The 120,179-nt window shown below is 36.6% G+C and overlaps 3 protein-coding genes across 5 annotated transcripts; all 3 read right to left on the bottom strand.

Moving 5' to 3' along the window:
* Positions 1-323: 323 nt before the first annotated feature.
* Positions 324-11,411, bottom strand: LOC127970213 (KH domain-containing, RNA-binding, signal transduction-associated protein 1-like). Of its 2 annotated transcripts, XR_008156562.1 has the most exons (11): positions 11,130-11,411; positions 9,976-10,097; positions 9,769-9,885; positions 9,543-9,689; positions 9,137-9,276; positions 8,791-9,031; positions 4,314-4,387; positions 4,033-4,091; positions 3,678-3,852; positions 1,607-1,660; positions 324-493 (listed from the first exon to the last, which is right to left on the bottom strand). XR_008156562.1 is itself a non-coding variant. In XM_052572570.1 (9 exons), the coding sequence occupies exons 1-9, from the start codon at positions 11,257-11,259 to the stop codon at positions 3,743-3,745; spliced, it is 1,140 nt and encodes a 379-aa protein (XP_052428530.1). In that variant the 5' UTR covers positions 11,260-11,411; the 3' UTR covers positions 1,854-3,742. The 2 variants fall into 2 exon arrangements, 1 of the variants encoding a protein (XP_052428530.1); XM_052572570.1 differs by lacking the exons at positions 324-493; positions 1,607-1,660 and having other exon boundaries at positions 1,854-3,852.
* A 12,637-nt stretch (positions 11,412-24,048) lies between these two features.
* Positions 24,049-33,609, bottom strand: LOC127970732 (calcineurin B homologous protein 1). The gene is made up of 7 exons (XM_052573426.1): positions 33,274-33,609; positions 30,949-31,021; positions 28,563-28,643; positions 27,112-27,239; positions 26,403-26,464; positions 25,355-25,477; positions 24,049-24,652 (listed from the first exon to the last, which is right to left on the bottom strand). Exons 1-7 carry the CDS (start codon positions 33,338-33,340, stop codon positions 24,599-24,601), a joined length of 588 nt encoding a protein of 195 aa, XP_052429386.1. The 5' UTR covers positions 33,341-33,609; the 3' UTR covers positions 24,049-24,598.
* A 17,368-nt stretch (positions 33,610-50,977) lies between these two features.
* LOC127970093 (runt-related transcription factor 3) lies at positions 50,978-107,821 on the bottom strand. Of its 2 annotated transcripts, XM_052572349.1 has the most exons (9): positions 107,584-107,821; positions 107,268-107,381; positions 81,815-82,059; positions 80,613-80,769; positions 79,050-79,154; positions 73,423-73,509; positions 66,231-66,389; positions 61,313-61,384; positions 50,978-54,463 (listed from the first exon to the last, which is right to left on the bottom strand). In XM_052572349.1, exons 2-9 carry the CDS (start codon positions 107,323-107,325, stop codon positions 53,940-53,942), a joined length of 1,407 nt encoding a protein of 468 aa, XP_052428309.1. In that variant the 5' UTR covers positions 107,326-107,381; positions 107,584-107,821; the 3' UTR covers positions 50,978-53,939. The 2 variants fall into 2 exon arrangements, with proteins under 2 accessions (XP_052428309.1, XP_052428310.1); XM_052572350.1 differs by lacking the exon at positions 73,423-73,509 and having other exon boundaries at positions 107,584-107,808.
* Between the last annotated feature and the right edge of the window lie 12,358 nt (positions 107,822-120,179).

Raw genomic sequence — 120,179 nt, 5'->3', positions numbered from 1 at the left:
CATGGGACAAACAAACACTGAAGAACTTTAATTTCAAGCTTAGTATGCTCTTGACAAACTTTATTTTTGACTGACTGATTGCAGCAATAAGTTGCCAATAGTTTTAAAGAATGATTAAGTAGACAAAGCTAACCACAACATTGGGCAAAACAATTTCTAATTGCCCATATCCCCCCAAATTATCACAAAATTTTTTTCTATTTTTTTCTTTTTTATAAATCCCTAAATTTAGATTACAACAGCCAAATAAGATCTTCACTTAAAGCATTCTTGTGCACACCTCTGCAATACCAATTAATTTGGAAACATTTAGTAACACAAACTTCAAAACAGTATAAAATCTTTTATTGGGATCCAAAAAAAGTGGATGTATAAAAAGTAAAGATAATTTAAAAAGACATATAAAAAAAAAAAAAAAACATTCCTGTGTCACAAGTTATTGTATAAAAAGGCACTCTCCTTTTCCTCTTCGGTACAAAAGGGCACCAAAAGCCTGCAACACAGAGAGAGAACTAAAGTTTTTAGAGATTATATAACAAGCATGCATGACCAAAATAATCCCAAAAATGCTAATGGAGGAAACTATGGAGCTACACAAACACCAGAATGCACTTTTCTAACCACCAAATAAATTAAACGCATATTAATATAAAAATACTGCCAAATGCATATCCATTGTCAGGGTTCCAATAACCTCGGACTGTTCCATGATTCTCTCAGTAATGTGGATACATAAGAAATGACAATTCTCAATAGAAAAATGGATCTCTGCCCAGTGTCATGTGGTAGCTGTACTATAGAGAGTGTTGCCAAGGTAAAATGTGTATTTTACCAAGAGAACTACTTCATATAATGATCGTACAGCAGGATTCAGATCACCGTTCAGTATCATGGTTATCAAATATGTGAAACATGCGGAATGGGGGGAGGGGTCCGGTGCAAATCCAGATTAATCCTCATTGTTGTGTTAATCATTTTGATCAAGGGGATCTTTTTTCACGTCACTGGACTAAACATGCTTACTTGCAAAAACAAAACTTCCCATGCCAAAAAAATTTTTATTATCTTTTTTTTGGGATATTTTCCCCCACCTGGTAACACTTGTGGTGATTGGCCTACAAAATACAAAAAAAAAAAGAAAAAAAAAATCCTCCTAAATTCCTTATGCCATATCATTATCAAACAATGGATTCATTCCTGACTGATTTTAGCCCTTATTCATCCAAGCTGCACCTCACCTTTTAAATGAACTGCCAAAATTAGCCACAAATAATGCATTTTTTCAAAAACTGAAGTGCATAGGCTCAGATTAATGAGCCTTATGACCAGTCAGCTCCAAAAAGAAATGCAAAACCGGTGCTAACTGAAGAAAAAATATATATTTTTTTTTACTAAGATTGAATCCAAGATTAGGTGAGAATATAGCAGAGATCAAGCCATTTGACTAAACTATGAAGCTCAAATTCACAGATCCAGTTAACTGAAGATGTTATATAGATTTCTTAATCATGTACAATTTACCAAGGATACTTTTCAAATTTGCTTGTTTAAAATATTGCATGCTTGCAAGTCATTAATTATGTATATACACACACACACAATTCACCTGTAGCAGCTGCCTGGTAAAGCCAGCCTGGAAAGAACCTCTCAGCAGCGGTCACTGAGCAACACAAAAGACGCATTAGTACACAAGACCTCACAAATCAACAACTCTCTTTCACACAAGGCCAACTCTACACACAACTCATTACATAATTGTTAGATTTGAGGATTTTCTTTTCTATTTTGTACCGCTACAAGAACTACAAATTACAAGTGTAATTGACCAAAAACTACAATCTAATTTGGTTAAAAAAAAAAAAATTTTTTTTAGGATGCATTTGCCAGGTTTAGGAATATTGACTTTTTAATTTGCAATGATTGTGTGAAATTGAATAATTGAACATTTGTGCTGAGAAAGAAATTTAGGGTTGATATTACCTTTTTTTGAAGCTTGCATTACACTTTACGCCTTTTCCAATTTTGATGTTTAAGTCAGCGAATGCAACATTTGAATCATCTTGGTCAAATTGTCTTCCTGAGCTACAAAAGCCTTTGTGCTTAATTTGGTTGAACAATACATATTCCGTTTCTTTTGCACGAAAATTACCACAGCACCAAACATCTAGATTGTTTTGTGCATGTATACTTTACCTTTTAAAAAGGGGAATCTATCTGCGCTTTTAGAGGTGACTCTGCAGGTCTTACCTCAAGATCCTTTCAATAGAAGACATATGTAGAGTCTCTGCGACATCAGAGGGGATTTAGTGACCCTGATGCAAGGTTGCAACAGGGTTATTGCTTTTAAAACAGGTATAAACACATTAAAGAAATTCCAAGATCTTCTTCGTATTGTGTATAAATCATTGTTAATGTTGAATAGTTTGACTACTATTTGTTAAAGGGGTCATATTAAACCAACTTGTTTTTTTTGCACCAAAAACAGGCACATTTTAGTTCAAATTAAATTGAAATTTTTTTTTTTTACTTAATTTTGAGTTCTAGACGTTAAAGCATGTTTTCATAGTATGACCACTAACACATTTAAAAGCGGAACGAACAGCTGATTTTAAAGATATGGCCCCTTTAAAATTATGAAACAAAATATTGAGATTAGCTTGTTGGGGGGGAACCAAAGTAATATTTTGGAAATAAGTCTTTAATAATATTGAGGTCAATTGTTCCTGTACAAGACATAATAATATGCACATTTTTCACGATCTACTTGATAAATAATTGCTATTTATCAACGGTTTATACACAATATATTTTGAACAGCATTGAATCTTAATGTTGTGATGTTATATAATCCATGCAGAATTTTTACATTTTGCAACATTTGGACAGTTTTGTGAGATGAATTATCACTTTAATAAGTCAAATACAAAAGTTTTGAAGGCTGTAAAAAAAAAAAAAACTATGCTTTATTGACAAACTGACAGGGAGACATTTTGGACATATTTAGTTCCCTAGTTAGGAAATGCACACAATTTTGCTAATATTTCAGAAACTGCAAATCGATAAACACCAAAGAACAAGTTTCTAATATTGGAGTATTGTACGAACAAAGATTTGAGAGTTGTACTTTTTGCCAGACTACAAGTAAATTACAACCTTTGCGATATTTGTTTTTCTCATTTAACAAAACGAATCAGTAGATGCGAAGTTTACGAAACTTTAACAATAAAAACCCTTAAACCAAATGGAATTTGTTCTTTGAAAAAAGTAACATGTTGGTTTGTACAGGAACTAATATTTTTGTGCATTCCTTGAGAGCTTTTGTTATGCTTTACAAAAGCACGTTTGGAATAAGTCTAAGTGACATTAACAATCAGTTTTCTTTTCTTTCTTTTTTTTAAGCAATCATTTTACAAATGGCCATCAGCTATTTATCTAGCATTCAGGTATCAGCTTTTTCAGAAGAAACACTTAAGCATTAAAATGAAATGAACAAAAACAGCAAAGCTTAAAAAGAAAAAAAAAGAAAAAATGCAGAAGAGAACAAGCACAGCATATAAATCGCAAATTTAAAATGCGTCATGTCGAACTTATGGTCATCATCCTACTTCGAGTGGATTCAGAATATTAAAAAGGAGTCTTAACCAAAAAAGGAATACAAAAATAACAACTAGAATTACTTTAGGTGGTTACAAGAGGTTACGAGGGGAGGAAGTTGCCAGGCAAACGTAGTGAAGGACAACTCTCAGAATCTGCCGTATGGATGCTCCCGAAACGATTTGCCCTGTCGGGAAGTCTGAGCCTTTCCACCGGCACCAGCGCTGCCCCAAGCTCCGCCCTCCCAGTCATCTTCAGCTAGGAAACACACAACACACCCCCTTAACATGCAGTTTAGTGCATCTTACACAGTGTAGTTTAAGCATGATAAAGGTTTTACATTAGAATCTGTAGAATAATCTGGCTGTATTGTCTGAAAGATGTGCCAAGAAATATGCAAATTTCACTCAATGCATGCAGAAAGGAGTAATGTCTTACTGTAAGACTCGTAAGTTTCTTGTGCCTCTCCGTGACCGTAATCATAATACTCAGTGTCTCTGTGGAGAAGAGAAAAAATATTTTAAAGAGCAGCTTTGTAAAGAAAAAAAAAAAAAAATCTAGAAATTGAACGAAGGCAAGACTTAGGATGAGAAGAAAATTACATGGCTTTTGAGAAACTGTGCTCAAATGTTGTTGCAACTTGGAAGTGCATGAAGAAATTCATAAGTTAACTGGAATCACTACAAATTTAGAGGAATAAAGCAAGAAACAGCACTCACTGCTGTGGAGCAGGCTGACTGTAGTAGCTCTCGTACCCTTCATAGGAAGGCTCTGCATATGGTTCTTCATATGCCTGAGAAAACAGAACACATCGAGATGTTTCACAAGCTTAAAAAAAAAAACCCTCTACAGAAGTTTGATTCTCAATGGCAATAAGAAACATCCGTTTATACAAAGTGGTAGAGACTAGGGTTGTGTAATAAAAAAAAACCTATTGCGATTTTTGATAAATTGCGATTTTAATTATGATTTTACAGTCTTAAATGCATTCAATATGATTTGGAAACTTTCCAGAAGAAAACAAATTTGAGTTTTATCAAAATGTTGTAGCATATTGCTAGAACAGACATTGTCAAAATTAACCAAGTAAAGCTGTGACAAAATGTCTAGACATAGCAAAAAATAAATCCCGTGTCCAGGGATTTTTTTTCTTTCGTGCCATGCATTGGTCGTTGATCTCACTGTAGCGGTGCCTCATGTGTTGAAACAGATTTGTTAGACATTATACAGGTTCACACGTACTGCGTCTGAAGTGTGTATACAGTATGTGCATGCGGTGCAGAAGCAGCAGCGAGTTATTGTAACACGAAAGCACATTAAAATAATGCCCGAGCACGAATCTCTTTGCTCGCACAAAGATTTCCTTTGTTCGGTCACAAAACCAGACACGTGTGCTCGGATACACGCTGCTCTCGCCCGGAGAGAATTACACGCACTTAAAATGTCTCATCTCGCTCAAACGGTGTCCTGTGCGCACTCTATGCTCATGTGCTGGATATAAATTATTTTAGCACTTTTCTATTTCTAACCTTCTTTGTTCACATCTTTCACCACGTGCAGTCTGAACGCTCGTATCCGTTAACATGGGTTCGGAAAAAACTACGCACCACAGACTGAGTGTGTGAACCTGGAGTTACGTAGGCACATGCCCAGTCTGTTCTGGATTCTGATTGGATCAGATAGAATACAACGCGAGGTCGGGCCTCAGAAAATCGTGCTATAAGGCGATTCAGAAAATCGTGCATGCTCAAATCGTGATTTTTTTTTTTATGATTTCTATTAATTGCATAGCCCTAGTAGAGACTAATGCTAAATGCAGAGCAAAAAAAGCCATACAAAGCTACCAGCGTGGTCTGATTCTTAAACATGGTTCTTTCAAATGGGCCCCATTGTTCTTTTACAAAGTCTTGCTTGTTTTTTTGCACCCAAAACAGGCAGACATTTAGTTCAAATTAAAGTGAAAGCTTTTTTTTTTACTTCAGGTCCTAGACGTTAAAGCATGTTCTCATAGTATGACTTAACACTCAAAAGCTGAATAAACAGCTGATTTTAGAAGATATGAACCCTTTAAAGTAAAAAAACAAAACAAAAAAACTGAGATTGTTGGGAAAACCAATGTAACATTTTGAAAATATTTGTCTTTAATTATACTGAGGTCAATTGTTCCTGTACAAGACAAGCTATGCACATTTTTCATGATCTACATAATAATTGCAGACTATATCAATGGTTTATACACAATAGATTTTGAACAGCATTGAGTAAAGCACATTTTCTGTCTTAATATTGTGATGTTATAAGATCCATGCAAATGCGATTTTAATTAACTGCACAGCCCTAGTAGATTTATGCTAAATTTCAAAGCAAAAAAAATAAAAATAGGAGGCATACAGAGCCCTCAGCATGGTCTGATTCACTAACACGTTTCTTTCAAATGGGCCCTTTTATGCTCTGACAAAGTCTTGCTTGTTCTTTTTTTTTGGTGTACTAGAACAGGCTTTCACGGTAGGTTGTGTGAGTCCCCGCTCTGGCAATGACAGCTCCAAGTTCCTGTATCAAATGAATGCCTGCCTTCTGAAAGACAAAGTGTGCTGAGAGTGACAGCACTCCGGGCCTGGTCCGGAAAGGTTATTTCTCTCACCATAGTCGCCTGCTGTGAGTTTGTATAAATACTGCAACAAAATCTAATCGATTTGAGTGATTTAAACCTGGATGATTGTAACTACTCGAAGCTCGTCTGCCTTGGGAAAGCTAGCATCTCTCTGACATACAGCTGTGATAACACTCACTGCCTTCTCTAGTGCAGCTCAACCTGGTCTCATCCCATTCGGCAAATCTGTGATATCACAAATCCCAGAAAATCCATTGTACTCCAAACAAATCGCTTGTTGTAGTTTGAGAAGTTTTGTTAAATAAAATCTCCGTCTGAAGTGGACTTTGAGCTTTGTAACTTTTCAGATCTTTAAGCTCAAACAGCAACATTAGACTAACTAAAGTTGAAAGTGAAGCAGCATAATACCCTTTTAAATGACTTTAATTCAAGTTTAACAAAACACTGTCTGATTCCAACAGACGGCTGCTTAATTCAGTTTAAATGAGTTTTTGTAACCAAATAAAAAAGGAAATAGTCACAAACCAGTAATGAAGCAAAATGTAAATTTAATTAAGAGTTTTGTAGCACATGACCTTTTGCCGCGTTTCCACCGAAATTACCCGGAACATTTTTACCAGGAACTTTTTTTCCCAGGAACTTTTTTCCCCCCAGACCTGTTGCTTTCTGCGTTTCCACCGCGGTGTAAAGTACCGGGAAGATTAGGCAAATAGACTGGTGACGTAGGTCTGCGCGCGTTTCTCAATACAAAGTACTGCTGATTTGTTTGTTTTTTTAAAGTACGCTGATTTTGGACGTGCATCCTCGGTAGTTAGTTCAGACTTTGTGCATTCGACTCGGGAGTGTGATGTCCGCGACGACGCAAGTCCGATAAATCTATAAACAGCAGCGTACTTGATAACTTCAGTCAGCTCGTCTTGGCTACTGCAATTTTCCTATTTACAATAAAACGAAATAGGATATAAAATACCACTGCCTCCTTTGGTTTTCATTTAAGCATAATAACAGCTGCAGAAATGTACTTAGTTCAGGGATATGTGTATATGCAGCCATTACAATGAAACGAAATATTATATAAATTTGCCTTTTTTATTTTCATTTTAACATATAGATAAATTGAATACAGACCAAAGAAAACCTGTTAGATTTACCCCGCAGCTGAATTATATGTTATGTTTAACCACTAAAGACACATCAGAGCCAGCGGCACATATCAGAAGGTCTAGCCGATTTGAGGCTTCATCTCGGCGGATACATGAGGACTGAGCTCTCGCTGATTGAGTGGAGCTCACCGTCGCAGAGATCGGCGAAACACATTTTTTAAATAGGCACGGTCTTTATAAATAAACCATAGATTTGAGTTTTAAACAACTACATTCTCGCCTGAAATACTTTTAAAATTACATTTCATGACACAATAACAGTAATATTTGAAAATGATCCAAATAAATGGTGGTTGAACTCAACCAATGCTGCGTGAACTCAGATCGCTTTGGCTACTGCAATTTTCCCCTCAGTACATTTACAATAAAACGAAATAGGATATAAAATACCACTGCCTCCTTTCGTTTTCATTTAAACATAATAACAGCTGCAGAAATGTACTTAGTTCAGGGATAAGTGTAACGTTATATACAGCCATTACAATGAAACGAAATATTATATAGACTTGCCTTTTTTATTTTCATTTTAACATATAGATAAATTGAATACAGACCAAAGAAAACCTGTTAGATTTACCCCGCAGCTGAATTATATGTTATGTTTAACCACTAAAGACACATCAGAGCCAGCGGCACATATCAGAAGGTCTATCCAAGGTGAGGCTGCCTCTGGGCGGATAGATGATCACTGAGCTCTCGCTGATCGTGTGGAGCTCACCGTCTCAGAGATCGGCGAAACACATTTTTAAATAGGCGCTGTCTTTATAAATAAACAACAGATTTGAGTTTTAAACAACTACATTCTCGCCTGAAATACTTTTAAAATTACATTTCATGACACAATAACAGTAATATTTTGAAAATGTTGATCCGAATAAATGGTGGTTGAACTCAACCAATGCTGCGTCAACTCAACCAATCAGGATGTTTAGCGCCAAAGTCCCGCCCCCGAAAGTTCCTGAACTTTAAAAAAGTACCACCTCGCCAGCAGGGACTTTCTGAGGGGCATTTTTTTACCCGGAACTTTTATTTAGTTCCTGGTTCCTGCGGTGGAAACACACCAAGTACCGGACCAAGTCCCTAGTTCCTGGGTAAAGTTCCTGCGGTGGAAACGCGGCTATAGAGAAGTTTGGAGTGGTTTCAATATCTTTCCTTTTTGTAATTTAAAGTCTCAAGTTCACTAAAGCTAAAAGCTTGATTAAAAATACAGTTAGGTACATTGTGAGATACTAATTCGAAGTTACCATTTCAAAATGCAGTTTATACCTCTAATGTGAGGCTGAATGTGATGTGCGTTTTATGAAAATTGTGTTTTTCAAGGTTGTTTGATGAACAAAAGGTTAAAAGAACAGAATTTGAAAAAAAAAAAAAAACCTTCCGATCAAACTCAAGTTAACAGTGGTGTCGTGGATATTAACTTACATATTCGCCATAGGTTTCAGGTTTGGCTGGATGCTGTTGGTGGGAGAGAGCGGTGGCTGGTGTCATCCTCTGAGCAGAGGCTGGTGGTCTTGAGCGGGTGGCTCCTGTGCCTCCTCTGGCTGGTGTTTGGGACGGAGGACCACCTCTTCCTGCGGGGGCTCCCCTCGCTGCAGCTCCACGTCCTGGGCCTCCTCTAGGTGCTCCTCCACGGGGTGCTCCACGAGGCGGCATGCCACGACCCCTTTGACCAAAATATGATTTACTACATATGTACTTACTACGTGAGAGAATCTTGTGAGATGCCCGGTATGTAACAGAGGATATATAATTGATACAGTTCTCTCACCTAGGTCCCATTGGGGGTGGTGGGCCTCCACGACCTCGGCCATGAGGGAGACCTCTGCCAGGGCCATGCATATCCTGAGAGCCGTTCAGAAACCCTGGATCCATGAATGCATCCGGGTGCATCTCATCGAGCCCTTCCACCTGACACACAAGAAAAAAAGGATAAAGCAGGCCAATCAGTTAATTATTAAATGGGTTACTTGTTATTTCAAATGGATTTAAACAGCAGATTACAGCACAAGTGAAAGTCCATTAAAATAATTAAATGTAAAGAAATGTGGGTGTTGCAAGTTAAATTAGGTTTTTTGTAATAACCATTCATAACACTATACTTAGCATTTCTAATTCAAATGAAACAAGCGATAAATATGAAAAATAGTAATGAGTTTGTTTGCATGCAAACTTACAGGCATTAGGAACTTCTTGACCTCATCCATGGCATGAGCCATACGCAGGTAACAATCAGGAATTGGTGCAAAAACCTCGATGTGCACATGCAGCTCCATGGCCAGGTGTGCATACTTCTGATCTCCACCCTTCCTCAACTCCTCTTCCTGAAGGTTTCACAATTTAATCTTTATTAACCAGGCCATTTAACAGTAAACGCATTAATGCTGCAGTCCGGTTCATTACCTTGTTCTTATCTCTCATGGATCCTTTGCCCAGCACGGAGATCTTCGCGCCGGTGTCCTCCTGCAGGCGTTTGATGGTGCTACCCTGCGGCCCCAGAATCTTTCCCACAAAATTGAACTATGGGGAGAACATTGAGAAATTGGGTGTTAACCAACAACAGATCCTTGCAATGTACAGATAAAACCCAAACGGAGTGTAAAGACTTACTCGAGGGTATTGCTTGACAGGAATGAGCACTCTCTCTTTCACCCTAACGTTCTTGGCGGTGAACAGATCCAGGTACGTCTCGGACTCTTTTTTGGGCTCACCTTTCTGGACCCTTTCAATCTCTGCAAAAGAAAACAAGATCAGCTCAGAGCAAAAGTTTAATTAAATGTTGCGGGTTTTCAAATTGCTTTGAAGCAACAATTCCAAACATACAAAAAAAAAAAAAAAAAACTAAAATTGGTCAACTTTTACTTTGTCATAAGCACTGATTTAATGTCTAAAATTATGGTTTTAAAATGCAGACCACTTTCTGGTTGAAACCATAACATTTTTTATGCAATGCATCAAAGCCAAACTTGACTTTAACAAGAAACTCTCCTCTGCTTCAACAAACAAAGAACACAAAAAGGTTGTGGGAAAACCAAGATATTCAATGAAAAAAAAAATTACTTGCGCTTTCTGGAATCAATTGAATGCCCTAACTATTATAAATTACAAAATACATTTTGCATTTAAAAAAAAAGATACTAAATAGCGTATATTTTTTTGATTTTCGGCACATAATTGGTTAAATTATAACCCATGTGTCTCTTGTACTGTCTGCAATCCTAGGATTCTCTTCCCTCCCAGCCTGAAGCAATGCATCATGGGATTATCCTTCTCCACAAAGGAAACGCAAACGATGCTGGCCAAAGTGATCCACATACACGCAACTATCGTGGAAGGAAAAATCCTCACGTGCAATTTATTATGTATAATTTGTCTGAATGCATCTGAAGACGCCATGTTATTCTCCATCAAAGTCGCATGCACATTTCACACATTTGCATGTGTGCAAGCTCAGAACCTCAAGGCGAAACACAAAAAAACTTTTTTAAAGTCATCGGTGTAAAGATACTTTACACATATTCGAAATTAGACATTGCAAACCATCACAAAATGACAGCGGAGCATAAAACAAGTCACGAACAAGGGAAACGCAACAAGGCCCAAATCCACTGCACGCGGCCTGCACCGTGCATTTGACCGATGCACGCGTTGAATATGAACTAACAAGCGGTCAAAGACCTGACTTCAATATCTAATAAGAGTTATAGAAGCTACAGACACGAGTTCTGCGTGAATGGTTGAATAATAAAGGAAGAAGCACTGACCTGCAGACAGCAGCTTCATGGCGTGCGTGAACGAGGAGTCCAGGCTGTCTTTCTCCGCCAATAACTCCGGCAGATATTTACTGTCTCCGGCGCTGTTCTTACGCTTAGCGTTGCTGTTATTAGCATCCATGTCGCTCACGGCTCAAGGGACTTCGGCGGAGAACTCAAACAGCAGGTGAAGGGGTGTGGAGATGGAAACGCGTGCACAGGCTTTTCTACTCGTCCTAACAAAGGAAACGGCGGCTAATGGCGCACTGGTGGAAATGACCTCACACAGGCTCACGCATGGCGAAACGGAAGTTGGTTTCTGTATTAAAAGAACTGGGGGGAGGGGAGCCGACTGTGATTGGTCTGTTCTGATCATCGCTGAGAAAAGTAACACATGTCAGGCGACATCGCTGTAGCTTAGGCCCACCGTGAAGGGGGAAAAAATCACAAACTATTATGAGATAAATGTAAGAAACGATATAATATATACCGACTGGCTGATCAAGCACGTTATAAAGGTTACATTTGCAAAGCTGTAATTACTGTATACAGCATATTCACATTTATTGATGAATCTGAATAAATAAGCTTTCCATTGATGTGTGGTTTGTTAGGATAGGACAGAGATACATCTATTTGAGAATCTGGAATCTGAGAGAGAGAGAGGGAGAGAATCGCCTTTTAAATAAAATAAAAATATTTTTGACCCATACAATGTTTTGTTAGCTATTGCTACAAAACAATATAGGCTACCCGTGCAACTTATGACTGGTGGTATGTGGTCCCAGGCCACAAATATTAAGTAAAACTAGAAAATGTGAAAATAAATAGTTAAATAGAGTTTTATTCATCATGTGTTCCCATATTGTTTTTGTATTGTGTTTTTGTAAAATCTGTTTTGTTTAAATACTGATCTGTTTGCTATTTGTAGTGGATAATATTTGCTATGTTTTATAATGTGATCTTTGGGAGAATGGTAATAAAACAGTTGCCTATGTGGAACCACAACCATTAAAAAAATGTCATGCCTTTTTTTTTATTGACTCGCAATACAGATCAAATGATTTCATATCTAAGTGATTGTAATAATCACCCTTGTTCTTAAAATAACCTACATTTATAATCAGTTTAATTTTATGAAGACAATCCACAAAAGAGTAAGTGAAAAAAAAAATTGTTTGATACACTTTTTAGCATTTAAGGCAACAAAGGGTAGAAGTGGTGGGACAATTTTTTTTCCACATATAACTGAAAACTGGAGACAAAAATAATATTGATTAGAGCATGTCGACATGTTTCACAAAGGTAAGAGTGAGAATTGGAGCAGGAAATGGACAAAGAAGCATAAATGGGGCCGTTTACAACACATCTGGCACAGGAAAATAGATGAATGGGTGCTTGGGAACAAGAGTAGATTTCCAGGAGTCTGCTTTGTGTTGGTCTCCTAAATGCAGTAGTCAAAGGAAATGCTTCATAAAAGCAGAGTTTTGCAGTTAACATCATGAACATCATGATGCCTCCCATTTAAGACCAGATCAAAATTTCACAAAAAAAAAAAAGACTTCAGCAGCTAGACCTTTAATGTCAAGAATGAAAGTTTTCCACACATGGAGGTAGATGTAGTAGAACTAAAAGAATCCATCATTTCCTACCTAACAATTGTTATGGAAATAGTGTTTTTTTTTTTTAAGTGAATTTAAGATCTGGAGAAACCAGGCTCGAGGTATTTCATCCATTCTGTCACTGATTGGGGTTTGGTTCCTTGCCACTGCTGACTTTGGCTTGTTTAGTTGGATGTCTGAACTGCACTGACACATGGAAGAGATTTAAACTGGATGACAACATATGGAGTCAATGAAATTACTTTAGCTTGAATGAAGAGTCTTTGTCTTCTTGCATTGACAAACTATTTTCATGTTGACACTGTATAGCTGCTCTGACACAATCGGTATTGTATAAAAGCACATTTTTACATTTTTTTTTTCTCTTGTGGGAAAAAATACAAATTTGGCCTGCAGTTCCCAGAAGCCTATGTAGATCACAGATCCATTGCCACCAATGGTCTCTACAAATCAACTTCTCATGATACTTTAGAGCAGTGGTTCTCAAACTGGTCCTGGAATACACCCAGCCCTACACATTTTGTAGGTCTCCCTCAATTAAAAAAAAAAAAAAAAAAATCACACCTGATTCAGGTCTCTCAGTGGAGACTGCAAGACCTGAAGTGGATGTGTCAGATATAGGGAGACCTACAAAACTTGCAATGCAGGGGTACTTCTTGGAGAGGTTTGAGAAGCTCTGCTTTAAAGAAACGACCCTGTTCGGTTTCACCAAAACTGGAGGTTGACTTGCCCTATATGTCACAGTATCACATAAAACATGGAAAGTGGAGTTGTTCATAATCTACTAAATGCCTCCTGTCCTCCGAATGATTGGATTTTGTGGTCTGATACTTTGAAATGTTTCTTGTTACACACCTCCCCAGTCTAGGGATGGGAAAGGGTTAAAGACACACCCACCCTTTAGGAGGGGTGAAGGCCAACAAACAGAACATACTAACACCCAAAAGCAATCCACACAACTTTCCTGAAATAGCAGAAAGTGTAATGAAACTAAATGGCAACCACCTCACTACAGCTTACCACACAAACAAAAAACACACAAAAATAAGTATTGGTCTTAACACAATGAAAATAAATCATATTTGGGTTAAATGAATCATCCCAGAAGAGGATGAAAGCGCTAACCATACTTTTACCACCAAGTCAACTGCACCCACAGCAGAAGAGACTCTTACTCCGAACCTCCACAAACCAGACATCTCAGATCTGCCTTTTATTGCCAAACATTCTAGTGGGCCACCTCTAGAGGGCCAATCATCAGCTGAATCATTAAAGGGGGGTGAAATGCTATTTCATGCATACTGAGTTTTTTACACTGTTAAAGAGTTGGATTCCCATGCTAAACATGGACAAAGTTTCAAAAATTAAGTTGTACGTTTGAAGGTGTATTTCTGTTCCAAAAATACTCCTTCCGGTTTGTCACAAGTTTCGGAAAGTTTTTTTCGAGTATGGCTCTGTGTGACGTTAGATGGAGCGGAATTTCCTTATATGGGTCCTAAGGGCACTTCTGCTGGAAGAGCGCACGCTCCCGTATAGCAGAGCACTGAGAGCACAACAGACTTCACTGATCAGAGCAAGAGCGTCGCGAAATGTCACAAAAGAAGTGTGTTTTTGGTTGCCAGGGCAAGACAACCCTGCACAGATTACCAAAAGAGAAACAGCATTAAGGGACCAGTGGACGGAGTTTATTTTTACAGAGCATCAACGGAGTTGTGCAAGTGTTTGTGTTTGTTCCCTGCATTTCGAAGATGCTTGTTTTACAAACAAGTTCCAGTTTGACGCCGGATTTGCACATTGTTTATTTCTTAAGGATAATGCAGTCCCAACGAAAAAGGGTCACGATCGTGTGTTGGAACCGCATGCGGTGAGTAAAACTGCTTCAAATATCTCTGTGTTGTTAACTTAGCTATCGGCGCTTAAGCACATCAAGTAAACAACATGCGATGTTGTCATCAAACTGCACTTTCCACATGTTCAGCTTAAAAAATAAAAATAAAAATAAAAAGACGACAAAGTGGAACTTAGTCATTTTCCAAAACCGCTAAGCAAATATATACAGTTTCAGTACATACCACATAGAGACGTCGTTGCTGATGCTGCTCTTGTTAAATTTCAGCCTCTGGATCTGATTCTGGATCATAAATATACGCTGAATCTGACTGTTAGCCATGGTTTGTTTTGGTTGGTTTTGTCCTCACGGTGTCACAGCTTCCAGCTCTCAACGCAAAAGCCTACTCGCGCTCGTGATTCTTTAGCTCCGCCCACAAGTCACGCCTCCAGCCGGTCGTGTTTTTCCGGGAAAAATCGGTACAGACTATCTTTCTCTTTTGAATATAATAAAACTAAAGACTTTTTGGAGTTATGAAGCATGCAGTACTACTCTATAGGTACTCAAGATTAACAGGATATTGAGTGAAAACGAGCATTTCACCCCCCCTTTAACTTACTGAACTCCATCTGTTAGTCCTTAAAGAGTTAGTTCAGCCAAAAGGAAAATTATGTCATTAATAGCTCACCCATATGTCGTTCCAAACCTGTGAGACCTCAGTTCATCTTCAGAACACAGTTTAAGATTTTTTTGATTTAGTCCGAGAGCCTTCTGTCCCTCCATTGAAAGTGTGTGTACGGTACACTGTCCATGTCCAGAAAGGTAAGAAAAACATCTTCAAAGTAGTCCATGTGAAATCAGAGGGTCCGTTAGAATTTGTTGAAGCATCGAAAATAAATTTTGGTCCAAAAATAACTCTTCCGGATCTGTTGTGAGCGTGTTCACTGCAGTGTAGTAATATCCGGTTTGTGAACAATTCATTCGATGTAACCGGATCTTCTTGAACCAGTTCACCGAATCGAACTGAATCGTTTGAAACGGTTTGCATCTCCAGTAAGCATTGATCTTATGTTCATGCATGTTCTGAAAGAAAGGGCCTGATCTTCTTGATGTTGAATAAAACAAATCTGCAGGACTAGACAGTTTTGTGGGAAGTCGTGGCCTAATGGTTAGAGAGTCGGACTGGCAATTGAAAGGTTTTGAGTTCGAGTCTCAGGCAGGCAGGAATTGTAGGTGGGGGGAGTGCATGTACAGTGCTCTCTCCACCCTTAATACCATGGACTTAGGTGCCAATGAGCAAGGCATTGAACCCCCAACTGCTCCCCGGGCGCTGCAACATAAATGGCTGCCCACTGCTCCGGGTGTGTGTTCACAGTGTGTGTGTGTGTGTTCACTGCTCTGTGTGAGTGTACTTCGGATGGGTTAAATGCAGAGCACGATTTATGAGTATGGGTCACCATACTTGGCTGAATGTCACTTAACTCACTCACTTCACTTTTAGCAATGTGGTCTGAGAAAGTTTGCTGATCATCAATCACAACTCCAAGGTTTGGCTGTTTTTGGAGGAGTTATGGTTGATGTGCCTGTTTGTGATGAGACTGTGGGTTTGCTGAAACCACAAGCAGTTCTGTGTTGGCAAGGTTGATAACCAAGTCAAGGGTGCAATTAAAGTCTCCACCAATAATTAAAAACTCTTCTTGTGAAAGAGAAACGAGAATTTTTAAGCATATCAAAAAGCTTAATTCTGCTCCTGCCAATATTTGGTTCAACATCAAACTAAGTCAGGCTGTTGTTCCAACATGCTTCAAATCTACCACCATTATTCCAGTCTCGAAGATGCCACCTCCATCCTGCTTCAATGACTACTATCCTGTTGCACTTACTCCCATCCTCATGAAGTGCTTTGAACGGCTAGTCATGCACCTCATCAAGTTTTTTGCACTACAATCTTTATCTGCACTGCTTGCTTACTTCACTCGTTTGCACTCTATCTGCCATGTGCCTTGCGCTGCTTTATTTAACTTTATTTATTTAATAATTTTTTTTAATGATATGCCCTTATTTGTTTAGTTGTATTTTATATTTTATCTGTATCTATCTGTATTTTAGGCTCTACTGTTAGTGTTATCTTTATGCAACATGGGTCTGAGAGTAGTGCGATTTTAATTCTCTGTATTTATGTACTGTACTTGTGGAAGAATTGACAATAAAGCAGATTTGACTTGATGTAGCAATAGCTTTTAAATAATATAATAAATAAAAAGAGATAGAATAAAAAAAGAATAGAGCAAACTAGTGTTAGAGGTCTTTTTATAATTGTATAATAAATGAAAAGAAAATAGATAGAATACAAACAGATTAGAAAGGTGGTTAGATTTTTTTATATTAAGAATAGAATTAGAATAGTGAGTGCTAAAGTTAGAGGGTCAAACAAAGATGAAATAGATGTGTTTTAAGCCGATTCTTGAAGATGGCTACTGCTCGGAATGAGCTGGGCAGGTCATTCCTCCAGGAGGGAACATTTAATTAAATTTAGTGTTCCAGATTTAAAGTCCCTAAAAGTGAATTTGTGCTTTTTTGGGATGTCACAATCAAGCAACGTTCACTTGCAGAATGCAAGCTTCTTTAGTGTGCATAAGTCTGAAGTAATGAATTTAGGTAAAGGTGTGCAGAGCCAGTGGTAGTTTTGTAGGCAAACATCAATGCCTTGAATTTTATGCGAGCAGCTATTGGTAGCTAGTGCAAATTGATCAATAGAGGTCTGACGTGTATTCTTTTCAGTTCTTTTTGGATAATAAATGTTAACACAAACATTTATCCAAACCCCTATTCACCTCATTATTTTTGTCACTGTGTGTTTCCTGCAGAAACATCACATTAATCTCTTTATTTCTATACTTTCTTTTAATCATAACCATTTATTTCTATCCCTTATCTCATTTAAGTTAAGAGACCCCACTATTAGGACATCCATAATAAGATAGGATAGGAAAGTAGAAAAAACAGTAGTCTGAGAAGAAAGCAAAAGGAAAGACTGATACCCTTTGTGTACTTATTTTAGTTTACATTTCCCTGCTTGGTGTTTCACCCTGACCAGTTTCACTTGTAGCCAAATTGCTGTTAAGTTGTTTTTTTAACTGAATAATTTTCTGTTGAGATAATACTTATATAGGTTGCATTCTTGGCTTGCTTTCATAACACATAACACTAATTTGTCTAAATCTGGAAATCTAAATCACTTCCACAATTAGCCAGATGAATCATCATCTCTTCCATTTTCTACATTTGTTTCTGACAAATCATCCAATTGTTAACTTTGCCCATCATGCGTTTCATTTTCCTGTACTGTATCACCACAAACATCTCCCTTGCTAACAACATCACTACAACTTGGAAGCTCAGCATCATTCACAATATTTTCAGAAACATTTTGCCTTACCTCAGTGATAGCATCTGCCTTTTCAGGTTGTTGCGGTGTACTTTTACTATTGAACGGGCCTTCGGATGGGCGGGCATGTGAAACATTTATTTCCAATATCTCCACATTCAAAGCACCGCAGTCACTGTACTTGCGTTCACCATGTATGAGCCCTCGCCATGAGATACCCAAACGACACATCGATAATTTTAGTGTGAGAGCTAAAAAACATGTAAACTTGTCTTCTGAAAGATAGCACGTTTAAGTTCAGCATTTTTACAGCCCTTTTTGCATTTGAACATTTTAAAACTCTTTACAAAACACTTGAACCATACCTTAACCAGCCCAAACAAAAACAAAGGGAAGACTACAGGATTTAAAGGGGGGGTGAAATGCTATTTCATGCATACTGAGTTTTTTACACTGTTAAAGAGTTGGATTCCCATGCTAAACATGGACAAAGTTTCAAAAATTAAGTTGTACGTTTGAAGGAGTATTTCTGTTCCAAAAATACTCCTTCCGGTTTGTCACAAGTTTTGGAAAGTTTTTTTCGAGTATGGCTCTGTGTGACGTTAGATGGAGCAGAATTTCCTTATATGGGTCCTGAGGGCACGTCTGCCGGAAGAGCGCGCGCTCCCGTATAGCAGAGCAGAGAGAGCACAACAGACTTCACTGATCAGAGCGAGAGCGTCGCGAAATGTCACAAAAGGAGTGTGTTTTTGGTTGCCAGGGGAAGACAACCCTGCACAGATTACCAAAAAAAAAAAAACAGCATTAAGGGACCAGTGGATGGAGTTTATTTTTACAGAGCATCAACGGAGTTGTGCAAGTGTTTTTGTTTGTCCCCTGCATTTCGAAGATGCTTGTTTTACAAACAAGGCCCAGTTTGACGGCGGATTTGCATATCGTTTATTTCTTAAGGATGATGCAATCCCAACGATCGTGTGTTGGAACCGCATGCGGTGAGTAAAACTGCTTCAAATATATCTGCCTCCTTGTTAGTGCGTCCCCTCCCATGCCGGAGACCCGGGTTCGAGCCCCGCTCGGAGTGAGTCGTTGCTGCTGCTGCTCTCGTTCAGTTTCAGCCTCGGGATCTGATTCTGGATCATAAATAAACGGCTGAATCTGACTGTTAGCCATGGTTTGTTTTGGATGATGGTTTTTCCCTCACGGTAATGTCACAGCTTCCACATGCTCTCAACGCAAAAGCCTACTGGCGCTCGTGATTCTTTAGCTCCGCCCACACGTTACGCCTCCAGCCAGTCGTGTTTTTCCGGGAAAAATCGGTACTTTCTCTTATGAATATAATAAAACTAAAGACTTTTTGGAGTTATGAAGGATGCAGTACTACTCTATAGGTACTCAAGATTAACAGGATATTGAGTCAAAACGAGCATTTCACCCCCCCTTTAAAGAAAAACAATAAAATAATTACCAAAACCCATTTGACACATTTATAACAACATCAGAAATAACAGCACATTAAAAATAGCAAATTAAAGGCATGTGGACAAGACAAATAATAGCGGCTCTTACATAATTCAAGCTCTTGCAAAATTAGGATATTTAATCTGATCTTATCCTCTGGTGACTTCCCTGGGACTGATCACACCTATACGTACATAAAAAAAGGAGATCAATGGCAGTAATTACTGTGGCGTTTGTCTGGGCAGAAATATTGCAAAGTTTTTTGCAATATAATAAATAGCCACATCCTTACAAGAAACAACATCCTAAATAGATCACAAATTGGCTTTTTACCAAAAAAAAGTACATCTGACCACATATATTCTCTCCACACTCTAATTCACATAAATCTAATATTTCCAAACAAAAAAAATTTCCATGTTTTATTGATGAAAAGTCAAATGCATGCTGGGAAGCAGAGCTGTTCAATTATGGAGCAGAAGTCCTAGAACACAGCACCACAGCTACCTGGGCATCAAGATCTCAGATCTCTTGATTTCCTCACTGGAAGACCTCAAGCGGTGAAACTAGGCAAGTACACCTCCAGCTCCATCACCCTAAACGTAGGAGACCCACAGGGCTGTGTCCTGAGTCCCCTGCTCTACTCTCTCTACACACATGACTTCTTGTATTCGCACAGCTCCACATCTATAATCAAATTTGCTGATGATACTGTGGTTCTGGGCTTCATTCACAACAATAATGAGACCACATACTTGGATGTGGTAGAGAAATTAACATCATGCTGCCAGGACAACTGTCTCTCTCTGAATGGGAGCAAAACTAAAGAGCTGATTGTGGACTTCAGGAAGAGACAGCAGCAGCCCTATACTCCTCTTATGATCAGCAGGACCCCTGTGGAGAGGGTGAGCAGCTTCAAGTACCTTGGTGTAAACATCTCCGAGGACCTGACTTGGACTACTCACATTCAAACACAGGTTAATAAATACAGGCAAAGACCGTACCATCTGCGACAGCTGAGTTAATTCAGGATGTCACCAGCAATCCTGAAAACTTTCTATTCAGAGGCCATAGAAAGTGTATTGACTCAGTGTATCATATCTCAGTGTGGTATGGGAACAGCTCCAGTCAAGACTGCAAAGCCCTGCAGAGAGTTGTGCGCTTAGCTGAGCGCATCTCCGGGTCTGCTCTCCCCTCTCTGCAGGACATCTACCTCAAACGCTGCAAAAGCAGAGCTGTTAAAATCATCAAGGACTCCATCCACCCCAGTAACCATCTTTTCACTTTGCTGCCATCTGGTAAGCCTGATGGCAAAAAACTGAGAGACTCAGGAGTTTCTTGCCCAGGCCATCAGGCTCCTAAACTCAAAACCAGCCTGTTAACATCTTCATATCTCCACTTAAGATAAACTTTATCAGTAAGATATTCATCATTCACTGCCTGACATTGACATACTGACAGTGTCAACCCGTTTGCACATTTGCCTCTTGTACATCCCTGTGTATCTTAATATTTAAGACTACAGTATAATGCACATATGCACATTGTACATCCCTGTGTATCTTAATATTTAAGACTACAGTTCACTTTTAATGCACATTATTTTGCATTCTATATTTAATTCTACAATATAAATGTTTTTATATTTTATTCTTATATTTTTATTGTTTCATTTTATTTCATTCTTTTATAGCTATATTCATGTATATTTTAATCTGTGTTGTTTTCTTTAATAATTGCACTGTCCATGGAGCGGACCTGACTCACATTTATGCTATATATAATTGTGTATTTGACGAATAAAAATCTTGAATCTTGAACCACAACGCCAACATTCATAAAGACAGTGACAAAAAAAGTATAATTATGATGAAAAATAAATAAATAAAAATCAAACAGTGTTATTCGGCCCCAAATTAGCAAATTATCTATCAAACAATAAAAAAAGACAAATCCTTTGAAAATATCTGCTCTTTGACCATGACTTAGAAACATATAAAGGAAGACATTAAAAAAATCCTGGAAACCGAGAGAACAGCGACTATGCAAAAACTGTACTGTATTGCACTTTCTTCTTGTCTGCCCCAAATACCACAATTTTCACAAATTTCCACAATTTGAATCATTGAATTGTTTTTTTTTTTCTCTAGATTGATGGTCTTAACATATTCTGTATTTTACACATCTAAAATGGCAATACTGCAACACAAATATCATGGCAATAAAGCAACTTGAACTTGAAATAGAGAGAGAGCATGCACAAGAGACACTCCCACGTATATATGTCCTGGGACATAACCCATATTCACTCACTGTAGGGATTGAAAGGACTGATAAAGAAACTGGTGGAGGAAAGGAGGGAACTTTCCCCTTCCACATGCCAAGTTATATATGTCCTGGGACGTTTACATACACTCAATCTTTCAAAAGATTAATGGATACCTTTCACGCCTAAGGAAATGAAGGAAATTACACAAACTGATGTCATTTCTCAAAAGATTAGCAAAGACAAAATGAAACTGGATATTTAATTTCCAAATAATGATGCTTTAGTGTCTTTAAGATACATGTATCATTCTGCTTTTAAATACTATGAAAGCTTGTTTTCATTATGAGCATGCTTTTGTATCCACAATTATTTGGATTTAGTTTAGTCTGTTGATTAAAATACACTAGACACAGTTGCACAACAAAACACTAGGGAACCATGGCACTTGAACTTATTTGAATCAAGACCATCCATACTTAAACACAGAGACCACGTCTCAAGTGTATATCATAATTATTTCACCACACTGAATGAGTTCATTTATTTATTTTTGTTCTCAGGAAACTCCAATTCAAACATATTCAAGAAATCTGTGCATAAAGCAGGAATCCACAAGAAGCACTGAATAATTTGAAGTATCTGTGAACGATGCATGGATTTAATTGTAATCAAACAATTAGTGTTTACTTTGATTTTATTCGTAGATCTCTAAAGACAAATAACATTAAAATACAACAGACTGTTGTTGTTTCCCCCATCAACTGTTCAGTCAATGGGCAAATAAATGAGTTATGTTTGGCTTCTATAGTACCTTCTTATAAACGATGCATGGCAACTTGGAAAATGCATGGCATGACAATTAGGAAAAATTATACCCAACAATAAATCAAATTGACTTGACCGAATTAATGAGAGCTGAAAATGCTAACGAAGTCGTTTTTTTTTCACCACAAAAATATCAGAATTGCAAGTTTATCTCACAATTCTGACTTTAGATCTAGCAATTATGGGTTGGTACCTCACAATTCAGATAAAATTGCAAGATAAAAAGTTGCAGTTACCTTTATGGGTTTCCATAGTTCTTAATGGTTGTTTACCAGTGGAAAAGAAAGTGGTCCATGCAGCACTTGCAATTATATTCTGGTTCCTCTTTATCTTGAGTCCATCTTTCAAATGTAAGGTCTAAAAGATTGTTTTCAACTGTTTTCTCAATCCTCTGCCAGGCAAACTATTTTAAAGTGCGCCTTTTATGGGTGATGAAAGGTTCTTATTTTGGTTTTGGGAGTCCCCAACAACAGGTTAACATGAATGCAAGGTCAAAACACTTTCACTATCTTATAATATGCATTTACTTTTTACCTTATTTGCTCAACAACTCCCAAAAATTCACTCAACTGTTCATTTTTCCAAACCCCTCTGTGATGCTAATCTGTAATGATTGGTTTGATTGGTATCCTTTTCATGAAATCATGCCTGTAATGCCCGATACAGCAGTGTTTGTGAGTGCTGTGCTGTTTTGTGTACAGTGTTATCTGGGAAACTGCTATTTTACTGCTCCAAAATCAGCACCTAGTTGCAAAGAATGAATTTACATTTTCATTAAAAACCAATGCGAATATACCAACAAGTGGGTGGGCAATAAGCTAATGTTCCCTGTTGATGGCTTGGGATTCAGACTCGACTCTTTCTTTTGAAAGAAAAAGGCTGCATCCAAAAACTTAAAATTTTGAAGGTATCATAGATGTTTCCTTTATTGCATTTGATATCCCACAATCCTGTGCGTTCCATTGTGTGACAGTTAAGCTAAAAAAATAGAGATGACATCTGAAAGTTGCAATCGGTGGTCAGTTTGTGTGTAAATGTATGTTTTTGATCAACGTTTTCCACTTTCGATGTCATTTCTAGTGCAAAATTAATGTTGCAGTAATTAAATATTGATATAGTTAGCACAAAAGCTCTCTAAATTTTGCTGTAGATCATCAAGCCGTTAGGCTGCTTCAGAAGTCTGTCTGAAATCAGTTTTCATTCATTTTTTACATTTTAAAAGATGTTTTCATTCACACTACACACTGTTACACACTACATGAAAGGACATTTTAAAAAATCCATAAAAGGGGCACTTTTAAGATGACCAGTGAATTTCATTCCAAAAACTTTGGTGTGCATCACATCTAGTACGGTTTAATACTCTGTTATCATTTCTGGGAATGTTGCATTGGCAAGTTTTGGATGCTTAAACAGATCTTATTTTTGTTCGATACCGCAGTGACACCGGAAATTACACGCTTCACCTTTAAAAAGTCTTGGCTATCTATATGTTATTTAAAAATGAAATTGGAGTGTAGAATAACTCAAATACTCAAATGAACCGCTTCTCTTCTCTTTATTAGGCATTTAAAGAAAACTTAAATTCAGAGAAAAATACATTTTTCTGAGTTAAGAGGCATTCAGCTATTTCACTCCCTCTGATGTGTTGACTTAAGATCATTATAAATTACGAGAATGAAGACAGCCTTATCCACCCTTATAATGAGGTATTGTGGAACAAAATATTATTTCTAGGGGTGAGAAGGAAAGTTTCTCTGAAGATTTGGCCTTTAAGTAGGTGACGAATTGTGCATCCGTCAGTATCAATTTCAGTGACAGCTTCGCCATTTGGAAAGTTTTAATAAGCTGCTTTCACAGCCGGAATAAATAGAATTTCACAAGATAAAAGCCTCTGTGACTTTTGAGAATAGTGAAGGCACTGGATCCGGCCTTCTAGTGCAAAAGCAACTCAAGAGTGATAGATGATTGAAACAAACGTAACATGATGACAACATGATCATGTTTAAAAAGGATGAATCAACCCACAAAGAAGAATCAGGTGGCGTGACACTGATGGTCTCCAATCAGAGTTCAGAACACATTTGGTTTTCAGTGAAGGAAGCGGATGCTCATCTTCTGTTCGACATCCACTTTTTCCAATACCTGAAGAGAGAAAAATAAATAAATCACCCCAAAAACTTTGGAATCATTCAAACACTTTCATATTTTTAGGGGAACAATTTAGCATTCCATCACTTGCTCACCAATGGATGCTCTGCAGCGAATGGGTGCCGTGAGAATGTGAGTCCACACGGCTCATAAACACATCACAATAATCCACACTCCAGTCCAATTAATGTAAAAAAAATTATTAAATCCATCAAGACATTTTTAACTTGTTGCTTCCAGTTGAAAATGAATTTTCAAGCCATAATATTGCTTTCTAATATGTCCAGCTCAAACACCAAATATTTTGGTGGATTTTGATATGAGAGGAACTTTTTCACTGGAGGAATAAATGATGCTTATTTTGGCATGCAACGACGGTTTTAAGTTAGAGCGCCTTTACAATGGGTTTGTTTCTCACAAACATGTGGCTTTCTATTCACAAGATGTTAATTGATAGAATAGAGTTGTGTGGATTACTTGTGGATAATTGTGATGTTTTGATCAGCTGTATGCACTCATCCTGACGGCACCCATTCACTGCAGAGGATTTACTGGTGAGGAAGTGATCTAATGCAAAATTTCTGCAGTTCTGTTTCATCTTGAATGGCCTGAAGAGGAGTACACTTTCAGCTATTTATTTTTGAATCTTTGGGTGGTCTATTCTCGTCCTATACCTACTGCTTTTCCTGGCATTACCTTGGTGAACTCGCTGAATGAGATACTCATGTCTCCATTAGTGTCAGCTTCCTGGATGGTCCTGTCTGCAATGCTTCCAAGTTGCTCATCAGAAATATTCACACCAACCATCATTCTCAAAACCTGGAAAACACGCAAGTTTGAGTCTCTGTTTTACTTCTATTCTTCACATTATTATCTGGGGCCATCAAGTGGCTCAAGGGCAGACTGCAATTCCCCATGCATGCATGCACTTTTCCAAATTACTTATTTCCAAAGACTCCTGAGGTTCAAAAACACCATCTACTGAAACAAACCTGCAAAAAAGGTTCATTCTGGATTTTATAATGAGTGTTGACCCACACAGTAATAGTAAAGTAATACAAGTATACTAGATGCAAGTCTTTACATTTTATGAGACACACTGCATATGCTTCCTAGAAGTTAATTTTTCATTAAGTTGTTTATTTTTTTCAGGAAAAAATGGCATGTGAAATTCCAATGCTCCCAGAGTGGAATAAACCCAGCAAAAACAAAAGAAATCCAACTATGAATGAGTAAAATAAATATATGGTGTACCTTTAAGGGGGTAAATACAAAGGGATTTGTTAAAATAAATGAATTTTCCCAAACGGGAATGAATAGAAGGATAAGCATTCCCATGGGCTTCTAGACTGATTACACATTGCAATGATAATTCAGAAATATTTTGTAGCTACATCACACAACAGTATAAAACGGTTTTATACGTTTTGCATTTGTAAAATGTTAAAAAATATATTTACAAGCCTTTCATAGGTTTGTATTATTAAAAAAATCTAGTAATATGTACAAGCAAAGAAAATGTTTAAAATATAACAGTAGAATATCATGGGTTAATTCTGTTTCCATGTTTGACAGGAAAGTAAAAATGACATGTCCCTGAAGTCCCCTAAGCCTGATCTGCTGTCTGCTGTGGAGATGAATAGCTGGTTTCACATGGCAAGGGCAGGTGAGTCAGTGGCTCTTTGTTCAGATCGTACAGAGCGTTCTTTTGTCAGAGACGGGACATTAAGCACAATTCTCTTACCTGTAGCAGTTCATCTCTAGAGATCTTGTCGTCTCTGTCAAGGTCGTATAACCGAAAAGCAACTGCAAAAAACAAAATATTATTAAAAGCTTAAAGTCGCATCACTTTGTGCAAGATGAACACACTGCAGGGGCTGGTCACAGAGAACTGGTTTCCTGGGCAGAGATTAAGAGCAGCTAAAGCATGTTTACAGGATCCTTAAAAAAAGAGCAAGTTTAAGACCAGGATCTGTTCAAGCGATTTGTTTCCATTTGGGAAATGACTTTTTGCCTGCTTTTAAATGCTTAGAGACTGCTCCATTCTTGAAAGCTTTCAATGCATCTGTTATTTGGCCATTAAGTTTTTAAATGGGATTAAATGAGTTTCGTACTCATTCATTGTCTTGAGACTTTTCAAACTTAATAGCTTAAAGTGGTAATTAAAAACATAACATTTAAAAATGTTCATGGAGGTCCTTGTTTAAAATGGTTTTCGATTAGAATACGTTTTAAAATGCTATTTTATTTCTGTGAAGCAACGCTGAATTGTCAGCATCATTCCTCCAGTCTTCAGTGTCACATGATCCTTCAGAAATCATTCTGATATGCTACTTCGCTGCTCAAGAAACATTTCTTCTTATTATTAATATTGACAATGGTGCTGCTCAATATTATTGTGGACACAAACAAAACCTTGACATTAATATGCGAGGTGTTTGAGCTGGACTCACAGAGGAGTTTGTTGGCCCTGCTGTTGAGCGGCTCGCCAGAAGTCGGGTCTTTGTTTTTCTCGTTATCCTCCACAGGACGGAAGTGAGCCAGAGTCCTCATGAAGCCCCTGAAGTTCACCTGATCCTCACTGAAATACATGAGAGAGACACACAGAGACTTTAAAACTGACCACTAGTGGCCGACTGATGTGGTTTTAATGTGTGCAGAGCCAGACGCTGTCCCAGACAGACTCGCTGATGTCTAAACTCGAAACTGCTGTCCCACTTTAGACTCAATGTTTTTCACTGACGTGCCCACAAGGTGGTTTCTTGAGCCCACAGGAACATTCAAACAAACCACGAGATACCAGCCACACAATAGAGACAGTAATGATAGGGTTTACAGAAGTTACTGAATGTGATTTCATACAGTATCACTATTACAGCCAAAAATTCACACAAACAATGTTATGGAAACTACATTTTCTGAGAAACGGAGACAAAAGTTATGAAACCGCTCAAGAATTTGCCCTCAAACCCCAACACCTCCCCAACCACCAAAATAATTTAGAAGACGGAAATTGAAACCTATTATTTAAACCATAATTCATTGTGACATTATTTTCATAAACTGTAACGGCATTTCCCCCATTTTTTATGACTGTTTTGAAAAAATCAGTTCAAAAAGGTCAGTACATTTTGTCTTTTACAGTACACTTTTATCTGCTAGGAAATATTAAACTAATCAAAAGTGACTGTAAATATATTTTTAATTATACAAAAAATAAAAATATTTCACATAAATGCTGTTATTTTGAACTTTATATTCATCAGAAACCTATACTTTTTTTTGTAAAACTTTCTAAATAAATAGGCAGCACAACAATATTGATATTAATAAGATTTTTTTTTTCCTTAAGCAGGAAATCAGCACATTAGAATGATTTCTGAATTTCCATGTGACACTGAAAACTGGAGTAAAGATGCTGAAAATTCAGCTATCATCACACACAGCTGTAATAGTTCAAAATATTACGGTTTTTACATTAATTGTCTTAAAACTTATTTTCATAAAAATCGTTTCCATTCCTAAAACCTTTCAACAGTAGCGTGTAAATATATATTCATAATTAAAACATTTTTTGTCATGAAAACAATGTCACAATGACAAAAAAAACAAAGATACAAAAATATTAATTTGATTAACCCAGGTTCAAATTTATTATTTTCTTATTTTTATTTCTTTGCTTTTTGTGTGAAATACACACACATATTTCTCCTTTTCTCATTACCCATTAGTCTTTTCTTTTCCATTTACTTCTATTTAATTGCTTTCTTTCATTTGTGCAGTTCATTGTTCTTTGTAAAAGCAGAAAACAGTATTAAATCAGATCTGTGTGTATACACTGTATTATACTGGTGCAATAAAAGATGGAGCTGATGTTTCAAATGTCACATGTCAGGTTCCTCACCCCTCTGGGAAGAAGGCATTAATGATCCGATCGCCAAGAGGATTTATGGCCAACTCGGGAATCCTCTGGAAGTCTTCTCGGCTGAGAAGGAGAAAAAGAGAGGTAGAGAGGGGTTATTATTAATCATCAAGTCAAGTTGAGCTTTAGTGTCATTCTGCTACATGTGTGGACATACAGTGAAACCAAATGTCATGCCTCACAGGACCACAGTGCTACAGACAATCATGAAGTTAAACAGTACAAACCCATATATACTCTATATAAACGTTTACCTATACATAAACTAAAAAATACAAACTATACGAATGCTTCACATAATACTATACCTATAAACCGCTAACCTACTGCCAGATAAGTTTCAGGTTTTGCACACGGATACACCGACAGAAACAAGCCGGGTGCATACAGTAACACGAGAGACCGTCCTTATTTAATAACACATTGATTATTCTTATAAAACTGTCCTTCTCGAATGAAAAGCTGTTTTCCTTGGTGAGAAGCAAAGCTGCTGAAAACCTGACATGGTTTGTTTGTTTTCAGGCTTTTTACTTTGAGGCAGTAAGAGTTTTTCAGTTTGCGCACGTCTCTCTGTGCTCACTGGATCACGTAACATGTAATAAAGCAGGAAAGCCCTTCCCTAATTCGGAGAAAATGGGACTTGTTAAAAGGATACTTTGACGTGTACCAGCCTTTAAATGGCTGATATGAGTAATGGTGAATACTGTGTAATAATTACTGTGCTCAGTTAGAACTGTAATCACATCACAATAATGAAAAAGCAGTTTCATAATGGATTATTTCTGGGAGTAACCTTGTCGTGCATAAGGAAAGTCACGGAGTGACCTCCACATTAAGAAACATCACACACCTCGCTCTGATTTCTGAGACTGTTTACTGTTCAGACATGAGCCAGCATCTCTAATCTCAGCCTGACGGATGTTTGGGGTGATAACAAGAACAGAAAGTCATCAACACTGGAGGATTTTTAATATTAACCATATCGCTGATGACGTTTGTTGAACTAGCCATCTTCTCAGCTGATTTCAGACCACAGAGGATGTTGCGATTAAAAACAAACGATTAGAACAAGAACACAACTTGTGACTTCTGCATATTTGGTAAACAGAACGAGTTTAGTTTCATAAGACACGTCACAGAAATGATTTACAAAAGAGTCCGTTTTCAAGTAAAAAGTTGGGATATTATACACTTCCATACACAAGTTTGGGGGTTTTGAAAGAAGTCTCGTGCTCACCAAAGCGACATTTAAGCAAAAATGCAGTATTAATGTGAAATATTATTACAATTTTAAAAAGCTGTAATCTATTTGAATTTATTTAAAAACTTAATTTATTTCTGTAATGAAAAGCTGAATTTTCAGCAGTCTTCAGTGTCATGATTCTTCAGAAATCATTCTAATATGTTAATGTTCTTTACAACAAACATTTATTTTACTATTATTCATTTTGAACGCAGTCGTGCAGCTATTTTTGTGGAAATACATTTTTTCAAGGTTCTTTGATGCATAGAAAGTATAAAAACAGCAACAACAACAGAAAACCTTTGCAAGATTATAAATGTGAATAAAAGATATCAATTTAATAGACCCTTGCTGGATAAAATGAATAATTTCTTTAAAAAAAAAAAAAAGTTTAGGTAAGGAATAGTTTAGGTAGTTTCACCAGTTTTGCAGTGCATACAGTTCTTTTCTCAAAAAAATAAAATAAAATAAAATAAAATAAACTAAAATAAATAAAATTGTTTTAATCCTTCAAAACACACCATCGTTTATTCTATCTGGCTATGATGACATGCATTAAACTTCCATTAGAAATGCTATCAAATCCATTTCAAGTATCAAATGCACAACAATTAAACACATTGCAAAACTTGTGGACAATGTGTGTGATAAATGCTTCATTTATCACCTGGATTTAACCATCGCCACTGTGTTATGGCTTTCTCATCTTCTTTATAACTACCTTTCATTGATCATAATCTCAGTGTGTACAGGTTAGTTATGAGGACACACAGAGGACGTTACGCAAACAACTTTGGCACAAGGAAATACACGCTTCATAAGCTTCATAGCTTACAAGGAATATTTACAATAAAAGTCATATTTTTAGCAGTGTAATAGGAAAAACGTGTTTCCTCGCAGTCAAAACTCAAACACTGATCTATCCATTCCTTAACAGATTAACTTTCAGAGCCTGAGGCTGGTGAGAATGTTAACAAGAGAGCCAGAAAACATTCAAGTGGAGACGATCAAAGGATGCTCAGTAAAAGCGAGCATGCAGACGTAACAATTGGCCAAAGGTGTTACAACAACACGCTGTTAAAGTTCATTGTTACTCAACACGTCATTCAGTGGCGTATGTCATACCTGAGCGCTCCATTTTCTCCTTTATCGAGACTGTGGAAGCGGCTGTAGAGGCGAGTGATCTGACTGTGGGAGACTGGAAAACACAAACACAACAAGGTCTGGTTAAGGAAGGACAGTGAACATTCAAGTCACAGATGTGATCATCAGATGGACAGTACTGGGTAAAGCTTATCTGAATGACCTTACACCAGAGATTTCTCAAACTCGACAAGAGATAGTGAACGTCTCGTCACAGAAGAGTTATCACCTTTAGATCAGTGTAGACAGGATTTACGAAAACCATTTAGACACAGACACGCTTAAATGTTGAAACTTGATGCTTATCATTTCAAAATAAAAAAGAAAAATATGAGAGTGACAGTGCTTTAAGTAAATACAGATTTTTTTTTTATAAATACAATTGTACTTTGCATTGGCTACATATTCTATAAAACTAAAACAAATGTGTACTTTTATATATTTTAATTATAGAAATAAATGTACTTTAGATTTAAGCAAGCAAGTAAAAAATAAAATACAAAAAAAAAACTAATAATTTTTTTTAATATATATTAATACAATATGCCTAATGTCCTGGAAGTAAATATATATATATATATATATATATATATATATATATATATATATATATATATATATATATATATATATATATATATATATATATATATATATATATAAATAAAAGGACAAAATGTAACAAATATCCTGGAAGTAAATAAATATTTTTTTTCCTATTTTGTTATTTTTATTATTTTTTTCTATAAATAAGCATGTGTTTATTTAGGCTAATATATTACAAATATATTCTGGACTTTATTTGTTCACATTTGTTTTGTTTTTTACAATTTGTTTTCATAAAAAAAAAAAAAATCAAACCAAATGAATAAAGACAAAAAGGAACACATTTCCTAAGACTGGTTTTGATTCCAGCTTTGCTGTTTTTGCATCTCAAACTATTTCATAAGGTGCATCCTGGGATACTTGATGTATAATGGGCACTAACTGGATTATTTCCCTTCACTTCAACACAATTTAGCCAAACTAAATACATTTGTAAAGAAATCATTGTAAACTGAAACATCCAGTCACCAGAGAAAAGCTGCTTTGGCAGAGTCTGTATTCATGGAAAGCCAATTACTGACCACATCACGGGAACATCTTCCAGAACAATTCAGACTTTGATCAACACAGGTAAATGAGGTGAATGAACACAGAACCATTCCACATGATGAAGGAAGTCACACAGTGACGTTCAGCCAGGAGTTAAAACACAACCACATAAAGAGAAGCGGTGTGAAATCCTGGCTTCTGCCCAGTAGGTTTTCACACCAGAGGACAAGAGCGGAAAATAACAGACAATTACAAGAAGGAGAGCACTTTATGTGGCTTTGAAGGAATGTAGTCAAATCTGGGTTTACAAGCATATGAAAAACACATGCATATAAATCTTGGCATTAGAAACTATGAATATTAACAGCTATTCAAAACATCTAAAAAAAAACCTTTCGAGCTTGGTATGTGTGATCTGCAAAATAAAGACTAACATATAACCCATACAGCTCCAATAATGTATAAAGCGTATCCCCAGTCTATTTCTAGATGTTGTGGGGGTGGATGTTTCTCTCCCTGTGGTTCATCCGTATACAGAAGGCCGAAGCACAGAGACGGCGGAGACTGGAAATTATATTCCCTCATAGCATTTTGTAGAGCTCGGACTGCAGTTGCACAGGTGCACATGGTATCATTAAAATCGAATTATTTACATCAGTGAAAACACGATCCAGACATAACTGCACCCAGTTAAATCCATTAAACATGAATGCATACTGTAATTCTTGTTTATATGCACAAACACAGTTGCAGCTTGTAAGAGATATGCATCAGTTGCCCCTCAATGCACGCCCCACTCATATCACAACACACACAGACCAGATGTTATATCGCTATCTAGGCAGTTGAAGCATAACATTCTCTGAGCTTCTTATTAACCAATAATATAAATTATATATATATATATATATATATATATATATATATATATATATATATATATATATATATACATTTTTTTTAATTATATATCTATAAGAGAGTGTATCTTGGATCCTGTAACTGGTTCCACCAAGTCTTTCTTCAAGATGCAAGCACAAAAACATACTTCTAAAATAGTTTTAGAAGGCGTTTAGTCATATATCATTACATCACAGGACACGAAATACTTCCTAAAAAGCTCTGTATTACATGTGTCATCATTTTCCAAACTCTCAAGCGATGTCTATATAACCCAGAAACGCTATTAATCCACCCGAAACCGCTACTTACATCCAGTTTCTTTCTTGATTTCTTCAATGTCCTCTTCTCTGAGTAGAGATGAAGCTCTGGAGCCCATGACTGCTGTTACTACTGGAGTTCAGCTCGAGCTAACGCATGAAATTCACTTCTGAACACCAAACATAGAGCTCTATAAAGCTGTCGGAGGAACGGTCGGCCTTCCCAGCTGTGTGTCCCGCGTTATCAACCTCCAGCTTCTTAAATACGACCGGTTACGGAGCGACCCAAATCTAATCTAGCGGAATAAAGGAATAGTTTGAAGGGGCTAAGCTAAAGGTTGGTCTGAGTGGAGCTACATGACGTCTGCAAATGCAGGAGTTTCGGACACGCCCATCGAATACTGCGCTGTGATTGGTCAGTACGGTTGTCCGTCAACTGGGCGGGATTTAACGGGCCAGGTGTGTGGTGTGCTTTCTGCTGAGGGTGGAACACAAAATTCCTAGAAATCGCATAAAGCAAGTAGAGTGACAATGAAATGGGGATGCCATATAAGAAAAATGCAGCATTCACAAAATGAGAACAGCACAAGAACTGAAGGGTTACACAGAAAGCCATTCAAAAGACAATACCATATAAATATTTAAACTAATCGAATCTCATTTCTCTACAATTTATACCTTTTGGGTCTTAAAAAGTGCTCCTATTATGGATTTCAAAAAATTACCTTTCATGCAGTGTGTAATAGCTCTAAGTTAATGAAAACGAATCGTTTGGGAGTCGTTGAGCAAATAAGGTAAAAATAAATGCATATTATAAGAAGATGAAAGTGTTTTTTGACCTTGCATGCATGTCAATCTGTTGTTGGGGGCTCCCAAATCCCAAATGTAGCAACTCATAATGTGATAACTGCACATAATGTAACAAGTATTACATTATTATTTAATTAAAATGTTCATAATGTAATAATTTTCTCAAAACATAAGAAAATCTCAAGCTCATAATATAATAATAATTATTATTAAATGTAATTTTTTTTGTACATAATGTTATAGGTTATTGTATGAGAAATGTATTACATTATGAAAACACTGTGGCAACAAATAATGTAATAACAGTTCATATCAGTTCATAATACCAGAACATAATTTGAAACAATTATTATTATGTTTACAATATCATAATTATCTTTCAATATAATACATCTGAGCACAAAATTATCATAGTTTGATTAAAAGAAAATTAAGCTTATTAGGCTACACTGTGAACTTTTTATATATAGTAAAAAAAGCTTACTAATTTTGTGACTATGATATGCTTCATTTTTGAGATATAGGCGTGGTTTCACAGACAGGGCTTAGACTAAGCCAGGATTAGGCCATAGTTCAATTAGGACATTTAAGTAATTTTTATAAATGTGCATTCAAAAAAATTACATTAAGTAAAAACATTACTGGTGTGCATTTTGAGACAAAATAAATGCATTGATTTATCTTAAGATCAGTCAGAGCAAGTTTATTTCAGTTGAAACGGCTCAGACGTAGATTTTAGTCTGTGAAACTGAGGGATAGTCATTTAAATGGTTGTTATAAAAACTTCTTTATATTGTACACAAATGAATAGGCCTGATGTGTTTATAGTTTTGGTGATATGATCAGTTTATCATGTCACGCACAGTTTAGGGAGCTAATCATTCTCAAAAAAAAAAAAAAAAAACTCCCAAGAGCACCCTTATTTGGACTGTAATGATAACATATTTGGAAAATTCTTCTGTGCATATTTACATTGGCGCTCTGGAGAGCATCAGATGTTACTATTTACAAGGTTTGCAGCATTGAACAGTGTTCTCTCTCTCTCTCTCTCCCTCTCTCTCTCTCTCTCTCTCTCTCTCTCTCGCGTTCTCTCACAGGCTAAATAACAGCACAAATATTTTAACTGCGCCTTATACTGTGCTGCTTATACTTTATTATATAAATATATAATTATGAAAAAAATTACAATATTTTTGGTCAGTTTATAATGTAATATTTCTCATAATGTAATAATTGTTACATTATAAGCTCAATATTTTATTACACTTTGAGAAAATTACTACATTATTATTGTAATAAAATGCTCATAATGTAGATTATTACATTATGTGCAGTTTTTACATTACGTGCAGTTATTACATTAAGAGTTGCTACATGATGAGGCAGTTTAAAGGTAATGTATGCAGGATTGACACTGAGTGGTTGAACTAGGCCTTGGAGTCCAAAATCAAAATATCTTCAGACTTGATGCACACACAGGTTGTCAGATTGATGATTGGCAACCCGGGCTGCTGGAATACTATTGGGTAAACTGGCAGTGGGTGGATTTCATGTTTCTTAAATATCTGCAAACATATTGTGGTATTTTTATGCTTTAGTAGAGTCAAAATCTTACATACAGCACCTTTACAGAAATACACTTTAAATCCTGATCTTCACATCTGGCTGAAAATAAACTTGCTTTTGTTGTTAAAAACTCAAGTATTATTATTATTATTATTATTAGTCCAACATTATTATAGTATTATTTTATAATAAGTATAAATTATTTTAAGTATAAAATAAAGATTTTTTTTCTAGCAAATTATTTGAGTTAGTATTAATATTTTGAAAGAACTATTTTCATACTTTGTTTTTAATTGTTTATTTTTTGTTAAAGTTTTAGTTATTTTATGTGCTTTTGTATATTTTTTTTTAATGATTACTATTTAGGTTTTCAGGGTTTTTTTTTTTGTAAATTATTAATACTTTTATTTATTGCCATAGCAATCTTAGTGCTTCAACCTAGCAATTAACTGAAATAAGTTTAGTTTTTCCTCCATCTAATATCTATATTTTAGATTTATTTCAATTAAGAAAAACATGTTTTTAATAGTTTTAGCTTAACCCTGGATCAGACATTAAATTACACTGAATTCATTGTAGCTTGTTTGAAACTATAGTTAAAAAAAAAAAAAACACACCACTGGGTTGTTGACAGATACACTGATTATTTGGTTTCACTTAGGTTCACCTGTTTGCTCAATACTTTCTTGGTATCAACCATGGATAAATCAGACAGTGACTAACGGAGTGTTGTTGGTGGAAGGATTCTATTGAGGACACGGGAAATAAAAACTAGAGACACCAATCGAAAAATGTTTTGCTTGTAACAATTCAAAAGGAAAATGAAGAAACACTATATTTCCTAATAAGTTGTTAGCATGGCACACAACATCTTCCTCAAACCAAAGCAGTGAAGTACATTCAACCTCATGTTCACTTTATAATGAAATTGGAATTAAACTAAAAATATAAATTCAAACTAAATCAAACCTAACGACCAACATAATAATGGCACATATTAAATGATTTCATCTCAAAGACTCCTGACGCGTGTTGCAGGGACTAAAGACCATCAGTGCCTTGGGAAATAAATCTTCTGCAGAGATGAGAGCGTGTCAGGAAGCAGCAGTCAGAGCAGATAATCATGTGATCACTGGGCCGGAGAACAAGGTTCGGAGGACCCTAAAACGAGTGAACGTAAGGAAAGCAGCCGGACCTGATGGGATTTCTGGCCGCGTTCTGATGTCCTGCGCTGATCAGCTCGCTGGTGTGTTTAATCAAATCTGTCCTGATCCCTGTGCCTAAGAACAATAAACCTTCTTGTCTGAATGACTATCGTCTAGTTGTCCTCACATCAATAGTCATGAAGGTCTTTGAGGGACTGGTTAAAAACTACATTTGATCCTCCATCCCGGATACTTTGGACCCTCTTCAGTTTGCCCCAATAGATCCACTGAAGATGCCATCTCTCACATCCTGCACTCTTCTCTCACACACATTGACAGCAATAACAGGAGCTATATAAGGCTGCTATTTATCGACTATAGCTCAGCTTTCAATACTATAGTCCCCATCTAGCTTGCTTCTAAACACTTCACTCTGCAACTGGATCCTTGATTTCCTCACTGGAAGACCTCAAGCGGTGAAACTAGGCAAGTACACCTCCAGCTCCATCACCCTGAACGTAGGAGCCCCACAGGGCTGTGTCCTGAGTCCCCTGCTCTACTCTCTCTACACACATGACTGCGAAGTCTTCGCACAGTTGCACATCTATAATTAAATGGTGGTTCTGGGGCTAATTGACAAAAATAATGAGACCACATTCTTGGATGAGGTAGAGAAACTCACATCATAGTGCCAGGACAATTGTCTCTCTCTGAATGTGAGCAAAACTAAAGAGCTGATTGTGGACTTCAGGAAGAGACAGCAGCAGCCCCTGCACATGATTTGGACTACTCACATTCAAACACAGGTTAATAAAGCCAGGCAAAGACTGTACCATCTGTGACAGCTGAGAAAATTCAGGGTGTCACCAGCAATCCTAAAAACTTTCTATTCAGGGGCTATGCTCTACCCTCTCTGCAGGACATCTACCTCAAACACTGCAAAAGCAGAGCTGTTAAAATCATCAAGGACTCCATCCACCCCAGTAACCATCTTTTCATTAGCTGCCATCTGGTAAGCCTGATGGCAAAAAAAATTGAGAGTCTAAGGAGTTTCTTCCCCAGGCCATCAGGCTCCTGAACTCAAACCAGCCTCTTAACATCACTTAATGTTCATCAATTAAGAAAAACATGTTTTTAATAGTTTTAGCTTAACCCTGGATCAGACATTAAATTACACTGAATTCATTGTAGCTTGTTTGAAACTATAGTTAAAAAAAAAAACAAAACAAAAAAAACAGCACTGGGTTGTTGACAGATACACTGACTATTTTTTTTTACTTTGGTTCACCTGTTTGCTCAATACTTTCTTGGTATCAACCATGGATAAATCAGACAGTGACTAACGCAGTGTTGTTGGTGGAAGGATGCTACTGAGGACACGGGAAATAAAAACTAAAGACACCAATCAAAAAATGTTTTGCTTGTAACATTTCAAAAGGAAAATGAAGAAACACTATATTTCCTAATAAGTTGTTAGCATGGCACACAACATCTTCCTCAAACCAAAGCAGTGAAGTACATTAAACCTCATGTTCACTTTATAATGAAATTGGAATTAAACTAAAATGTGATCACTGGGCCGGAGAACAAGGTTCGGACGACCCTAAAACGAGTGAACGTAAGGAAAGCAGCCGGACCTGATGGGATTTCTGGCCGTGTTCTGATGTCCTGCGCTGATCAGCTCGCTGGTGTGTTTAATCAAATCTGTCCTGATCCCTGTGCCTAAGAACAATAAACCTTCTGCATAGTTGGAACTTCCTTAGTGTATACTCGTTCTGTTTTTCTTTTTCCTAAATTCTTGTACTAGAAATAAAAAAGATCTGCAATGCATTGTGATTCTGAGAAAAATTATCTTGAATTCATTATCATAAACATGTTACTTTACACAGCGCTGGTCAGAATGAGCCAATCAATTATTATTAGGTAATAAAGTCATTTTATAGATGTTTTGCTGTGGCGGGTTTCAATTTAAATAACATTTGACATATCTTAGCCTTTTAGCATACACATCTCCTCTAGATGGCAAAAAAAGTTTGAAGGTGACACAAATGTGGTTGAACAACAGAGGAATCAAGCGCCCACTAGAGGAGAAACAGCGTTGTGTGTTTGCGCGGCAATGCTGCCATCTACTGCACGGAGAGGGAAGTGTGTAAAACAACAATAAAACAATGGGAAAACATCTATTCGTTTAGATAGGATACAAATATGCTCATTACTTAACAATCTCAACAACTATGAAAATAACAATCCACAAAATGTATGTGGACAAATAACAGATAGCCTCTAACTGTCTAAGTTGCATAAACCAGAACCAGAAATATTAAGCTGGAAGGAGATGTGGAAAATTACACCAAACCTCGGAAATAAAACAAAAGAAAGCAAATAGTTTAAATGAATAAATAAATAAATAGGCTACACTTTTAAAATAGCAGTGGTGGTAGATTTATTATTATTATTATTATTATACAAAACAAAGGTGAAACAAAACATTCATCACAAAACAGCTATTATTATTATTACTAAATATTTGAGCATAAATGGCAGAGAGCATGGGCGTAGGGGTTTGCAGCAGCATATGTGTATGGAGTGGAAGTCCAAACGCCTATTACATGCTTTCATGCAGCTGGGTAAATATTGACGCTGGTTACTTGCCTACATAGATGCTCTCATCTCATTTGAGAGAGAGAGAGAAAGACCCCCTGGACTGAAGAAATTAAAAAGCGGTTGTCATATATATTATATTTAACAAAAAATGCTTTTTCAAAAATGTGTAAAAAAAATACATAATACACTGGTAGAAAATTATATATTATATATATATATATATATATATATATATATATATATATTTTTATTATTATTTTTTTATTGTTGTTTTGTTTTAAAATACAGGCTATATTAGATTTTTTATTGATTTTAATATGTATTGTAATTTATTTTATTTTTATTTATTTATTTTTGTTGCATGGCAATATATTGCTTATAGTTTATGTTAACCAATGCATTAACTCATTGGTTCCCAACCCTATGGTCCCTGCTCCTGGAGGGCCCCCAACACTGAACATTTTGCATGTCTCCTTTCTCTGACACACCAATTCCAGGTCTTGACTTGTGGAGTCTCTACTAATGAGCTGATGACCTTAATCAGGTGTGTTTGATTAAGGAGATGACTGCACTGTTGGTGTGCCTCCAGGACCAGGGTTGGGAGCCATTGCATTAACTGATATTAACCAATATGACATAAATTGCCCCCTGAAATACAACTAGCACAGGGCTTAATTAGTTTAGATGATTCCAGGTAAAGAGCTCACAACACTTTTATTGAAACAGGTGGCTTTCCATTCCTGAAAATAAACTGATTTTAGTGCATAGGGCACCTTAAGCTCAATAAAAGAGCAAATGTCTCCTCCTGCCAAGAAATATCCCGAGTTGAGTGGTTGCATGACTTGTAATACAAAGCTTACCGTTTTAAACCCTGGGCCGAGGCCTGCGTTTACTCACGCGGGACAGGGAAACGGCCAGTGCCCGGTTGTTGCTCTTGGACGTCTTGACTTCTCTTGCTCTGTAAACCCATATGCTCTAATGACTTCCAGCAACTTTATCTGTGCGAGATCTTCTGTGAAAGCGCTGGGGGTCGAATATCTTCGATCTATCCCAGTTTATGGCACTTTTACAGAACAGGAGTTATATGTGAACGCGAAGACCTTTGCAAACTGATACTTTTCCTTCACAAACAGTCAGTCAATGTGGATGGAAACACACTTGTAGAGTTCTGAAAGCACTCTTGTCTAAAGATCGCAGGTGCAGCAATAAAGAAGAGAGAGAGGAAGATGGAGTCAGGAACCATGCTGTCGTTTCCAATAGAATTAAAAAATGAATTCTTCTCTGTTTCGTGTCATGAATAACCACACATTTTATCCAGTGAAATACAAGAGAAACATTTTCATGCGGACAGTGGATGGTAGGTTTATACAAGTCCTTAAAAAAACACCAAAAGCGGTCCATAACTCGTGCGCTATATTCCAAATCTTATAGTATTTTCCCCTTCTGTTAAAGCTTTCGAATCTCACTTATAATCATACGTTCAATCCCATCTACATTGTTTAATTAAATCCTTAAAGGCTTAATTTATAATTGAAATTAAGCATGAATGATATTTGAAACTTCTGTTATGCTTTAGTATTTTCCAGATTAATAACGCCACTTTCTAGAAAAGAACAGCATTACATTTTCATGTACAAATGCTCTACAATCTTTTAATTTGATACTTGGTGGAGTGTGAGTTAACCTACATAGGCTAATTAATTTTAAGTCATAGACTATTTGACTTCAAATTGTGTTGGGTGAAATATAAGGAATAATTTTCAAAGTTACAATGTAAGGCCTTAATTAATTTGCATTGAATTATTTATCAGTTGCATTGATCCACGGGGAAATGAGGAAAACGCAAGCAAAATCATATTTTTTGAATAATGTTTCGCATTTATTAATTTCCAGAACGTCTCTCCATCTTCGTTTTCTGTTTTCATTGCATTGACTTGCGGTGCTAATTTAAACACAGACATATCCAAATGCCGAATAATAGCCTACATCGCTGTGCAATTAGAGGAACAGTTTTCAGATAATAAATGCTCTGTAATAAATCTTTCAAATTATATGCCAAGACTAATGAATAGTTAAACAGTAAAAACACTAAAGGTAATTCACTCAAAATTAAAACACAATGCATTGTTTTATTCTCGGAAATTACAAACGCTAGGAGTCGCCAATATCACAGAGATCAATTTCATGAACACTTTAAACTGTGTGTGGCCTTATGAAAGCTGATACAGGCAACCAGATATTACAAAAACACCAGACTGGGTTTTAAAAGGAATTATAATGTATTTTGTGCAGTTGTTGTGTAATATACCTCATCTTACAGTTTTTCTCAGTCGCTTTGGTACATTTCTCTAATCATTCTTGAGATTTGCAAAACAGTAAGTGCATTTCTCAAAACAACTCGTACAAATATCAAAACACAATGGATGACCTGCAAAAGCCAGTCTCTTGCTCAAAATCCTTAGTTCATCTCTCAAAAATAAATATCTGTGTCAATGAACATGTCAGTGCCATCAGAATGACAAGTCCTTGTGTCATAGTTTACGGATAAGACAGTCAAATTGCTTAGTCATGTTGTCAATTTAACAGTGGAGGGATGTTCTGATGTAAACTACTGTATTGAACAGTATGCCATATGCTTATGTATGCCATATATCCATTTCAAAACTACACATTTACACATTACTGTTTGTGGGATGTTGATTGAAAGAGACTGGATAGAATTCCCAGTTACACTTTTACTAGTGGTCTGACCAAAAAAATAAAAAAATAAAAAATACTTTTACAATGCCATTGTGATATAGAAAAGGAAATATGGGAACAAAGATGAAAATAATTCCATTTTCAGAATTTGTAACTCTTGTGTTGTCCTTTGTCTATACAGTATAAGCTTTCCTACTGAAGATTCATTAGATGAACCTTTGAGCTATTTCAGAGAAATGGTTTATCATTGGTTTATCATCTACATTCTCTTCATTAGTAAAGATTCACTTGCACAATTCATGCCAAATTGACAAAACATCTAATAATAGTGTGTAAAAATACAAATAAAAAGTGTGCTTGGGAGTTTATGACAACTAGATTAACCATTTTGCATTTAATGACTTATACTATGAACTAAAGACTAGATGTTTTGGGGGGTAAGACTATTGCACAGAAAACTGTATAATACATTTTGAGCAACATGACATTAGCAACTGATAATGTAGGAAACCGCAGATAAATGTGCGTAATCAATTGCATGAATGTACAATAGCAATCGCAACTTGTTCAAAAGAATGAGAAACTGGTTTTATGATGTGTATTAATGACTAGATGATGTGGAGGTTGTACAAGTAGTTTTGAAAATTGCATTTCTGTTTTGAAAAATGCACCAAAGTGACTGAGAAAAACTGTAAAATAATATGACTATTATAATGTTTTCATAGAACTGAGAAGAATCATAGGCTATAAACCTGATGGCTGATATTTTAATGTGGCAAGTATCATTTTGGGATCTATTAATGCAAAAATAATGACAAAAATCGTAATGCAAAATATTATTATTATAATTTTTTTTGTCTTTTATTTTTAAAGATTTTATGATAAAATCTTTTTTTTTCCCATGTTATCATAGTTTAGTGCTCTGAACACATATCCAACTGAAGTCAAGAAACATCAGCCGTAGGTAAAGCACACTATACCCTTGATCTTCCCTCAGCATCTCTGTCTGTGTCTCTCTTTAGGGTTTAAGGGCTTTAGTCTAATAGCTCCATTAGCTATAGCCAGTGGCATTAAGTAGCATAACAGCAGCGACTGCTTTAACCATCAATAACACACATGCTTTACTAACGGTGCTTGCTTTCTTTCTTTCTTTCTTTCTTTTATATCAGAAAAAATCATGTTAGTTTTAGTGCAAAAATAGCCTCTACAAATATTACAATTGCACCCCAAAGATAAAATTATAAGATGTGCTCACCCTCCAAAAATCAAGCGACTCAATGATACACACATGCTTTCGGTTCAGTAAAGATCCATCTGTGTTGAGCAACAGTAACACACCATTTAACAACTCGTGCTTTGTTTTATCCATTGTTTGCTTCTTCTGTCCACTCTTCCCTTTTGAAAACAAAAGCCTCTGGCTGTTAACCATTTTCTCTGTCTGGAGCACAAAACACAGTGGAGATTCGTTCAAATGCGACAAATCAGCCTTTGTCTCATTTTGTTAGCCATCTTGAATGCATTTTGAGCCACAATGCATTATGGGATCACATTTACCATAAAGAATAGGCCTATATGTGATGCTGCCTTAAAATTTGACAGCATATTGTGCTTATAAAGCTTTAAAATCCTGCATTAAGTCGGCAGCTGACTAGATTCTAGTGAGCTGGTATCTTCATGAAAAGGATCTGTTTTATAACACAGAAAACACATAAAGCATATGTAAGCGGCACAAAGAGACTTAGCTTTTATTCAAAAACACTGTTTTTTTATTCGTGACCATTGCCTGTTTTTAGAGCGTTTCATTCAAGTCCAAAATTTCACTTAGTTTTCAGTGCAGCTCAAAAGCAGTTTGGCTAATGAGGCCTGATATGAAACAACAGACTGCGTTGTGGGCCATTAGAGCACGCTCACGCGCACTGCAAATGAGACGGGATGCCAGGAAGACTTTCCTAGGAGAGTCTCGGATGAAAGCAAAGTTCTGTGGAGGATCTTCAGCAGAGACGATCAAAGAATAGACACAGACACACACACACACACGCGCGTGCGGTGGGTTTGGTGAGGTAATCTGGAGCATTAACACGTTTGAAACGTTCCCTGTGATCCACCTCCGCTCTGTCATCTCTGAGGAAAACCCCCTCATCAACATGACTCTTTCTTTCCAGGCCTAAAAAAAGAGTGCGAGCTTTGTTTCTCCTCTCATTCCCTGTGTTTTATCTTGGTAATTATGTCTAAATGTGAATGCTGTTGAGAAGAGATGGCTCTGTTTCAGCCTCGGGGGAGCAGATGTGAAGGTGTTCGATTTCTGAGATTGTTAAACATATATATACACGGACACACACTGCTGTCTAATCCTGTAGGAAATAAAAAGACAAATGATGTCTTTTAAACGTTGCACTCATTTTTCCTAGACAATAGGAGTTAATGGTGATCCGTGGGAACAAAGACCCCATTAACTTCAGAAGATATCAGAGCAATGTCTCAAACTGTGCTTAGTCAGTTAGAGATTACAAATTGAACACAAAACTCTTCGCAAAAACAAATGTCAAGTTATGCAACACACATTAATTTCACAGCTCACTTATTTCAGTTGCATCAGTTTGTTTTTTCTCCAAATGAATGGTGTTGCAGTGATGATGTATTTTTGTAGGCCACCCCAGACGTTAGCATGACCCTGGTTTCCTTGACAAAAACCAAATGGTATTTTCCACTGGCTTTTGTATTATTGCAGAAAATACTGATGTGTATTATGTAGCTAATGGAATAAAATATGAAAATGTCTTGTGTTAAGTTTATTTCAGACATTTAACCCCCCAAAAAAAACATAAAACAACAAGAACAAAACGTTAAATTGAGAGGATGATGAGATGGACGTTACCTCATTTCCGGATTTTGACTTACAAAAGTACCTCCTTTTGCAGCACATAATTTTTTTCATTTATTCTTTTTTTTTTATTGCATTCTGAACCATTTATTCAATCAATTCATTCAAAACGTCTATTTTATTCAGCAACGAAGTGAGTGACTGTCTTTACGATTAGCTTATTCATGGAAGAGTGAGTCATTGAATCATTTACTCATCTGATTCATTCAAAAACGTGAATCCATTCAGAAATTAAACATTGCTAGGTTATACTTTGCCATTTGTTAAATATTTTTTGTTGGAGTCAGAAAAAATAGACAAAACAACTGGGAATATTATGTTTAATATTATTTTTTGAACTATTGTAGGCTACCTATAAAAACAATATATTACACTCGCAATCATGTTTTTGTGTGTGTGTGTGTGTTTTATTATTATGAGTAACTACCACTGAAGAACACAACTCTTGCTGGTATGATATTGCTTGAATATTAAGTAGACATACTTTAAATATATTTTCAGGGTATTTTTCCATGAATGTCAAAACAAATGTGCTCCGAATTACCGTCCAGTCCCTGAGTCACGACTCCCAGAACAGAGGAGTGAAGAGTGAAGATCAGACCCCCAGCAGACTGTATGTCATTGCTGACCTATTTTACAGTTATAATTACCATAATCGCTCTCTCTCTGACAAACACACACGTTCACACACACACATTCACACACAGTCTGCTGTGCTCACTGTAACTCTACACCATTTCAAAGACAGCCTGAGGAACATGATTAAAGATGCTGCTTTATTCCACACAGATTGAGCTGAAATTATTGCAACCTTCTAAATACAAATGTCAATCTATCCATCCATCCATCCATCATCTAGCATACTATTGTAACTTTTAGCTATTATTCTTTCATTTTTTAATGAATCTTTTTATCTATATTTCTGTCTATGGCTTTATGGTTAGATCTATAAATCTAAACTGGCTGCTTTTAGAAGGAAACAAATGAAATGTCATCACAAGCATTTCCCAGATCTTCATGAGGAGGGTTGTTCCCGTGGACTGTGTCTACAGGGAGATGTGCTGATGGGGGAATGAGGGGGTGTGAGAGGGTTTAACCCCCCCCAGCCTCTGTTTCTCCCAAAATCAGTTAATGAGCCAAGATGCCTTATAAGATCCAATCTCAAGCCCTGCGTGCACCTCCTCCTGATTTCCCGGGTTTTGCAGGAAACAATATCTATTCTTGTTGGAGTTTGATCGCATGTCATTTTTATGTGAGAAAACCAGCCTGCTGCATCAGTTCTCATGATGCATTGTGGGAATGGGGCCTCTTTTTTGCTTTTAGCGTTGAAGGTGGACATTCATATTTGTTTGATTGTTACACAAGCAGATGAGTCTAAAATCTGATAGAAATTATAATATATATAATATTTTCTTCTTATTATTATTATTTGTTTTGTGAGGTACAATAGTCAGGTATATTGTTATATTTTGAATGTAAAACAAAATAAAAATGATATTTATTTATAATAAATAATTTAGCCTATATAATAAATAAATTATTCTTTATAAAAAAATAAACTCAAATATGTCAGTAGTTGACAAACAGTATTAATTAGACAAACAGATACAAAATGAGATAGTTTAGTCTTGGAAGAATTGATGTTTGAATGATTGGAGATTGAATGAATTATTGTGACTTTTGATCAAAGACTTCTCTGGTGTCTGGCTAAATCTGAGCACAACACAGACGTTATGAAATATTATATAAAATGTATATTATTACACAAGCAGGAGACTACAGCAAAGTCAGTTTGGTTTGAGTTTTGATGAGATGTTAATGATTTTAACTTTTCCCCATTACTTAAATTCAGACGAAGTCATCTCTGGTCTCTGTCCCCTTCTGAGTGGGAATGTGAGAATAATCATCAGTTTTTGGTCCCTGTGGTCTCTGTTTCACGGTCTCTGTGTGGGAATCGTGATTTTGGACACAGTTTCTCTTTCCCATCCCAGTCTGTTTTTCTCCGGTTCAGTTAAAAAATAGTCCCGCGCTCACGGGCTCCCGAGGCAAACCGGTTCCAGCCCGCTTGTTCCCTCTTCTCACGGAGGCTGGGAAGAGAGAGGTCAGTACAGCTGTAATGGCTTTCGTATGGATGCAGGTACCAAAGGGCTCCCTCATGACCCAGGAAGTGGTTTCCATGAGAAACCAAAGCTGCTTTTCACAGTCCCTTATTTTTCCAAAATATATCAGCTCTTGTTTGTCTTTGTACGACTTTTTTTCTTTCATGTGACTTCCCACAGCCACAGTTAATAAAGATGAAGTCGTTGTTCAAAATACATAAATTCAACCCTGATGAAGTTGGTAATATTGTTGTTTCTTTTACTGTTTTTGAGGGAAGTCTCTAATGCTCAATAAAGCTGAATTTATTTGATCTAAAACACTGTTAAAATAGTCATATTGTGACATATTATTACAATTTAAGATAATGGTTTTCTTATTGAATAGATGTTTTAATATGTAATTTATTCCTGTGATGCAAAGCTGTCTTCAGTGTTATATGATCCTTCAGAAATTAGTCACTTTGGTGCATTTCTCAAATCAGAGTGCAACCTCCACATCATCTAGTCATTTATACGCATCACAAAACCAGTTTCTCGTTCTTTTGAACAAGTTGTGATAGCTTTTGAACATTCATGCAATTGATTACGCACATTTATCTGCGGTTTCCTACATTATCAGTTGCTAATGTCATGTAGCTCAAAATGTATTTTATAGTTTTCTGTGCAATAGTCTTACCCCTCAAAACATCTAGGCTTTAGTTCATCGTATAAGTCATTAAATCCAAAATGGTTCATCTAGTTGTCATAAACTGCCAAGCACACTTTTTATTTTTATTTTTACACATTATTATTAGACTTTTTGTCAGTTTGGCATGAATTGCATAATCAATTGCATGAATGTACAAAAGCTATCGCAACTTGTTGAAAAGAATGAGAAACTGGCTTTGTGATGTGTATAAATGACTAGATGATGTGGAGGTTGCACAAGTAGTTTTGAGAATTTCATTTCTGATTTGAGAAATGCACCAAAGTGACTGAGAAAAACTGAAATAGAAAGCTCAAGAGAACCGCAATAATATCTTAACATTTATTAAGATTAATCATGTTAAATTTCCTTATACTTCAGCTGTTTCTCTGAGAAATCCAATGAAGTTGTGACGTCTGACTAGGCCTCGTTTCACTTCTTAAAAAGTCCTTTGGGAGATGAGATAGAATACTCTGAGGTGAAAGACTTGCTAGAGATGGGAGATTTTGCGATAACCTTGTGTTTTTAAAGTTTGTAAAGAGCATTTCCCTTGAGCTTTAGTGAATTAAAAGCTTGACGTTTATCTGCGCTCTGTGGGAGAGTGACTGTTCAACAGGAAAATAGAAGATGTAATAATATTTCTAAAGCTTGTTTGAATCCAAAATATAAGACTCCAAAAACACCAACAACTCACTGATACTAGATTTATCACTGACAAGACCTGTCACATGACTGTGACAAAGATAGATGGATAGAACGATAGAACGATGGATAGATAGATAGATAGATAATGATAGAACGATAGAACGATAGAACGATAGAACGATAGATAGATAGATAGATAGATAGATAGATAGATAGATAGATTATGATAGAACGATAGAACGATAGATAGATAGATAGATAGATAGATAGATAGATAGATAGATAGATAGATAGATAGATAGATAGATAGATAATGATAGAACGATAGAACGATAGATAGAACAATAGATAGATAGATAGATAGATAGATAGATAGATAGATAGATAGATAGATAGATAGATTATGATAGAACGATAGAACGATAGATAGATAGATAGATAGATAGATAGATAGATAGATAGATAGATAGATAGATAGATAGATAATGGTAGAACGATAGAATGATAGAATGATAGATAGATAGATAGATAGATAGATAGATAGATAGATAGATAGATAGATAGATAGATAGATAGATAGATAGATTATGATAGAACGATAGATAGATAGATAGATAGATAGATAGATAGATAGATAGATAGATAGATAGATAGATAGATAGATAGATAGATAGATAATGGTAGAACGAAAGAACGATAGAACGATAGATAGATAGATAGATAGATAGATAGATAGATAGATAGATAATGATAGAACGATAGAACGATAGAACGATAGATAGATAGAACGATAGAACGATAGATAGATAGATAGATAGATAGATAGATAGATAGACAATGATAGAACGATAGACGATAGATAGATAGATAGACAGACAATGATAAATAGAACGATAGATAGATAGAACGATAGAACAAAAGAACGATAGATAGATAGATAGATAGATAGATAGATAGATAGATAGATAGATAGATAGATAGATAATGATAGAACGATAGATAGATAGATAGATAGATAGATAGATAGATAGATAGAACGATAGATAGATAGATAGATAGATAGATAGATAGATAGATAGAAACAAGTCAAGTTTGTGCTATAACAGAATGCTAACTCAATGCCAAAATCAAGACAGTAGTGTTCTTATTTTCTGTTGAAATGCAGCAGACTCCCATCAGCCCTGTCATATTCACTAACACGACTCATTAGGTGATTTACTGTTTATATTTACGTCCCGCAGAGGGTGATGCAAGTGACCGCATGCAATTGAGTCTTTTCCACTAATTACCTGTTCTGACAGTAATAAGTGCTGACTGCATGACAGGTCTGGAAGCAGCAGAGCTCTGTGTTTGTGTCCTGAGGGCTTTCAGACATTACTGTTAAATCTGATGAACCATGTGAATCTTCACACTTCTTCCATTCTATGTGAAACTATCGTGTAGCTGCTGTTTGTCCGGTGGAAAGCGTGAAAACTGAGCTCAGCTACGATTGTGTGAAGTGACAAGCTGTTAGTGAGAACCTGCTCTAAAGTGACAGAAAGCACGTCCACACATAAACATACTGACATTCACTTAGAGAAGACAAACTCTTGAGTGTTGGCCTGAGCATTTGAAAAAACAAACCTTCACATTTGGGGGTTATAAGCAAGGGACGTGAAGTTTGACAGCTTAATTTGACACAATTTTATTTATTTCTTCTACTACTACATTAACATTACATTTAGTCATGTAGCAGATTTAGCGGAGTAAAACTGCTATGATTTGTGTAAATTGAAGGTTTTTCTAGGCCACTTACACTACTGTTCAAATGTTTGGGGACTGTAATTTATATATATTTAAAGGAATTTGTACTTTTAATCAGCAAGGATGCATAAAATTGATTAAAAGTGACAGCAAAGACATTTAAAATGTTACAAAAGATTTGTTTATTTCAATGAATTGCTGAAAGCTAGAGTTTCCACAAAAACATTAAACAGTGTTTCAAAATTCAAAATTTCAACACTGATAATAAAAATAATTAATCAGCATCTAGAATGATTTCTGAAGGATCATTTGACCCTGAAACTGGAGTAATGAAAATTCAGCCTTGCATCACAGGAACATTTCCAATATATTAAAACAGAAAGAATAGTAATATTTATACATATGAATATAGTAATATTATATTAACAAGTTACTAATATTAGTAATACAGTAATAATACACAATATTACTGAGTTTACTGTACTTTTGCTTAAATACTGTAAGTGCATCCTTGGTGAGCAGAAGAGACTTGTTTAAAAACATAAAATTTTTTACCAACCTCAAACCTTTTTTACTTTTTATTGTTGTTGTTATTTTTTATTTTTTGATATATGTTATTGCAAATATTTTGTGCTAGACTATGGTAGACTGCATCATTTTAAAATTTAGAAATAGTTTCATTTCTGTCTGTAGAACTATTTAAGTGGCGGAAATATGTTAAACCTTTCAACCTGCATGATCTCAAACATATGACACCACTGAAATGTGGAAATGTTGATGAATTTAATTTATATAATTTTTTTGTGGCATTGTAAAGTCAATGGCTGAATTACAAAAACATAAACATTAAGTAAATGAAATTGAAAATGACAAACAAATCCTGATCTTTTTTTAATTAAAATGCATAAAAAAACTACATCATTAGCACACAATGAAGGAACAAAAGAGCATATTTTGGAACCATAATTACAAACGTACAATGAGTGAAAAAGACAATTTGTTCAACAGGAGTGTGTTTTAACTCTTTCAGCATTATAAGGATCTGTGCACTTAACAAATGCCACGACTCGTGATATTCACTTCACTGGCAACATTTGGGTTGTGTTCCAAAACCTACTGCTAGCCACATAGACTTATGCCTTGAAATAAGTGACTGATTTAGGGAGAAACCCACAGGCATATTTGCACCGCTCATACTTTTTTTTGGAACAGATTGTGTGTTGCATACATAGGGAGCTCACTACACTCTTAAAAATAAAGGTTCTACAAGGGTGTCTTCCTAGCAATGCATAGAAAAAAAATGTTTTGGTTCCCTTAAGTGAACAGAACCATTTATTTTCCTGCCTTTTTAACATTTTTAAAAATCTAAAGAATGCTTTCCTCTTCGGAATGTTTCCATGGATTTGAAAGATTCTTCATGGAACCTTCAATGCCTGTAAATAACCTTTATTTTCAAAAGTTAGGTTTTGGAACAGAACCTTCATGTCTGTAGATTGTTCAGTGCAGAAGCACACAAACAGTATTGATACAGTGGAAATAAATAGGTATGATTTGGGGTCAGCAAATCTTAATTTAGCTTGATCCATCTCAAACTCTTTGGAGAAAATACAGCTGTTACACTGACAGGATTTGATATCCACACACATTAATAGATTCAGACCGAGGCACTGAGAGAGAATCATACGACACAGAAGCAACTAGTTTACCCAGGGTTTCTATTACCCAGAAGTCCTTGCAGGAGAGAATCGACTCCCGCATGTAACTAGACCAGCTCACATTTTGAATCCATCTTTCCTGTAGCCTGCAGCTTGGGGCTATAATCAAGCAGAGGCACAATGGGAAGGAAAATAATCGCCCACATAAAGGCATCAAAGCGGCCGTGAATCAAGCTGAACACGGGCACTTCTGCTTGGATAACAAGGCCTGAAGGATGACCAGTGATTGCGAAAGGAGATACGTCTCTCTTCATCCATCTTTCTACTTGTTTCCTTTGCTCTTTTGGGGCTCATGGCCCTCAGGTGATGGCAGCAGGTGTGAGCATGGGAAAAACCTCTGGGTTATGCTCTGAAATATTCACTTACACCTGTTACGTGGATGTATGTGTGTGTGTGTGTGTGTATGTGTGTGTGTGTCATGGCCACTTTACCCTCCTTGTAGGAGCTTGTGCATGGTTTTGTTATTCAAATAATCACGGGCGATCTCCTTTCAAACGTGCCCAATTATTGTCTCTGATTTCAGTCATTCCAAGAACAAGGTAGGTAAAATAGACTCATAATGTAGGTGCTTAGAGCAACATATTTTTCACACTTTAGAGATGTGGAATGACAACAGGTGATTGTTGGACTCTTTGGCTTGTGATGGTTGAGGCCTTTCAGGCACATGACTGAATATCACGTGGAATTCAATCCGGTAAGAATGTCTCATTATGTGGTTTAACAAGGACATCGAACCTCTTAAATAAATCTTTTAGTGCATTAAAGCTGCATTGGAAAACATAGGCATTACATTAAAACTTTTGTATAATTTAGAAAGAATATATTACAGTAGCACAACTTCCAATTTTATATTAAAACAAAGAAAAATAAAAAACCAACATGAAATGATTGTGACCTGGAAACGAACAAAATAGAAACTCTTTGGCTCAAAAAAAAAACATTAAAACTGAGCTCAAATCAATAGTCTGAAGAAAGTCTTAAAAAGCAATCAACACTGAGAAAAAAAAAATACTCTTAAAGCTATAAAAAAAAAGTCTCCACAAGTTCAAAGATGAATAAATTGTTTGTGATTTTGGTATGAAGCAAGAAAAAATAAAAATAAATCAAAAACCTGTCTGTTTGTGACACTGTTTTACGTTTCTACAAATCGAGAACCTGCAACTGAAGGGTGAATCTCACCAAAGCACATCTAGATCATATTTCACCCTAAAATCAAAGCAAAAAATATTTTTGCATAATGAAAACGATGCCTAAGTTGATGTAAATTCAGATGCTTTGCAAATGAAATAATATATCTTTTTTTTTTTTTTTTTTTTTTTTGCATTTCAATAATAAGAACGTAAGGGTCAAATGTGCTTCAAACAATGTCACAATGCAAATGCAATAATGAATGGTTCTAAAAAAAAATAAAAATGAGCATCATTGTAGTCATGCAAAATATAATTTCTCATTAAACATGACCTGAATATGTTCCTGACAGGTTTTGTGATATTCACCCTAAATCCGTTTCTATGAAAAACCCACTGACATAACATCTCACAAAGCTCCACACTTGTATTTATAGGATCACATCTCACCATTTCAAGACTATTTTAGCAAGTTTGGAAAGTACCTGAAACTCATGGCTAGCATCTTTGTTTATCCTCATATTTACACATTAAAAGTCCCACAGTCCTGCAGCTCTGTGAAGCTCTTTCATACTGTCTGCACGACACGTTTCGTGGTCGCAAAGCACTCTGGGAATTACAGCGTTCAGGCAGATTGGTTTGTAAGGCTGGATAAACTGGCTTTTTTTTCAGATACAGGCTCATCAGAATGTCTTTTCTTTGGTTTTTCAGCTTTTTTAGTAAGAAAAGTTGCTGATATATTACTATGGGATGCCTTTTCTTAATTATAATCTTTCTATATACATCATCATTCTGAGACTTCTGTCCTCCTTTAGTTTTGATCAGCGGAGGTCCATTTCTGTCCCGTATGGAGCGTCCAGACTCATTTCTGGTCATCGGTTCACTTTGGTGGTCTAAGAAGCAATTGACATGTCATAGGAGGATGAAGAAACAAAACGATCAAACATGCAAGACTTTTCACCTCTACTCTAAACTTCGACTTCTTCTCTCAGTCTTTCTCAGTAAGGCCTCCAGACGGACTCGTCTATGCGTGTGGACGCACTCATGGCTGTGGGCGAGTTGCTGTGGCTGCCGTCAGCATCCACACCATCGCTCTGGTTGCCGAGGCTGGCGCTGAGCAGGCTGTTGCTTCCGCCCCCAGTGCCTCCGGCTCCACCCGCCGCGGTGCAGGACGTCAGCATACGGGTGGGCGACCGGTCGCCTCCCGATCCGGTACCGCCGGTCGGAACCATGGAGAACTGGTAGGAGCCAGATCCGGTGCCGTAGTACAGGTGGTACGGCGAGGAGTTGGTCTGGAAGTGGGAGTTCTGGTTCTGGTTGCCGGGGTATGGAGGTGGCAGGTAGGTGTGGTAGCGGCTGGAGGTGGGCATCCCGGCCACGCTGAGACCGCCGATTCCAGTGCTGGACGGGTTGGCAGAGTAAGTGAAGGGACCCGGATAATGCATGTGTGAATCTGAGAACCGAGGAGCCGTTAATGGAGACAGAGATGGGAAGGACGTCCTCTGAGGGAACAGATCCGTACCTGGACGAGAAAAATAAAGAATGTGTCACTTTAATATTTAAACAACAAAAAGATTACAGAATGCAAGATTCCATGCTTTTTTCATGATTACTAAATGTTTGCATTTGTAATAATTTAAAAGAAAATTCAGACTAAGACTATAATTTATTTGAATAAAATAAAATAAATTATATATAATTTTGACTTAATAAATTAAAATAATAATAAAAAATACTAAATGTTTGTGATTGTCTGTCTGTATATTGATTGTAGACAGTTTTAAGTTTTTACAAATCACATTTCAGCCTATAATCAAAACAAAAAAGTATTTTTTTTTAAATAAAAAGTAGAAAAATTAAATTATAAAAAAATGTAAAATAAAAAGTTATAAATATATATGATTGCTTGTCTTTGGATTATAGGCATAGTTTTACATTTTAACAAATCACAATTCACCCTAAAATCTTTATAAAAATATTAAAGATTTTGTATATTTAAATGATTTATAAATGAAAAATATATAATGTTTTTCACAATAATGATAACAAGACAAGATATTATTAAGAATATGAACAATATATGTTACACACACACACACACACACACACACACACAAAAAGAGTAATATGTACACCAAATTCCATATATTTTGGCCAAAGAATTTTCATGCTTTCCCAATGATTACTAAATAGTAAAAAAAAATAATAATAATAATTTCAATTATGTTTTAAATTAAAAAAATATATATTTAAAATTTAGACCAAGATTGAATTAAAGTTAAAAATAAAATAGTTATTATATATAGTAATATATATATATATATATATATATATATATATATATATATAGTCCTACATTTTTATGCCACTAATATTTATGCTAACATTACATTACATTAACATTATATTAATATAATACATAGATGTTCCTATATATAATATTAATATACATTAAATTAAAATGTATCAGATGAACTATTCAGAACCCTATTGACACTGATCTTGTGCCACCTAGTGTCATTTGTGAAGGCCACATGATGAGTAAAAGTGAAAGCAGTCACTGGTAGGGTATTGTTATAAGGCTGGGAGGAAGACGATGATGAAGATTGGGATGCTCTGATGTCTGGAGTTTCATTTGGTGTTCACGTCTCGTGCGTCACGACTTTATGAACAGATGTAAGAGAAACATTTGTGCACCTGCACACAAGCACTGCTGCCTGTTTCTGCCAGTTAGTGCTGTTTTCTGGCGTGATTTTTCTGCTTATTGCCCACATACGAGCAGGGGCTGCTGGGATACTGGAGCAGGCTTTGGCATGCCAGCGCCTGAGGGAGGAGAATGCCGTCTGTGCGTGCCACTGACTCGTTTAAAACGCTCTCCCCCCGTTTGTCTGGGGCACTGGGTCCATTTGCAAACAGAAACAGAGAAAGAGAGAAAAACATACAGTTCCATTTCAATTTCCTCAGACCATGCTCGCTCGCTCGTTCTCTCAGAGGGGTGTTGACTTTCTCTTTCTCCCTTTTGGGAGACCAGAATCTGATTGAAATGAAATGGCCACAAATTCCTGCCAGTCTCTACAGTTTTACTTGTGCACTGCTCACACACACACACACCCACACACACCATACGAGATTAATTACTAAAAGCGGAAATCTGACAAATGAGTTGAGAAACAGCTGCAAACCAGATATAACACCCAAACTGTAGACGTTGTTCACCCTCATTACCCCCGCAGACACACATTCACTCAGACTCGGCGTCTCCCTCTAGTGCCTGACAGGATACTAACAAGACAGTTTCCAGAACAGGGGTCTTCAGCCCTTTCAGAGCCCTTGGTGGATAGAAACATGTTGTTGTTATGATTAAAAAAGAGAGTATAATTTTAAACCTGGCTGACGATAACTAAATGTTGTTTACATGATAAAAAACATAAAAAACATTTTTGAGACCTTGTTTTGAAGACCAGTCCTCTAGAGAGTTACTAGTAACTGTGTTTCTCAGCATAACCACTTCACACATGATCTACATTAGTTTCAGTGGAAAAACTCTTTAAAAACTACAGGAAACCATGTGGTATAACCATAATCGTGTGACATTTTCCCCTTTTAAAAATTATGGTTTGATGACAACATATTTAAGGGACTAAATTTCCCTTTTTTTAACCAAAGGATTTAAATAGAGATAGATTTTTTTCTTCCTCTCAGTACTTTTTACAGTTTATTATGTTTACATTTACACTGGCCTTCTTATGGGTTGTATTAACATCAATATTACCATTAATAGCAATGACAATATTATTAAACTCTATTATTGAGAAAATTACTATTTTCTACAGAACAAAATTCATATTAATTAACATTATTAATTAATAAGTATTCATAAAAACATTTCTTGAATTATATTTATATAATACAAAATGGTTTGATGTTTCTTGACAACATAGTTTTATCCACCAAGTTTTTTATTATGTCTCACATATCCATATACATATGGATATTAATACAAATTGTTATGGGGAAAATAACATTTCTCTGGAACAATATTAAATATTAATAAATATTATAAATAAATTATTATAAATACAAAATTCTCAATTGGAAAAAAAATCTGCAGAAACAGAATTTATATGAACTGTATTTCTAACATTGTAATGCCGTTATTAATATGAATAATATTAGTATTAGGAAAATAACATAAAAAATACATATTAATGCATATTATAAATAAATTAAAATGAATTAAAAATACTTAATAGAACAAGTTCTGCAGAAACAATATTATTAGTTTCAATGGAAGAAACAAAAAATGTAAGGGGACATTTGGTTTTGGCACAGCCAAGCCATGATGACTACTGAGGGGAAAAACCTCCTTCCATGGCACTTATGGCCCTGAGGTGGGAAAAAGCGCTACTTTAAAGTTCAGCAGTAATGTTTCCAAATGAAAATAAATGGAAAAATTAATATTCTCCCGCAAACGGCCCCTTTCAAACGCTGTTATCCTCCCCCCTTTGGGTTTTGGCCCATCGCAGTGATCAGTTCAGTTCGCCGTGTTCCACTAGCACACAGTCAAGCGTGTAACCCGGCTCACTACAGAGGTTTGCCTCATTTGACTGCTGTAGAAACTGATTTTGTTTGTTAACAGAAGAGCAAGCAGTAGCTAGTCGGCAGGAATTGTGCGTGTTTGTGTGTGGGATCAGGATTCTGGTGAGGATGCAAATCTCGGCCCTCACCTGTAAAATGGCAATGCAAAAACTGATGGATTACACCTGGACCAGGCAAATCATGTGGCCAGGAGAAAGAAAGACACGGAGACATAAAGACTGAAATATATACTTGATACTCTATATCAGGGGTCTCCAACACGTCGCTCGTGAGCTAGCAGTAGCTTGTGGCCTTATTCGAGGTATAGCTCGCCAAGACATACTTAACATCCAGTCAGAGTTATTCAATATAGACAGACTCCCCACCCCCTACGATGCAAATTAATTCTTTTTTTTTTTTGTACGTGTCGGACGTGAGGTTATTTTTAACAATTTTAATTATCATTAAACACATATTTGATTATCCCAGTTTGAAAAACTTGCGGTAAGAGTCACACGCAGGTGCAACACAAGTTTCGTTTTGTGTCAAAACATAACTGAAGGCAGACTGCTGAGAGAAATTCGATGAAAGAACATATGATTTTAACTTGTATGAATGCATAAGGGAAACCGGTGTTTGTGTAATGTATGCGTAATGCAAATCATTTCAGTGTGCATCAGTACACTACTTTCAGAATATTTCCAGTAAATCTGAACAATACCATGTATAATGGTTTGGATTGATAGATCATTTAAGAGATTTAAGTATTGTATAACACTAGTAGCTCTCAACCACTTTCATTTTTAGAAAGTAGCTCTTTTGAAGGAAAAAAAGTTGGAGACCCCCCAATCAAATCAAGTATATTTGCTTTAAAATGTAGAATTTCGAAAATACCACATATCCAACAATCGTACAATGACGTGGATCCCAGACTCGCTTACTTGTTCATGGTTTGAGTTTCTACTATGTGGTTTTATGCTCAACTGGTGACACAAACCCACAGGAACCAACCAAACAATCACTACATGTAACTCAAATATGCCATACCCAGAGGCCTCAAACTATTCATATTCATATTCAATAAGAATAAACATGTTCCACTAACGTTTGACAACCATCATTTGTCCAAACCTTCTACAGTTTATATAATGTATCTATTGTTTTGTTTTGTTTTTTAACCCAGCAACATACATTTTGTGAAATACCTTGCTTGTAAATAATGAAAAAAATTATATTTATTATATAGTCACATATAAACTAAGCTTCAAGACTTTTTAGAAAACTGCTTTAAACCAATTTGCAGGTACTAATTTGACTTATATATATATATATATTTACAAGCAGGCAGAAAACTGGAGCAGGGCTGAATGGCTAAATGTTTGCACGGGATGTTGATGAATGATAACTGAAGGTAATGGCATATCGCTCCAACAGGCAGAGAACATGAGACGCAGGCAAACATGGAGATCTTGTGTGTTTATGTTAGAGCTGTAGTCCATAAGACAACACGGCACGTCGCATGCAAACTAGCCCATCTCGGACATGTGCTGCGCCACCATCTCATACATCAGGACGGCTCAGGTTACCATTCACAAACATCTGATACTCTACTGGAGATTTACAAATCAGGTCGTTGATTCAGGACCTGGATTACAATGAGACTCGTTTGTGAATAAATCAGGAGGGCCTTTTTTGTCTCCAGTGAGGAATTTTGACCTTATTGACTCTAAAATCCATTTGTTGAAACGGCTGCATTATTATTGATCCAAAAATCACAATTATTAAGCTGCTTTTGCTCTTCTAGGATGTTGAAAGGAATCAATATTCAGTTCTTTCGGAAGCAATTATTATGAAACAGAAGAACTGTTGGATCTCATTATTCCTGTAGGCGTTTCTGATCATTGCAATTCAGAGCGGTGAGTCAACATTAAACTCACGCAAGTCTGCAGCACAGACCACACGCTATTTGAACCCACAGCAAAAATGAGATCTATTTAATATCTCAGTTGTTTCTTATGCAGAGCAATGGAGAGCAGAATGAAACTCTCAGACTACTCAGATGTTTCTCCCGAGAAAAACACCACAATAATCTCAATAATAAAAGTTTCAGATGAGTTCTGCACATAAATGCAAAGATTTCTCGTCAAGTTCTTTGAAGCCAACTGAGACAAAATTGATTCTTAAAGGGACAGTCGAACCAATAATTTAAATTCTGTCATCATTTACTCACCCTCACGTTATTCTAAACCAGCATGCGTTTCCTTTGTATGAAGAAGAGAAAACTCTCTTTGGCCACGTGTGCACGGCAGTGTTTCAAGAGTGACAAACACATTAAACGTTGCCGTAAATATTCTTAATTACTTTGTGACAGTTGACAGTGATAAAGAGACATGCATGTTGAAGAATGTTGGTAACAGGTTTTGGGTCCCATACACTTCCAATGTATTTTTATATCTTCTTATGTGTTCCACAGAAGAAAGTAAGTCATACAGGTTTGGAATGACGTGGAAGTTATAACAGAATTTTTTAAGATCTTTAGGTGGACCACACCTTTAAATGCATAGTCATATTTGAAAACGTGTGATTCTGAAATGATTTCCTTTGCAATAAGATGAATTAATCTAATCTGATACTGACTGACCTGAAGTACGTTTGAAATTCGTTTAGAAGTTTGAGTGCATATTTGGAAGCACTAGAACAAATCTGTGAATTCTAGAACTGAACTTTGTCTTTGTGTGAGTTTTAGGACAACCGCAGTTAAATGTGGGAGTGAATACCCTTAATTACCTTGTGATGGCTGACAGTGTGAAAAAGAACCATGCATGCCAGATCAACCCATTTTAAATCGCTATTTTTGATGGGAAAAAATGCAGACTGAAATATGTATATATAGGCTATCATAAATAACTACAGAGTGTACTAAATGAAATGAAACACCCAGTAGAGGAGTGACAATATTTTTAGCTGCAGTGTGGCATTTAATAAATGTCATATATTTCCTCACATCACAGAGCATGAATTATGCTGAAACTGCCATCTGGTGTTTTGAAACATGTCACCTGACACGCAGCGAGTCTATTAGGAATTGTAAATCAATCAAAGTGCAATTAAAGAAAGCTATAACTTAAATGTGACAGGGGCTGGTGTGACAAAGGGAATCTTGTGTGTGTTGGAGGTAAAAAAAATGACTCAGCTGGTCTGGAGGTTTGGGGTTTGCGGGAACAGGAAGGGAAGGAATTCTGCGTTGCTGTGGGGAAGGAAAACCGTGCCAGAACCAGGTATGTGGCTGTGTGTCCATGGCAGCCAGGGTTTGTGTGAATGTTTTCGAGTGAGTGTGTGTGTGTATTTCAAACACTGAGAATGTTTATTAATGTTTCTGGTTCCATGTGTGTGTGCGTGTGTAAGCGAAAGTAGATAATTTTTATATCCTGTTTGTTTCAGCTCCTCCACAGAAATGCTGCATTCTGATTGGATCATTAATTTTATGATTCACCCATTGTGACGGCAACACACCCACACACACACATCTGCATAGTAAAGAATTAATTTGAGGTAAACGGTGCGTGTGTGTGTGTGGTTTTTGATGATTTAGATGTCACGGTGATTCATACTATCATTCAATTACCAATAACGTAAAAGAGCAGCACTGAACAATACAATTATTTTTCTGAAACAGATGTATGGCTAAAGAATAGTTTTTAAAAGAAAAAAAATTATATATAATTATAATAATAAAATAAATAAATAAAGTCAGAGTCAAAGGTTAACTGTACGTGTTTGTAAGGTCTCTTACTTGACCAGCGTAAGTCGTCTTCCACTTTGCAAGTCTTCAGTGCAGGGGGGTCCATCTGATCTTGCCATAATGCTACAGCAAAAAAAAAATAATAATAAAGAAATAAATATAGATACATATTGATATATTTATTCATGCATAGGCACTGTTTGATATACAAAATAAAAAAATTCTCGAAAAATTTGACGCAATTAGACGCTGTTATATGCAATCCAGTCACACTTTTAATTGTAAACATTGTAAACCTTTTTGAATGGTAAAACGAACGGTTGAATCAGTTCACTGAGTTGATTCAGATTATTAAACTGATTCATGGACGTAAACCAGAGAAGCTGTTGCTTAATTGTACTTTTATCTTGACATAAAAATCCTCATGCATATACAGTGATTATTAGATACGTGTGAAGGATTGCGACACAAAAATTTGTCCACACATGTTTAATGCTAGTGTTTTCATCAAAGGTGCCGAGAAAAACAAACATCAAATCTTATGCTGGAGTCACATTACACACACACACACGCACACACACACACACACACATTAGAACTCTGATAACTCTAGTAGATAACTCAGAAATTTTGCTGATGAGCCGAGAAAAGTATCAGTGTGTCTTTTGGGTGTCTGTTAAAGGTGTGTGTGATTATCACATATCTTATCTCGAGCGTGTGACGCCTGTATGTGTGTATGATCAGAACGCTTAAAAACACTTGTCAGCATTAAAACGCAGCTGTCTCACACACACACACACACACACACACACACACACAACAGCCACTACACAAGTCTAAAATAAGATACTTTGGGAATTATGGAGTATGTTTGTGTGTGCGTGCGTGTGCATCAGTGCACTGAACTGCCAATTTGACATGCAAATAAATCCTGTTTGCTCTCAGAACGAGATGGGATAGTTGTAACAAGCTAATCGCTGCGACAAACACACATACACATATGAGATACGAGACATATGCGAGTAAAATTGAACCTTTTCTGAGAAAAATGAGAGCAGTGCTCACCTATGCAAAACATAATGTGGGTTTTCTAGGGTGGTTAACTGCTAGTCCAAGACAAAAGAAAGCCTATGGGATTTTTTTTTTTTTTTAAATATCATTCTTGTCTGTAATGCCAAAGTTTAATACCTGAGGTAAGGGGTTTGAAAAAAAAATGTCTATAGCTGTAAGCACGAGCAGTAGCAACAGTGATGCCTGTCTTAGCAAACAGCACTAATAACATGCTGTTCTCAGTCTCTCTCTCTGGTTTTCACCGCACAATGATAAATTCTTCAGTATAAATGCTCTTATTCAGGCCACAGCTGGTGCTTCTGCTGAAAATAAACATCTCACTCAAATATTTTGATTGGCTGATACACAACGTCAATGACAGACAGATTTCTACCACTATTAAAGCAGCATGCCACAGAAACCGTCTGTCAGCAGGACAATATGTGAGATTTGTGCATCTCGGAGAGGACTAATGTCGAGCTAACTAAACTAATGTCATAGCTAACTAAAAGTAGCAATGTATCGAACTCAAAATACATATATGAGTAAAATGACAGCAACTCTACATGTTTCCAGCAAAGTAGCATAGAGCAGGAATCAGTTCATTTCTGTCAAATGATCGATTCAGTGATCAAACAAATGATTTTTGGGTTCACTGGAATACCCTGTTGTGATGGTAGATGGTGTTGTTCATATACAGCTACCTAAATTATGATTCACTCTGATGTCATTAGTTAATTTTAGCATGCTAACTTTTAAGTATATAGTATAATATAAATTTATAGCAATCAAAAAAGGAATAAAATCTAATCAAAAATATATTTCTCCTTTAAATAGTATGATTGTGGACAGAAGAGAATAGAGAGTAAGAGAGAGAGAAGCTGTGTAACGCTGAGTGGAAATGCAGGCTTTCTCAGAACCAGCAAAAACAAACACAGCCACCATCAAGTCAGATCTTTCACCACTCCTCCTTAAAACACTCAAACAGTCTCAGATTTAAACCTGTTCACTGTCTGAATTAGATTTTTGTCACACTATCTTCAAGATAATAAAGTACATTTATCTCCATTCTCATTATTGTAATGTCTACAATTCACAAATGTGTTTTATTTAGACATAAAAATATCAATAATATAAAAAAAATCAACAATGAATAATGCATTTTAATTAATATTAAACAATATTTAATATTAATATAATAACTTGATTATTTAAACATTTAAATAATTATACATATTTTTTTTTCTAGTACATGCAGTTTTAGGCAGAGCATGTCATAAAAACTGCAACAATGCAAAAAAAAAATTAACGGCCCATAAAGTAGACTTCCTTGTCTTTATGCAAAATAATTAATCTTTTGCACAGACATATTTGATGTGCATGTCTGTTCTGCAGTATGTGGGATATGCATGAGCGCATGAATAAACGCCACACAGCTCTGCCTGCACCTCCGTGTGCGTTTAGATTCTTCATTAAACTCCCTCTGTGTTTGTGTTTCATTTTTTACTCATTCGTTTTATTCCTGTCTGAAGCGTGTCGCTGCAAGTCAACTAAAGCCGACTTTAATTTGCCTCCCTGCTCCACCAGCATGACAATAGCTGTGTGTACCTAAGACAAATCTGTTTTAGTATGAACCATGTCGGTGTTTGTGCTGTGAATTTTGTAACTTAATATCTGTTTACAGTCATCAACAATCTGCAGGCCTCAAGACTCCAGGATGATGCAATCAACACCACACACACACACACACACACATAGAGTTTGCATCATTCAGGTGGAATGAGAGACCATCTAATTACCCTATGATGAATCTGATTAAACACGTCTATCTTACACACGTCTGTCTGCAAACCTCATACCACACAGAGCTGTCTGGCTGAATGTGTGTGTGTGTGTGTGTGTTAAGATTTAGGCATAAAGGTGAAGTTGGGCCGACGCAAGAGACAGACAGCCAGAGAGACAGTGCCCTGAGGTGAGAGATAACTATGTTAATATCAGACATAACAGTGAGGTTTTGATGTATCACACACTCACACGGGCCTACAGCAGTGACAGACACACAGTCTCCCGACAGCTAAAGCTCTGTTAATGTGTTATGTCTGCTTCAGATGTGTGTGTGTGTGTGTCGGCAGTCTTGGTCTCTGACAGCACCATCATGAAGGCATAATTCCTCTCCTAATCCACCTGCAGATACGGACACTAGACGTGCTTTACTAGCTCAAGTGCTAAGAGTAAATCTCCCATTCTTCTCGCGCTGAGCTCTGGATGAGTCACGGCTTTGGTTTTGCAGGAATGCTTGTGTAAGCGTCCACCCTTCAGAAATCAGGTCAATCTGAAGGAGGAATTTACCAAAAACCCCAAACAAAAACACTCAGCGCCTCTAATTCACTGGCTCATTGTGGATAAACTGCTCATCAATAATGAACGTTACGAAAGTAACCACATTTTTATGGGTTCCGGTTGACCATTACATCATGTCCTAACCAGACTTTTTAAGGCCTTCCAAAACAACTAAATTATATATCTGTTGTTTATATGTATAAAAATGTTTACTTTTATTCAGCAAGGATGCATTCAATTGATTTAAAGTATAAGTAAAGGCATGTAAAAAAAACAAAAAAACATGTAAAAATATTTTATTAAATAAATGCAGTTTTTTTTAAATCTGTATTCATCAAAAAATTTCGAAAAAAATATTATCACATTTTACACAAAACAACAATTTGACCTTGGAATAATATTTAATTTTTTTTTACTGTTTTCACTGTATTTTTGATCAAATAAATGAAGCCTTGGTGAGCAAAGACTTCTTACTTCTTTTGTGGATATACATACATATATGTATATATATATGTATATATATATATATATATATATATATATATATATATATATATATATATATATATATATATATATATATATATAATGGGTGGAGCTACCTAAAATGACCTGACAGAAATAGAAACTAAAATGAATGCTGTACACAACACAGCATCTAGTTTTAACATACTATCAGAACTATCAAATTTACATAAGTAAGGAATAAATATTCATGGGATTAGGTTCAACTATGGATTTGCGAATGGTCAAAAGAATGAAAAAAAGATGAAAGAAGTGCAGCGGGACGTGATTTGACCCTCGGGAGCATTTGGTCTTTCTCGCTTTTTGATGTGAGTCACGACTGCTTAGATAATCGTAAACACATGCCAACTCTGTTTGAGTTTTACGAAATATGAGCGATTCTGCCTACACTACAGATGCAGAGAGCAAACAAGAACAAATAAAAACGGCGAAACTGTTTAACGAAATGACAAAATAAAAGCCAAAGAAAACATATCGGATGTTTGATATACAAGATTCCACTGTGTGTCCAACTTAGAAGATGAGAGATGTACGGAATAAATTCGTAGGTTTATGATCGAAGGAACTAAATAAAACTCATTTGAGGCTCTTAGATGAGCGCTTGATTGAAATGTGAGTCAGAAGACTGTAAACACACACCAGTCTCAGTTCTTTTGAAAAGTGAGTGATTCAGTCTGCGCTGCAGAAAGAGTGAGCAAACAGAACTGAATAAAAGAAGCACATTTCAGCATTACCGTGTATGAGAACGGGTGGGGTGTGAAATCTGCCTGGGTGTGTATGTCTATTTGAAAATAGAAAGACAGACTGCGAGCAAAGTGCATACGTGCCTTTGAGAGTGTGAGAGTTTTGCTGGTTTGCTAGCAGACATCATGCTCAAACGTCTTTACAAGACGTATCCTCGCCCACTATCACACGCAATGACGTGGGAGCCGAGATCGAGAGGGGTTGCTAGATTCCAGACGTCGAGGTGCAAGTTGTTGTGACGAGTCTGAACGTCTGAATCAAGCAAACACACACACTGGATCTACAGGGCATCTAGGGACAAAACACGCACCTGGTATCGGTGTGGAGTTGGAGGGGTTGTAATGGGTCTGGTGGGAGCGGGTGGTCCCGTTGCCAGGGTTTATCCTCATACTGGCCCTCTGGAAACGCTCGATGTCACTCAGGCGGTCGGAGAACTGCTTATGAGGGTCGTCCGGCTTCATGCGGTGACCTGCACAGAGATGGAGAGAAATGCAGTGGGTTATTAGGATAGCAATATCCCAATAAAAGTTAGCATAACAAATCAGAATGATGGTGGCACAATGAACCAGAGCATCTGATTTTCCATAAAAAAAAATTTCATGAACGTTGACACTTAACATATTTCATTTGGGAGTAAATCAAGCATGTGTCAGTTGAAAGCTGTAATGTGAAACTTTAATGAATAATAATAAAAAAAAAACATGTAACATGACATTGTCTGGCTATTTTGTTTATGCACATCAACTTTCAGGTTATTTATTACTGAGGGAACCAGGGAAAAGGCTGTAAGGAAATTCATCACATGCACACTACCATTAAAAAGTTTGGGGTTGGTAAGATTTTTATTTGATTAAAAATATTGATTAAAAATTGTTAAATGTTATTAAAAATTTTAATAACATTGTTAAAAAAATAACCTAAAAATGTTATACTGCTTAATATTTTTTGTTGAAACTGGGATAGTTTTTTTGATGAATAGAAAGTTCAAATGAACTGCATTTATTTGAAATCAAAATGTTATGTAATATCATAAATGTCTGAATAAAAAAATTAATTAAAAAAAATAATTAAAAAACATAATCACCCCAAACTTTTGAACAGTGTACAAAACAATGTTTTGAACAATGTTTCTTTTTTTTAATTAATTTTCTTTTTTTAAATAAAAAATAAAAAAAGAGGGATAAGTTGAAATGGTTTTCTGTAGGAACTGACATGCTACAAATGCAGTAAAAAGAGTCCCAACTATTTCATATATGTAGCATTCAGAAACAAAATAGATTAATTTCCAGAATATAAATTTTAAAGAACACACCCCTTCTCTTTGTAAAAAAGGAAAAAATGCTAAATAAATAAATAATTTCCATATAACAATTAAAAATAAACTCACTAAAATACAAAGGCAGCAGCTGTTTTGAGACTGGCTTATGGAACCTGTTTTGAAACACGTTGCAAAGACAACAACTCACACAGGAGCAAACACACTAACAAATGATCCTAATAAAGTTTGACATCAGTGTTTCACAAAGCTAACAACATCCTGTTCTAATAAGCATAAAAATACACAAATATTGAGTAAAAAGAGTCTGGCAAAGAGCTTATGGCTTTCAGACAGAGCTGTGTACTCAGCTGTGACTCATCCACAGAGGAAATCACCAAGAAAAACCTTGCTGTGAGTGTGTGTGTGTGTGTGTGTGTGTGTGTTTATTACAGACAGTAAGTTGCCTCAGCCATTACAACCATCCCCACCCCCCCACCCCATCATCATCATCATCATCATCATCATCATATGTGTTGTCTGGTCAGCTCTAATGGATGAGTTTAATGTGACTATCAGTGGCGTGTGTGAGGAACATGTGAACATTTTGTGGTTTTTAATGTGGAGTAATGGCTGTATTTGAATATTTTATTCAGATATAGAGGGATAACAGACGCTGTGATATGGATTTTGTGTGTTCTTGCCCTCTCTTTCACACAAGGGCAATACATCACTCCACATTTTTGTACCCCCGGGGTAATATTTCGGTCAGTTTATCACTCCCTCCATTTGTTGCCGCTGTCTTCCTCTCAGATTTGATTTAAATGCTAAATAGTCTTTTTTTCTATACTTTTTGGTTTGTTTATGAATTTGTGGGACACACAAAACCAAAAATCCCAGAGGAAAAGATCAAATAACTTTTTAGTTGTTTCTCCTAGACTGAAATGAGACTAAATGAACTGTAAAAGTATTTTTTTATTTTAAAATAACATATTTAATTGTTTTGGCCATTTCCCACTGAAAAGTGTGAAAAGCAAATAGAGACTTTTATTCTGCAAATTTGAGATGTTTTTCTTGGAAAAAGGACAGCAGAAATCTCATAAGTGTAATAATAAAAATCATTTTCTAAATCTTCTCTTTCTATAAGACTAATTTGGGTCTATTTTTGTTTCTATCCATAAATTTCGGTAGAAAATCTGGAACAAAGTTGATGCTTAAATGCAAAACAACTAAGATCTCTCTATTGCAGCTTCTGAGGTAGGAAACATGACATGTCAAATGTAATGCATAGTTGTAAATATTAGATTTTCAGCATCAGGCAGTAACTTCTACTAAGTGTTTCACGTTAAAGCTGTAATCTTACTGTGAGGCACTATAGTACGGCACACTGTATATTTTCTGAATGCAGTTTGAAAAGTTTTATGCTTAAACCCTTTCTGTTCAAGCGCTAGCGTGGGCAGTTTCTCTTCTGGATGCCGCTGGGGTCAAACCCTACATCTGCCCTGTCTACATTCACCCTGTCTGAATTATTATGGATGAATGAATATTTCATAGGTAAGGGGCACTTAGACAGGAATGTTGACTTTTTGTGAGAATGATATCATAACCACAGAACACACAGACACACTAATTAATAATAAGTGGATCCCTCTCATACACACACATACACACATGTCATGGGGAAATGGTCTGGGATGAACAGATACATTTTGATATACACAATATGCATATACACCACCCCTATAATCTCTTATAATACAGCCCTAAATGCTATGAAACACTTTTTTGTTGTTGCATGGGTTAGGGTATGTGTTATTTTTTAAGTGTTAAGTGAAATTAAATGAATGATTACTGAAATGGTCATTTGGCAAAAGTAGGGCATGTGTGTGTTTGTGTGTGTGTGTGAATGTATTCAGATCACTCATATCACGAAAACTGAGAAAAATGAGTCAATGATTCATAAAGACAGTCACTTGAATTTGTGTCTGATTTAATCAATGTTCTGGTATGAACTGGTTGACAAACTGATTCAGTGAACACTCATAAAGAAAGTTACTTGATCTATTTCTGAATGAATCATCTCAATGAATGATTCAATGACTCGCTCATGAATTGGAATGGCCAGTAACATGTCGCCACCTGTCCTAACAATGAAACTTGTAGAAAAAATGATAGAAGCTACATTAATGATGGAAAGAGCAGATTCATGTTAGAATTTCAGATCATTTTACCAACTCTCGTTCAGCGTTGCGCAGCAAAATGAACAAATCTCAAATTACCCATACAAGTTAAAAAACAATCATCATTTTCCAAATGAGGAAATCAAAAAATTTGCAGCTAATGCTAAATTATAAGAAACATAAATGACTAGTTCACCTCTCAATTCATTCTTTCATCTTGTGACAAATGCAGTGAACTAATCTACAACACAAATGCACAGACTAACATGCAAAAAGACAATTACTATTTTTTTTCCAGTAAAAAGAAGAACTACAAACAATAAAACTCACTGTCTTCCTCAACTTGACCCATTTGGAACACATCCTGCTCTGTTTAGCATTACTTACACTTTCATTGGCACTCTTAAATAGTGTAAAACTATCCTGCTCAATAAATACTGTGATATAAACAGCATAGCTCTCGTCATCGTACATTCGAGTCCGTACTTTCTGTGAGTGGAGTGTGTAAACAGAGGCCCTCTCAGCACACTTTCAGCTCTCATACTTACACTGATCAACTGATACGCCCAGCTTCCTTCCTTTCCTCCCTCTCTTCATTCTCTCTCTCTAACGATGAAAAGAAAGAAACATATGTTCCCTTTTGGACTGACAGAACACAGGCTCTTTTTGCGCTGTTGGAGTGTGTGTGTGCATTTGGGCAGGGCTGTAACTCGACATTCGCTGTGGAGGGCCAGACATGTCATGGCGGGCACACTGTAAATATTTGTCCGGGTGTCTATAAATGGGGCTGATATGCACTTGATAACATTGTGAAATCGATCTGTACAGACTGAGGGTAAAGCGTACTTCAGCTTGAGTGCAGAAGGTGTAGAGACAGAAGTGAAAAATAAGCAGGCAAAATGGATTTTGCTGGGGTTTCTAACGCTTTTTTGCTTATTTTGAAGGAAAATCAGCATATATATATATATATATATATATATATATATATATATGTATATATATATATATATATATATATATATATATATATATATATATATATATATATATATACTATTCGAGTCTTTCTCTTTCAAAATACAGTGTTTAATTCAGTGTGTTACTTGCTGTTTCTTTGTAATTAACTGAAATTTACTGGTAATTCCATTTTTTCCTTGAAAATAATTTTTTTCATTGCTAAAAACATAAAAAAATTAATTACCAAATATACTTTATATTTTTAGAATTAACAATTTTTCATGCTTTAGCTCATGTTTAAAACTTTAATTTTTTCAAAATTTTGATTAATACGTCATATGAAAGCTGAATAAATAAGCTTTCCACTGATGTATGGATTGTTAGTATTGGAAAATATTTGGAATCAACTATTTGAAAATCTGGAATCTGAGGGTGCAAAAAAAATGAAATAAATCTAAATATTGAAAAAATCGCCTTTAAAGTTGTTCAAATTAAGTTCTTAGCAATGCATATTACTAATGAAAAATTAAGCTTTAATATATTTACAGGAAGACATTTACAAAATATCTTTACTTAATATCCAAATGATTTTTGGCATAAAAGAAAAATCAATAATTTTGACCCATAGAATGTATTTTTGGCTATTGCTACAAATAAACCCCAGCGACTTAAGACTTAAGGTTCACAATTTTGAAGAAACTGCACAATTACATACAATTCCCAGCCACAGCATGCTTTGTTTTTCTTGCATTTACAAACAATAAATACAAAAATGAATATTTAAAAATAAGTTTAGGTTATTCAATGAGTAATTAAACGCTGATTTGTAGTATATCAAATCTTGTAAACATACAGATTTTGGGTGGCATGTCTGAATTTGTTCATTAGGGTTTCCAGTTCTGAAAACGTTTTTTAAATGACTTGAAATGTCTCCGTATGGTGAATAATGCAGCGCTCCACCTGTCCTTCTCTCCACCGTTGTAGCTGACAGTTGATGAGAGTGAGTTTTGTGTACGTCAGGTGTGGAAACCGAGGCCTCAAATGAAAGTGTGCTTCCGTAGTAACGAACGCTGGAGACGTTTCTACATCTGCTAAGATCGCTGCACCTGTCTTCCTTTTCGAAACATCCTAAACTCGGTCTCTCTTCATCTGAAAGTGGTCGTGATGTCAGGCTAATGTGTGACCAATCCCATCAGCCCATCACAGGAAATGGGTTTGTGCCAGTAAAGTGTGAATCCTGAACAGAGCCTCTATTTAACTGTACACTGTTACTGAGATATTTGATTTTTTTACACCTAAAATGTTAAAGATATCAAAAGTACTCTGGTAGCAGACCAATATCTAAAGATGAGTCTTTCTACATTACTAGTAATTCAGAATGTAGAATTTGTAATACAGGTAATGCAGAATTTGGTAGGTGCCCGTCATACTGATTTTGTCTGGGCAAGGCATTGATGTAAACACAGTCTTAAGAGAATCTAGACAGACGGGACAGAAAATCTGGATATGTGTCAAAATATCTGATCTGTGCATTAGATCTTGCAGTTTAAGTGCATATTATATTATTTTGATGATATTAATAAAAAAAGTTATCTTTATTAACATTAATAACCCCTTTCAACTGAACATGTTACAAGATAGGCCAAAATGGTAAAAAAACTAATAAATAATGATTCACTTAAGTAACTGAAGCTGTGTTTACCTAATTGAGAAAGCTATATCCAAATATAATGTCTGAATACAATTCAGTAATATTCACGCTGAACCATATTAATATAAATATTTTAAATTAAAACATTCAACTATATTAGTAGTTGAGTCATGTGATAATCACGTAAACTATTCCAATGGTCCAGGTTGCTAAGGAATAAAGAGTCTCTTTTATTATTATCTCTACTCCATGATTCATTCTCCAAGGCAAGTTGGAGCAGGTGAGGTAAAGAAAGACCCTTCAATAGTGCCCACATCCATCAGACAAAACACCAGCCAGAGCCAGTCACCCACCTCTTTGTGTTTTCTAGGTCTTTTCTGTTACGCCCTCTTTGCTTTTCCTGTTCATGTCTAATGCAAAAAAGAGCATCATATACAAAAAGGGTGTAACAGCACACATGCGTTTGTGGTATTTTGTGACTTCAGTGAGAAATTACATATGTGTTTATATAAGTGTAAAATATATCTATATATACACTACCGGTAAAAGGTTTGGGATCAGTAATGTTTTTTTCTCTTATGGTCATCAAGGTTACATTTATTTGATCAAAACTACAGAAAGAAAAATAACAGCGATCTTAAATTGTTTTTATTACAATATAAAATAATGGTTTGTATTTTCCATCAGCCATTACTCCAGTATAAAGTGATGATCCTTAACAAATCATTCCGATATGCTGATTTATTATTAGAATTATCTAAACTGGCAACAGTTGTGCAGCCAAATATTTTTATGTAAAATATATTTAGTATATTGACACTGAAGACTGGAGTAATGATGCTGCAGCTTTGATCACAGGAATAAATTATATTTAATGTATATTAAAATGAAAAACATTATTTTAAATCATAATAATATTATTCCCCCCTGTATTTTTGATCAAATAAATGCAGCCTTGATAAGCAGAAGAAACTCCTTTAATGGTAGTGTATCTATCTATCTATCTATCTATCTATCTATCTATCTATCTATCTATCTATCTATCTATCTATCTATCTATCTATCTATCTATCTATATATATATATATATATATATATATATATATATATATATATATATATATATATATATATATATATGAAGCTGTTTGATGAATGTGACTAAAGACGAAATAGAAATAAGAGTTTTCATTTGTTTCACATTTAGTCTAATATAATTCACTACATAATTCTCATGCTGTGTTATTTCCTCCTTTTAATGACTTCACTCCTATTCTAAGATGTGTAAAATGAGTAGGGGCGCCCAAACCTTTGAGTGCCAATGCTATTGTATGCATATGTGCATGCACCTGCATACGTGTGGTTTGGTGTTTGGTTGGTTTTGGTTGACCTAGTTGTAACTCAAACCAAGAAACCCTTCTGACCTAGATGATGCGACGTGAGCTTGACTTGTACGCACCTTGTGTCTCTGAGCAAGCATGCATCTGATGGAGGTGTCCTGCTGTCTGCTGGCTGTATGCAGCTGGAATGTGCTGAAATCGAACGCCTGGAGTTTATAGGACAAAAGAAAGAGCGCACTTTGTGTAAAGAGCGTGATTTAAGAGCTCGTTCCCATGCCAAACTAATGAAATTCAAACGCAACTGAGCTTCAGCATGAGGAATTTCACCCGGCTCTTTAAACGTGCAGCTCTCAGCAGAGACTGACTGTCTGAAGGCTTTATTTGAGATTATTCTGGAAGATGTAGCGGAAATTAGGGAGGAGATGACAGAGAAAGGGGCAGAGGTGTTCTGATGAGAACTGCTAGAGGTGTTAAAGGGCAGGAAGAGACCCTTGACTTCAAAACGCAAGCGCCTACGCGTATTTGTGTGTTTGACAGGATTTGACGCAACTGCAGCTTGCAGGAGTGTGAGAACTGAGATATATCTGTCATGTAGAATAGGTTTCAGTCTTACAGTTCAGACACGCAAATGTTTACTTTGCCATCTAAATGAGGACACAGAGTAGACTATATAAAAGTTTATATGTATAGTCTAACTGTAGTTTCTTATTCTAAATCTGTTTCTGGAATTATCTAATCCTGAAACCATAACCTTAAAAGAAACACCATTTTAGAATAAAATTATTTATAATTTATATATAAACACACACACGCACACACACACACACACACACGGACACACATATTTTATGCAAAGTTGTATAATATATTAGAAATGTTAAATATATACATTTTATTAATTTTTATCTACTTTCAGATATATTTAATATATATATTATTTTGAATATATTAATTTATATACATTAAATAAATTGTATAATTTCTTGAATTTTTATATAATTGAATATAGAAGTTTATAATAATCATATAATAAGTTTAAAATAATTATAAGTTTAAAAAAATATTATCATTTTAAATACACATAAAATTTAGTTTAGTCTTGATGATAATGCACCTGCTGTATCTTTGAGTCTTTAAAACATGTAAATGTCCTCTGCACATGTGAAATAAGAAACATTTTATTTCTTGCAAGAAACTCTGCACTGAAATGTTTTGCTTAAACTGTTCAGATCAGTGATTTCATTCAAAATAAATTCAGATGCTCATTTCTAAAACTGGGATTCTTCAGAATTTCACTTGTAGGACTTTCCTACATTCAATCTTATCTTTAGATCTTCCCATATTTATAAATTATAGTATCTATTCTACTTCCTCTTTATCATCTTGCCATTATTGGATGGGTCAAGTTTCTGAAAATCAAACAGACATCATTAACCTACAGCAGTCACGGTCGAACGTGTCTGTCTGACGTCAGAATGCTGTAGAAGTGCGGAAGCAAGATATGTTAGCAGAAAATTTAGAGCTTGAAAAGTTACATTTTTCATGGCACAATGAAGTCTTTCATCTCAAAAGATCAAGGACAAATTGATTCCTCATGATATGACCCATTTAAAATGCTGAAACACTATGCTCTGACAAAGAGAAAATCTTCTTTTCCCAACAAGCTCGGCGTGTGTGTGTGTTACTGGAAGTCTGGGCACATCTCGCTTCTTCAATTAGGCTATTTGCAGAATTTTCCTCACTGTTAAAAATGGCAGAAAAATAAACAGATGATTCACTATAATATTCCCGTAACACTCCTCCCTCCCCTTTCTGTCTCCCTCTCCTACTCAATGCCTCTCAGACATTTATCATGGACTGTGAGGTGCTTTATTATGCTACTTTATTAAATTACTCTTTAAAGCTGCTAATGGTGTCTGCCTGGGTGAAAGAATAAACAAGGAAGTTCACAAACACAAGTTGAGCCTGTGACTTGACATGTGCAGGGGTGTAGATACTCCATTCCTCTCTTGTCACCCTTTGTTGAGTTTATCCCTCAAAGAAAGTTTATTCCTCAAAGACACTTTTTTGAGGCTTGAGTTCTAGTATCTGAAAGGATTCATTGCATGCATGCTACAGCAGCACTGTGCACATCCAATGGTTAAATCTGCATTGCATGCATTTGCTCTGTAATGAATCGTCTGTTCATTTTTCAAACGCATTCCATTCATTTGCCGTCCGATATTGGCTCCATTCATATTTAGCGTCAGCGGTGACGAAAGCTGCCACTCGCCGTTAGCGCTGCTTTGAAGAAGCATTCTTATGATGCACACACAACAGAATGACTGTTAATAGCATTAGTGTGATGATTCCGCCATTAAAAATGTGCAGAACACACACACACACACATGGAAGATTTTTATTCTCCCAAAGAGTCTTTTTGATATCATCTGCAATATGCAGAACTATGTATTCCTATCTATGGGAGCGGCATGCATTATTTAATGGATGACACACCTGGCAGGTGTTTTAGACGCATACACATACTAATGTATGCATGTACACTCCTTTATTTACAGAAACACAGAGTGATATCTGTGGAAGAATAACACAGCAATTGATATTGTTAACAGATTTACATGCCCTCTACGAGCTGTGTGCAAAAATGCAAATACAGTTGAATCTGAAACCCCTGCCCATAATCTCGACTCCTCTCTTCTCAGTTAAATTTCAATTCAACTGGCATCTGCGCTCAGTTGCTGCATAAGCTTTTCTCAGAACTATCTTCACTTTTAAAAGGCTTTTTGCAATGACTTCTAAACCAGCTGGTGATGTTTTGCTTGATAAGTGTGATTGTATCTTTAAAATTAATGCAACTTGGTTTGACAGGTTGTTAGGAAATGACATTTAGACACACACACACACACACAAATTAGTGTTGTATTTACTCTGAAACAATGTTAGCTCAGAAGTTACAAATAATTACAAAGAAACAGCAAGTTAAATTACACATGAAACTGTGAAGTAGAGAGTACAAAATGATCTTTTCCTGTAAAACGCACTCCAATAATCTTTTAAGTGTGACTATATTATCTGAAAATGTTCTAGGTCTGCTGTATTTATATATATATATATATATATATATATATATATATATATATATATATATATATATATATATATATATATATATATATATGTGCCAGGTAAACCCTATGTTGTGAGGACAAAATGTTGAGGCGAAATCATAATAAATTATGATATTTTAATTTATTTTTTAAACATAGAAATACAGAGTTTTCTGTGAGGGTTAGGGGATCAAATATTTAGTTTGTACAGATGTAAAAAAAAAAAGATTATGTCTATGGAAAGTCCCCATAAAACATAAAAACCCAACATGTGAGTGTGTGTGGGGTCCCGTCCATCAGGTTTATCAAGTAAACATTAATGAGGTATTATTGTATTGGCAGCACTATCAAAGTACACATACTGCCTCAGTCAGCCCGTGCCTGGGGGAGAAGAGGGTGTGGTTTTTCTTATGAAAGATGCCATCAACACAACATATCTGACAAAAGCAGAATACACACACACACACACACACACTCCAGCACATTTTCACACACAAACTGAAAATAAACAACACAGTGAATTCAAGTACTTCAAGGTATTACACACATTAGTATTCAGCATGATGGGACGATCAGTGTACCCTTTTTTTCTACACGTCACATTATCATTTAATATTTAGAATGTACTGTGTAAAAACAACTCATATCCTGTATCTCATATTCGTTGTGGGCCTGAAGTATCCACAAACTCAAAATCTAATGCAACCGCACCACCATAACCACGTTGAAACCACGCTCGCTCACACATCGTTTCAAACTGTATCGCGTCTGAAACACCTGTTCATTAGCGCAAGCTGAGTGAGCGTAGGCTACAGGTACGCCAGTGTGACCCGCTCTACAGGAAACAGCTCTAAAGAGTCATTACAGCCCAAGCGTCAGGCAGCCAATATGATGAAAAATGACATGCATGAGGAAATCTAGAATTACAGACATAACCAAAAAGGTAAACATAGTGCCGGATTGAACCAAAAAGGGATTTTTGCATATAGTTTTTATTACTACAACATGTCATTGCAATTTATTAAATATCAAAACAAGTGCTAGATTGCTTTACATTGTAGATATATATATATATATATATATATATATATATATATATATATATATATATATATATATATATATATATTAAATTAACTTATATCAATTATAACTTAATCTACATATAATAAGACCAATATATATTGCATTAAATCTGGCAGTGGGGTGTGCTACACTGTCATATAAATAAATAAATAAATATTGTTCCTAAAAATAGGCTTTTTGTTTAAGCTAAATATAATTTCTTATAACTTTTTTTTTTTTTTTGGAAATATGAGCTGGGCATATTCTTGACAGACTTTATGAGGTTCACTCAACATCGCCTTCCTAAACTGTCTTTACAGATACACTAGATCTATTTACTTATCATTTCAAACCAAACAAAACTGCCCACCTGTGCTTGACTTAAAATCTAGTGCAATGAGAGTCATAAATTCATAACAGTTTCCAAAGTATTTTTGGGGTTAATACAACAACATCGCTGTGAACAGCAGCACTGACATACTCTTATCTCTCTCTCTCTCTCTCTCTCTCTCTGGTCTCCTCTTGTTGTGGTCTCGGGCTGCATTAGCGTTATGGATCTGCACCCCTAGCAGGCGTTCTGTGCTGTGTTAATTCAGCGGCTCTAATGCGGTCAGGCACTGCTGACCCCGCTGGTCAGAAAGAGTGGCCACTCTCATTGAGCCCTCTGTGTTTGCGGCTCAGAGACGCACCCTCGCTCTCTGTGCCCGAAACGGCTTAATAACACACCACAACTGACATCTGAGGTTGCCAACCATCTAGACCACGAAGGACTGTTCGCTGTTTAATATTAACACACGCTGATGTGGAGGTATGTACACCCAAACCCGAGCATACAAGGAGACATCGAAACCAACACTTACTCACAAAAATACACTGTACTATTTGGGAACACACACACACACACACACACAGTGGCTCTACTCCCCGTCCCCCGGTATCATCTTTGAATGACTCATAGGATTATAAAAGCCATCGGTGCTCCGAAAATAGTTCAAATACTCATCGCACCATACAAATACTCCAAACCCAACATAGTATAATATCAAAACCATTACGTACACTCGTGCAATGATCAAACTCCTAGCTCTAATACAGCAAGAAAAACTCCAGGAACCAACCGATTAACTAACCTGTTTTACTTGGCACATGTTCTAAAGACTGCTCAGCCTGGTTTTTACTGCAGTAAATAACACGGTATAAAGCAGACACAAAGGAGAGACTATCTCATCTCGTATCACCTCCTCAAATACTTTCCCTCGCTATCAAACACCGCAAAAGAAATGCTTTTCTCCCAGAGTTGTGATTTGCAGCCTTGCATGAAATTATACACAGACGATAAATCAATAAAACAGACAGCGCCTCTTTCTGTTATATTCTACGCTGGTTTCATGCACAAAGAAACACTCAGCTCCTGATAAAGTACTCTATATAAAACAAACCATTTGAGTTCATGCAGAACAATGTCATGCAAAGAGGTGGATACCAGTGCAAGATAATGTTTTTATTGTCTGTGCTGTTGGAAACCTTGGTCAACGCTCTTTTTGAGAGTCATTCGGGGGATTCAGGGTACTCACGTCTTGGTTCTCGAGGTCCGTCCACGGTGACTTTAATAGCGCGGTGGTATGTGGCGACCTGGGGTGGTCCAGTGAACACAGTGATGGTCAAAGTGAAGCTCTTTCCTGAGGACGACAAGAAGACAGGGGATAAATGTCACTTGCTGGTTTGAAAAGTTATTGCATGATTCACAAAAAAAAAATATATATATATACCAGAAATACAAACATAAGCATTCTAAAATCATGCTGGATAACATGATAATAAAGTTTCATTCATGTAGCTTGCATGTAGCTTGAATGCTGTTGACAATAAAACAAAATGAGGGTATTTTAAAATAACATTTTTGCAATTCAACTTTTGTCTGAAAATATTATGCTGATAATAACGTTTGTATTGAAAAACTTTGCAATCGATTTACGGAGTCAAAAACATAAAGAATTTGTGCTTTGAAACAATAACAAACATTGTGCAGCCAGTATTTAAGCAACATGCTTATGACAAAATAATCTTCACGTAATATTTGCATATTTGATATTTTCTAAATTCAGTCTGTAGAGCAGTGTACGGGACTTTCATGTAAATGCTCAGAAAAAAAGGTACAATAATGTGCACACCTTGAAGTAAGTTTTAAAGCACTAATATGTACCTTAAAAGTAATACGATATACCATTTAGGGGTAAATAGGGAGCAAAATTTTACTTTTTAGCTTTTGTACCTTAGGCCTCAGCTCAACTGACAGCTTTGGACCTTTTTTCTTTTACATTTTTTCAGCTGTGAAAAATTACTACATTACATGAAGTTGAAGTCAGGTAAAACAGAAACTCCTTCAGGCTACATCAAGTAAAGATTCAATGCACAATCCCAGTGAGGTGGGTCACATACAGCTGGGAGAATTGAATGAGTTTCCTCTGAAAAGAGACAGCACTACTGCTTTGATGCACTTTTAAATGCGTTTATGATGTGGATTAGTCAGACAATGTGTTCCAGATTGTTCCCGGGACTCCGCTGTGTCTGTGTGCATGTGTGTGAGTGCGTGCGTGGGTGTGTGTGTGTGATCTCTAAATGCAATGAAGCTGCGCTTTGAGGGGGAAAAAGCCGTGGCTTGTATGAGGGCTATGAGGGTGGGGTAATTGACTGCAGAAATGAAAGGTACTTTTAATTCGCACACTGCAGCGCTTTCCACTCATCCGTCTGCAACTATTTAAAGTGTAACATTTACAGGAAAAATGTGAGTGCGAGGAGCTAGGCCAAAAGGAAAAAGACGAGAAGGAAAAGCTTGTGAAAGAATGTGAGCTATGTAAGAGGCAGGGTGTTTTTAGGTGTGTAAACAAGATGGTTTTTTTTAAACCTCAAATCTTTTAAGAAAAAAATCTGCTGTGTGGAAATGATTTCTCTGGGACAAGTAATTGAAGCATGCTGTAATATGTGCCCATTTCCCCCCTAGTGTCCACTGTGCAATTCAATTCAATTAAATTTTTTTTAAATCATAATAAAGTATAGATATTTTATTGCATTTCCAGCCGATACATGCATCTGACCACAGACAGACAGACAGACAGAAAAACAGATAGATGTGGCACCTCTGCCGCTCCTGCCCACAAAACGCAGGTCGTTGAATCGCGCCACCTGGTTCTTCATGACGGCGGACGCGTTCCTCAGCTCCGCGGAATAATTCTCATCATTTCCCGCCATCACCGTGACCAGAGTCCCGTCAGGAACGTCACCGAGAGCCACCACCTGATAAACACACAGATCAACCCAACAAACCCAATCAACAACACACAAACTCCAAACCAAACAAACCCAGGTTGCAACCCCCCGCAACAATTATTACAATATAAACTTGCTCGTACAGATATACTGACGATTATTGTTAATATTGTTCTATTTATATGCACATAAATTATTTATGATTAGCTCCGCGAGTAAAGCATCATTTCCTAACCAATTTAAACCCAAATTTTTTGCAATCTTGTTTAAATTAGCTTGCGTTTGCTGCAAGTGCACGGTTGTGATGTGTATATATGCTAAATATAAAAATAAATACAATTTAGATATAACTAAAATAATTGCATATAGCCTAACAGTATTTTTTCGAAGACAAACATTATAACAGGGATAGTATCGTTGTCGGGGTTATTATTACAACAGCTCTTTTCCAATTAAATAATAATAATAGACCTATAATAATAATAATAATAATAATAATAATAATAATAATAATAATAATACAATTACAATATAATATAATATAATATAATATAATATAATATAATATAATATAATATAATATAATAACAGAATTCAAGGATCTGTCTTGTCGAATTGTCCCTGACGTTATCAATATTTTGCTTTTATCTTCTATATCTTCTTCTATATTATTAGTATAGCAGAAGTATGTTACGATGATATCGTAACTAAACTAAAATAAAATAAAAAATGCTAGTGTTTAAATTATTCGTGGACTTTTATCTGAGTGTTCTTTTTTAAAGGATTTTAAAACTGTGGTGAGCAAAAAAGATTTACCTGTGTAAAACATATATATTTTTATGATCTTATGATATATAAACATGCGAAAAGCATCAATTATGACAGCACTTACCGTTTGTTTGTAACATTTATTTGGAATTCTAACGGAAAAGGCTCGCGCAGCCTACTGTTGCTATGGTTATCTCTTCAGGAGAGCGCGACCTCTGTTTGTTTGCCGCGTTCTGACTGACTTGTGAAGTAACGGACAACGCTATGAGATGAGTTATATTACAGAAATGAATGTTTTACTTACCTTGAAAGCCACCGGCAGGGTTTTGTTGCACCTCCAGTGTGACGGCAGCACCGAGCAGAGAAAGTTGGGGCTGTCGGTGCGCACCAGCTCTCCGGCGTGATCCGCCAGCACGTCCACCACGGAGCGGCTCTCCAGAGGCCGGCTGGCCCGCAGCGGACCCGGCGCGTTCATGCTCGGGCTCTCGGTCACTTTAGCGCACGGGAACGAGGCGGAGGGCGGCGTGAACCGTCTGCTCGTGCTCGGGTCTACGGGAATATGCATCACAACAGATTACAAATGAGACCCCCTTGAAGAGCTCAGGCACCCAAATGGGGTAAGTAGCCTACAGAAAGTCCGTGATAGTGGCCCCGGAAAACTCCTCCGTGACCGTTTACTTTGCGTCTCGGTGCAGGACGCAGAAGCGTTCAAGTGCGCTCGAGTTTCCCACTGACTTAAGCACAAACCAAGAAACCGCAAGCACACACATACGCGCGCACACGCTCTCGTTCTGCACGATGAAAGCAATTTGGAGTCAAAGCACAAAACTGATACAAGTATGCTTCCAAAGCATACAAAACTATTACTATTATGAAACTAACGCATTTATTCCAGAGTGTGTACAGCAGGTGTGTGCTGCTCCTGGATGGCAGTTTTACTTTTAGTCAAAGCGAAACTTTCCGTTCTATCAGTCCAGAGTCTCTGAAAATAAAGTCCACACAAATTAATCCCAGTTTAAGAAAAACTTCTGCAATAAAGTCCGGCTTAGTTGTCAAATGCTCTGCTTCCAAATGAATGTTGGAGCGTAGAAGTGAGTTTAAACAAGAAAAAAATGTGTGTGGTAAGTTAGTCAGACGTACGTGCCTGTAAAAGCTGCGCTCTGCGCTCTGCAGACAAGAGTTATTTACTCATCTCATTATAGCCTGGAGTGCGCCGAGCGCTCCGCCAATCAGCGCCTAGGGCCGGGTTTAATCGACCAATCAGCGCCCATCAAACGCGCCGATGCAAAACTGAAAGCTCCTCTATTATCAGACATACACTTAATGAACAATCAATACATACTCCAATCCTCTCCTCACATGTTATGGCACATAATGGATTAAGGTTTAGAGTCTGCCAGGTGTAACCTTTAAAAGCCACAGACAAAAATTAAAATATATTTAGCTGAAGTTATTCATGTCTGTGTGCCAGTTTATCTTTTGTAAAAATGAATAATGCATCGAGCAATCCAGAAACAGTAAATTAACATTAATTGTAAAAGCAACAATTATCCCTAGAAAACAAATTAGGTAAAAAAAATTGTAGCAATAACAATAATTAGGCTAAGCAACGTTCAAACAGTAATAACATTTAAACAAGTATTTTTGCACATGCAGGAAAAAAGTTAAAGTGGTAAATCAAAGTCTATCTCCCATGCATCTTGTGGTAAATTAATTTTCTAATAACTAATGGTTTTGCTCCATCATAACAGAACAATAATTATGATAATGGATTTTATAAGTCTCATACATGGTATTTAATTAGAATCTAATGAGTTCTTGTGTGGTTGACACACCCTGAGCTCTCACTGTCACCACTAGTAGGCGCATTTGTCGTCTAAAAACCTTCAGTGGAGCCTCGGAAAACGAATTAAAGCGCATTAAACTAACACTGAATGGGAAGGAAAAAGACAGAGAGAGGGAGACAGACTGAAAGAAAAGAAATGAAAAGAAACGGAGAGGCAAAAATATAGCGATTCCCACAGCTACAACTGGTTATCTGAATGAATTAATGTTTATGTGTGGATTTCATCAGTTTAAAAAAAATGTTATAAATGTTATTGATGATGATACATTAACGCACTTAAACTGACGCTAAGAACATGACAAAGAAACAAATGAATTAGATGACTGATTAACAAATCCTAAACAAATTGTTAAAGTGAGTAAACAGAGAAAAGCCTTTTCTCTCTACAAATGCCCCAAATGCACAAAATATTTATTTATTTATTTACATACAATTATACATTATATAAAAATGTACGGTTTTAAATTCTAAATTACATTTAATAGTTTCACTCTGCACGACTAAAGCATTTAGTCTAAATGCAGTCAGACATTAAACAAATCTTCCATTCGCAAGACAAATCGAGTAAATATTATATTATTATCATTATTATTATTATATTAAATGTCTTATTTTCAAAAATAATTTGTTACAATTTAACATGTCTCATTTCGTTAAATCCAACAGGAATGCCTTTACAATAGTAATTTATATTTCTAACAGTCGTAACATCCATTAAATACATCTTATTCTGCGTGCATTCGTTCTTTTATTGGCTCATTCTGTGACGGAAAGAGGGAGTGTATGTTTCAGTGTTATATATGTGCAGTGGGCTTGAGGTTTAAACTCGTGTTGGCAGGATTTGTGCCGGAATTCTGCGGGCTCGCATGCTAAAGATGAGCTCAGTTTGAAACCAGCGTCTGGTTACATCAAGACAACACATTAAAATAAACAAACAAACAAACAAACAAACACACATGTGTTTAATAATTATAATTAATAAACAATAAAAACAGCCATGTAAACTTAATACTACTACTTATACTTGCTATTATTATTAATAATAATACAATTATTGAATTAATATTATTTTTATTATTATTATTAATAGCTTTTATTATTCCACGAAAACCTCAAAACGTCAAAAATCCGTTATTATTATATTATATTATATTATATTATATTATATTATATTATATTATATTATATTATATTATATTATATTATTTGTTGCTGTTACACCACTGTTTATTTTAATCTCCATGTGAGGAAATATTATGAACATAGAAGGGAAGTCAAAGTCTCAGCCACACCAATGGTCTAAGAGATCGAAAATATGCACATTATCCTGCATCTCCAGATCATTAGCATGTTTCATCATTTTCATGTTACATCTGCTCGAAAGACCTATTGCGAAGGTGTCTTCCTCTTTTCACGCCTTCCATCCGCCCGTTGCATTGAGTAACTCTTGTCGAAATAGACGCACATGTTGACATGTGTTGATACAGCCTAAACGCTTAAAATATAGCGGGATATTTTCTTTATTCACACGTATGCAATTACTACATTACAGTGTGCCTGTTACTAGCTACTAGCAAATATTAATAGCTAATTTCTAATAAACAATAAGAATTAATTTAAAAAAGTGTATTTCTGCATCATTTTGTATCGCGTTTGTTCTTATTAATATTATAGCACCGTTTAAAATGTGTTATATTGCATGTGCGCTATATCAGTATAGGCCTGATATGTCTAGACAAATTTGAACAGTCTGCTAAATGTCTGATCATAAATATAAAGGTATTTTTGGGGCGCAGTCTGTCAAAGTCCGTTTCACCCAGAGCAAATTATCCTCTGGCGCCACTAGGAGAGCTTTTTAAACGTAAGTCATCTAGCAGAACAAACAAATAAACAAAAACTATATACGTCAATGAAAAATAAAGAAGAAGGATAAACACTGAATCATAAATTGTTATCCCGAACGCGAACGTGCCAAGAAACCTCCCCAAACGCAAGCTGGTCAGGGGTCGTTGTGCATGGATATATTGGTGATATTTCAGCATCTGTTCATTATTAATAAGTGACCGCACGCGCTCAGCCTGTCCTGTTCAGATGGCGCGCGCAGTTTCTACGGTCACAGGCGCGCGGCGACGTGCGCTCCTTGATATGTGATCTGAGAGAGGCGCAGCTTACAGCCCGCGTCAAATACACATCGAGTAATCAAGCGCTGAGAAATGATGTGAGCGGATATAAAGAGGCATGAGCCCTCCAAAACAGCCTTAAGTTCAAACCATGAAAGATATTCCAGAGACAGACTCAGAGAGCATCAACATGCCATCATTCTTTAAGGGTACAATGGGGTTAAATGCCTCCAGGAGAAAAAGACCCTTTTGATTCGATTTTAGTTTCTCCCAAAACACTAAATAGCAACAAAAACCACAACGGCTCTTTGCTAAACCTGTTTGTTACTGTGTGTTGCACAAGCAACATGAAGTCATGGATGCAATGCCTATGTTGATTTTGAAGTAACTTAATCTGTCTAGTACTAAAACATATGTCAGATTCATGTATGGGAATCCCTGAAAATAGCATGCATTTTGAGACAAAAAGGAAACGTTTTATCTGAACATTGCAACAAAAGGGAATCCCCTTACGCATTTAACTGAAAAAAACAAGCTTTGCTATATACCGTAAGTTGTTCAGTTGTGAATGTTCTCTCTTAATGACTAATTATGAAATTGCAAAAAATGCAATGTATTACAAAAAACTACAATTGCTATTAAAAACTATCAAAAATTGATTAGTATTAAAAATTAAATCTTACGATTCAAGTAAAACCCCATATACTCTATTTTGGAAAAGTATGGTGTAATTAACAATTAAATTGTTTTAAATAGTACATTTATTAACATATATTAAGTTAATTGTCTTTGCAGAATCCAAAGGCTCCACTTGGAAGGGAGAAAAAAACAGTGTGGCCAAAAGCATCACCAAAGTCTTTGGTTGGCACAGGATCGATACAGTACGCCTGAACAGAAACAAATTGCTTTCCATAATTAGGAAGGAAAAGATTTATTGCAAAGGATGTGCAAAGTGGACTCACACCGACTGCTCCAATCACAATGGAGATTAATGTACACGTATGCTAACACTGCACCTACTGTACTAAAAGAAAAACACTATTCGTATGAAATACTTTAGAGGTTATGAAATGCCAAAAGTGGTTGAATAAACAGACAAAACTGGTTAACCATTTGCTGAAGTGGTTATATAAAAGTTATTCCAAAAATATCATGCATTTGTTGCAAATGAGTTTTGCCTCTTATCTACTCAAAATCAGTAACTAGAGGCTTCTTGCCACAAGTTTCATCATAAAAACTTAAATCATAACATATTTAGCAAATTATTTTGATGTAAATTATGTTGTTCAATTTAGAAATATATATAAATAATCATATCCTCTTGGACCTAACTCCACATTTTAGGCTTTTCACTCCATTGCACCCACTAAGTAGTGACAAAGATGTTAAACAGTCCACATGCCAAACTAAATTCACTCTTTATCCAATAGCAAGTCAAAAGTAACTTCATTCGTCTCTTAGGTTAACGTTGAGAGCATGTGCACACAAACACACATAAACGAAGCCACTTAGATTTGATGCAGAATCTGAAAAGTACTGAATCTGAAGAAACCACAGATGTGTGCCAAAACGCTCTGAACTGGTAAAACATTACTTCATTAGTCATCACCCCCCAAACACACATACACAGGCCTCCATACCCGCAGATAAAAATCAAATCGGGACGTAAAATGCTGACATAAGTCTGTGGATTTGCTATCATCCCCCCTCTGTGGGCGGCAGCACATTTCTTTACGTTTACAAATTACAGAGGGAGCAAGTCTGGAAGCCGCAGAGAGCATTCCTTCCGTACAGTGTCTCCTTGTGTTTCAGCTGCGGGTTTGTCTGCCTGAGAAAGCAGTACGGATGACCTGCAGTCAACTCTAAATCTCCCGTTTACATGCTTGAATTTCAGCCCCACCTCATATCAGGTGTCCCTAATGACATCATCACAGTGTCCTATCTAAAGCGCATTGCATCTCTCTGAAGTCTTTGTGATGTCATCTTTCATTTTCGTTGCATGCAGCTAATACTCCAATTCATGTGAAGAAAAATAACATCAATGCACAATGCACAATATTAATACAATATATAAACATGCTCTCAGCACTGTTGACTGTAATGACGCTCAGTTTACCGCCTTTTGTCAAATACAGTGAAGCTTGCGGTGAATGATTCACTCTAAGCTTTAATTTGTTTTATATTTAAAGTAAAGCATGTCAGATCAAAGCATATTTTGCTGATGGATGAATCTGAATTGTTATTGTACTGAAATATTACAGATGACGCCATTCACAATGTATATGGATCTTTTCAGAGAATGTAAAACAAACAATTATTTTGTATTTCTATCCAGAAGTGCTCCCTCTCTCACAGAGCACAACATTAAAGCCATATTTGCTCACTAGAACTGTCTAGGATGAATAAACTTTAAAAGACTCCATAAAAACACATTACTCAATAAAATATCTGATGCGTTCAGATGGCAATGTCTTCTTAATTTTTCATACATTATATAAGTGAAGGTAAAAATATGATTTAGTGCATTTTTGCTTAGCTTGAAACTTTTAGCAGCACCAAAAACCAGATATACACAGTAAACACACACACACACAAATATATATATGCAAATATATATATATATATATATATATATATATATATATATATATATATATATATATATATATATATATATATATATATATATATATATATTTTTTTTTTTTTTTTTTTTTTGTATGTTTGTTTTTTTTTTTTTATTTATTTATTTATTTGTACTTTTTTGTTGTTGTTGTAGAAAATACCATTTCAGGCTTTTATACTTCAAAATGTCACAGTTAATTGTGATGCTTTCTTTTTCTTTGTAATTAATTGTGAAATTTACTACGAACTTCTGAGTGAAAATTGTACACAGATGAATTCAGCGTATCTGTTGTACTTGTTTATGTACTAAAAATGCTCAGATGCTGTGGAGAACTTTCATGTGACATAACATGGAAAATGCATGATGAATCGTGTCATCAAAACAGTCTGTTTTTCATGGAGCATGCAGGAAGTGTTTTACAGAGAGAGATCGGAGTTAATGTTTGTGGTAGAAAAGTACAAAGATTTATTATGCTCCGCAGCAAGAACTGCCTGAGTGAAATGCCTCTCTTGAGAAATAAATCAAATGCTGTTTTATGGAGCTATGTGCAATTTCAATGTCATTTCCTCTTTCAGTTGGATTTGGACTAACTTCATGGTGGTACAGTCGTCCTCCTGGCCCCTAGAGGAGGCATGTGCATCAGCTGAAGCTTCTGAAACAACACTGGTGGTAGACACAGGATACATCAGCCAAAAGTAAGGTCTGAATTTGCACATATGCTACAAGGTCTCCCTGGCTCTTTTTACTTGTTAAGTCCTCATTAACATCTATTTGGCTTTGATTTAGCATTGATTTAGCATTTAGCAGAAACTCTTATGTTTCCACATGATCATGTTTCCACATGAAATACAAAAACACCTGCAAGAAAACAAGCACCCACATTCACACAGAGTGACTCCCTGTGTCACTCTTACTGCATGTCCGATGCTGTGATATTGCATCTCTAATCTAGAGTAATTGCATGTTTTAGCAATTCAACTCTATAAAAAGACAGGAAAATAAAAAAGAAAACCCCAGAGTGCTTTATCACATTTTAGGTGCAGCGGAAGTTTACATAGTTTACGCACAGCTGCAAAACAACCCTTTTAATTACAAGTGCAAAAGAGAGGGTGGAAAATGTGTACCGTACTAAGATTATTGAGTAATACGGATAAAAATAAAACGAATTAAAAAAAGAAGAAGAAAATATCCCTTTAAGAATGCACCACACCAGTCTAGTTGCTAGTCTTGTTATTACTGCAAAAAAACAGCTACAACATATTTCACTGCCATAACAAACAGCAGGCTGATTTCCCACCAAAATGTGCCTCTATTAACTTGTATTTAAAACATTTGCCATCCCAAGCCAAGAAGTCGCTTTCTCAGACTCTTCCAGTCTGCTCTTTCAAAAATTTCTTTCATATGTGGTCAGACAATGTACCGCGTTTCATTAAATCATGCTGTTGACCAAACACTTTTTGCCTCTGACTGTGGTTGACCAGCAGCATTCATTTATGAGTTCACAACACATGAGAATCACCATGACTGTCGTACGTTTGTGATGTCATTCACACAAAGTCATCTGAATAGTAATTTGTGTGTTTTGAGGCTTTCTTTAAAACTCTGATATTAACCAGTAATGTGTGATTCATCAAATAGAAGCAATGTAGAAATTAGAAATGTAACTTTAATTAATTTTAGTTTTATAATAAAACACTTATAAAATATCCTTGAACCAGTAACAAATGGGATACAGTAGCCTTGGACTTGCACTTTATCCAAGATTTAACAAATGAACTATAATACAGTTAGGCACTGTTATAAAATGTAGATATCATAAGATATAAGATATATAGTGTGTAATTTCCACCAATGGCCACCAAATGGAAATGCAAAATAAAAACAGTTTTCAAACAGGTTTCTTAATGAATAGTTACTTCAGTCACCAATCAAACATCATTTGTTTGAGCATGGTGCCAAAATGTTTAAGAATGGCTTATTCTTTGTGAATATTTATAGTCTCTCCACATTAAGCTTGGATAAAAAATTTAATATTTAAGATATTACGTAACCCACATTTAAAACCATCTTAGTGGACAGAAATGTTTTTTAGAAAAGAAATCTCCCATATTTCGAAATAATATAACCCCGTGGACAAAATTCTGCTGGCGCACAGTTCTGTTATGTGGCTCTATTTTTACAGCCGAACCGCAGTAATCCTCCATCACCATTGGGAAGTCTGATCCTCTAGGAAAACTTCAAAGCCCCTGGAAATGACCCCCGAGCATAGAATAGAGATGTATTTTCAGACTTGTTGGAACCAATTTGATGGAGTAAGTGAGAGATGAGTTTGAGTGGGCACACGGTGGTCCCACCCTGACAATAGATGGTCGTACGGATGTCTCAATGAGGGAGACAGAGATCCAGGGGTGACCTTGTGGTAGAGGCTAAATTTACACTCCACCCCACTGGCTCCCAAAATAATCCACGTCCCGCTTTCATAAATGCCCCTCGCCACAGCCACCATAACTCAGGGCTTTCCCAAAACAAGAGCTCATGTGCCGGCAGCATTAGGAAGTGTGTCTGCCTGCCAGCAACCGCTAGGGCCGTCCACCAGCGTCTGCTTACCACATTTTACCCAGAATACAATGCCCCTTTGTGTTTGCGTGTGGTGGGCCCCTTCTCAGCCGGAACACACAGACAGAGAGAGACAGAGAAAAAGGGGGGAAAGGAAGAAAGAGAGACTAGATAGATAGATCATTAGATCGAATGAAAGACAGATAGAACATGACAAAGATAACTAGAACAATATGTAGATAGATGATCAATAGATAGCTAGATAGAGAGCATGACAGACAGAATAGATAGATAGATAGAACAATAAAATGAGAGTGATAGAGAGACAGAGTGTTAGATAGATAGATAGACAGACAGACAGACAGACAGACAGACAGATAGAACAATAGAATGAGAGTGATAGAGAGACAGAGTGATAGATAGATAGACAGACAGACAGACAGACAGACAGATAGAACAATAGAATGAGAGTGATAGAGAGACAGAGTGATAGATAGATAGACAGACAGACAGACAGATAGAACAATAGAATTAAAGTGATAGAGAGACAGTGATAGATAGATAGATAGATAGATAGATAGATAGATAGATAGATAGATAGATAGATAGATAGATAGATAGATAGACAGATAGATAGATAGATAGATAGATAGAATGATGCATTAACAGATAGATAGATAGATAGATAGATAGATAGATAGATAGATAGATAGATAGATAGATAGATAGAATGATGCATTAACAGATAGATAGATAGATAGATAGATAGATAGATAGATAGATAGATAGATAGAATGATGCATTAACAGATAGATAGATAGATAGATAGATAGATAGATAGATAGATAGATAGATAGATAGATAGATAGATACATAGATAGATAGATAGATAGATAGATAGATAGATAGACAGATAGATAGATAGAATGATGCATTAACAGATAGATAGATAGATAGATAGATAGATAGATAGATAGATAGATAGATAGAATGATGCATTAACAGATAGATAGATAGATAGATAGATAGATAGATAGAATGATGCATTAACAGATAGATAGATAGATAGATAGATAGATAGATAGATAGATAGATAGATAGATAGATAGATAGTGTGACGAGTCAGCTGCCTCCTCCCTGATTGTCACCGGCACCCCGTCCTAAATCGCCGCCCTTCACCAGGCTCCCGACTGGAGTGGGTGTGTGAGAGGAGGGGCGCTGGACGAGTCAGGGCTGGCGGCGTGTGATGGGGCACACCTGAAGGAAGTGGAGCCTCATTACCGCCGCTGTTTAAAAGCCCAACGCGCCTCTCCTCAGGAGACCGGTCTCTTCCCCGTGCATGCACGCTGGTGTCCTCGTGGGTCCAGGAAGGGAGCGTTGAGGGACTCCCGCGCCACCAAGACGTGAGCTGCCGGACCCGCGATCCGGAGGAGAACCGCACCCGTTTACACGGCCGACGGGCCAGGATGCCGGGCCGTCCATCCCCTACCAGCGCCGCGGCCGACGAGAGAGATGCGGCCGCTAGAGGAGGCCGCCGCCCCTCGCGCCCCGGACCAAGGAGGGGAGCGCGTGCGGCCGCCGGACTCCGCCCCTTACCTGGACCCTTCCTCCATGAACACTGCCCGACCCACACGAACCCCGCAGCACAACGAGGACACCAGAGTCCCTGTTATTTTGGACACTTTCCCCTTTTGGCCACTTTTATTCCCTGTGTTTTATGATTTCTGTTAATAAAAGCCTCTCCGAGGCCTGACGCCACGCCCACTGTGTCTGTCTTGTGCTCCTCCCGTGACACTGGTGGAGAATGCGGGCAGGCGGAGCCTAGACAGCGCAGTTGGGAAACGTCTGGTGACGTCACTCCCTCTCGCTTGCAAACGTTCGTGAGAACCCAGACTGGGACGGAGGAAAACTGGGGACAGCCTCCCAGCCACACAAGGGGTAAGTGACTTTTCCATTGTCATTTTACCCTTTGGTTGGTTGAGGCTGTCACTAAAACCCGGTTTCTCTGTCCCTGTTCTGGTGCGCTGCGAGAGGGAGGACCGCCCGGAGAGGAATCCCCGCCCACTCCGACCGTTTGGAGTCTGGTTGAGGATGGTAGCACTCCCGTGTGGGTGGCGCTCTGGGGACGGGGATGTCGCTTGGGAGGGGGAATGTGACGAGTCAGCTGCCTCCTCCCTGATTGTCACCGGCACCCCGTCCTAAATCGCCGCCCTTCACCAGGCTCCCGACTGGAGTGGGTGTGTGAGAGGAGGGGCGCTGGACGAGTCAGGGCTGGCGGCGTGTGATGGGGCACACCTGAAGGAAGTGGAGCCTCATTACCGCCGCTGTTTAAAAGCCCAACGCGCCTCTCCTCAGGAGACCGGTCTCTTCCCCGTGCATGCACGCTGGTGTCCTCGTGGGTCCAGGAAGGGAGCGTTGAGGGACTCCCGCGCCACCAAGACGTGAGCTGCCGGACCCGCGATCCGGAGGAGAACCGCACCCGTTTACACGGCCGACGGGCCAGGATGCCGGGCCGTCCATCCCCTACCAGCGCCGCGGCCGACGAGAGAGATGCGGCCGCTAGAGGAGGCCGCCGCCCCTCGCGCCCCGGACCAAGGAGGGGAGCGCGTGCGGCCGCCGGACTCCGCCCCTTACCTGGACCCTTCCTCCATGAACACTGCCCGACCCACACGAACCCCGCAGCACAACGAGGACACCAGAGTCCCTGTTATTTTGGACACTTTCCCCTTTTGGCCACTTTTATTCCCTGTGTTTTATGATTTCTGTTAATAAAAGCCTCTCCGAGGCCTGACGCCACGCCCACTGTGTCTGTCTTGTGCTCCTCCCGTGACAATAGATAGATAGATAGATAGATAGATAGATAGATAGATAGATAGATAGAACAACAGATGGATGGACGGACGGACGGACGGACAGACGGACAGATGGACAGACAGTCAGACAGACAGACAGATAGATAGATATATAGATAGATAGGTAGATAGATAGATAGAACAATAGAAAGAACAATAAATAGAGTAAACAAGAGAACATCAGAATAAAATAACGATTCAATGTTAGACAGAATGTATGATAAAATAAATGATAGAACGACCAGATGTTGTCAGATTCGAAAAGGCATTTAAAACTGAGAGAAAAACAAAAGCTGTGTAAAAAAAGAAAAATGAAAGCATGATAAAGTGGTAGAAGAGAAAGAGGAGAAATGGTGTGAGATATAGGGGGCCTTTTATGTGGTCTCATGCGGAATGCTGCCATTCATTCCCGCCTGCAACAAAAGCCACATGTTTATCTTTTTTCTGTTCAGACGAAGCGCTCCATCTCGCGAGTGTCTGAGAAGGAGGAGATATGTTGTAAATGAAAGGAATGAGGGAATTAAAAAAGTAGGTCGACACAGAACAGAGGAATTCATCAAAACAGCACGCTTGTCGGAGCATGTGCACTTGAGTGTACGCTCTCAACACACATGATAATTCTGATGCAGATTTTCTGACTGAAACACACAAAGCACAGATGCACAACACTGGGGTGCATAATACATGGATTCAATCCCCAGGGATTGCATGAACTGATGAAATGCATTCCTTCAAAAGCAATGCAAGTCACTTTGGATATAATTGTCTACTAAGCACATTAAAAAAAAACATAAAAATGTATATGATTATATAATATGCAACAAACTTCGAAAATCTCTGTATTGCAAATCAGGCCTTGAGCAAAATTTCTGCCTGTATAGTTTTTGCCTAAAGCTCTCTTCTGGTGTGTTTGTAAACTCATACACAGTGCTGGAAGGTGTCGTTCTGTGCTGTTATTTGAGCTAATCAATCCAAGAGCATGTAAAGTCTCTGCCAATGCATTGATTAAAGACAAAACTCTAAAATGAGCTTGTTACCAGACTTGCTGCATGTTTAATGACTCAGAATGGGCTCGGCAAGTTTGACTTTCTATCAGTGGCCTGTAAATGAGAGATAAGAGTGCTTTCACACCACTGAGCTAATTTTTGCTGGCAAGCATGTTTTTCTTAAGAAATAAATGTAAAAATAATGAACCTTTAAAACATAGCATTAGTAATCAATTAAAGTACCAACTCATAAATCATATACTGAATTAAAAATTACTTGCCAGCTGGTCTGTGACCTCATCAGGAAATGCAACATAATAAACGAGGTAAAACAAAAGATTCAATCACACAAACACAAACTAAAAGTGTACAAATGAATCTGAACATCTGTTGTAAATAAATATTCCTTGCCTTAAGCCATCAAAAACAGCTAGTAAAAATAATAACACAAATAAAGGAATAATTAAATTTCTTAAATTATATTTATAAACATAATATGGGATTTATAATCATTTATAATAAAATCATATATTATAATAAATATTAAATAATAATTATAATATTACACATTTTATTTAATGATTTTGCCCAATGTTTAAAATGCTAAATATTAAATAATTAAGCATTTTAATAGCCATTTCACAGCCAATAAATATTTATTTCAGATCAGTGTTCTCAGTTCATGTGGAATAAAGCAGTTAAACCCTGCACAAGGCGGATTGTTCCTGTAAAAACTTTGACTTTAAAGTTACTTCCTAAATTTGGCCTTCACACTTTCAGAGAGACATCAGTTAAATGAAGCATGGAATGTCCAACAGGAAGTGACAGTACGAATATTTGTCATGAAGTTTTTCTAGATGGAGGGAAATCGCCATGTCATCACTGTGAAATAACGAGTCAGCAGCATGATGTCTGTCATCTGTCTGCAAAAATGAAAGAAAGTGTGATATATTTTGCAACTTGTACAGTATGTATGCGTGTCTGCATGGGAATGTCGTGAGAGTGATCCAGACAGCCTGATCAGAGTCCAGACACAGAAAGGCAGAGGAATGGGTAGAAAGAAAGCGTGAGTGTGTGTGTCAGTAAGAGGGGGAATCCCTGTCTGCTCGTGTGGCTTTTCCACAGAAAAGGAACTGCTTCAACTCCATAAACACACAAACACACGTTGTTTTAACTCTATTCGAGCACACACGTGCAGTTGAAGATTAGATCATGCCAGGTATTCTCAAAACTAAAACTAGTTCACTAGTGAAACTAAAATTACTACCTCATCAGATGAATGAAAAGGCCATTTACAGAGTTCCCTATAGTTTATGTACTGTTCAAAGATACTAGATTACTGTAGTTTAAAGACTATCCATCTAAAATACACACTTCATAAAATTGAATGTTTGTGTTTGTGTCTATTTAGATTATAACTTCACAGTCAACATGAAATCAAAACTGAGCCACAGTGGGGGAAAATGGTGTAGAAACAATTTTCACGCACAAATTGCTAGTATTTCACAAAAAATTACAAAGAAGTAGAAAACTGAAATACTTTTGTTTAAAAAAAAAATTGTATGTCAGTAATGTATATTCTTGGATTTATTGTGGATTATTCATTCATGCATGTACTTAAAAAAAATATTTTTATCTTATTATACATGCAATAATTTGCTCCACCGATTTCCTTTCACCAAGTCACCAAGCCAGCAGAAATTAAAGGGTTAGTTCACCCAAAAATGAAAATAATGTCATTAATGACTCACCCTCATGTCTTTCCAAACCGGTAAGACCTCCGTTCATCTTCAGAACACAGTTTGAGATATTTTAGATTTAGTCCGAGAGCTTTCTGTCCCTCCATTGAAAATGTATGTCCGGTACATGTCCAGGAAGGTAATAAAAACATCATCAAAGTAGTCCATGTGACATCAGAGGGTCAGTTAGAATTTGTTGAAGCATCGAAAATACATTTTGGTCCAAAAATAACAAAAACTACAACTTTATTCAGCATTGTCTTCTCTTACGGGTCTGTTGTGAGCGTGTTCGCAACACTACAGTGTAGTGATATCCGGTTCGCAAACGAATCATTCGATTTAACTGGTTCTTTTTGAACCAGTTCACCAAATCGAACTGAATCGTTTGAAATGGTTCGCGTCACCAATAAGCATTAATCCACAAGCTGTTAACTTTTTTAATGAGGGTGACACTCCCTCTGAGTTAAAATAAACCGATATCTGTTATCTGGCTCGGTTCGGTGTTCATCTTCAGTTCTCTCTTCACATCAGTTCAGTCAGTGTACTGTTTGAGTAAATGAATTACTCCGGGATATTGGTTTGTTTGAACTCAGAGGGAGTGTCAGCCACATTAAAAAAGTTAACAGCTTAAGTCATTTGCGGATTAATGCTTACTCGAGATGCGAACCGTTTCAAACGATTCAGTTTGATTTGGTGAACTAATATGATATGACTAAACTGCAGTGTTTTGAACTCACTCACAACAGATCTGGAAGAGAAGACAATGCTGAATAAAGTCGTGATTTTTGTTATTTTTGGACCAAAATGTATTTTCAATGCTTCAACAAATTTTAACTGACCCTCTGATGTCACATGGACTACTGTGATGATATTTTTATTACCTTCCTGGACATGGCCAGTATACCGACATGGCCAGTATACCGTACACACAGCCTCAATGGAGGGACAGAAAGCTCTCGGGCTAAATCTAAAATATCTCAAACTGTGTTCCGAAGACGAACGGAGGTCTTACAGGTTTGGAACGACATGAGGGGGAGTCATTAATGACATCATTTTCATCTTAGGGTGAACTAACCCTTTAGGATCTGCCAGGCTTACAGATTCTTAAAAAATCTTTTATTCAATACTTCTTTTTTTTTTTTTTACATCTATACACATCGGACTAACTTGGTGATCTGATATTAGACTGAAGCTGATCTTCTGTAACCAAGTCACAAAGCCATGTACATTTCCAACCTTTTTCTAGTAATGCCATACAATGTAAAAATGGTGAAAAAATCTTTACTTTAAAAAAAACATTACTGATGTACATTTGACATACTATTTCAATTTTTCTAATTAAAAATGTATTGTTTACCTGTCATTTCCTTGTAATTTCTGAATGAAATTTACTTAAAATGTATTTGAAGAATGATTTATATTATATTGTATAGGGAATTTAAACTTTTAAACTTTTTTTTTTTTTACAATCCAATCGACACCTTTTAAATACAATAAACTCCTACATTCTCGTTTAATATCTACTTTCACTGTAAGAAAAAGAGCAGCTGGGACATTGTGCCTAACATCTCCTTTTATGATTAATGGAGGAAGAAAACAAAAATGGCTATTCAGATGTGACTATTCATTTTTAAAAACCTAATCTTCTATATAGCATTAATTTTAACTGGAGAAACTACATATACATTGAAATATGCATCTGAAATAATTATTCACTTAAAAAACTTTGAGTTGAAAATCTGAAAATCTCCCTTCACCCAACGCGAGTCAATAAACCGCTTGTAAACAACTTCAGCTTTTTCTGGGAAGGGCGCCTTGGATTTAGTAATTGAAAAAAAACAAAAAGGCAACAGAGAGAATCAAAAACTCATAACCTCAGGGCGACCATCATCTTATATCCTATCATTATCCTCATATTTTCAACGCCATAATTAACTTGTTTTATTGCACTCTGGCAAATAAGGGAGAGAGGAAGGGAGAGGTTTTGAAGACGATTAAGGATTTTTGTCTGTGTGTGAGAGTTCTCATGGTAGAAGAGTCTCTGTCGCGTATCAGTCTCGCACGCTTTCAGACGGATAATTGAAGCACTGATGACGCATCGGTCTGAGGTTTGAACGACAAATAAAACGATTGTGTGCAGATGCTTCAGGGCACACTAAAGCAATCATTGCAAATTCTAATTTTCCATGTATTCCATTTATTCTTGACCAAACTTAGAAATAAGTTGCTTAACCCTTCAGACTCTTAAACCCGGAGATTTCAAGTGCAAATATTTCTCAGAGCAATGCTATATTTCATAAAATGTTGTATATTTTAACCCATAATTTGTGCTGAATTGCTTTTAAGAATCTTTGCTGTTTTGAGACAGCGGGTCCTCTGAGGGCTAAAGTCCTAAAGTGGAAATGTTCAAGTTACTCTGTGAAAACACGGTGTGAACTGGAACTAAAAATGCGGCACTAATGTTCTTAGTGGTTTTGCATCTTGGTGGGGCCAAAGCAATAACAGTTATAGGGTGTGTTTGGGAGGATCTGTATGTGTTTGCTTCAAAAGCCAAATGTTTGTTAACTTCTCTGCACTTACATTCAGGTGTTGGGTGAGGTCTGAAAGTGATACTAATGGAAAACAAGCTTATCAGTGTTCAAGAGCAGGTGTCGCACTGTGTGGTGAAAATGCTTCTGCTCATTTTCAAAGTAAAAACAACAAGAGCTAGAGATAACTAAACACTATAGTAAGACCCAAATTAAACTATATAAGTTCAAAATGATGTTTTAAAAACCAGATCCCCCTCTGTCCGTCTGATAAAATACCAGTGGTCTGTGGCTCTCAAGGACTCCAAATTTGATAATGCATGTTCTTATTACAGTCAAAATTATTATAATTGTCCAATCTGTAAAGACATTAAAGTAGAACTGTATTAATATTCCTCTAATATTCTGGTTAAGGTTTGTTCTAAACCTCTAACCCTATGTAGTAATCCTTTGCAATTAATTCAGGTTCCATTCAGACTCCGATTTAGTCTTATTAGTTTAAAAATCTCTCAAGTCTAATTGGTCTTCTTTCTTACAATCTGAATCCATTTTGAAAGTTTTGAATCTTCCAATTATGATATTGTCTTTCTTGCTTATATTTAAAGCCAAAATGTGGTTATATATAAGATTTCATTTCCATAATAATTCAAAAAAGTTTTAAACTGTCTTGCATGAAAATACACCATTGGTCAGTAGTTCTGCTTAAAAGCATGAAATCTAATTTATAGAGAAAATTATTTCTACTTTATTTCAAACAAAAGTACCACGAGAGTGATTAGAGAGCATTTTTGAAATGCTTGTTTTGATGTCTTTGCTTTTTTGCAATGCAATCAATGTTGCTATTGTAAAGTTATACAGCTAGGTATTGCAAGTATTACTTACAACAACAATAAAACAGTGTGTTGATGTAAAACAAAGAAAATTTACTTACTTAAGTACTTCTGTACTTAAACTTAAGTAAAATCTGTTTTTACAACTTGCACTTGTAGTGGACTAATATTTGAATAGCAGTATCTGTACTTTCACTCAAGTAATGAAGTTGTGTGTCCATCTCCATTACAGTTGTCATAATGACTGTCAATTGTTAATGGCCTTACTGAAAGCAGGGTGTAAACCTTTCAGTTCCTCTCACTTCACAATGTTTTGACTTTAAAACTTAACATAAATAACAGTACAGTATGTCAGACCACTCCAAGTTCACTCTCTAAACAGTTCTTATCACTGTGTTTTTTTACATGTAGATCTGCTACAGGCCGATGGTCATCTGCTATTCTGGGATGGAACATTTATAATTGAGCACAAGGGCATTTTATATATTACGGTTTAAAAGTTGAGGATCAGTACGATTTCATTAAGTTGATCAAAAGGGACATTAAAGATGTTTATAATGCTACAAAAGATTTCTGTTTTAAATAAAGGATTCCTAATCATCAAAGAATCCTGAAAATAAATAAATAAACATATTCAAATTCAAATTCAGTGGAAAAGCAGATAAAATGTATTAAAATAGAAAACAGTTATTTTAAATTGTACATAATATTTCACAAAATTACTGTTTTTATGTATTTTTGATCAAATAAATGCAGCCTTGGTGGCCATATTATTTTTTTTCTTATATCTTACCGAAAAAATTTTAATTGCCTGTATTACATTTACATTTATTTAGTTTTCATACACTTCTGCTTTAACTTACAAATGAATGAAAGACATAAACATAAGCAATTAATCATAAGGAGATACAATGATCAGTACTGAAATAAAAACGTCACCAGTGGTGGAGAGAGAAGTTTCATAAGCATGAAACAAACTGTACTGTGACTCTGTGAGACTGCAATCTCTCCTAATGGTCCATTACTCACTGGAACATGTGAGCTATAGAGATGTTAGATGCATTTATTTTAACATGCTCAGAGAATCAAACAGAAACTATTTTATGAGCATTTCCACTGAGCTTTCCAGTGCTGTGGATATTCTGGAAGTGTTCATCCTGTCTTCATGACGTCTGTTCCACTGAAGTGAGGGTCTCTCAAAAATAGCTTGTCTAGACATTATAAACGACATTGACATCCCTCTACCTCCTCGTATCATGACAGATCATAATGGAAGGACCACCGAACACCTCTTGCTCCTCAGATTCACTGTGTGTTGTGGTAATGTGTTTCGCATACACCCAGGAATTGGCCTCACTCGCTGCTGTCCCACATAATCACACGCCCAAGTGCTGAAAACACACACTAACTCTGGGTGAACCCACTGAACGCAGCACACGTACATGAGAAACACTTCTGATGCACACGCATTGACCTTTTCCAGGCCTAGTATTCTGGTTTACAAAAGAAGCAAACTGGCTCTCTTCCAAAACCTAGTGTCGGCAGTATTTTAACCCTCGAAACTAGCATTTTGAATGGAATATCTTCCAACGACATGTTATATTCCAAAATATGTCAGATGTTAATTAATAAAACAACTTTAATATGCAATCAGTGTTAATTTCGTTAATGAAACATATTTGTTGATGTCCTTTTTTCTTTGACTAACAGGCGAGGCAAAGATGAGACGACACCAACTTCATTAAACTTCATTAAACACTATAACTATGTCCATATCAACATGCAATATCGTTGGACTCTTATTTCATATGTAAGGCTTTACAGGATTAAAAACTCTGTTTGCAACTTAAACATTGGTCGCTCAATGAAGAAAGAGCACTACACGAGAAAATCTCTCACTCATCACAGCCATTAGATCTCTGATCGCTAGCTTCAGGACCAGTGACAAGAAATCCCTGCAAAACACTCCCCTTATACTCGGGACATTTCCCTAATCAACTCCAGTCCCGCAACAGAGCCTGCTCTTTATAAATAGGAATTGTTCTGAGCTAAATTAGACACAGAAGCCAGACCCTCCGCTGAGACCCTCATGCAGTTTTCATTACGCTCTTCCCTGTCCAATATCCAGATCCTCAATATCTGGTTACAGATTTCAGTTCTTGCCTTGGATGCTGATATTTTCAGGGGCCGAGGGTAATGGGCAGGAGCCGAAAGCCTTTGAATGTGCTCCAGCGCAGTGAAGTATCAATTTATAGGAGCACGAACCATGTGTTTATGAAATTAATAAACTTTGCACGACCTACATGCTACATTGGTAAATCTGCGGGCGAATCACTCATTGTCCTTAAGTTCTGCCACAAATGCTTTAGAGCAGAATATGATAGATGTTTTCTGTAGCTCAAGCCGATGGAGTTTAGATTTGCTCTTGGTATTATGTGAGGTCATGTCGGTAGAATTCAACCGGAAAACTCAGGCAGGATTCCACCGTGGTTCCACTATGCATGTCTGCATATGTGCATTCATGCAGATGTACGCTTCTGTACGCATGTTTGCACGCAGTACAAACTGAGGTGCCGTGAAAACCTGAAGGCAAACGCTTGCATGGGTTTTTCTGAGTTGAATTCTACTACAATTTGAAATTTTGAAATCAATTTTCTCATCCGCATGTTGTTCCAAACCTAAATGACTTTTGATATATTTTGAAGACCTTTGAGGTCCGAACATTACATTCCTTGTCATGCAGGTCGGGAATATATATATATATATATATATATATATATATATATATATATATATATATATATATATATATATACGGTATTTGAGTTACAAATTCAGAATGAATAAAATGGTATAAAATGTAAAAATCTGTTAATTGTTTTAGATAACAAATCTAAAAAGCATTCAGGATTGTCTTTGTTAAAAATTCTTCAAGAGTGTTTGCGGATAAATATCTTGTCCTAAGAGAGCTAAGAGAGCTTGTTGTGTATAGTTTACTATTGACAAAATCTTATGAACGTTCATCATATGAACACTCGTGAGATAAAATTAGTTATGAAGTCCCTTTAGACACCACATAGACCACAACACTTGGTACATGAAATGCAACAAAGTTAAAAATCAATTGATCTAAACATTTTTTTTAACTGATAGCAACAAGCTCATCTTGAAATCACAAGACAACAAGTTGCTGAATGTGACAACAAAATCAACAACAACAGTGTAAACAACTTATTAAACATATCCAACCATATTAATTATCGATGCCCCAGAGCACGCTTGTAAGAGATTGAATAGGACTTAACCGAAAGATATTTTATTTGTCATGTCATTTCTCAGATACTGCACTAGTCCAGTTGTGCTTGTTGGTTTGATAGAAAGTAGATAGAAATAAACTGTATCAAAGATGCATTACTGGTGTTCCTGAAAATTACAAGTTGCTAGAACAACTACACAAATGGAAATAATCAAGAAAAAGAACATTATTTATTTGATCTGTGTATCATATTTACATTGCATGTTTAAGATTTAGGCCAATTTAATGCAAGCAGACCCCGTTTTCTTATGTGTGAATGTGGTTGCGTGTTCGTTTATGTTTCCATTTATGCAAGTAAATGGCTTGAATAGATACGTTTATATATATTTATATATTGAGAGAGAGAGAGTGTGTGTTTTAGACTGCTGTTTCAGTGCAACAGGTGTGACCTCATTGTGGTTGCTGGTGAGCAGCAGAAGCAAACAGAGTCTGCATCAGATTAACACGCAACACACACACACCCACCCTCTCGCCTTGTTCCTTCAATTTTTTTCTCACACTCACTCTTTCTCTTGTATGTGAACCGTTTTACAAGACTCTTTCTTTGTCGTATATCATAGCACATATCCACTGCAAAGATTTTTTAAAATAATTATTTCTTGTGTTTTCCAGTGAAATAGGACAGTTAAAATGTATTAGATTCATACAAGAACAAACTTTCCAGTGGAGTAAGAAAAATAAGGTTAATTATCTGGATAATTGTCTAAATATTTTATGAAATTTTGCTTCTCAAGTTAATATATCCTGTTTTAAGGATGGTTAAATACTTTTAGTGGACACGACAAAAATACTGATTATTAAAATTATAATTTTATTTAATCAGTTATTTATTTTGTTGTGTGCTGGATACGTGCTTTGATGTCTTGATTCAATAAAGTTGCCTTTAAATTTGTGTTTGGAATTTGGAAAAACTTATCTGAATTGAATATATTTCTGAATAAATGTTTTATTTAGACCTTAGAATATATATATATATTCTTCTTGACAAGTATAATAGAGTAAATATTCTGTATAAATATACATATATATCACACATAGTTTAAAGTTATTCAGATAGCTATATTTGTTATATTTGTTATCATTATTATATATACTGTTAATCCTTATGAAAAAAACTTGTAAATGCTCCAAAATTGAGTATGATTTCACGCATAAAAGTGTGAATGGGTCCTATTTTTATGTATTTTCTTATAAAAAAAAATTTTTGTAAACAATATAAAGGATATTTTAACATCTCGGACTGGAGAACTTAATGACTTTTTGCTTTTAAATGATTCACTTTTAGTTTCATGGCCGAATATTTTTCTTATTTTTTTATATAAATATATATTTACAAAAGATTTCCAATCGAAATTAGAGCTGCGTTTTGGTATCTGAGAAGTTTTGACTCTAAACAGTAGAAACTGAATTCATAGTTCATAGATTCAAGAAAGAAAGAAAGAAAGAAAGGAACAAAAGAAATACTATAGCTGCCCAATCAAAATTGTGCCTATTTACTTTCTTAATACATGTTGTCATGATTGTGATTGATTCATCAGTGCACATACTTTGCTAATAAAAAAAAAAAAAAAAAAAAAAAATTCTGTCCCTTAAAATGAAATTAATCTCTGAAACGACGTTATTTTCCATCTATTATCACAAATTTCTATTGTTTCTCAACCTCTTCTCCGGTCACCTGAGTCTATTCTGATATGTAGCACTTGTTTTCATGCAGCAGCTCAGGTTAAAAACACTACCCTAAATTTTTTCAGTGTTATTTGGAAATAAATTAAATTATATAAGTAGGATGAGTTGCGGAAGGTATTTCATGTCGACTTTAAACTGGTTAAAAATATCCTGCAAACTCTCTTGCAACAGACTCTCTTATTTTGGCAACACTGTTAGTAAAGCAAACACACATTTTGACACTTCTGTTTTCTTTTTCTTCCTTATTTTTTGGATGTGAGCACTTTAAGACAATCAAAAACCCTCAGCTCATCCCACAGGGACATAATCACCACGGACATTGGGATACATGTTCCCCAAATGATTCTGATAAGTAATCAATCAAGATCTTTCACTGACTGATGGTCCCTCCAGTACTAAACATGTGGAATGAGAGTGGAACGGGATGCTGGGAGTTTACAGTAACATAGCAAACCTAAACCCCTGCTAGCATTTAGCTACTGCTTACTACATAAAGTGGATGACAGGAGCGTTCACCCTGTCCAATTCTGGGCTACTTTATTTAACTCACACAGATCCATCCCAGACTCTACAGTAAAGTTAAACAGCTCAGAGTTTTGCTAATGCATGTAAACACAGACTCAACCGTACCATATGAGGATCAATTCAGCAGCAATTACTCAAAACTCATGTGAGCGAATGAGTGGGATATGAATGGATCTAAGTCATCTATGTGAAATGAACTGCAAAGACGTAGAAAAACAACACAGGCAGGCTGTATATATTTTGTCTCTGCCGGGCAGGGTGGCGTCACTTAACAAGCCCGAAAACATCACTTGTAATCTTGGCAAGGGGTGATTTGTCCTTTACTATGATCTTACAGATTTTTTCGAATGGATTAACTGGTTTTGAGAGCAGTTGCATTAATGCACTAAGTTGCAATGTTTTAAACAGCCTATACAAGACATATTACTTGCTAGAAGAATAATTAAGATGAATATACAGCATTCTCAGGTAATGGATTAACTGATGAAATGCATACATTATCTTGAATGCACAGTACATATACATATATATGTGTGTGTGTGTGTGTGTGTGTGTGTGTGTGTGTGTGTGTGTGTGTGACCCTGGACCGCAAAACCAGTCTTAAGTCACTGGGGTATATTAGTAGCAATAGCCAAAAATACATTGAATGGGTCAAAATTTGTGATCTTTCTTTTATGCCAAAAATCATTAGGATATTAAGTAAAGATCATGTTCCATGATGATATTTTGTAAATTTCCAACTGTAAATATATCAAAACTTAATATATTGATTAGTAATATGCATTGGTAAGAACTTCATTTGGACAACTCTAAAGGCAAGTTTCTCAATATTAGATTCAGATCTCGGCCAGATATTGTCCTATCCTAACAAACTATTAATCAATAGAAAGGTTATTTATTTAGCTTTCAGATGATCTATAAATCTAAATAAATAAATAAATAAATTGACCATTATGTCTGGTTTTGTGGTCCAGGCTCATATAGTACAAATTTGTGTAAATTTTATTGATTGATTTTTTCTATTTTTTTTTATTAAATCATATTCAATATCAAATGTGGTTTTCAACCAATTTCTATATAAATATTACATAATTCTAAGAAAAATGTTCCATTAGAAGTTGAAGTTGATTTGATTGTGAAAACTGAGAATTGCATATGAGAATGACAGGTAATTGGAGGAATTTGTGATGTCAACCACATAGATAAGTCATTATGAAGTCAATTTTTTTTCCATAGTAATTAGACACGATACATGCATTTAAAGTGTAAATATCTGTTTTGACCTGACATTGATTTAAAACTCTTTATCTCACACTAAATGAGCACTTCATGAGCCGAATGATTCCGCATTGTTTTTAAAACAAAACCGAACTTGATCCAAGAGCAGGAAGCACCTCATCACATGTTGACGTTACCATAGTGACAAATGGCTTCTTCTGAGGAGCTCAGGAGATGCAGATGCCAGTAAATCACTAATGTTGATTTGGGCTCGTACCCACACATATACACAGTGACCACAGAAAGGCCGAGAGTGCCCTGGCTCCAGAAGTTGACTGGTTTGTGAGTTCCAGTAAAGGTTGGTCTAGCTGGTTCCTCCCTTGCGCCCTGCGCTGAGAGAGCGTTTATGGTGCTAATGCTTGCGGTGAGCAGGCCATTATGATTCAAACCCATCAGAACTGCTCCAAACAGACATTATAAACATTGTAAAATAAACATCTTACGGGAGACAAATGCGCAGGTAACTCAGATGCACAGATTTGGGCATTGAATACCCTGATCTAGGTTTAATGGCATCTATGGAAGGCCGTAAAGGCTCAAACATATATACATAGAATTACATGGTGCTCTTTTATATCAACAGACATTTCAAGCAGTCTGTTTACAAACCGACAGTTTGTTTTAAACGGACAGATTGCACTTTAAAAAGTGTTAGATAATAGTTCTCAAGGGAGTTTGTAGTCCATCTACAACACGTCAAACCCAAGCATGCACTGTCACACGTGAACAGAACTGCTAAACTGCCACAGACTCACAGCAAACTATAGCAGATACACTCTTATGAACGTTGCAACTACACCTGACAGCTTTCTGGTCACCACAGCAGCGGCGGAGGAGGAGGGAAGGGAACACCACAATGAGTGACTTACCTCGCAGTAAACTGGGCGAGTAGCTGGAGAATGTGTCGAAGATGCTGTTTGAAGCCATGTGTCCCACTCGGGAGGGAAAAGAACTGGCCTCGCCGCCGCCTCACAGACTTCAGCCTGAGAGAATGACAGTCGGAGAAAGAGAAATAGAGAAACTACATAGACTGCCTGCAACCAAGAATTTGGGGTTTGAGAGTGCCACAGGAATCTTTCGCCACAAGCCGACTAACAGAACAGCATATGTGCCGTGTGGTGAGAGTGAGCAAGACTGAGAGAGAAAGAGAGAGAAAGACCATGCCACTCTGAGCGATGGACTCACCTTTGACGATGGACACTTTTTTCTGTCTGTGTTTCTCTCTAGTAGTGGTGGTAGTTCTCTCAACGTGGTTTTAGTCAGGTAGTTGAGAGTTCAGTTGTCTGACGCTCTCGCATTGGTGATCTACGTGGGAACGGCCTGTCAGTCGCATGTCTGAGGTATCCGAGGTCACAGCTCCCGCGGTAGGGGAGCTGCACAGCAATCCCATGATCTGATTGGTGGACCTCAAGTCACATGACTCTCTCTCTCTTGCTTGCATGCAGTGAAGTTCTCTTTTCTTCTCCCAGTGTGTTTCACACCCATCTGATTGGCTGATGGGTGTTTTTTGAATGGTTCTTCGGAGGATGATGGGACCTTCTATAAGAGGGGACACGAAGCTTAGATGTGACACAAACTCTCAAGTGAATGACACTGCAGAAAATGTGGGCTGTAAAAGGATTATTAGGGAAAAGAGAGTACTGATGTGTGTGTGCAAGTGTGTTTTGGTGGTTTTGAGCATGTTAAACCACCCTTCCACCCTCGCTCACCACTTGATAGTATCTCAATGTTAGCCTCATTAAAAACAGCCATGCCAGTCATTTCATTAGGCCTCCTGCTCGCTTTTTACCCTCATTTGTATCCAATACTCTGTGCTTTATGAAGTTGACATGGCTGTGGGTGGCCTACTTTTTATTTCTGAAATATTAGCTGGATTTGACACACCTTTCATGTATGGCCTGATTTCAGTGGCCTTGTTAAAAGCAAACGTGTGTATATTTTTATCCACACAATCTAACTGTTCATGTCTGTAAGCATATACATCTCTCTCTCTCTCTCTCTCTCGCTCTGTGTGTGTGTGTGACATTTGTCCCCAGAATAAATCTCATGTTTGATGCAGTTTTGATTCACTACTCCAACTGATATATAAGACAATTAAGAAATACTAAGGTGTTCTGGATAGCTGCTATGGCATTGTTAGCTTGTAGCTAAGGCTTTTTTGTTGTTGTTGTTGTTAGGGATTGCTGGGTGGTTTCCAGGCTGTCTTGGCTGTTTACTAAGGCTTTACTACATGCTTGCTGGATATTGTTAAACAGGTGTTCTGGGATGGATGGAACGATAGACAGACAGATTGGTAGCTAGATAGATGTGTGAGTGTGTGATTGAGTTTATGTTGTAATATGCCACTTTGCAGCCACAGTGCCATGAAAATGAGCACTTGTGTGCTGGTCAGTCAGCAGCACAGGGAAAATGACACAGTGGATGTGTGTGTGCATGGGGCAAATAACACACTTCCAGGGAGTGTGGCCTATGGTGAGGCCACAAAATGACTTCAGGGCTTTTATCAACCTTATTCCAACCTCACAAAGTTTCCCCTGAGAGAATCACCCAGCTCGGTCAGTGTGTGTTTGTGTGTGCACCTGGGTAGGATCTACCGCTTCAATGTCATTGTCACATGAGTGAAACAGGATAAAGAGAAAACACTGTAGAGAGGAATTTGAATTTTATTCATTGAGAATTGATTGGATCCATGTGGGCATTCGATACCAGGACAGCATGGAAGGCTTTCGTTTGTCTGAGGAAGTGCAGGCTGCAGGTCAAATTCACCCTAGAGAGCATCTTGATGCATTAAGTCTATTGTTATTTGCTACTGTTGCTGTAATGTTACACATTAAGTCACTGACTGTTGGCAAAATTATATATAGACTTCATTATTTAGAGCAGTAGCCTTTGCAACAATTTTTATTTATTTTTTTAAATTGGAATTGTGTGCATAAATAAACATAGTATATAAGACAATAAATCATTTTAATGTCAAGTCTAACAGCCATATTCTGATTTTTATACACATGTATAAATTTAGCAAGTACACCACAAGTGGGTGTCTTCCCTAAGAGTGTATTGGACATTGAGGATGGGGACGTCCAGCTTCTTTCCACAGACACAAACACCATCTGCTCTGTGTTATGGGAAAAGGGTTTCTTAGCAGCGTCGTTTACTAACCACAAGCAAAAATGGTGGAACCAGCACTGCAGTGATCGGACAGGGAGTTTTTTTTCTTTCTTTCTTTCTCTCTCTCGTTTATCAAGCCCCTGTATTTAAGTTTAATATAACTGCAGTGTTTTGCTGAAAGACCTGCGGTGGGCCGAATGCTGCCAATGTCCCTCCACCCCACGGGTGGGGCAGAGCGGGGTGGTGGCTAAAGCATGCGGTTGTGAGCACAGATGTGTAGGGGCTTATTTTGTGGTGTATAAATTGCAGGCTGCCCCATGTGCAACTCATAAAGGGGGAACACAGCAAAGGACAGAAGGAAAAATACAGTGATGAGGTGGCCATCTTCACTTCAAACGCATTTTCGGACCAAAAGCGAACGCCCAGAGTCTAAATCTGTCTATGCTGCTTAAGGGGGAATCAAGGGTTTTGGATGGAAGGATGAGAAAAGAATATGAAAAACTACATTCAGCCATTTACTGTAGATTTCATGAATCCCAGAATCATACTGCTTAAATCAGTGGTTCTCAAACTTTTTACAGCGGGGTACCCCCTAGCGATTTTAACATTCTTCTGCATAAATCCTTGTTTCACTTAGACTGCACCGCAGTCACACCTTTTCTATTAAAGGACAGTATTTGCCCCCTTAAATTGATTTATAGGTGCATTTTTTACCTTTATAGAGGCAAATATTTTCTATCCTTATTAATTGTACGTTAAGTTTTATGTCATTTTCTTAACATTACATTAAGTGTATTATTAATACTGTTTGAAGTTTGTTATATACCAGAAACACAAATCATCTACCAAATCCGTCAGTTCGGGTGTACCTCAAGGTTCTGTGTTGGGCCCTTTCCTCTTTACCATTTACAGTATATGCTACCAATTGGATAAATAATAAAGCACTATGGGTTTAACTTCTACTGTTATGCAGATGACATTCAAATTTATTTTAGCGCACCTTTCACCTCAATGTTTCCTCTGCCAGTAATAACAAATTGAAGGAACTCAAGCAACTCAAGCTTTGGCTGGAAGCAAATTACCCTAAATGGTAAATGGACTGCATTTATATAGCTCTTTCAACAGACCCATGGCCATCCAAAGCGCTTTACAAGTTGCCTCACATTCACACACTCATTCATACACCACCGGCGACATGTCAGCCATTCAAGGCACCATCCAGCTCGTCAGGAGCAGCTGGGGTTAGGTGTTTTGCTCAAGGACACCTCGACACGTGGTCAGGTGGAGCCAGGGATTGAACCACTAACCTTCCGGTTTGTAGACAACCTACATTAACCACTGAGTCACTGCCGCCCCTAAATTTAACTCTAATAAAATGTATAAAATTCTGATTAGTTCTAAAGCTGCTGTATCTAAGCTCTCTGGCAGGGGAGGACTGGCCATCTGGAGCACCAGGACTTTTCCCGGTGGGCCGCTGGCCAATGTGGGCAGGTCCCACCCGGTACTCAAATATATATATATATGTATGTATGTATATATATCTTTTTTTTATATATAGACGGTTTCAAAGACATAAACAAACGTTAATGCGCGTGAGCGCTTTTGTGGACCTAACTTAACTTCCGGTAGACTCCAAATAGAATCAATAACAACAGCCAAGTCCCTCTAGAGTAGATATTTTTTGATAACAAACAAAATGTGTTTTCTGTGTGGATCAGGCGGACTTAATGAAAATGCTAATTCATTATTTGCCAGCAGGAGATGTTTTAAAGCATAGACATAAAGCGCAAGAAATAGAGGTTTCCCCAGTAACAGCTGTAAACAAAGCAGAGCTGGTACGCTCACACGCTGCTTTATCACGCATATAACATGCAAGTGTTCTTTCAGAAATACAGCCATATAAAAACACCCGTGCCTCGTTTTGATATTTAAACATAAATGTAAGGAATTATTTTTATTAAACGTGCAGTATGTTACGTAACGTTACGTTACTCGTGTTTATTTAACGAAGCCTTTTTGAAAATCGATCAGTTTTAAAATTGTTGCAAGTCTCCAAAAATAAATAAATGTATGGGAAACACATCCCGCAGCACAGCCACCTGAGCCCAACTTCAGTCTACTCATCACCTTGGCTTTAACTGCGTTTGTAGATGGCACCGCAGCCAGACCGATATACACAACACAGACCGGAAGTTAACTTAGGTCCAGGCGCGTGCGCCCAATGAAACCGTCTATATGACGAAAATCATAATATTACATCTGTTTTCTACGCAAATGGATGAGTGAGTCAATCTCACGGCCGTTTTGACCTCCCTCCCTGTTTAGTTTGGTCCCCTTTCAAGATTGCCCGTCGGTCAGGACGGTGATATATTTCGGAGCCCGACTGGAAAACACAAAAATCCCCAGGACTAGCGATTTTACGAGTCCTGTACGTTACCTCAGATCTATCCAGTTTGTGAACCACTGGTTTTCACGCTGGTTTCATTAAACAAAATAAATGATTATTTTAAAAGATTGACTCTGTTCACGAATCGGATTATGAACTTCTATTAACGAGTCAAAGATGCTATATTATTGAACAGTCTTTATTCTCGAATGAATAAAGACTTCAAGTTCATCTGTAAAGCACAATAAGCTATCGTTTGAGTTTATAAACTTCTATTTCATGCATGATTCGTATGGATCTGTTATCTGAATGCAAAGTGTGAGTTCTAGGAGAATGTTTGTGTCGTGATCGAGCATGTACCGCTCACAATGAGTCGCTAAATGAACAGCTGCTGCATGCAGTTTTTTTTGTTTGTTTGTTTCAACGGAGGATCAGTTGCCCTATTGGTTAAAATCCTCAAACTGCTTACTTAAATATTAAGTTAATAAATGACATCAAAACAGGGGTGGATGCATTATGATGTGGTGGGCCACTGTGGGCCAGAAAGTCCAGGGCCACTTTTTGGTCCCAGTCCGCCCATGCTCTCTGGTCAGCTGATGGATCTGATGGTAATCTGATTATGCCTTCCACTAAAGTTTGCAATCTTGGTGTTCATATTGGTAAAGTAGTAAAGACATCTTTTGTCCACTGTAATATCTCTTGTATTTGATCCTCTCACAGTCAGCAGGATGCTGAAACTGTTACACATGCCTTCGTCACTTCTCAACTAGATTACTGTAATTCACTTCTTTATTACCTGTCAACTAATAATATCAAATGACTACAATAATAAGTAGTCTCTGTATATTATTCTCAGCACTTGGTATGTGTTCGGTCTTCTGGTATTGATGTTCATTTGTTTCTGTTCCTTATAACTGAGTTGTAAAGTAACCTTAGGTTTTGGAAAGGCGCTATATAAATACAAATTATTTGTTATTATTATTAATAAAATAAATAAAGCAATAAATTATGGCATATCAAAGGGATACTTGTAGATTTAAAAATAAAACTGCCCATTGGTGGCTGCAAATCATTGTCTTAAAGAGCCAGGTCATTCATTAATTCATTCAGTAATTAAGCAAAATGCTGTAGTTTTTAATGGGTTATTAATCGCTGACTCTCCAAATCATTCAAAGCCACAGATTCGTTCACTAATCACACACCGCTGTATAGTGCTTGGACATGCACACCAGACGATAGAATGGAACTATCATTTTTTACAAAAATAGAACAAACAAATGTAAAGTGTTCACTTAATATTACCTTTTTTTGTTGAACTGCTGTAAAAATAGAGAATAAGAGTCCATAGAGCCAATAAAAACACCACAATAATCCACACAACTTCATCAATTAATGTCTTATAAAGGAAAAAGCTGTTTGTAATAAATCAAGATGTTTTTAACTTAAAACATTTGGTTCCTTCAACCCTTTACTGAAATGAGTCATCTATCCATAATATAAGTTTCTCCAGAGAAAAAAAAAACATTGTCTTGTCTGAATCTAGAGAGAAACGTACAGATAAAGCACAATCATAAACAGTCCAAAACCATTCTAAACCTATTTGTTGGTTTCAATGTGAGAAGGTAACAGCAGATTAACTTTTTACAGAAGCAAGCGTTCTTATGAGCTATTTTGACCAGAAGGAACTGTTTTAGATTTATAGCCTTAATGAATTTGTTTCTTACTTGTTAATGTTAATGTTAATTGATGGACTGGAGAAGTATGGTTTACTCGTGGATTATTGGGATGTTTTTATAAGCTGTTTGGACTCACATTCTGACGGCACCCATTCACTGCACAGGATCCATTGGTGAGCAACTGATGAAATGCTAAATTTCTCTAAATTTGATAAGATGAAGAACTAATCTCATCTACAATGTGAATGGCCTGAGGGTGAGTAAATCTTCAGCAAATGCTTACTTTTTGGTTAACTATTCAATCATGTGACTTTGGGTCAGAATTGTCTGTTTGTCCAACCAGTGTAAAGCTGAGCAGTTCAATGAGCAGTTGTGTTTGGTGAAAAGTAGCAGTGCTAAAGTGATTTTATCTTTAAACAGAAAAACTCAAATTGAATCATGCTGGGAAAAAAATCTGTATATTTACCAGCATACTGTCGTCTTTCACTTTAAAATATTTAACATGAGTTATATATAAAGATTTATTAACATGCTTGATTCTGCTACAGTATGCTGTACTACTAGCAGCACTCATGCTTTATTAACCGACAGGAAATGCAAGATCAACAATCAGTTGTCTGCTGACATGATGACTTTGTTAGCGTGTGTTGACATCTCTAAAAAGTTGTGAATGTGGAGTTAATTCATCAGCAGGGAAAAAAGATATTCATCAGGCCACTTCAGCAAAAAATGCACCACAAAAAACAACCTTTCATAGCAATGCTCAACGTGTTCCTGCACACACACCTGCCCCACATTTAATCACTTTCTCTCTTTCTGTCACCTCTTCTCTCTGTGTGGAAACTAAAGTGTTCATTGAATTATTCTTATATTAAAATTATACAATAAATAGACAGCACAAAGTGTTCTACTGTTTTACTTACTTCTGGCATTGATTAAAAAGACCCACCCCACCCCCGTTTTTATCTCCATATGGATTTTAATTCCTAATCAACAAACCTGCTTCAAGATGAAACATTTAACTTTAAATTTAAAGCATTTAAGTATATGGAAATCAGAAAATCAGTCACATCTTTTACCAGCAATGGAAGCTTTAGCCTAAGTTCTGCCAGGAAGACTCAATCACTTCGTCACTAATTACCTTCATCATTATCCAATCACGTCTTTATAGTCCTGTATAAAAGATCGTACTTACACATGTTTGAGTTCGCAGATGCTGACGCGACAAAAACCTCCACCCTCCCCACCACCACCAGGATGGTCCTGTCCTTACCTTCCAGGGGGATCGGCTGCGCCCCTGCCTTCGTCTTCAGGCAGGAAATGCAGATTCGCTACCCTCGGATTACGAACCATGGACGGGGCCTTCCGCCAAAGACATTTATAATTGTGCTCGCTGAGCTGTCAATAAATGTATGCTTCGTACATCCTTCTATCTCCCGAGTCTTTCTGGTAGAACTGCAAATGATGTAACGGAATCTGCTATGGTGGTACAAAACAATATTGCCTTATTCATATCATCAGTATATGACATTGTTAAAATGAGTTCATCTATGAATATAAACAGTGAATTCTTATTTATAATCAATGCATACTGGAATTTGTTTGCTATAATAATATATCATTATAATATTGTAACACTCTTTCTAAATGAATCTCATTTGCCTGTTTTGTCTTGTTTTGTTTGAGATCCTCTCCAAGGGGAAGTGTCTCCTTGTATGTGTTAATGAAAGATAACATTTGTGTCAATCCCTGGCTTCTCACACGTTTAAAATAACAAAGCTCAAAAACAGTGTTGGATCCGTTTTTTTTCCCACAGGTACCGTTGCTGATGGTAGAGTTTCGATTCATCGTTCTCGTTTTTTTTTTCTTGCCACTGTTGATACCAATTGAATAGGTTAGGTTTTAGAAAATAATGTGAATCTCAAAACATTCACTCTCAACATCCTTTTTTTTCTTTTCTTTTCTTTTTTTTTTTGTCTGATACATAAAAACTGTCCATTTAGTTAGAAAGACATAGTATATTAGGTCAGAAGCTCTTTCCATTGCACAATACAAGCAATTATCAAGTTTCAATCTTAAAAGAGAGAAAGTGAGCGATAAAAAATAACTTAGCACTGTTTATCGCCTTGCCAGCTTGTTATGCTCCGCCCCTATCCACAGAGCTGTACCCACACCTCCCGCCTTCCGCTTTCTCACACTCTCTCTCAACCACAGAGCCTTTACTGGCAGAAAAACACACCAGCCGAATGCATTTTCTTCTGAAAGTAAATATTAAAGAAAAAAAAACACTGGCTAAATGTTATTCCATTTATGCATAATAACGAGCATTTAGTAATACTGAGTATCACCTATGATGGCCCACATTCTTGCGTCAATGATACCTTCAAATCTGATACTGTGTTTCTGTTCAGTCTCCTTCACACACAACTACAGCCACATTATCTGCATAGAACTTCTCAGTTACTGAAATGCACAATCTGCACCCTCATTCCAGTATTTCACACAGTCTCCTAACACCCACTACCCCTTCGTTAAGTTCCTTAAAGATCATGTCTATTGGGTTTACGTGGCTTTTACAAAGTAATTTTTCTCGTGAGAAAGCATTGTCGTCAGTACTCACTACAATTATGGTGTTCAAGTGCAGATACTATGAACTTGTTTAGATCATGCCGCTATGTTAAGAACTTCAATATTACAATGCTTGAAACACTAGTGCAATAATTAAAATCCCCCTGCTGTGAATATCAACTTTTTTATGTTGTTTATTTGTCTATGTGGTGTCTTTAATATTCTTTTAGACAAACCATGTGTATATCCATTTATCAACACCATTGCTGAGTATTTTCTCCGGTAAAACTGTAGTTTTCCAAAGGTAGTTACAGAAATGCGGTTTGAAACAGCCTTCTTTTTTTCTACGTCACAAAATTCAATATCCAATCACGTCAAGGGATCCTATCCTTAGCATATCATTAACTGTGCTGTAAAGCAGGGGGTCTGGTGAGAAGGCAGCCAAGTTAATCCGGTTATATTTTTCTGTAGATGTTTTCTAACTGTTAATATGTCCCCCTATTTTCACGATGTTGTACTGTTAGCACTTATTTATTTGTATTTAGAACTGCTAACCTGAATAATAACCCACGGCAGCAGTGTAAAAGTAGTCCAGAGTTGGACGCACCTGTCCCGCATTGACATCCGCATGTCAAATGCATATGATCGCGGGCGCAATTTGGAATCACAAACTTGGCTGCATTTGAGTCTTCAAGGCATTTTGAGAACACAGCATCATCAATTAAGTAACTTTAATGAATTCATTATCCATGTACGAACCAGCCCCAACAGATAATGTTACCTCACAAAGCTAGCCATCAGTCTCCTTACATTGAGCTACTGTACCAGCTTATTTCTGGTTCAAACACATATGGCTTAATTAAAACAATATTTCCTCTTGCCATTGCCATTGTATTGCATTTACTACAGTTCATTTAGTGTATCAGGAGGCACTGGCTCATGACTGGCTGGCGTGTGACTGATTGGAGGTAGGGCTAATTTGCGTATTTCACAGCCGCCTTTACTCATATTTACCAAGGGTGCCAATATATTGGGGGAAATATTTGGAGCTGTGTGGCTCTTAATTCCTCTTTGTAACCTTTGAGGCCATCTACATGCTAGTGTACTCCAAAAAAGTTGGCCAAAAGTTAGCTTTTAGAAGATGCACACATGAAAAGTCTTACTTATCTGGTAAAAGAGAAAAAAGAAAAATCTAAAATGATGACTCATCTTACTCTCAGGGGGAATACAAACAGAATTTTTTCCAATCAAATGCACACTAGAATGAAAATCAACTGCTCAAATGCATGGTTCAAGGTTCACTATGTAAACTAAAATATATTGTATATGTATGTCCCGCCCCAAACTTCCTGTTTCAATAGAAAATAAAGCACCAATTAAGAAAAAGCAGTGCTTTTCAATTAAATTTTATAGAGTTTAGATATTTTTCCTGGAAAACAACACAAACGCAATAACTAAAAATATGTTAGTTTTTTCCCCCAAGTGTAATCAGTGTGGGTTAATAATAAGCTTCCTAAGCTAATAATACTGATTCGCCTTAGTCATCTTCACAGAAATGACCTCCTCCACATTGGGGTTGCTCTGTGACCCATCACCGCTGCTGAAGGGGTAAAAATCCATTAATGTGGGGTTACAGAGTTCCACTGGCAGACTCCACTGCGTGGGAGCCCTGAAAGCCACGGTCTCCACCTCAAGATTCACCATGTCTCATTCCTCAAACCAGACCAGACCAGATCACACCAGATCTGGGCCAGAGCATGGTCGACCAAAACCCAACCACCAACCTCGGCTCCTTACCATTCAGAGCACTTCAAACATGCAGATGTGTGTCACATCAACCGTGCCAGTCGATCCCGTGTTCACATTTCTTGTTTTCTCTCTCCCACAGCATGAGATTTTTTCTCAGTTTCGGTTGCGTTTGGCTTTGATGAAACAAACACATTGCTTCTCATACCAGACCTGTATGAGATTTCTAAAGTACCTGTGCAGATAATCTGATATATCGATTTTACATTCCATTAATGCATCTATTTTATATGTGTTCAGTGCATTTGTATTTCATCTCACGTTTATGCACGGTTATATTTGTGTGTTTCGTGCATGTTGCGTGCTACAGCACCAGAGACAGGCGGCTCTAGATGCACGTGCGTGTTTATGCACAGCCATGTGTGTCTATGTATGGGTTAGTGTTTGTGTCTGTATGTGTGTGTATATTAGACCTGTTGATTTCCTGTGGTGCAGACAGAGGTTTGCATGTGCCAGACAAAAAGAAGAGCTCAGATCTTGGGACAGGATGTAGAGATGTTGTTCACACTGAATTTAGACAGACACATTTACATGCAGTACACTGTGTGTGCATGCATATAATACAGCAAATATACAACGGCAGCAAAATGTATATTCACACACTTAAATGCTTTGTTTGAATGTCAATGCATTAAATACACAACAGCTTATCAAGAATTGTAAAGAAAGAAATAATGATTTTTAAGCGAAGGTTTCACAAATCATTGTGCAAAGAGTTGCTGTGCACATTTGGTTATGCAATGAATTAATCGTTACCTTTAAGAGTTAATGTTTTTTCTCAGTCAGGTGGATGGAATCTGATGCTGTCTGGAGTCCTGATAAAATCATACCTTAGCATAGAGAAATGATAAGATAAATGGTTTTCAACAGATAGCAGTTCAGCAGTGCTCAGATGTGCACATGTGATATAAACAGATAAAAGCAGTCTAAAATTACCATAAAAAAAATAAGCCTTATTGTCATAGAATTGTAACAAAATTATTTTGTTGGCACAAAAATATGTTTTGCCATTGTTTCCATTAGTTTATGAAAATATGGTTCTCTGAACGTTCAAAATGTTTAAAAAATGCTTTAAAATGCTTTTTTTTGGGGGTTATATGAATGTTAAAAGTACATTCCATTTCATTATTTTGCCAAACATTATGGGTATGCTACTTTTGAATGTTCTCTGAATGCTCTGGAGCAAGAAGTGAAAATTCCAAAATGTCAATGTTTTAGATAAAAGTTTCATAAACAATGTATAAATAATGATATTGTGCCATTTTGAGAACTTTATTAAAGACCAGACAACGCTGAATGAACATTCCATTAACGTTACTGGAAGAACTTTCAAAATTGTTCGGAATTCAGTTATTTAAAACCAATAATATATAAACAATATATAATTTAAATACATACTTGTATCAGTGTGCATAAGGTATAATAAGATTCCTCTTTTTTCGGGGTGTAAAAATATGAATTTAAGAAAAAAAGAAATTATTACATTTTTATTTAATATTCATCTGTTCATCATCCATCCGTACATCTATACATCTGTCTATCTGTACATTTGTAAATCCATGCATCTTTTTCCTTTCACCCCCACAAACACACACATTCAAGTTCTGTGGAACTTCAGTTTATTGGTGATTATCAGAATGCCATGAGTCACCGCAGCCAGTGTGCATTCTGGGTAGGGATGTGACCACAGGTTGAGAAATGAGTGTTCCACGGTAAAGTGGCTGTGTGTGTGAAGTGTGAGTGTTTGTGTTCCATGTTAAACCGGCTCTGTGTGTGAGTGTGTAAGTCTGTGTGTGTTCCATGGTTAGTTGTGCGGTTGGTATGACCTGCTTTCAGTTGGGCCCATCACTCATTTGGTTCAGAGAAGTCCTGTGAATCAAAGAGCACATTTCATGTGAGACATAAAGAGATTTATTTAAATTTGGTGCCAGTTTGTCCTAACTTGACATCCAAAACTCACCGTTATATGAGCATGTGTGTGTGCGCGCCTTTTGCTAAATGTGTCTGTTCGTATGACTGCATGTGCATGTACAGTATGTGTAAAATATATTTTTTTGTTATCATCATCACGCATGTTTTTCTGTGTGTCAGTGTGCTGACTGCAAACGTTCTATAGTGGAGATTTTATCATTACGTTGCACTATTGATGAATGTTTTCAGTTTCTCTCGTTTTTCTCTTCTGTCTGTTGGTCTTCTCGAGACCACACAGCAGTTTCCTGTGCTTTCCTTTGTTA

This window comes from Carassius gibelio, chromosome B13 (assembly GCF_023724105.1).
Source record: "Carassius gibelio isolate Cgi1373 ecotype wild population from Czech Republic chromosome B13, carGib1.2-hapl.c, whole genome shotgun sequence".
In the NCBI taxonomy this organism is placed as follows: domain Eukaryota; kingdom Metazoa; phylum Chordata; class Actinopteri; order Cypriniformes; family Cyprinidae; genus Carassius; species Carassius gibelio.
Note: the sequence above shows the minus strand (reverse complement) of the source record. Positions and strands in the feature narration are given on the sequence as shown.

What these genes read in the sequence shown, in the direction of transcription:
- LOC127970213 (XM_052572570.1), bottom strand. Translation starts at nt 11,259, where the DNA reads ATGGATGCTAATAACAGCAACGCTAAGCGTAAGAACAGCGCCGGAGAC. An exon ending in CATGAAGCTGCTGTCTGCAG is followed by an intron (nt 10,098 to 11,129) that starts GTCAGTGCTTCT and finishes TTTCTTTTGCAG; the next exon opens with AGATTGAAAGGGTCCAGAAA. An exon ending in CCATGAGAGATAAGAACAAG is followed by an intron (nt 9,690 to 9,768) that starts GTAATGAACCGG and finishes TGAAACCTTCAG; the next exon opens with GAAGAGGAGTTGAGGAAGGG.
- LOC127970732 (XM_052573426.1), bottom strand. Translation starts at nt 33,340, where the DNA reads ATGGGCTCCAGAGCTTCATCTCTACTCAGAGAAGAGGACATTGAAGAA. An exon ending in AATCAAGAAAGAAACTGGAT is followed by an intron (nt 31,022 to 33,273) that starts GTAAGTAGCGGT and finishes TGTGTTTTCCAG; the next exon opens with TCTCCCACAGTCAGATCACT. An exon ending in AATGCCTTCTTCCCAGAGGG is followed by an intron (nt 27,240 to 28,562) that starts GTGAGGAACCTG and finishes CATGTATTTCAG; the next exon opens with TGAGGATCAGGTGAACTTCA.
- LOC127970093 (XM_052572349.1), bottom strand. Translation starts at nt 107,325, where the DNA reads ATGGCTTCAAACAGCATCTTCGACACATTCTCCAGCTACTCGCCCAGT. An exon ending in TGTGGGCAGGAGCGGCAGAG is followed by an intron (nt 79,155 to 80,612) that starts GTGCCACATCTA and finishes TGTCGTCCTCAG; the next exon opens with GAAAGAGCTTCACTTTGACC. An exon ending in CAACTCCACACCGATACCAG is followed by an intron (nt 61,385 to 66,230) that starts GTGCGTGTTTTG and finishes TTTTTGCTGTAG; the next exon opens with CATTATGGCAAGATCAGATG.